General features: G+C 37.4%; 6 protein-coding genes and 1 long non-coding RNA gene across 12 annotated transcripts; 2 read left to right on the forward strand and 5 right to left on the reverse strand.

Annotated features, from left to right (window-relative positions):
• Nucleotides 1–2218: 2218 nt before the first annotated feature.
• Nucleotides 2219–3645, reverse strand: LOC137392846 (uncharacterized). The gene is made up of 3 exons (XR_010978254.1): nt 3559–3645; nt 3314–3398; nt 2219–2342 (listed from the first exon to the last, which is right to left on the reverse strand). It is a non-coding gene; the product is annotated as an uncharacterized lncRNA (long non-coding RNA).
• A 13796-nt stretch (nt 3646–17441) lies between these two features.
• Nucleotides 17442–18701, reverse strand: LOC137394484 (uncharacterized). Its single transcript, XM_068081207.1, has one exon. It carries the CDS (start codon nt 18699–18701, stop codon nt 17442–17444), a length of 1260 nt encoding a protein of 419 aa, XP_067937308.1.
• An 8390-nt stretch (nt 18702–27091) lies between these two features.
• On the forward strand, nt 27092–40181 carry LOC137393508 (protein FAM117B-like). The gene is made up of 9 exons (XM_068080086.1): nt 27092–27482; nt 27694–27872; nt 28145–28267; nt 28803–29000; nt 29356–29421; nt 29556–29790; nt 33908–33943; nt 34686–34800; nt 39583–40181. The coding sequence occupies exons 1-9, from the start codon at nt 27233–27235 to the stop codon at nt 39734–39736; spliced, it is 1356 nt and encodes a 451-aa protein (XP_067936187.1). The 5' UTR covers nt 27092–27232; the 3' UTR covers nt 39737–40181.
• A 666-nt stretch (nt 40182–40847) lies between these two features.
• LOC137393753 (uncharacterized) lies at nt 40848–48993 on the reverse strand. Its single transcript, XM_068080441.1, has 6 exons — nt 48809–48993; nt 48367–48557; nt 46840–47034; nt 45893–46006; nt 43460–43598; nt 40848–41574 (listed from the first exon to the last, which is right to left on the reverse strand). The coding sequence occupies exons 1-6, from the start codon at nt 48964–48966 to the stop codon at nt 41391–41393; spliced, it is 981 nt and encodes a 326-aa protein (XP_067936542.1). The 5' UTR covers nt 48967–48993; the 3' UTR covers nt 40848–41390.
• A 6845-nt stretch (nt 48994–55838) lies between these two features.
• On the forward strand, nt 55839–58219 carry LOC137393825 (uncharacterized protein DDB_G0286299-like). Its single transcript, XM_068080535.1, has 2 exons — nt 55839–55936; nt 56519–58219. Exon 2 carries the CDS (start codon nt 56521–56523, stop codon nt 57646–57648), a length of 1128 nt encoding a protein of 375 aa, XP_067936636.1. The 5' UTR covers nt 55839–55936; nt 56519–56520; the 3' UTR covers nt 57649–58219.
• A 1818-nt stretch (nt 58220–60037) lies between these two features.
• Nucleotides 60038–104784, reverse strand: LOC137395128 (microtubule-associated serine/threonine-protein kinase 3-like). 6 transcript variants are annotated; one of them, XM_068081937.1, is made up of 34 exons: nt 104686–104784; nt 101196–101286; nt 99893–100240; nt 98807–98941; nt 97609–97794; nt 95421–95646; nt 93341–93429; nt 92695–92723; nt 91069–91145; nt 89274–89334; nt 88971–89040; nt 87462–87637; nt 83843–83863; nt 82409–82484; nt 78739–78948; nt 78195–78293; nt 77688–77817; nt 77247–77406; nt 76159–76367; nt 75114–75443; nt 73785–74003; nt 73554–73673; nt 72525–72772; nt 70878–70985; nt 70045–70284; nt 69871–69915; nt 68797–69323; nt 68505–68629; nt 68023–68193; nt 66166–66368; nt 65343–65477; nt 63681–63845; nt 63298–63319; nt 61089–61244 (listed from the first exon to the last, which is right to left on the reverse strand). In XM_068081937.1, the coding sequence occupies exons 3-34, from the start codon at nt 100148–100150 to the stop codon at nt 61222–61224; spliced, it is 4893 nt and encodes a 1630-aa protein (XP_067938038.1). In that variant the 5' UTR covers nt 100151–100240; nt 101196–101286; nt 104686–104784; the 3' UTR covers nt 61089–61221. The 6 variants fall into 6 exon arrangements, with proteins under 6 accessions (XP_067938034.1, XP_067938035.1, XP_067938033.1 ...); XM_068081933.1 differs by lacking the exon at nt 63298–63319 and having other exon boundaries at nt 60038–61244; nt 89274–89331; XM_068081934.1 differs by lacking the exon at nt 63298–63319 and having other exon boundaries at nt 60038–61244; nt 68023–68190.
• Nucleotides 104785–106179: 1395 nt separating this feature from the next.
• Nucleotides 106180–113958, reverse strand: LOC137393704 (coiled-coil domain-containing protein 77-like). The gene is made up of 9 exons (XM_068080362.1): nt 113886–113958; nt 113352–113611; nt 111797–111956; nt 111290–111413; nt 108662–108772; nt 108198–108447; nt 107659–107784; nt 107224–107376; nt 106180–106730 (listed from the first exon to the last, which is right to left on the reverse strand). Exons 1-9 carry the CDS (start codon nt 113914–113916, stop codon nt 106569–106571), a joined length of 1377 nt encoding a protein of 458 aa, XP_067936463.1. The 5' UTR covers nt 113917–113958; the 3' UTR covers nt 106180–106568.
• Nucleotides 113959–120303: the final 6345 nt, after the last annotated feature.

Consider the following 120303-nt stretch of genomic DNA (forward strand, 5'->3'; position numbering starts at 1 on the left):
GTAATTATTTTCTTAAATATACATATGAAAAAGAAGTCATTTTGCTGTATGTATTATCTTCATCATGTATTGACAAAACTACACATTTTTGAGTCACTCATGTGCTGAGCCTAATCCAAATGACCACACAGATGTTTTTTCCTTCTCGGTTGGCTACTGCCCATTTTTTTAAACCCACACACAATTATTAACATTCATGCTTTTGCCCATACACTAGCTACAGACTATTCTAGAACATTGTCACATTTAACATTTCATATACAATTATTGTTTTTTGAATTTAAAAGTTGGAAATATCTAGTTGTACAGTATATATAAGTTACGTATCTAGTTGTACAGTATATCTAAGCTATGTACCTAGTTGTACAGTATATCTAAGCTATGTATCTAGTTGTACAGTATATCTAAGCTATGTATCTAGTTGTACAGTATATCTAAGCTATGTATCTAGTTGTACAGTATATCTAAGCTATGTATCTAGTTGTACAGTATATCTAAGCTATGTATCTAGTTGTACAGTATATCTAAGCTATATATCTAGTTGTACAGTATATCTAAGCTATATATCTAGTTGTACAGTATATCTAAGCTATGTATCTAGTTGTACAGTATATCTAAGCTATGTATCTAGTTGTACAGTATATCTAAGCTATGTATCTAGTTGTACAGTATATCTAAGCTATATATCTAGTTGTACAGTATATCTAAGCTATGTATCTAGTTGTACAGTATATCTAAGCTATATATCTAGTTGTACAGTATATCTAAGCTATGTATCTAGTTGTACAGTATATCTAAGCTATGTATCTAGTTGTACAGTATATCTAAGCTATGTATCTAGTTGTACAGTATACCTAAGCTATGTATTTAGTTGTACAGTATATCTAAGCTATATATCTAGTTGTACAGTATATCTAAGCTATATATCTAGTTGTACAGTATATCTAAGCTATATATCTAGTTGTACAGTATATCTAAGCTATATATCTAGTTGTACAGTATATCTAAGCTATGTATCTAGTTGTACAGTATATCTAAGCTATATATCTAGTTGTACAGGATATCTAAGCTATGTATCTTTGGTTATTTTTTGACAGAACTCATACATTTTATGATATCCCAGCATATTAATATGATATCACACAATCCAGCATATTAATATGATATCACACAATCCAGCATATTAATATGATATCACACAGTCCAGCATACTAATATGATATCACACAATCCAGCATATTAATATGATATCACACAATCCAGCATATTAATATGATATCACACAATCCAGCATATTAATATGATATCACACAATCCAGCATACTAATATGATATCACACAATCCAGCATACTAATCTATAAAGTGAGTAATTTTAAGAATAAATTTTGAGTTCGTAAAATGAGAATAAAATGGACTCACTTTACCATATGCTTAAAATGTTGTTGTTTTATTTGTGTTGGTACAGACTGCATGTTTTTATAAGACCGGTCGATATATCTTGCATTTCTTGTTACGACAGTGCGAGCAGTTACGGCTTGTAAAACTCGACTTATTGAATGACAAAGTTAGTCGCATTAGTTTCACTCACATAGGATAGTAGCTAATGTTACCTAATTATTATTAATCATGTAATATTCTCTTACAGACAACTGACCTATTTAAATACGTGAAAGGTAATAAAACCTGATATACTGTCATGCTAGAGACATCAGTTTCCAGTTGATACTCCTAGAATCGTTTGCATTCATTGTAAAATGTTTCAATAAACTCAAGAACATGTGAATATCATTAAGTTAGCCTAGTGACAGTAAGTTAATAGTAATACCAGATTGCCAAAATATGACAGGTTGTTCAGATGTATGTCAGGTTGTCAAATTATCTCAGGTTTGAATAAAATGTTTGGTTGGTAAGATATGTCACATTGTCAAAGTATGTCACCTGGTTAATGTCTGACACCTGTAAAAGTATGTTACCTGTTATGTATGTCACCTGTTAATGTATGTCACCTGTTAAAATATGACATTTTGTGAAGCAATATTAGGTTGTCTTAGTACAGAAATATGTTGTAACACTAAAAACATCATCTAGCACAGACTAACAGTAAAATATACCATAATGTTTACTATTGACTCACAGTAGCATTGATAGAGGGAAAAATCACCCCAAGTGCCATCATCTAGACACTTTTTGACTAGCTCATGTTTACCGTCAGCAATTGCGCTGCCTATGAAGGTGTGGTTAGGATAGCAGCGAATCAGACTCATCTCTCCAGGTAAGTAAGAATCTTTTGGGTTAACTACTTCAGCTTTGGTCAAGTTCTCGATCGGTGCGCATGTCACTACTGCAAAGGAGCCATTTGACAAAAATAACACCAAAATGAAATTGTAGAACACTCTATAGCGCCAGAAGACCAGTTGATGTGATATGCGGTCACTGAAACTTAACATGTATATATATATATATATATATATATATATATATATATATATATATATATATATATATATATATATATATATATATATATATATGTATATATATATATATATATATTAACTAAAAGCAAATGCAAAAGCATATAAAAAGAGAACTCTACACTAAAAACCTAAAAGATTATTAGTGGAGTATGAAATATTTGAAAAATTGTTGCGAAAAAAGTAAACTTTTAGTATTTGCGTTACAAATTTGTTTCGTGCGAAGCACTCCTCAGACGCAATTGTACTTAATACAATGAGTACAAGCAGTCCTCAGACGCTTAGTACAATTGCGTCTGAGGAGTGCTTCGCACGAAACAAATTTGTAACGCAAATACTAAAAGTTTACTTTTTTCGCAATAATTTTTCAAATATATATATATATATAAATATACATACCGGTGTATAGATATATATATGTATGTATATTCATATATAATATATAAATTTCTTTAAGTTGGTCGTATGTGTATTCTATAGCTATAGCAGTAGCTATAGAATAGACAAAGAAGACAAAGAAGCATTGTGTTACATATACTTAGTTCCCAAAATATATTTTAACAGAGGCATTATAATGCATAGGCGCAATGCTAAAATAATAGCTATTGCTATAGCTATTATAGTTATGATGCCTCTGTTATATTATTAGCAAACTGTCACGCATGTTCAACTTTTTATTAGCAGTAATTATCAACAAAATAATGTTTTTTATTCCATGCTAAAACAAAAATGAAAAGACAGAAATCAGGAATTTTTGGGTGAGTTGAACAAAACTGTTTTAAAAGTTGGTAATCTAATAGTCTATGCTCGGTAATATTTATTACTTCATTTGACTTACTTGAACACCGCAAAAGTTTGTGATTAGACCATTTTCCTTCTCTACTGCAAAAGGTAGAAAAATGTTTTTTATTCTTCCCATCGATCTGCAAACAAAAAAGTACTCAAGCTAAACACTAAGCCTGGCAGTTAAAGTGTGCAAAAAAACAAGAAGGAATGACATAACGTTACACCCTGAGAATTGACCAATTAAAACGTTTTACTAAATACTTCCATGTAGGATGTTGAGAGATGAGGGAATCTTACCTTGACTGCATAAGACTCATGACAAACCAGATCAATCTCGTACCCGAAGAAGTAGGTAGCTTGGTTGCTAAGGCCGACCAGTACCCCGTTGGCCACGTAAGGAGGAGAAGGACAGGTCACAGCTAAGAATGAGCATAGACTTTGAGAGTCAAGGTTGTTTGCAGCAAGCAAAGCGTTACGTTACGTAAACAGGCAGAGCAATCTATATTGTGATTGTTACGCAAAGTTATATTGCACACACCTACATACACATAGACATGCAAGCATGCACGAGCGCTCGTGCCTGGAATCAGCCCCTGATATGCACACACAGAACACAAATTCATCAAGTAGCAGCCAGAAGAGATGCGCATACACAAGCACTTACACATCTATTACCTATTCTTATTATCTATTTATATATTTCTCAATGTTGGTGTCTATGTATGTTCAGCTATAACTATCAAATCCTTGGAATAAAGAATCAGTACCGCTAAAGATTTAATCTCGGAACCTACCATTCACCAGTCCAACGCCTTACCAATTCAGCCACACGAGCTTGATGGATTCATTAGGTGATATATGTCGCTGTATGGGAGCAAATACGTACCGCTCTCCATTACGACGCAGCGTGATGCGTAACATTATGGAGAGGGGTAGCTCTTATTAGTAAGCTTACCGTACTCAAATTATCCATTTGCAATGTGCCAGGCTAATAGCGAGTGGCAGCCAACTACATTACCTCTCATTGTTTATAAGCTGATTTTTAATACTCGGGCAACGCCGGTGGCACAACTAGTCTATACATGAAGGCATGGTACACAAACATAAACACAAGTATGAAGACACAGCACATACATGCACTCACACTCCCACACTGCCAAAGAGTTTCTGCTTTGATTGTTAGTGTAGGCTAGTATCTTTAGGTGACTTTGAAGCATTCTTGTAATGTAAAATAAATCATAGATATTAGTTAATGTAACTACAGAGATGTGACTAGGACGACTAGCATGTTTGAGTAGAAACTTAGAGTGATAACCTACCGATACAGTGAAGCATGGGTCCCCCGACCCAAGTCCTGTTCTCACTGCAGGTCAAAGAAACGTGGTTTTGAGAACTCTCCTTGTTTGTGTATCCAGGTAAGCATTGGTAGGTAAGGCTAGTGCCTACCACCTGTGCCCTTCGACCTGAAGCTATGTAGGTATTGTGGATTGGGGTTGGAGGGTCCGGGCATAGTTGCGCTGCAGAAAAGAAACAAGGCTAGTATCAGCTATATATGAAAACATAGTCACCTGACCCATGCTACCAAAAAACACTTAATTCCATATCGGACCAGTTCCCTTCGGGGTATCTATAATTCCCTAAAGAATGCTTCTAAAGTGAACAAGTCTATCCATATAAATTTTAGCCTCTGCTCCCAACATTGGGGACCAGAAATGAGCTGCCAGAATTGTGTGTGTATTCAAAGGTAGTTTTTAATACACTTGAAAAATTTATGAACAGGTTGTTCTAATCATTTCATGTTGAGTTCTTGCTGCCAGCATTATTTAAAGATATTTAAATCAGCAAACATAATATAAAAATGATAAATTTTAATTCTATTTTAATCTTTTAGTAACTACTTTCAGCTATGTTTATGAAGAGAAATAAATAATTTAGAGATGAGCGAAGTCATTTCCCATTTGATAAATTTTATGGATTTTCTTGAAAGCACTAATAGCTAGCCTGTGATTGGCTAATGGAAAAACTAGAATGCGTTCCATTGGATACGCATTACCATAACTTACGAATACAGTTGGGTTTTCCTTCAAATCCAATGTTAGTGACCCGGATTTGCGTAATTTGCTGCCTAGAGGCAAACTCAAAACCTTCATCACACTGCAATATAAGGGTGTCTCCCACAGCAACCTTGTTCCTCCTACCACCATGGGCGGTAAGAGGATCCGAAAGGTTGTGCTGTATAACCACCTTTTCCCAGAGCACATTATCGGTGCCCATCATCAGCTCAGAATAGTCAATCATTTTTCCTGACAACAAAGAGTAGAGGCGAAATTTAACAGATGACAAGCGTATGTATATCTAACAGAAGTTGGCTGTGCAACAAAAAGCCCATACAGAAAAATATGAACTTTTCTAAGTCGTTCAGTTGTTGACGGTTGAGTTGTTCATTAATTGGAGTAGGACAAATTCTAATACTAAAACTACTGAATTAATAAAGACGCAGTATTAAGCTACCAAGATACTGGCGTCATAAAGTCGAAGAGAGAGTGAAAGCTTATAAAGTGAGTAGGTGGGAGTTGTCCTACTTACTCACACAAGATGGAAGCTCCGCACTCCAAACTCCTCCTGGTAGGCACTTTAAAATAGCTGATTCTGTAGCCTCGGTACCATTGAGTACATAGCCAATGGGGCAGTCATAGGTAAGTGCCTCACCAACTGTGTAATTGTACACATTCCTGTGCCATGAATGAATACGTGATAGAGCCACATGATCGAATGTGGGCAATGAACAAACATCCGCTGTTGGAAATACGCATTACGTCATGAGAGCTAGAAAAATTATGGGAATGAGCAAAATTGAACATAGATATGAAAGTGAAAGCAACTCCTTACATCACAGCTAGTCATAGAAGGCATGACTTCTATATCGGGTAAGGTTTAATGATAACTTGGTTTAAAACCTTAAAATAATTTTATTCCTTTAGTTGAAAAGTTGGAAAAAGTTGGAAACTGGAATTTTTTTTATTTACAAAAATGAGTAAGTAAAACAGAGGCCATGTTATATCGTTAACCTTTTAAAAAAATTACTCCTGCATTTGGTCATTTGTAGGAAAGTCATTCAAACAACATAAAATTATTACTACTACATTGTAAGTGTACAATGTAATGGTAATAATTGTACACTTACAATTGTAAGTGTACAATTATTACCATTACATCACTTCTATTTCACACGTGTTCGAGCGCTGAACCACCAAATGACTGCTGTTCATGCAAGCAAATAATTTTATGAGACAAAACAAAATAAAAACAACATGACTATTGCTAGGATTATGTTAAGTTTTAAGCAGTGTACTTACGTACGCATAATTGGCTAAGCTGACTCTGTAAATAAGTTTGGTTTAGGCACGAAACTACCATTGACATGCGCTTGCTATCAAACCCTTTGCTACAGTATATCCTGATGTGTGTGCTGTTAATAAGCTCTGACTGTCCATATGGTATCGATGGCGCATGGCTGCAACAACTTTCTACAAGTAAAGTCTTGATGATTGATACAGAAATTCCTGTTCAGTGTCTATGGCTGCTAAACAGCCTTTCCTACACTTCTATGTTAAAGTATCCACAATTTCTGTCTATATAAATCTCAGCGTTTGTCTTTTTGTTAAACCATATGTCCAGTTATGGCAAATAAAATCTAGTGATGAAAAATCTGCAGGACTTGGATTTGATCAGACCTAAAGGTGGCAAACTTAACCATTAAGCTACACGGAATACAATGATTTCATTGGGCAAATAGTCATTACATCGGTTAAGACACTCCCACCTAAAGACTAAAGCACTTGCTTGGGGCTAATAACTAACATTGCCGACCTTTACGTGTAACAAGTATTATGCTGGCCCAAAACATGGGTATTGTCCTTGTAAAGACTTCAGTAAAGATTTACCTTTTCAGGTAAGTTACTAAAATCATTAGGTATATTCTATTACCAGTGCAATGGCAGACATTCAGCTAATACTAGATAAAACTAGTGTGCTTATTAAGAGTTATTTCTCTTACAATGAGCTTATACTGGCACCAAGAGATGTTAAAGTATTTCTGTTTGTTTATGCAATCTGGAACCTCTGGTTTGCTCGACCATGGGGCATGTTTGAAGACTTTCACATTTCAAAAATATCACTTCTGTTAAATATCTAAGTTGGCTAGATCTGACTAGTTCTACAATGATAATAATGGTAATACCATCTCTGAACAGTGTTCCAGTTAGATCTACACGATCTCACAGGTTGGTGCAGCATCACAACTCAATGCAGTACCACAACTCAATGTAGTACCACAGCTCAATGCTGTACCACAACTCAATGCTGTACCACAACTCAATGCTGTACCACAAATCAATGCAGTACCACAACTCAATGCAGTACCACAACTCAATGCAGTACCACAACTCAATGCAGTACCACAACTCAATGCAGTACCACAACTCAATGCATCACCACAACTCAATGCAGTACCACAACTCAATGCAGTACCACAACTCAATGCAGTACCACAACTCAATGTAGTACCACAACTCAATGCAGTACCACAACTTAATGCTGTACCACAACTCAATGCAGTACCACAACTCAATGCAGTACCACAACTCAATGTAGTACCACAACTCAATGCAGTACCACAACTCAATGCTGTACCACAACTCAATGCTGTACCACAAATCAATGCAGTACCACAACTCAATGCATCACCACAACTCAATGCAGTACCACAACTCAATGCAGTACCACAACTCAATGCAGTACCACAACTCAATGTAGTACCACAACTCAATGCAGTACCACAACTCAATGCTGTACCACAACTCAATGCTGTACCACAAATCAATGCAGTACCACAACTCAATGCAGTACCACAACTCAATGCAGTACCACAACTCAATGCAGTACCACAACTCAATGCAGTACCACAACTCAATGCATCACCACAACTCAATGCAGTACCACAACTCAATGCAGTACCACAACTCAATGCAGTACCACAACTCAATGTAGTACCACAACTCAATGTAGTACCACAACTCGATGCAGTTTGTAAAAATTCACTATAAATGCATTATTACAGCAATGTAATATTGCATTTATAGAACAATATAGCTATGTAGCAATACACATGTAGCTATGCAGCAAAACAGCATGGTAAAATTATAGATATGTACGCATATAGCTAAGTAGCATAAAACTACCTAACAATGCAGCTATATAATAATAAAGATATGTAACATTAAACTAAGTAGCAACATTGTTAAATAGCAATACAACTATCAACTAGCAATATCACTACCGTCTGTGTAGCAACGCAGTTAGTGAACAATACAGCTAGATAGCAATACAACATTGTAATGACACAACAATACTATTTATCTACAATACTAAAGTAACGGAAAGTAACAAAAAATTAGTTATAGTCATGCTGCTATACCCATTTCAATACTCTGAAGCCCATTACACCCAGTACAGTAGGTATCCTCTGCCGTGCAGTAACGTACTCTGCTCCTCTTGCCCTCTTGGCAGGACATCCAATTTGACCAATCTGCCCATTCGGCTACAAAACATGATTGAGAAGCAATTACAGTCTCTCTTCCACTGCGATTACTTTAACTCATTCAATTTAAATTTATATTCACACGAGTTTCTAAAAATTGGCCTGGTTATGATTTGAAAAATACACAACACTCTTCAACTAAACAAGGAGGTTTGACTTTGCCATTGTAACATAGCTCTCTAAGGCTCTGTGAACAGTTTACAAGTATATAATACTACCTGTGGCTATAGTAGACACATTGTCCGTGTAACACAGCTCTCTATAGCTCTGTGAACAGTTCACAAGTATATAAAACTACCTGTGGCTATAGTAGACACATTGTCCGTGTAACACAGCTCTCTATAGCTCTGTGAACAGTTCACAAGTATATAAAACTACCTGTGGCTATAGTAGACACATTGTTTGTGTAACACAGCTCTCTAAGGCTCTGTGAACAGTTTACAAGTATATAAAACTACCTGTGGCTATAGTAGACACATTGTCCGTGTAACACAGCTCTCTAAGGCTCTGTGAACAGTTTACAAGTATATAAAACTACCTGTGGCTATAGTAGACACATTGTCCGTGTAACACAGCTTCCTAGAGACCAGTAAACAGTTTACAAGTATATAATACTACCTGTGGCTATACTAGAGACATTGTCCATGTAACACAGCTCTCTATAGCTCTGTGAACAGTTCACAAGTATGTACTGTTGAGGCTGACTAACATCCAAAATAAAACATTTTAATGGCTGCTTGAAGAACTTCAACCAATCTACGTTTGTGAACATGAAATGGAACATCGCTCCGTCCAGCCACTCCATATCTGTCAGCAAGTAAAAGAAGTAAACATACACTATGATTTACATAGCTGTTAATAGTGTTCCATGAATGACAGTTAAATAGGAACTGCAGTAGGAATGAAATGAAATTATAACAAAATATTGAGATCATAACTGAAATTGAAGTCTCGTAAGAATGAAACTATAATGAAAATAAAACTGTAACTAACAACAAACTATAACCAATGCAAAACCACAGCAAAAATGAAGCTACATGTACGAGCACGCTGAAACTATATCCAAAATAGAACTGTAACTAAAATCAAAACATAACTAAAACAAAACTACAACCAAGACGAAGTTGTGACGGAGATCAAACTACAACCAATACATAACTACAACCAAAGTGAAACTGTGAGCACTATGAAACTATAACCAAAATGGAACTGTAACAAAACTACATGTACATGAGGATCTCACAATATTCTCCGGTCCCTTCACTGTCGATGGGAGGACCGTGCCCAACCCAGAACGCAGGTCCATGTGGCCCCAGAGCGGTTAACAGCTCGGTCGCTATCTCTTTCTAAAACCAGTTATTTGATAGGACAGTGACTTGTGTAGGTAATTACGTACATACGCAGGAGCCGAGGATGCTGAGACTGATGGTTTAAATACATACAGTGACGTTGTGTATTGAGTTAGGTATTAACTGAAGGTGCCTAAGTGGCAGTTTCCTATCCAGTCTTCACTTTCCTTCTCCTTTATAAGTATTGCTGCTTTGCAAGACACGATAGCGGTAAATATTTAAGGATCTATTTTATTAATCTTGAAATTTCTTTCCAAACCTTTCTGTGACTGTAACCGAAGCTAGTAAATGAAGCACAGGACCCCGTTTACTGTTCCTCCCACTTTTTCAAGTTGAAAAAAAAAAGCATTAGCGCTTTCCGGGAAAGCGCTAATGCATTTCCCAGAGAATACACCCTAGACCTGTATTTCCTGGGTGGCCGGCTGAGTGGCTGCCGGCTGGCCAGCTGAGCCGCTCCAAATTCTTAGTGATTTTTGGCGGCTAAGTACTAAGAATTGCGGTCTAAGCTCATTCACTTGGAATTTCCAACAACTAATTTACTAGCAACTAGTGTCTCCGTGGTGGTCTCGCCAAATGAGTGATCTTGTGAGACTTTGTTGTTAAGACTTGGAAACTGAACTTTATAGCTTATAGTGGGAGTGTAAAGAAGACCTCTAAAATTGAATTTTTCTTATCATAACATAACCAAATGGAAACATCGACGAGGAGCACTATGGGGCAGGCTCATCCAAATAATCTTCTAATATTACACGTATATAAAGATGTTGAAATAGATACAGAATCAGTTGTAAAAGCTTTCTGCCATGGACACATTGAGAAAACAAGAGCTATTGCAATAAAAAAGTAATAGCTCTTATTCTGTCAATGTCCCTTACAGAAATCTGTAGTGTCATGAGTTTTATATCGCAATTTTATTATCATTCATTGAATAAAGCAAAAGTTTTGCCTTCCATGAACTATAAACAATATATTTATGTATATTTTAATGCTTACAATTGATTGCATTTATGCATACTTTGAGGGTTGCTGATGCTTAAAAGGTCCAGAGCTCCGGGGTGCCGCCCCGAATCCCGTTAGGGGGCTTACACCGCCCTTCAAACCCCCAGGTGTTTATAACTAGTCGCCTAACATTTGCCGCCCCAACTTGCAACCAGAGAATACAGGCCTGACCTTCGCCAGGCATAAATTTGGATTCCATTTTCCCAGGCATCACCGAAATGCAATTTTTGAGCCAGCATAAAATAAAAATAAAATTAAAGCCAAGTAAAACAAGTTTTTTTGTAAAGCAGGTCATTTTCTGAGGTGTAAGGGTGTGTGATGCTTATTAGGTAAAACTGAAGACAAAAAATAGAAGATTATTTTACTCGTGTTAAAAAAAGTTGTGATAACAAGTACTTTCCTATTTTTATCAAACACATTAATAGCAGTATTTTTTTATGTGAACAAAAAATCTGTTAAAATTTTACGACTGTTCGGGAAGAGTCACAGGATGAATTGACAAGTATATCTTTGAGAAGGCTGGATTGATGTGACTCGAAAGTACTTGTGTCGTAATTTATTCCTGACACAATTTTTTCTATGTGTACCATTGTACCACACCCATTGCTCTACTATCGACTTTTGTAATAGTGGTGAAAATAATAAAACAATTTGTTGGTAATATTTGTAGAGTGTATCTCAGTGTGAATATTTGAAATCAAAGGTATGTGAGTGTATGATAAAGTAGGAAAGTATAAGTCAGCCTTGCTAACTTCCACTATCTGTGCATATTGTACCAATTTATGGTCTCATTACTTCAATAAATGTGAATTTACTTTGTAACGAGTTAGTTGCTGACCTATCAATGACCTTAAAAAGCTGTAAGGAAATTCATGACTTGCTCATCAAACATTTAAACAGACCGGTTCATAGAACATAACCAGTCTAAGCTATGAAAAGTTGTCTACCCCTCATAAAATGGTTAAAAACAAACTCACAAATCTTGCCTTTCAACCTAACGTCGTTGAATAATAAAATTGGGCTAGAGTAAGCGATTGTTAATGTTATAGATATTACTAAGCAATCTATCACCAAGCACTAAATACCCACTTACTGACCTATTTCACTCTCCAAGCTTACATCAAGTATTTGTTAAGCAGCTAGAAAAGTTCTTTATTCCTGGCTTGTCAGTTCTCAGAATATTCCACACAACAGGCAACAGTAATCACGCTGAGAGGCATATGAGGGTGATCATAACTAGTAGAGTTACTCACACTGAGAGGGATATGAAGGTGATCATAACTGGTAGAATATCCCACACTGAGAGACATAAGAAGGTGATCATAACTAGTAGAGTTACTCACACTGAGAGGCATATAAGGGTAATCATAACTGGTAGAGTTGCTCACACTGAGAGGCATATGAGGGTGTTCATAACTGGTAGAGTTACTCACACCGAGAGGCATATGAGGGTGATCTTAACTGGTAGAGTTACTCACGCTGAGAGACATATGAGGGTGATCTTAACTGGCAGAGTTTCTCATGCTGAGAGGCATATGAGGGTGAACATAACTGGTAGAATTACTCACATTGAGAGGCATATAAGGGTGGTAAAGAGCCGTTCCTAAGCCATGACAGAAGTGTGTATAATTTCTTGTTCTGACAGACTGAGAGAGAATAAAACACTCGTTTGCTATTCGAAATGTCGCATAGAAATCTCCAAATCTGTGAACGACTTTTTTTTCTGAAAATGATATGACTCCAGCTGACATAATGCTCAAAGATTAAAATATATTATAGCTAGCTATTAGACACCCTACTCAGTAACCTATACGCTCACTGGTCTGCCAGTGCTAGCTACAGTCAAGCTCTCATTGTCTGCCAGTGCTAGCTACAGTCAAGCTTTCACTCTCTGCCAGTGCTAGCTACAGTCAAGCTCTCACTGTCTGCCAGTGCTAGCTACAGTCAAGCTCTCACTGTCTGCCAGTGCTAGCTACAGTCAAGCTCTCACTGTCTGCCAGTGCTAGCTACAGTCAAGCTTTCACTCTCTGCCAGCGCTAGATACAGTCAAGCGCTCACTGTCTGCCAGTGCTAGCTACAGTCAAGCTCTCACTGTCTGCTAGTGCTAGCTACAGCCAAATCCATTATATTTGCACCTTTGTAATACAGTTATGAGCACCTGTTGACACTTGAGGCTTATAATTATGGTGATTGAGTACCTTTTGGAAGTGACTGAAAGCACTTGCGCAGGGTGCCGATGTACCAGACCCAATTTTTGTAGTAAGGATAATTGGCGTAAGAGCACATGACTATCTGGACTTCCTGTAAATAATAAAAACATCATAAGATATCGAAAGGCGAGTCAGGAAAGGAGAATGAATTTGTTGCCAAATCCTAGGATTGTTGTGAGAGGATAGCTTCAAACCAATTTTATTTATTTCAGTGTTTTGAGTTTTCACAATAATAGTTTGATTTGTTGTATATTTTGTTTATTTGTTGAAACACTCTCTTAATTATGAGAAGCTGGTCACTTGATTTGCTATTGCATTATCATTTTGCTGGCAAGGTCGATCATACAAACTGTTGTATACAAGAATAAGTAATTCAAACGCCATTTGTTCACATAAAACTGCGTCGATGAGTATAGCATAAAAATGGCCACTCGCCATGATGTGTCAAAAAAGTTGACCTTCACCTATACAGTGCATTATAGGAAGGTTTTGCCTGCAGCTCCTTGCAAAAGTTGACTAGCGTTGAACTCTTGCGTTGACCACTGGCAACTACGGGCAGTAGTCGGTGTGTAGGTTCCCATTTTACCGGCGATAGCCCTGTGATCCTGCCACCGGTATTTGCGGCGTATATGGAAACCAGGCTTGAGAATAACTATACACATACTTATTATACATGACGATCTCTCATGGTGCACGGGACTGCCAGCGTATGAGTACTCACTAATATACAGACTCTACGTTTCCATCAACTATCCTACTAGTAGAATCGACCTAGTCTGCAACTTACTGCCATAGCAGTTGTAATTTCATACAGTATATAATATCTGTGGACAACGTGTAGCATTCATTCACAGCACTACCTGACTTACACATGTATACTTTATGATAATAAATATGACATCATACTGACTGATTGTTTGAAAGTCATCTACATTCAGATCTTGGAACAAGACAAAACAGCTAATAAAACCAACCTGAAGGCGATATGTTGAAGATGTGCAGGTGACTATTAGAGCAGGAAGGTCGTTCATTTGGCCTAAAGTGAGGTCAATCTCCACTGATGGCCCCTCATCTTGAACCAATTCTAGGATACCAAACTCTAAGTCGGCTCTATATCTATTTGCTTCTGATCGATTGTTCAACTGACAATCACCTGTAGAGCAAATACGCAAATTATTCAAGAAAACTTTTGAGCAAGTACATGTACTTCACTATCATCAAAATGTTGCTGCCTTTCTATGAAGTGAGTTCAAATTCCTACCATTCAATCCTTTTTCCCAACCTCCCACCGTATTTGTCTGTCTGTTTATCTGGCTTCAGGCAGATAAACAGACACGGCTATTATTATAATAAAGAGTATAATTCATTATATACAACTACGTATATTATTAAATTGCAACATGCTATGTAATACTATATATAGTATGTTTTTATATTAGGTATACACTACAAAAATACAAAATATTATAATTGTATTAATCTATATTATGTTATAGTATACATATTATATTATAACATATATTATTATACTAGTTTAAACACAACCAAATCAACTTACCAAAGGTACAATCCGGTAGGACTACAAAGGTGGAATTCTCACACACCGTTTCAAATTTGGCTATAATATTTTTCTGCAATAAATAAATATTATTAGCAAAATTAGCAAATTCATAATATCATACTGCATTATTGTTATTATTATATCATACTGTATTATTATTACTATTATTATTATATTATACTGTATTATTATTATTATATCATACTGTATTATTATTATATCATACTGCATTATTATTATTATGGTTGTAAAAGTTTTTCTTCATAGTCGTCTGGTGGTAGGTGACTGGTTGTTGTCCATGTTGAGTCCGGGTCTTAACAAAAGGCCATAGGATCCAACATCTTCCTCAACTCCACTAAGAGAGGACCTTCCTCAAAATGTGAGCTGTTCCTAAGATGGCTGTCTTCTGTATAGTCTCAAAAGACATATTCACTCCCACCTCTGCCAAGTATGCTATACGCCTCATTGATATTGTTCCGAGTGCACCAATTACTATTGGTATCACGCCGGTCTTCACCTTCCACAGTCTGTTTATCTCGAACCCAAGCTCTTTGTATTTACCAATCTTCTCATCTTCCTTCTGTACTACCCTTGTGTCTCCAGGTATTGCTATGTCTATGACCTGACACTGTTTGGTTTCTTTATTTATTAGTATCAGGTCTGGTCTTCTAGTTTCAATAACCTTGTCTGTCTGCACATTGAAGTCCCATAACAGCTTCACTTTCTCGTTCTCCAATACAGCTTCTGCACGGTGGTCGTACCATTTTTCTGTGTGGGGCAACTCATGTTTCTTGCATATGCTCCAGTGCACTGCACTGCACTTGCCACTTTGTCATGCCGCCTTTTATATTCTGTCTGTGCAATCTTACTGCATTCGCTGACTATGTGGGACACTGTTTCATCTTTCTGTTTGTACAATCTGCATTTCGGATCGTTTGTTGACTTTTCTATCTTGGCCTTCCTATAGTTGGTTCTTAATGCTTGATCCTGGGCAGCAATGATCAGGCTTTCAGTCTCTCGTTTGAGACATCCCCTTTTCATCCATTGCCATGTCTCCTTTGCTGCTTGATCTTCTGTCTGTTTTAGATGTTGTCTGTTCATTGGCTTATCATGCCAGTTTTGCTTTCGTTCAGTTTTCTGATGGTTTCTATACTCTTGTCGTCCATCTTCACTGTTGGTATTTATGATCTTACCGGCTGTTCTTATAAATTCGACTGGGCTGCCTTCTGTGTACTTTTTCAGACTGTGACATTCGTAATTCACAGTTTCCTCAACACTCATTAATCCTCTTCCTCCTTGGTCTCTTTCAACATATACTCTATCTACATCAGATCTGGGATGAAGACCTTTATGCATTGTCATCAGTTTCCGCGTCCTTCTGTCCAGTTGCTGTAACTCAGCCTTCATCCACTGAATAATCCCTGCTCCGTATCTGTACAAGGACACAGCCCATGTATTGATAGCGGTAATGAGATTTCCAGCAGTCAGCTTTGATTTCAGCACTTTCATAAGCCTGTGAATGTATTCCTTCTTGATCTTAGCTTTCATTTCAGATTGTTTTATATCATCTGCCTGCATAACTCCTAAATATTTGTAGCTTTCATTATCTTCTAGTTCATGGATTTCTGTTTCATTTGGTAGCATGATATTTCCTCTGCCAGTTAATTTCCCTCTTATCATGGTGATGGTAGCGCACTTATCTAATCCAAACTTCATACCGATGTCATCACTGAAGATTCTCACTGTGTGTATCAGTGTCTCAATCTCATTCTTGATCTTCCATACAGTTTCAGGTCGTCCATATACAGTAGATGGTTAACTGCACATTTGTTTTTGAGATGGTACGCTGGTTTAACTTTGCGCAGTACAGTTGTCAGGGGTATCATTGACATCACAAACATCAAAGGAGAAAGACTGTCCTCCTGAAAGATACCTCGGCTGATCGATACTTTTCCTAGTTCTTTCCCTCTACTTTCCAGCTCTGTTTTCCATTGTTTCATACCTGCTGTCATGAACCTCTTGATGTTTTATGAGATCCCTAACATATCCATTACTTTGATTATCCATGAGTGGAGAACCATATCATATGCTTTTCTGTAGTCAATCCATCCCATCACCAAGTTGGTTTTTCTTGCCTTACTGTCTTTCATAACACACTTGTCTATTATCAATTGATCTTTAGTTCCTCGACTTTTTCTACCACAGCCCTTCTGTTCCCATGGTAGTAGTTCATTTCTCTCCAGGTGTTCATAAATGCTGTCTGAGATCAATGTAGTCAGTACTTTGTACATTATTGGCAGGCAGGTAATCGGTCTATAGTTTGATGGTATGTTGCCTTTGCTTGCATCCTTAGGTATTAGCACCGTTCTTTCTGTTGTCATCCATGATGTCGGAGTGCCTCTCTTGATAATCTCATTCATCTGATTCACAATTCTTGTGTGAAGAGCTGTGAAGTTCTTGACTCAGTAGCCCTGTACTCCATCCGGTTCAGCGGCTTTCCATGGTGACAATCTTCCAAGGATTCTTTTTAATCCCACAACATTGATCTCCATATCAGTTTGTTTCTCTAAATCTTTGTAGTCATGTTCAGCCTCCTTGATCCATTTGGCATCTTCTTTATGAGTGTGCGGCTGTGCCCATATGTTACTCCAGAACTCCAGAGCAGCATTGGGCTCAGGCGGTGGTATCTGTTTCTGTTGTGAACCTTTTGGGCTTTGGTAGAATCGTTTCTGGTCCGTTTCAAATAGATGGTTTGTATGAAACTGATTCACTCTGTCAGAATATCTCTTAATCTTTGCTGCTGTGGATGTCACTCTCTGTTTAAGTTCCTCAATCACTCGATCTATTCCTTTTTTCTTCAGCCAATAACCTTGCTCTATTTCTCTTGTGATGAGTTGCCTACCTTCTTTGAGGTTATTCATCTTTGCTAGAACTTTACGTGTTTCCTCAAGTTTTCTTTCTAGTCTCATTTTCCATGCCGGTATTTGGGTTCTCCTGCCACCGGTTTTCTGTCCTTTCTGTAATCTTTCCATTACCAGCCATGCTCCTGCATATATTAAGTCGTTTGTACCTCCAATATCAGTGGTGTCAATAAACCCGATCGCCTGATTGATCATTCCTGTTTCCTTCCTGATCTTATCTTTCGGTATCTTCTTTAATTTTGGCATATTTCGCTTTTGCTCCAGTCCCTCAATGATGTCTTTGAGGCGATTGATTATCTCTCTCTGTTCCTCACTTGCTGTTGGTCTTTCGATTGGCGTCTCTATTATCTCCACAGTAATGTCGCTCTCCATTACTTCTTCAACTGCATCAATATGTTCATTTACATTGTTCTGAACCAGAGTGTTTGTTGGTGTCGTTGCTACTCTCTGTCTTATCTCTTCCATCTCCAAGTCGGACATCAGTCCGTTTCTTTTGTTGACTCTGACTTGATCTGCTATTCTTTGATCTGTTGTGCTAAACAATCCTCGATCTTTCCATATCTGATGCATTCTTTTCATGTATCCTCTCTTCTCTGGTTGACTTTGGTAGTAGCATTCCATTGCATTGATGTTGTTTATTCGTGTCCATCCTCTCCTCTTCTCATTGTGATTAGTTGTCCCAGTAACAGGTTGACGACCGCTCCCTGCCTGGGGTGGCACAGGTGAGCTGCCGGGCAAGAGTTGACAGGCTGTTCCTGTCCGCTCGGCGCCGTAGGGGTTTCTTTCTGTTTGTGTATTCATCATGGGTATGAGTGGTGATTTGTATAGGGTTTTCTCCCATAGTCTTAATCATTTTCCAATGCTACAAGGCAGTAGGTTTTGTGTAAGGTTAACTCCATTAGCCTTTGGTTGAAACATCAACCTAACCCACAAGGCAGCAGGCACTACTATGAGTTTCTATAAAAGCCTTCTCACAGTAGCGGGTCCAGTTAAGCGTCGGGCACCAAGCCGATATTAGTGGATCTTTACCAAGGTCAATCCACTACTGGCGCTCAATTATTATTATTATTATTATTATTATTATTATTATATCATACTGTATTATTATATCATATTGTATTATTATTATATCATACTGTGTTATTATCATATCATACTGTATTATTATTATATCATACTGTATTATTATTATATCATACTGTGTTATTATTATATCATACTGTATTATTATTATTATATCGTTCTGTATTATTGAATATTATACTATAGTAAATTTATGGTAACAAAGTATCAAAACATGAAAAGCTGATGTATAGCGACACTTTTTATTCTAAATGAGGTGACTTGATGAGGCATCAGAACTTGTAAGAAAGTAGAAGATATTTGACACGCAACACATTTCAGGCAGACAAGTGATAAAAGTAATATTGTATATCAATGTCTGCTATTTATTTTTACCTCACACTGATATAAACTATGAGAATATACGTTGCTGAACTATGAAATAGGTTTGTGTACTTAATTTATATATTGCTGGACTAATATTGGCCTTGTTAACATATTAAAGACAACCAAAGTACTGTACGGGTGAGTCTTGTCAGTGATTGAATGCAAAAAGTGCTTCCTTCAATTTTTGTTCTTATATGCTTATAGAAAACACCCTACAAGATATTTGTACTTACACAAACTGAAATAAATGTGTAAGTACAATAAGGCTTGTAGATGGCAGCGTATGCCATTACTTGTTTAACTAACTAAAACATCTTTAAATTCTAGAAAAGTTTCGAGCAAAAATCTAGCTTGTAGCTCTCTGTGCAAGCAACTAGTTAACTTTGCAGATAGACTAAACACTGTCCCACCTCACATCTGCGCATACAACAAAAGTTTAAGGCTTGAAATGCTCTATTTATTCTTAAAACCTTTTATGAATCGATCTCTTTATGTCATGAATAAAAGCGCTCTAAACGGGTCTCGGTGAAATGAAAGTTTCATCTCACCTGATGACGGTTTCGACACTCCACGCTAACAGATATTTCAGGAATAGACTTGTTGTAGCTCCAGATAACTTCTACACTATCCTTGATAGCTGTTAACTTGCAACAGGGCACCTGCCATGTCATGTCGCGTTCGCACTCACTAGCTAAATATTAAGGGTAATGGCAGTTTCCTGCTGTAAAACTAGAATACACCGCAAGACAAGACAACTCTATTTGACAACTCTATTAGCTGCTATGACAACTAATTATTGACAACTCTATGAGCTGCTATGACAACTAATTATTGACAACTCTATGAGCTGTTATGACAACTTATTATTGACAACTCTATGAGCTGCTATGACAACTTATTATTGACAAGTCTATGAGCTGCTGTGACAACTTATTATTGACAACTCTATGAGCTGCTGTGACAACTTATTATTGACATCTCTATGAGCTGCTGTGACAACTTATTATTGACAACTCTATGAGCTGCAATGAAGGTATGAAAGAGAACAAATATTTTCACCAAACATATGCTCTAAGAAACTGAAGCAATTCTAAAATGCTATAAGGGCTCAGCATTAATTAAAGAGAGGCCAAATTAATTAGCTAATCTGCACAGTAAAATTGGCTAATGTATAATGAATACAACACATGTGTGATATATGCATATTGTCATATGTTTATTTGATATATTTGAGTATATAAAAACTTCATCACTAGCAAACTTGATAGTATAACAGGGTGGACAACTGCGTAACAAGAAACTATTGGGTAATATTGCAACGATTGCAATATTGCCTAGACTTTGCAAAGATATGATATCAAGAGTCACACAGTAGACCAAAGCATAACACTTACAATGTGTAGTAAAATAACCTGTTTTCCAATATTCCAAAAGCCTCCCAGAAAGTTCCTCGTTGTTGTTTGTGGAGTAACACTGTGGAATGCACCTCCTTCGCAAAATGGCATAATCAACCATACGACCATCACATGTTGGCTCAACCCATTCGGCGTCGATTTCCATGTTATGACTGAGCATGGGTGAAGCTACAAACATGGCTGTTATTACTAACCCTACTTTTATATTATAGAAGTATATACACCCAACTTATAGAAGTATATACACCCAACTTATAGAAGTATATACACCCAACTTATAGAAGTTATACACCCAACTGAGCACGGGTGAAGCTACAAACATGGCTGTTATTACTAGGAATTATCTATGCCATTAAAATAACTTACAATCACGTCACTCTTATGAATAGTTAATAAGATAATGATATCCATCCTTATGGGGGTGATAATGGATATATCCAATAGACGAATAACTCTTTCTACTAAAAATGCGTGTTCTTCAAACCTCAACTGTGTCCTATCCCAGTACAACTGAAGTAGGCTATAAAATATTACTTACTCCTACCCCATTCACTCTATTTCTTTGAACAGTGTGTGTATAAACGGGGCAACTTACCATCATATATACACACAACTTTATTTTGGTCTTTTGCCATTGACAGAATCCCAACAGACTTTATCAAAATCCTCCATTGCTCGCTACAGCAACACAAGAAGCAATCATTACAATTGTTTCGCAGACATGAATTGAGACACCACTGTATCTGCAGCGCTATCTCAACACAGTCCTGCACCAACATGGCAACCCATATAGATATCTCGTTAACTTCATAGTTGATGCTTGCCAACCATTGACAATAATCAAAGTCAAAAGTTGAACATCTTCAACAAATTGAGTTTCTGAATATTTCTGTACCTGAGTATCTCAGGATGGTCCAGTCTTGCTACTGTCATGTTGAGTAGTGCGCACCGTGCTTCTATCGCGTTGTAATAGGTTGAGTTTGTTATAACGATAACAAGACATTCACAACTATTACTTGTGCAGTAAGATACAGCTCTCTCACCTGCAATAATTATCATTCAATAAGCAAGCAACGGCTCCCTATTCTGTGAATAGATTACTACAAGCAAAATTGAGTAGACCTGGAGTACACTGAGCTGTCGAAGACATCGCTGATGTATACAGGAAATAGAAAGTGAGAATCACTCCATCCCAGCCGATTAAATCCTTTATTATTTCACGTTTCCTAGTTTACAGCAGTTAACCCTGATAGATCAGACCAACTGCTTTACATGTCTGTCGAACCTTGTGAATAGTTAACAAGCTATTTTTCACTTGCATATGTGAATACAATAAGAGTCACTTACTCATGACGAGCCACCAAGCATCACTAGGTGATCATATAAAATCATGTGTTGAACTAGGTTGCATATTTTGGAAATATTTAGTGTGAAATGTTGGTTACTCAAATCAGACATTGAAAGCATAAAGTTACCTGTACTAAGCTTTTTCAACTTTTTCGAAGTTTTTTTTCAAATTTTACAATCATTCTGGCTACTGGTCTTAGGGAATCAGCTATCAATGGTACTATCCCATGATAGTTAATTTCCCTAAGCTTTTTAGCTGTGATCTAATTTTTATATGTTTTCAGCTCACGTTGGTAGCCGAGTCTTTATTAAAAAGGCAAATAATTATGATAAAAACAAGGTTTAGGTAGCTTCATGTAAATGGATATTATTCTGTCAACGAGCCTGATCTGCAAAGTAGTAAACAGTTGTCAAGTGCAAGACTTTACTTACAGAGTTGCTCACTTACCAAACTGAAAATCAGCAATTACAATGTGCACTTGCAGTAAAAATGGGATTATACTCCAACAAAGCATGCTTTAGGACTAGACAACTTTTGATGCTGCTTCTTCACTACCAACAATAGATAGAGATTGAAATACTGCAAATAATGATAAAAGATATACATTGTATTTATATTAAATTTTTCTTTATAATATGTTGTAGATAATTGAATGAAAATAGGCTGTAATGCAACCTATACAGGGCATTACAGTTTATTTATAGACTATATTTACTATGGTGCGTATGTGTGTGTATGTATGCATGTGTGTATGCATGTGTGTATGTATGTGCGTATGTATGTGTGTATGTATGTGGGTATGTATGTGTGTATGTATGCATGTGTGCATGTATGTGTGTATGTATGTGCGTATGTATGCATGTATGTATGTGTGTATGTATGTATGTGTGTATGTATGTATGTGTGTATGTATGTATGCATGTGTGTATGTATGTGTATATGCATGTGTGTATGTATGTGTGTATGTATGTGTGTAGGTATGTGTGTATGTATGCATGTGTGTATGTATGTATGCATGTGTGCATGTATGTATGCGTGTATGCATGTGTGTATGTATGTATGCATGTGTTTATGTATGTATGCATGTGTGTATGTATGTATGTGTGTCTGTATGTATGCATGTATATATGTGCGTGTATGTGCGTGTATGTGCGTGTATGTGTGTATGTATGCATGTATGTATGTGTGTATGTGTGTATGCATGTGTGTATGTATGTGTGTATGTATGTGTGCGTGTATGTATGTATATGTGTATGTATGTGCATGTATGTATGCATGTATGTGTGTATGTATGTGTGTATGCATGTATGTATGCATGTGTGTATGTGTGTATGTATGTGTGTATCAGTACTGTATTGTCATATTAGGAGACTCCGGAACTATCCGGAGCACTTTTCCTCTGTCAAAATTTCGGAAATTGCGAAATCAGCATAGTGTACCTAGTGGAAGTCAGTACGTGGCACTAAAATTCACAGGCCCGTATTCCCTGATGCGGCTGGGCAGCTGAGTCGCCCCCACTTTGTTGTGATCTTAGGCGGCTAATTAGTAAGAGTTTCAGTCTAAGCTCATTCACTTGGAATTTCCAACAACTAATTACTTAGCGCTCTAGCGCAACGTTGCGCTCTAGCGATGAGGTAGAGAAGCTCACTAATCTAGTACATATTGGTTTTGCCTGCCACCAATGCAGTGAGTGAGAAATACTTTTCTGCATTGAAGCGAATCCAAACATCGATGAGGAACACCATGGGGCAGGCTGTCTAAATAATCTTCTAATATTACACATATATAAAGATGTTGAAATAGATACAGAATCAGTTGTGAAAGATTTCTGCCATGGACATATTGACAGAAGAAGAGCTTTTTAAAAGACAAGTGTCAGGCTATAACACTCAATCTTCTATGTACACATGTACATGTATGTTTGTGTTTGCAGGCCAAGTTTGTTGCTCATTGTATTCCTAGGTGGCCATAATTTAAACATAGTAAGTTTTAAGCAGGCCAAGTAATCTATTTGTTGTCTTTCCCTGGTGCATGTAATATATTATTTAAACTTATTTTTGAAACTGAAACAGGTGCTCTTAAATTTAGTTTAAAAAAAACAAGTGTCAAGCTATAACAATCAATCTTCTATGTACACATGTACATGTATGTGTATTTATGAATATAAATGTAAATATACATATATATGGTTACAACTCAAAATCATGTAACTCTGTAGCTAGCTCTCTTTGCAAGACTTGAAATGACTCACCTTGGCAGGACCTGAATATCCACCTTAAATAATACAAGATACACTTTAAAATGCTCTAATCTTGCTCTTAATTCTCAAAATTTTTTAGGGGAGCGCCCCCGAACCCCCCCTTCTCTGGGAGGGTGCTTCATCTCCCCTCCCAGACCCTCCCCCGCTCAGCCGAGTCGGGGCTTCTGCCCTCTGGCAACTAGTAATTGACAGTCTCCTGACCACTTTTTTTTGGACAATACAGCCCTGGTGTATAAGTACGTATGTATGTATGTACGTATGTACGTACGTACGTATGTACGTATGTATGTACGTACGTATGTATGTACGTATGTATGTACGTATGTATGTACGTATGTATGTACGTACGTATGTATGTACGTACGTATGTATGTACGTACGTATGTACGTACGTATGTACGTACGTATGTACGTACATATGTATGTATGTATGTACATACGTATGTACGTACGTATGTACGTACGTATGTACGTACGTATGTATGTACGTACGTATATACGTATGTATGTACGTACGTATGTACGTACGTATGTACGTACGTATGTACGTACGTATGTATGTATGCATGTATGTGGGTATGTATGTATGCATGTATGTGGGTATGTATGTATGCATGTATGGATGCATGTATGTGGGTATGTATGTATGCATGTATGGATGCATGTATGTGTGTATGTATGCATGTGTGTATGCATGTATGGATGCATGTATGTGTGTATGTATGCGTGTGTGTATGCATGTGTGTATGTATGTGCGTATGTATGTATGTATGTATGTATGTATGTATGTATGTATGTATGTGTGTATGTATGTGTGTATGTATGTACGTATGTATGTATGTATGTATGTGTGTATGTATGTGGGTATGTATGTGTGTATGTATGCATGTGTGTATGTATGTGTGTATGTATGTGTGTGTGTATGTGCGGGTATGTATGTGTGTATGTATGTGTGTATGTATGTGTGTATGTATGTATGCATGTATGTATGTGTGTATGTATGTGCATGTATGTATGCATGTATGTGTGTATGTATGCATGTATGCATGTATGCATGTATGCATGTATGTGTGTATGTATGTGCATGTATGTATGCATGTATGTGGGTATGTATGTGCATATGTATGCATGTGTGTATGTATGCGTGTATGTATGCATGTGTGTAGGTATGTGCGTATGCATGTGTGTGTGTATGTATGTATAGACACATTCAGCTTAGTTCATATTGCTAATCCTTTGGCTGTGTGTGCATCGGATGGTGGACGCGGTTGTATGTAATAATAATTGCAATCCTAACGCGGCCATGTATAAATTGGCAATAATTTGACACACTATTTCAATTTGCTGCATGCAGTTTACCTACGTTGCTTTTAATTTTTTTTCATTCTCTAATAGCTTTTACTAAATTGTATTTGCTTTTAGAACTCAAGAACTGGGTGCCACATTCTGCTCAGCTAGTGGCAACTATTGTCATCAAAGAGCCAGAGGAGCTCAGAGAAGGCCTCTTCAACAAACTGAAAAATAAAGACTGCATCTTCAGTGTGTGATGTTGGCTTAGCGGGTGAACTACTCAAGTATCACGAGTTGGTGGCTACACATAAAAGTAATTTCACCTGTATCATTCTATTGTGGCTGTTCGTACATGTCAGCTGGCAAAAATTATTGTTTTTAAGGCTGTTGCTTTTGCTGCCGTAATTGCAGGCTATGTGTAGTGATGTGTTGACTAATCCGATGTGATATCCCTTTAGTGTTGGTTATGATGCAAATCTGGTAGCTAGATTCTATAAATAAAAATATCATGCTCTGGTGCTGTTCAATAAGCGTTCTGGACAAACAAAGAAACTTGATTGTCATCACTGAAAACTTTTACACAGCTCCCTGTATAGAGTGTTGAAGTAGGTACAAGAGGCAAATGACTGAGTTGGCAAAAACTATGGGGATTTTATACACTCTGTCTGCAACCAGTGCCCCGGTGGACCGCGTATGTAATTATGAGGTCATCATTGTGCTCTCAATAAATTGAGGATGACCCTATCAATTTAACAAAAACTTATATTTTGTAATTGAATCCACCAAGGACATTGAGAAACTCTCATATGATATATGACAAAATAAACTGCAACAATCAATGTTTATTTTATTTCTAAGCTTGTTTTACATAGAAGTCATCTAACAAGGTTTGTCTGGGTGAACAACTTCTATTAAGAGCAAAGGCTGAACAGGCTAGCTAGTGGGCAAATAGCAAATTGGTGGAGAATTGATTTTGCCTAAAAAACTGAATTGAACCGATTCATTGGAAGTTAGGATAGCTAAAAAAGTAAAAATTATATGATAGTGTTTTGCTTCTTGAATTAACATGAATCGATTCTCATCTGATTTATGATGCAAAAGATTCGGAAATTGAATGGGTAATTTGTAGATGAGCATTGGATTGAATCAAAAACATTTTTTAAACTCTTAAAATATTTCTGTGAGAAATACAACCGACATTATAGATAAATCAGATAAATTTCTATGAGCAGTGAGTTGAAAAACATTTTCAAAGTTTGGAGTTAGTTACTCCGTGCTTCTATAACTCCAGTATTTCACCTTGACTTGTCAGTCAGGCACTACTAAAGCGAATCTTAGTCTAAGTAAATCAGAGACTTTTACCGCATTGAAAGCCGAGCCGATTCGAAGATTTGGTAATAAAATTCTCGGACTTCGTATGTACATAATTGAGAAATGCTGAGGCAGGCGGTGCTACTCCGCTGGATTTAACAGTGAATGCGGTATTATTGCACGGTCTACCTGTGGTTGTACACGCGTAAACTGCTTTTAGAAGTGTCTCGTCAAATATACAATTATATAAAGTCAAGTTATGTCTGCTGCCTCTGGAAGTCAAAAGGTTAAACGTAATGCAGCATCACCATCTTCTGTCAGACAAGGTCCATTGAGAGCAACACAACAGTTTGCTTTAGTTAATGGAAGCCCTTCTAGAAAGCAAGTGGTTGGGCAATCAGTGGTGTATTCTCCTACGTCCAAGTCTCACAAATCTTCCAAAACTACTAGATCACACTCGGAGACTGCATTTGTGTGTGATAGAAGTACCACCTCACCGGCTTTTAAAGGTAGTCGGTTTAGCATTTTTTGTTGTGGGAACAATCCTGAAGTTGCCTTGCGAAATGTATTGCTGATTAAGCCGTTGATACATTTGAAATAATGTATTATTATAAAAGTACTCAGTATATTTGGGTGTGCCTATAGTGACACTAATTATTAGGAATCTTGGTAATTAACTAAACCTTTTTGCATTATAGTCTTGTTTGGTTTCCGTTTTAGTTGAAAAACCTAATGCTCTAAGAGTGACAGGTTCAGTGGACAACATCAACTTGTACCTCTCCGGGCAATGGCCGAAGGATGCTGCTTGCTGTAAAAAGCAGAGAGAAAGCCAGTCAAACACACACTCCTCGTTTTGTTCATATAGTGATGGAGCGTTTCGGAAAGACACACATACACAGGTTTTTGTAACATTTTATGATTGTGTTATTAATTCTCGTGTGATAGTGTCAGGTAATTTGACAAAAACAGCCTATAATTATAATATGTTACTCAACTTATTTTGGCTTACTTGCATTAGTCTGTTTATTCACAGATCAATAAGTATAAAAGCATATTTGAAGTGAGTAGTCAGGCCAAATCATATGTTAGTTTTTCTAAAAGTTGTACTGCAAAAATTTGTCTTTTTTGCCTGTTTTGCATAATTGAACAATTAGTTGCTTTCGTTTTATAGACACCAGAGGAATGGGAGAATACAGAAAACAAACGTCCATTATCGCACAGTAAACTTGCCTTGTACAAGCGATCAAAATCTGTAGGTAGTGGTGACAACTGGAGTCTCAAGTCTTCAAAGGATGTAAGTGGTGGTTTGTATGCATATAAGATCTGATGTGGTTATCATTGAAGCTTTTCCTTGTGTTTTACTGATTTACCTTAAATACGCTTGTTTCATCCAACTAAGATTGCCGAACTTATCTATCGGTTTGACTCAATCTCCTTTTACTGTCTTATAACACCTAGTCACTGCTGTGAACACGAACTAGTGACAGCAGAAATAGTCATATTCTAAAGCATTCTGTATAATGATAAAGCAGACTATGGCCTATATGACTATAGCCTAGTTTAGTGAGAAGATCATCTACTCATGGTGAGCAACGTGCTAAAATAGGGAAATGGCAAAAGTAAAGGCTGCTCAGCTTGGTGAGTTTATAGGTCAAGGCTGCTATTTAATGAATTATGTTTCTTCGCTGTTAAGTCAGAGTTTTACTCATGAGGATGGATATTTCATTATTTTTTACTTTTGTTACCAAATAGTTATAGTAAATTAAAACAATAACTATTTGGTAGTATTTTATTTTCAACGTCTATTATTTGTTGGTTAACTTTTGCAGATTAAAGCGAAACTTCAACGAAAAGACTACCAGTCAAAAGGAACACAAGGAATGCAAAGGTTTAGCCCAGTGGCGACCAGCAGTGTGGTGCACAACCACTCAACGCAGCCAATCAAAGTGCCAGTTGCCATTCATGAGAATGGCATGTTACGGGGGACCCCGGGCAAAGCCCGTGGAAGTGTCGAAGGCCACAACCCAGTAGGTTTTGTTCTTTTTTTACTCTAATGTTCAACAAGTAGTGGAATGATAGCGATCAGCGCTAAGTATATGCTTGTTTATTCTGTTCAATGCGGAGCTATGTAGTGTGCACAGTTTGATAAATACAGTTTACCCAACTTCCTAAATAAGATGGGGTTGTCAGGTGGACACAGATAGTAGTTCACAGACGCATCAGCTACTAAATAGAAAATAATTTCATGTTCTCATGCTGCCCTGCATGTGTACAAGTTATCTGACATGGCTAGTATCTTTTATGTAGCCTTAGTTCTCATCTTATTGTTGTAGTAGATAGTTTTATATAAGTACTGCTTCATACTAGCTATGTGTTTTACAGGAAATAGAGACTCTTATTATAACCGCTCAACGAGAACAGCAATTGGAAACCAGCAGATCTAAGGCTGTAAGTTACTTATACAAGTGCACTATGGCAGTCTTATTGTGGCAACTCATCACGCATTGACCATCAACTATGTTACCATGGTGACTACAGAACAACTCAGCAAAATGTTTAGAATGTTCTTATCTGTTGAATAGGTGGGTTGCCTATTTGATTGCCCTGATGGGCACAGAGCTCCTTTCCCAGAAGTCAGTAGCAATATGAGAAATGTCGACACACAGACACCAAGCCAATCAGAGATGCTGCTAAGTGGTGACAAGCTGCTAGAGTTGTCTATCAGTGACTATGGTGGCCGCTGTAGCAGTAGGACTTCTACAGAGACTGATGAGGGAAGCCGTCCACCTTCCCTCAGTCCATCACCCTTTTTGTTAGGTAAGGTCTATACCACGATAGTTGTTTCCTACTACTGTTCCTTTTTCCTCCGTTTCACTTTGTCATCTCGTGTTCTCTCTCTTGCTTCACCTATGGTACGTACAGTCAAACCTCGCCTATGACATGTACAGTCAAACCTTGCCTATGGCATGTAGTCAAACCTCGTCTATGGCACGTACAGTCAAACCTCGCCTATGACATGTACAGTCAAACCTCGCCTATGACACGTACAGTCAAACCTTGCCTATGACACGTACAGTCAAACCTTGCCTATGGCACGTACAGTCAAACCTCGCCTATGACACGTACAGTCAAACCTCGCCTATGACACGTACAGTCAAACCTCACCTATGGCACGTACAGTCAAACTGCGCCTATGACACGTACAGTCAAACCTCACCTATGGCACGTACAGTCCAATCTTACCTATGGAACGTACAGTCAAACCTCGCCTATGGCACGTACAGTCAAACCGCACCTATGGCACATACAGTCAAACCTTTGCATCCAAAGTTAATTCGCTCCAAGATTTGCTTTGTATGTTACAACTTAAATGTCGGATCACATATTCCGTTGGAATATTCTCTAAATTGTGTGATTTATTCTATCGCACAAAAACCTACAATAACTTTTAGGAATACTGCAGTCTTTTATCCATAGCATTAACACTATTGTATAATTTAAAACTATGAAAGAAACTAAAATATATGTATAACCTTAATTGATTCTATAATAATCTTTTAAGAGAGATTTTTATTGTAAATTTACTTGAGAAACACATGAATGGAAGTGTAGCATTCGTGATACGTAAATAAAAGTGGTGATCGTTGTCTACTCTGTAACTTATTCCTACCTATATGAGTGTAACTCATACACCATGTATCGCAGTATATTGGCAGTAATCGTACACGACATCGGTGATCGTCTGCAATAACATTGTTCACAGTAGTACAAAGCCATCTGCCTTTACATCAGCCAATAGTCTCCATCTCATAGTGTTTTCATTAGTCAATGCGGTCACCAAAATGATAAAATGCGATTCCAGTAGCAACTAGCATGAAGGAAAATAAGGATAGAGCAATCTGTGGCAGCCTATCTCCATTGCCGAAGTGATGGAATGCGTAGACTGGCATCTGTGGCAGCCTACCTTTATCACCGAAGTGGTGCACATTGCACAGACTGGCGGAATGCGTAGACTGGCATCTGTGGCAGCCGACCTCTATCACCGAAGTGGTGCACATTGCACAGACTGGTAGAATGTGTAGACTGGCGTCTGTGGCAGCCAACCTCTATCACCGAAGTGGTGCACATTGCACAAACTGATAGAATGCGTAGACTTGCATCTGTGTCAGCCTACCCCTATCACTGAAGTGGTGCACATTGCACAGACTGGTGGAATGTGTAGACTGGCATCTGTGGCAGCCGACCTCTATCACCGAAGTGGTGCACATTGCACAGACTGATAGAATGCGTAGACTTGCATCTGTGGCAGCCTACCTCTATCACCGAAGTGGTGCACATTGCACAGACTGGCGGAATGCGTAGACTGGCATCTGTGGCAGCCGACCTCTATCACCGAAGTGGTGCACATTGCACAGACTGGTAGAATGTGTAGACTGGCATCTGTGGCAGCTGACCTCTATCACCGAAGTGGTGCACATTGCACAGACTGGTAGAATGTGTAGACTGGCATCTGTGGCAGCCGACCTCTATCACCGAAGTGGTGCACATTGCACAGACTGGTAGAATGTGTAGACTGGCATCTGTGGCAGCTGACCTCTATCACCGAAGTGGTGCACATTGCACAGACTGATAGAATGCGTAGACTTGCATCCGTGTCAGCCTACCCCTATCACCGAAGTGGTACACATTGCACAGACTGGTAGAATGTGTAGACTGGCATCTGTGGCAGCCGACCTCTATCACCGAAGTGGTGCACATTGCACAGACTGGTAGACTGGCGCATGGTGAAATATCTGGAAAGTTTCACAGCTGCAATGTTTCCTGATATCTGTGCTGCCTCGGTGATGTCATCAGTCTACACTGCACTGAATCTACGAATAATCGTTGAGAGAATAACTCCGACATACTACAATGCAGGATGGACCAGCCTATATCTCAAATACTGTTACTATTTTTATCACATTTCATCTTTGGTTTCCCCGAATTTCACCATTTTTCAATGCTTGAGATTCCAACGCTTTGCTAAATGTTGATGGTAGTTTCTTGGAAGTTGCTTTAGGGGTAGTGTCAAATATTTGCCAGGAATTTCATGTCGAGTGTCGAAAATTTTCATGTTGAGGTTGTTTTAGCTGAGGTTTGACTGTAGTTAACAGTCCTTTAGCAATCCTAATCCGGTGCTCTCAACATCTGGACTCGTCTTTTGTTATTTCTGGTACATAATGGAGATGTTTAAATGTAATAGAGAACTCTATCATTCGCCTTGTCTATCTGTTCATTATTACAATAATCTCAGCTTAGTAGAAACACACTGGTGTAATAAACTGCACCAACATCTGCTGTCATTGCTGTCAGTGAATAGAGAACATAAAATCTGGTCCGCTTGCTTGTCCCACGACCAAACACGAGCAAAGCGATTGTTTGGGAGATTTATGATAAATGCACATGTGCACACAACACCCGAAAAATTATCCGTTAACGGCCGTGACCAAACCCTTGTACCGAAATCTCTTCAACAAGTTTAACCATTTTTGTGTAGAGTTGTTCAAGTATAATAATGATACAAACACATATAAGCATATATATTTAAATATGTTACGAAGTCTTTAAAATTTGTAGACCATATCCTAAACCTTACCCATCGGATCGGATAATACATAACTAGACAGATTAATTTGGCCTAAAATCGCTATTAAAACCTGACAAGCTTTTTTAATCAAAATTAAGACCGGCCAACAAAACGCCGATAAAGCCGTGCCACCGAGAGTAGAACCATTAAGTCGCGCGTATTTCACGAGAAAAACGTGCACATTTCACCAGTTCATGGCATTGTCCAATTGCCGAATGTTTCCAATATCTTTCCGTCTTTAATATCTTGCAAAAATATTTAATTATATGAATAATTATTCGATTTTATAAATTATAAGATTTAATTATAGGAATAATCATTCGAATTTATTTATCCAAAGGTTTCTGTAATAAACGTAGACCGTTTGAGGCGTAGACCGATTTACAGGTACGAAATTGTGGTACACAGTTTATCAGCCTATGTTTCTGTTGTCTAATTACCGAAAGTTTCATTAAATTATTTGGATTGTTTGCCAAAATTCTTTACATCTTATGTACAAGCTAGGGCCGAACTACAATGCCCCTTTAAGACGAGAACATTTTTTTATTTTGCTGCAGTTTGCAGAAAACTTCCAAACGCGTGAATGCTGATGCTCGCTTTCTGTTACAGATCGCTATCAAAACCATTCTACATTGAACACAACCAACTTTCAAACTGTGTATATTACACAGCAGCTTGCCATTTTACTTTTAATATTGCATTTCTCCTATTGCAGGGGAGAGATATAAAAATATAATCTTTTCCTTTCATTATTGCTGTTTGTTGTACAAAATAACACCCAGTACATTACAGCTACCATTGCAGCTACGATTGCAGTTATCCAATTGCACTGAAGTGCCATTTGACTGCTAATATTGCATTTCTCAACCAGCAGTACCCTTTCTTTTTTCATTATCACTTTGGTCTTGGGCTGTATGACAGGGGAATGTTTGGTAAAATAATACTAACCTTTCAACCAGCAACAGTAAACAATTGGTTGCCATCATCTCCTATACAATAAATGCCCTGTTACCTGCCAGTTGGAGATACTGATTTTAATTTGAAGCAGCTGGTTATTGGCAGACAATTTTTTTGTATTCATTTGCCTGCTAGTCGAAGAGTTGCTACAAGCAACCAACTGGGTTGCTAGCTGAGGCTAGGCTGTTGCTGTATCTTAGTCTGTCACCAGTCACATTACTAAATATATCACAAGTTCTCTTATAAATATATCTTACTGGCTCTATCCCAGAAGGCTAGCTATGTGACAATCAGCTAATGCGCTACCGGCTTTCTGATTACATACTTAATGGGTATCATTATTTGTTGCAGGTCCACTAGACATGGAGGAGCCAGCATCTGACAGTGGTTAGTGACCATTTCTCTTTCTCTGTTATGTCTGTGAAATAGGTCGTGTCAGTTCTTGGAAGATCATAACTCAAGATAATACAGTATCACCTGCTAGTTCAATACCTTTAGCCCCCTCACTTCATCACGAATGTGATCTCTCCGACTCCACCCCCTTAAAAGATTGAAATAAGAAAAGAAGAGAGCTTATTAGTATAAGCGTCACTGAGATAAAAAACTAGATTCTGGAACCGAGTGCGTTATTGATCAGTCTGTACAAGTAAAGGTCATTCACAACAATTGCTTCAGTTTTAGGATTTCGCTGGAGCTGTTTCCTTGTTGGTTGAAAAATGAACACCCAAATCAACTCGGTCCACGGCTTTAATGTCAAGCAGCGTGGCAAACTAAATGTTTCAATTACAGAAAATGTTTTAATTATAGATTATATTATTGATATAAATTGGCTCGGCACATATAACGGCTAATGTAATGTACGTAAACATTTGGAAATCGTTAAAGTGTGCACAACAATTTTCCATTTTTTCGTGTCACCACTGGTTGTTAGCTCAAAATAAGTCAGTTGAACAGTATGTTTGAGAATGATTATTATAAAAATGCCCTTTTCAGCTTTTAAATTTCGTCTCAGACATAAACTTATGTTGGTTGAACTCTGAACATCTCCTTGATACTGCCTTTACTATATTATGACCCATAGTCTACACATAGCTAGATGTGTTGTGTAGTCAGTATGCATTCATTTTAGGCGAGTCTGTGAGGCTAGGAATTTCTACAGCGACGAGTCCACGACCCAACAATAGTGCTCAGTTTATTCGACTACCTCCCGACGGTGCTGAGAAGTTAAAGAGTGTCGTGGAAATGTAAGTTATTGCGATGATTAGTACCAAAAGTCGTGGGTCTGCTGCGTGCTTCGAGAGCATGTAATAGAATTTAGTCTTTCATCCATCTTTGGTAGGAATGTTTCAATTGAGGCATACCAGTTGTATGACTCTACAGTTATTATTGCCATAATATTATTATTGTAAACTATGCACTAGCCCGCATGCTGTTAAACATGGCTGTCTGCTGGTCGGTGAGCTAATTCAGTGTTCACTTTAGTTTGAAATGTTTAATATAGTGTTTATTTCACTTGGTAAGGAGGGACAACCCCTTTACTAGTAACGTCCTTCACTCCAACAATCATAGCTAATCAATCGAAGTACAGTAGGCGCTCCTATAACATATACCTCCTATAATGTAAATTCCAGATAACGTAAAGAATTTATGTGAAATCTTTGCTTCCTACTACGTAAAAAATTTCATATAATGTAGTGTCAAGTCGGGCAAGCTCTCAAATTCAATTTGAATGTTACTCACTATTGCCACACTCGTGAGAGAAAAACTGATGCATGTATAAAGCTATAGCTATTATATTATATATACAACTTTCGCGACATTCTAGTTCGTTGTGATAGATCGTCATACGTGTCGACAAAACAGAGAACAGCTGCTGCGCAATTGTTCATAAATACAAAGGCGATCGATTGGTGAAGGTATTGCAGTGTCGGTGTACCAATTTGAATGGGCCCAGTTGGAACATCGTCGAAAGTTCTCTTTTATCCTAACCTTGAACCCTGGATACAGATAGACAAAGAACAAGTAGGACCATTTTTTATAGTAAAAATATTTTGTTGTTTTGCTTTATTGTGGACATACAAAATATTTGTTATTAGCTTTACTTTACAGAATAGACTTGACTGTTTAGAAAAAAAAGCAAGTCGATGTAAATAAACGTTGAAGATGTGCGCTACCCATCAACTTATTATAAAATTACTGCAACCTTTAAGAGCTTGTAATCACATTTCCACATATTTTGCACCTACAACACAGCAGAGTAAGACATGGTGAATCTTTTGATACCAAATAACTGTAATGTGAATTTTGTTGCAAGTCAACCTTTAAAGGATGTCATAATCTTCAGATGACAGGAACTCGCATCTCATTTAGGACCCAGTGTTTAGAGCGTTGGTGTGTGTATTTGCAGCAGGTACCTGCGCTACTGTCAGCTATGCCTGTCAATGATGTGTATAGTACATCCTAATTAGTCTGCTAATGGTCATGCTGGCTTCATTCATTTCCTTTACCCAAGGACAACCTTTTTGATACAAGAAAGGTTGTCCTTTGGTCCCTCACCCTCACATATAGACTTAGATCAGTCTATGACCCTTAATTACTTGTCTACTGCGTTTGTCCTCCTCACTTATTAATAGTTACCTTTTTTCATTGTGTGCGTTAACGTTGCTAGGGGTAATAATGTAGAGATTCACTACCTGTAGCATTGTTATTCACAAATGATGTGGAAAGAATTGCCTTCATTGGCTCATATGAGAAAATAGCTCGTCATATGTCGCAGATCTGTTTTTATTGTTTATGAAAAGGTTTGCAGGGAGCGTCGTGCAGTATATCCAGGCCTAGCACTTATGCACGTATTTTCAAGATGCTTTTTTATAATGTCATAATTTTTGTTCTTTTACTCGTAGGTTTAAACATTCGAGAAACTTCTCAATAATTGTTGTACTTTTATTAGTTGTGCAAAGAGTTATCGCACCTACAAGCAAGCTATTTCTGGTAACTTTTATGAGTCAAGGTGGGCTCGTTGCTAACGGAGTGTCAATGGACAACAAGTTACGCAAAAGTAATTCGTCAAACACCAATGCGCTGGACATACTGCCGCAGCCTTTGGCAGTTTCTGCAGCGCACATAGTTGTGAAGCACTTGTCTGTGTAGCTAGAACAACCTAGGGGTCGGCTAGGGGTCGGCAACCTTTTCCACTCAAAGGGCCATTTGACTCGTTTTTCGCAGGAAAGAACGTAGTGGGAGCCACAACCCCCTTTGATATTTTAAATTAAAAAAAATACTACATGTAACGTTTTTGTTTAGCTTTTAATGCTTTTATACCATGTTTATACCATAAAAATAAAAAGTGTGGCTTGTATAATAATTTAACGGGTGAGAAAACCAAATTACAATAATTTTGGCTGTTTTATTAGCGGATAAATTGTTATAAGGTGTACTACTTATATTAGTGTTGTTTGTCAGTAGTGTTGTTGATGATATTGCGGACCTAAGTGGCTGGCCAGCCTTACTAGATTTCTAATTGTTAAACCCTGTTCGTTGACATAATAGCAGAAGGTATCTCGTAGCGATCTGGTCCTCCACGCGAATCCAGTAGTACTTTTTTTGTACTTTTGTATTAAAGTTAAAGCTCTGTGATAATCATGTTGGAAGGTACTAATAATAATATAACATAAATAATGACGCATCACAAGCGACAATGTTTGATTTATTACCATAATTACAATTTTTAAAATGATTACAAAATCTAGTGATAAAACTTCCAATTTTTATGAATTACTTGGCATATGGTCAAAAAAAGAAAAAAATCCAAAGTCAGAGGGAGCCGCAGCGAGGGGATGAAAGAGCCGCATGCGGCTCCGGAGCCGTGGGTTGTCGATCCCGGAGCTAGGCCTTACAACTTTGCATTAGGCACTCATTCAAACAAGTCTCACTGTCTTGAAGATTATGAACAGATGAGCATGTGTATTTTTGCCTTCCTGTCAAGTTGTGATTACTACTATTAGCTACCTGTTTGAATGGTGTGCTGCATTTGTGTGCAAACATTTCTGCAACACCTACAAGGCTGTAGAGTCGGTTGTAATGCTTTTCAAGAACCAAGATTTTTATGTTGTGAAAGTTAAAAAAAGTAGCAGCGAAGGTTAGACAATGTCTGTAATGGCAAATTAAATGCAGAAATTTTCATTCATGCAAAGTATTACAACCGCATCAAAATTGAGAGCAGCAAAGTACAGTTACTTTCAAACGATTGATAGTCGATTTATAATGATTTTATAGGAGACATTTATCGAAATCACTTGTAAGAGTGAAATTACGTTTTTCAATCATATAACTTGTGTGCAATTCGCCTTTCTAAATATAGTTTTATATGATTTGTAAATATTTTGAAAAACTACCACATAACTAGTTTAAAACATTAACTTATTTAACCCTTTCACTGCCGTAGACGCATAAATGCGTTTTTGTGGGACGACTGCCGTAGACGCATTATTGCGACTTTCCCAGCCATTGCGTAGTTACCTCATTTTATTATTCGTTGACAGCATAACCATAGCATTAAGACTTTTATGAAATTGACAGTGTTGTCTGAAGATTTGTCTATAAAATTAGCCTAAAGTAACGAATCAATTTCAAACTTTTGTTAGAGAATTTCTAATTTAATAACGAACATTTTTTGTGTGAGTTCATTAATTACCGCGCGCGAGTCAGAAAACAGGTAATTAGTAATGTTGATGGCATTATAGCCATTTCAGATTCAGATTTTCGTGATTATACAGATAGTTAAAGCAACAGCACTGTCTCTGAGAGTAGTGAAAGTAATAATTTTGTAAGAGTAAGAAACATGGAAGATCGTTTTAGCTTCGCATCGATCATAGCATCACACAGCTTTATCATCGCACAAAGTATAGATCCGTTGAATTTTTGCATAGCAATGATGGCTAAAATGTTAGTAAATTAAAATATGTAACAAAATTGTTCTGAATAGAGATTGAAATTGGAAAAAATACTGTTTACATATCATGAAGCAATATCGGCAATTTTCGGTAAAATGGCTGGCACTTGGCAGATACCCAAATTTGTACATGCTCGGCAGTGAAAAGGTTAATAATTAGTAAAGAAAACAGTTGTAATTCTTTGTATGAAGGTAGATTTCCGCACATAATTTTCTGTTACAGGAGTAGTCTAGTTTTCGTCACTATTTTTCGCAAGTTTTAGAGCCTAGAACTGTTGCGGAAATTTCTGTTTGCGCAAAATATTACAAAATATGAAAATATCCTGGTTCCTTGCAATTGACTCTTCCATAACGCAATATTGAGTAATTATCGTTGTTGCAAGTAATTGTTATTTGGAGTTAGACTGACTAGGCCTTGCTGTACCATCAATTAGAAACCTCTTGCTTGGTGCGGACCAATATTAAACTTTGTGTGAGCTACGTGAATGACATGAAGCTATTTATTCTTACTATGCTTCCTTTTATGCGTAGATACGCCATATCTGTTTATTATAACAAATTAACACTGATATTTTTAATATCATTTCTGACTACATCAAATTAGTCTTTCCATCGTGATAACAAACAAAAATGGCCCACAGTCATTGGTAAGGCTGTCATGTGAACTTAAGAGCATTAAGAGTGCTCTGTGTTTTTTAATAAAATAGAAGTATTGTTATTGTGAATGCTAGGAATTGTATTTAAATACGGTTTAGCGTGTTACCAGTCATGATGACGCAGCATCTCTATTTTTATCCTTTTTATCCGACTACTGGATGTTTGGTTTTTTGGTCTCGCTTGCAAACTACCATGACATGTGGTCATCACCAACACTTTCTTATAATTTGGAGAGCTTCTGACTGATTTTCATATGTTAGACGTGGTGACCCTAGGGTGGAACCTGCACTGTTAGTTCAGACAGTGCTATATTTACTGCTTTACAATGATTTGCTGTGTCATGAATGTCTGTACGTAGTGACAGTCCTTATGGGACCTGTGAAAAGACGACTGATTTAGCCTTGTGGTTCGGTTACAGCGCCTCGCCGCCACTCAAGAACCTCCTTCCTCCAGTACTCATGAGCACGATGAACCTACAGCCGAGTGAGAGATCCGCATTTAGCAGTCTTGGCAAGCCATCTGCCTTTGTCCAGAGAAAGAGTCCTATCCTACTTATGGAAGAGTCTCACTAGAGCGGTTGGCAAAAGTGCATTCGTTTCTATAGACATCACGTTCTGTTCTGTATATTTAATATGCTATTAGACTTATTAAAATGACAGAGAAGTAGCAGAGCTTATTCTGACTATCTTAGACATAATAGTCCTTTATTTACTCGTCAGGTCGGGTGGTCACTGTTAACCCTACTACACATCAATTTCAATGATCTCTTTAGCCATATTTCTGTGTTTTGTGTACCTCTTTATACATTAAACGTTTATTATTAGCAATTTGAGTTGGGCAGTGCAAATGTTTCTCACTCCATTCTATTGTTGTCATTTAGTTGCTGTTTATAATGTTCTATGCATACGCACTGGGGATGGCTTCTTATCCAGCCTCTGTCTCCTCGTTCACTCTTTTACACTTTTTTATTCTTTGAACCTCAAATAGAGTCCTTGACACCAAGCAGTTACGATTCGACATGTCAGACGCATTATCGTGAAATAATTAGCGCGAGATTCGCATAGGCTTTATTGATCAGGGCTATATGCACTTGTTCTATAGCGAATGAGAATGACATATTTTAAGATTAAATATGTCAGCCTTGAAACAGGCAAATCACGATCGCAGTGCTTAAAAACATCAATGTAGGTCAGAAACCTCTAGTGCTTTTTGTGCAATACAAATCTTTATTTATTCATCATTTGGGATTTCATTCTTGGCAAAATGCTTGAAATAGACTATGGTAGCTTTTTTATAACGAATTGGCACAATTCCACCAGTGCATGATCATGCGTAAGTACACTTAGATAATCATTAACAATTTGTAAAACACGCTCTAGCTCACGTCCTATATGTGAGCCTGCATATGGTACCTGTCAATGAGTGTCACAGTGAGTGCAGCATTCCTAAAGTATCAATTGACCCAGCACAGTTTCAACACTCTTGGTTTTGCTGGAGCCATAGCCGTCTTGCGCTAGCTACTCTCTATTATTATGCTGTGGGAGTGACTAGCTCCCGCAATGCCAAATCCTAAATCTTCAATCACATTTTGGTGTACTAGCAGAAAATCATTAGTTTGAATATATACATGTACGTGTAGCCTAGCTGATTACTATCATGGATTTGTCGAATGTGCCAGCACTCCCAAGTAGCGATATTACACACCTGTTTTTAGTTTTTATTACTAATATGCTCTCATTGTCTCCTCAATCAGCCCATCTTCATCACGCTGCGCCTAGCTCATGACATTAAATACTGTCATTATTTGCTTTACCCAATCAATACCCAGCACTGTTTAAAACTATCATGCATTTTACTAGAACTGCTGTCTAAAATCCACGTAGCCATGCCGGTACTAACCTTGACTTTTCCACTTGCGCGTAGCGGTCACACCAAATGCAGGGGGCTTCATTTGAAAAGTCGAGGACTGTATTTGACTGACTAACTTTCATACCAACTTACAGCATTTACATCAAATGGCATAATGTGTATGTAGAGTAATCAATGTCAAAAGGCTTGAAATAAAAACATCTGTCGGTATTGGTTTGCGCAATGACCCAAGTCAGTTGCCACTGCAGCGGTTAATAGAAGGATGCAGCCAGTAATCCTGACTGAACCAGTGGTTCTTGTTCCATGCTGATAATCACCATTACAGCTATGTCATAGTCATACACCAGGGTTTACAAACTAAATGAGAGTTGCACTCCTTCGTCTGTAGTCCTCCATCACATCAGGCAACCACTCGTCATACCAGCGACATGATCCATGTTTATACTCATCGCATAGCACTAGTGCCTGTTCAGCTGTCCTCTCCGGGAGGGATGGTGGTTCAGGCCTCCGTCCCAAGGACCAGAAGCTCTTGTGGTAGTACCTGTAATGATTGACACAACAGAATAATTATGCTGTTAGGACTAAATCACGATTATTCATTATTCACTATTTAAAGTAGTGAATAATGAAAGTTCTTCACTTACAACTGAATGTACTATTTTTATACCTTTTCTCAGTTTATCTTGGCTGCTTGCTGATTTTTTTGTCTCATTTTCAGCACGGGCAATGTTTTGACTCCAAAGGTTCTATTTTTGTAAACACCTTATAGAAATCCAGTATTTTTGCTTATGGCAACAAAATATTGAAGGGTTAAATAACTTTGTATACAATAAATGTGAGTCAGAGTTGAGAGCAAATCTATCAATAAGTGATTTGAATCTGTTTTAAACCAGAGTTTCATGTCAACTCACCGCTGGCTTTATCTAGTGTCACAAAAAAGGGGTGGTCCCATGAGAGCCGAAACGAACTAAACGATGCAAAACGACGTCGGTGTCAGTTGTAAACTGTTCGGCCAAAGACATTTCTGGCCAAAACAAACCATTTCGGACCTGCTCGAAATTTCGTGGCCGAACCCCTGCTCTTATTGGCTGGTTAAAATTCTTGCGAGCACGTGTCACATTTTTTCTTACGTGTGTGAGCAAAGTTAAAAAAGAAATAGGACCATATTTTTATTTCGTTAATTGAACAATATCAAGCAATTTATGACAAGGCTCTCCCGGACTACATCAACAAAGATGGCGTCATTTACAATAATTGATCCTTCATTTCGAATGAAATAGGAGCACAAAACTATATGGAATTCGTTGGTAAATAAGTAAAATAATTAAAAGACGTCATTCATTGCCGTATGATGATATTTTGTAAAATGATTTTGGCGGGCTTTACTCAGGCACAATGTAGCTTGTGATTGTGTTGCATAAATGTAAGAGAATGAGTGTGGTTTTCTTTTGTGTCGAATAGAAGTAGATATGTAGAAGTAATATGTCATACTCATCCTGATGAAGAATCGTTGACTGATTTATTTATGTAAAACCACAGTACTATGATAAAGACTGTTTTTGTTTGTTATGTACTCACCATAGAAAAACATTCATATGTTAACAAAAAATATAATTTTGTTAATGGGAAGGGTTGGCAAAATCTTTGTATAGCGTGATTTGTTTTGAGCAGCTGAACGATCTTCTGATAAATCTGCTGCGTAATCATAATTAATAATTGTTCCTCAAAGTTTTTTGTTTACAATAGAAATATTTAGCTCAAATACATAAAAACTACCGATAAAAGTGTCCTGTCTCCATGCGTATGGTATTTAGGAAGTGAAGTGACTTCGGATACCGTGTGACATGTGGCTTAGCCGAATCAAACCAACCTCCGAACCAAATCTAAGTCTGTTCGGCCATCGTGTGACCACGGCTTTAGTCACTTCTCAAACCATTATGGTCGTTTATAATCAAGTTTGAATCATTTGACCTCAAATTGAGTAAAGCTGCTGGCTTGATTTAATCAAACCTTTAAACAACATGTGAAACTTCAAATGACTATTTTGGCCTAAATTCTGTTGTTAACCCACAATTATCACCCCACGGGTGTAGCCTAAATTCTGTTGTTAACCCAGAATTGTTGTCAACCCACAAGTGTAGCCTAAATTCTGTTGTTAACCCAGAATTGTTGTCACCCCACAAAGGTAGCTTTTCTAAACTATTTAAACAAATATGCCTATTTACCTATTTAGACATGTGAACAAAGATTAAGAAAGGTAGAGACACCTGTTTGAGACAATTTCCTATTGCTGCGCAAGCTTTTCAATCTTTATACATCATAGCTTGAGTCATTACTTGTTTTTAAGAGTTTAAAAATATCAAAGATTTATTGGCAGTCTAATAAAAGCTCTAGAGATAGATCATCTAACCCTCGACAGAACTCACCATCTCTGTAATATATATTTCTTTCCCTTGGTAACTTTACTTGCCTCGTGCACCGACGCAGGTATACATTCACCCTTGGGGTTCATGTTATTCCATACGAGTGCCTGACCTTTCTTAGGCCTCACCTTTATCCCAAGCTCTGCCAATATAAAAGTTGTGCCTGTTATTTCAGTGACAGCTATTGGATTTATTGTGGTGATACATGATTAGCTCATATGGCTCAAGAGCAAAAATAGGTCAGTTTCTGCTCTAATTTCAGTAAATTTAGGAAAAGTTAACAGAGGCCAGGACTGATTATTAGGCCAGGGCTTATTAGATACGTATTTGAGATAACATTCATGCCCGCTCCTGAGGGCAGATGTTCAGTTATAATAGTACAATCATAATATATGATGGTGTCCTTTAGTGTTTAACATAACTTCATATGAAAAAAATGTACCGTAAGTCCTTATGCTCAAGCCGCGCGGCTTGTTGTTGGGCGCAGCTTGTTGTTGGGCGCAGCTTGTTGTTGGGCGCGGCTTCTGGTTCAAGGTCGTAGACCGCGGCTAAAGCCAAGTTTTTAAAGCTTGCGTGGGGCTCAGGGCGGCTTCTCGATAAATGCGGTCTCTGCCCAGTTCCGCGCTCTAATCATAGATTCGCAATCATGATACACTTTTATGTACGGGGTTTTAGCTACCTACTCGTTTATTTTCAAGGTCATGTTTATGGAATACTTTACTAATGGAATACTCTAATTCGATATGAATTCGTGACACACGATTAGAGACAAATGGTTGGGAGCGTGTTAATACCTGCTGACATCGAAACAGATAAAAATCTAGCTGAGACTTGGCAAGTAAGTTTTTGATGCAAGGGTTCAGGAATTTTAATTCGAACTTAGAAGTAAAAGAAAATTCTTTTCACATGTACTGATGTAGCCTGTTTTCTTATTCAAGAGTACAGGGGTATAACGAAATCCGTCTCAACACTCTCGCTCCCGAAGGGGTCAAGGACGACAGAACCTCAGTCGTTAGCCGCGGTCTGTGGGCATATGCGGCTTGTTGGTAAGGGCGGCTAGATACCGCAGGCGGCTTGTTGGTAGATTATTTTTTCTTTCGTAAGTCATCTGTTTTTGAGCACAAGCCGCGCGGCTTGAGCACGAAGACTTACGGTAATAATATAAACATCAATGATCTTTACAGGGCAGAGTTAAAACAAAACAAATCACACTGTATACAGATTAGCAAACCTTCAAATATCAGGAACAGGCAACTAGCAGGACATATGGCATCACAATTTACTTGTCTTGAATTAAATTTCAAGTAATTCATACAGGAGCAGATAATTTCTATTTAGCTCACATAATAAATTGTTAGCATTTTTCAGTGCAGCCAACTGAAAAGTAATGTTTGAGATATCATTATAATGAGACTGCCACAAATAAAAATAATAATACTGATGCAAACCTACATAAGGCTGCTCTACCAGAGAATTAATTTGTATCAGTGGCTCTGCGACATAATTTGTTAGCCTTTTACCAATATTGCTCAAGTTGGGAAAACTTGAAAATGATCATAAAACAAATAACACTATTCTCGATTCTTCGAAAAGGTATTGAACAATATAATTATGACACGCAAAAGTTGAAGTTACTGTTGATAAAATGAGACTGACATCGGTATCAGCCAGCTATGTGACTATTTACGCAGTGCTAATACCTGCGTTATAGGTATCCTATACATGGATTACCTCATGCTACTTACAGGTTACAGCTTCAATCTATTAAATGCTAGAAGCCAAAAAATGATTCTTCACACAGAATAGTAAAACACTTTAAAATCTGAAAACCATGACCTTATATTACCCAATAAAGATATGTATACAGTTTTACCACATTGGAGGGGTTGTGAACTCTTGAACAATTTAGGAAAATTTTTTAAATTTAGCTGTAGGTTGTATATGATACGATACATAGAGATGGTATGTGCTACAATTATTATGAGAAAGGGATTGAGGAGTTGTATGACAGGCCTCACCACTAGTTCAAACTAGTATTAGTACTGGTACTAACCAGTACTAGTAATAGAGTACAAGATAACATAATATAAATGATGTAAACATAGTTGATCACACAGACTCAACTGTGAAGTGTGCCCAACATTTTTGCTTTCCTGCCAATGCCATTTAATGATCTGAAACTTTTTAGCTTGAAATCTAAACATAGTTCAAGATAACTTTGTTACATCACTTATAAGGTAGTTGTTGATTGGCCACAATAGAAGGCGTGAATGAAAGACTGGTTCAACATTACTCTATAGATTATCTCTCCATTAGTTGGTTACAGCTAAATAAAACAACTATGTCTCCATGCTAAGCTATTATATAGCAAATACAAATTGCTGAATCAATCGATAGAAGCTTTAGCAGGCAACACAAACAGATTACGATACTTACCGGTAAACTCAGTCTCTCCTCCAACCTCTACATCATCCAGGTAAACAAGAATTGTGGCCATTCTATCTCTCAACTCTCCAGTACCCTCTGTGCAGTCAGTGTGTTTCTTGTAACCTGTTTAATTTGCATGCATCCATAAAAAGCATACACAAAATAGTAACATCTTAGCGCAAGCCAATATTAAAATATAAAGGACTTCGTCGCAAATTGTCAATTTTTAGTGTATTTTGTCTGCAGTACTCTGTATAGTCTGTACTCTGTATAGTCTGTACTCCAAATGCTACTCACACCCAGACTGGCATCATCAAGGGTGCGACCGTTTAACACTCGACCACAACTCATAGTTTTTTAAACATTGAAATTGACAACTAGCAAATTATACTGCTAACAGTATTGCCTGTTGAATGCTAGCAGTATCATCTGCTGAGCCCTGGCAGTATTAACTGCAGACGAGCAGTATAACCACTTAATTAATGACTGTATCATTTGTCAACTACTACCCCCTGCATCTGCCAACTATTACCCGCTTCGCTTCGTCTGCCAACTGCTACCTGCTGCATCTGCCAACTATTACCTGCTTTGTCTGTCAACTGCTATCTGCTGCATCTGCCAACTACAAGCAGTGTCATCTGCCAACTACTAGCAGTGTCATCTGTCAACTACTAGCTGTGTCATCTACCAACTACTAGCAGTGTCATCTGCCAACTACTAGCAGTGTCATCTGCCAACTACAAGCAGTGTCATTTGCAAAGGGGCACTGGAGAAACAGCAATAAGCTTTAAAACATCAAATAGAAGATGACATTGTTAATGACTCACAGACTTTATATATTACATTCTACATAATGAAAAAATGGGTGCAGGGAATCATAACCTGCCTTCTAAAGCCTAGTGTTTGTGAGTGATCCAAGTAGCCAATGTAAGCGGTAAGCACATCTGGGCACTTACCAATATGCAAAGGATATGATGTTATTTGGAACTTTCCGCCATTCTCTTTTCTCAAGCCAGTAGTCTCTTGGATTAGAGCAGCAACCATGTTAGAGAAAACAGATTCATTGGGATAAAATGCTGTGCTGTAGCTCCAGTTGTAGTGCAGAAAATCGGCCACTCGGGTTGAGAAAGTGCTATTTAAGCAATAAGTACCTGAAGACAAGAGATTTAAATGTTGCCACAGCTCTTCACTCCCTTATTCAGGTTACGAAGCAAACATCTATACAATGATTGGTTATTTACATAGAGACATTGACCTATTCATAGATACAACACGTAGAAGTAATGCAGACTTATGTTGAAGTCAGAAACCACCACTTCTTAGATTAATAAACCCGTACAGTCTTATATTATGGCTGGTTTAAGAGGTGGTCGATTTTGAGAGGCCATTTTGATGGTTTTGTGATGTGGGTCTTAGTGAGACCTAATCAATTTCAAGCATACAACTTCTATGAGATGAACTACTCAGATTAACTTTTTTCTGAGATACATTTCAGGCATATAGATGGCTCCAAATGATGCATCACATAATTAACTATTATTTTGACAAAAAGTTACAACAAGATCGAGACTAGAAGGATTTGCAACTGCGCAACCAGCGAAATATAAGTTCAAAACTATTTTGATTGCATCGATAGTCTAAGAATAGGTAAACCTTGGGTAATAAATAAACTTAAAATACATTATTAGAACATCTGCAATCACTAACACTGAAACTGCCCAAATATACTGTGTAGTTTGTCTTCAATAGTGTTTTACAGTCTTTTTCTATTTAGTTAGTACTAACTTTAATATCTAGTATTTGTAGCACTACAGTACATGGCTCTCTACACCAGGAAAGAAACAGCCAGAGACAGAATCTGATGGTATACCACCAGACTAGCTGAAATCTACTGTGTTACTAGCCTAACTACCAACACAACAATACTAATGTACAATGTAAAACCTAATGTATATTTCAGTTAAGTCAGCATCTCAGATCTACCATATATTTGACAGTGAACTGTCTGGGTGGTAAGGTAAGACTTTAAGATGCTACCTGTGGACACCTCTTTGGGCTATGGCGCAAAAGTTACGTAAACTATCTTGTAGTAGCAGCAGCAAAGTTCCGTAAACCCTGATATCTACTGCAGATGAACAGCAAAACAAATTGAATCATTAAAATTGCTGCCATGCCATAACTTAATGCAAGCTACAACTTAACTCACTTCTCCGAAACCAGTAAACATTCAAATGAACAACAAGAGAAGCTTGACAAACATAACACGCTGTTAGTTGTGAAAAGTTAGAGCAATACAGAAATGTTGAAAGCTTGGAGTGAGTATGAGGCAGGAGCACATGCAAGTGCAAAAGACAAGCAAATAGTCTTACCGAATGTTTGGCACGACTGTCTAAAATAATACAAGAGTAAACAAACAGTATAGAATTAGTGGCAGCGGTTACTACGACTAGATAAGAACCTACAAAATGCCCATAGCGACAAACCTTTTGTGAAGACATCACGGGTCACCTTAATATCGCTCTTTTTTGCATAGCTCAGATGCTTTCGCAATGTGTCAAGACTCTCGAAGCAGAGCAGCGGAGGTACTTCATTGGCCATTTGAATATGACTGTCATGAACTGCCCTCAAACCATCACATTCCTCCGGAGACAAAAAGTCCTCAAACAAATAAACCCTAGACAAATACAGCACAGATTCGATGTCACATGTTCACCATCTGACAATGGTGGTCATGTGGCAATAACATTCACACCTACTGAAAAATGACAATATTTGGTTCTCGCCTTGTGTCCAACAGTAAGGTTTACTAACGACACAGATGTTTCCGTAGACTATTTAATGTTCTGAATATGGTTAGCATTAGTTCAGCCTTGACCTTGGGAGCAAAACTTTTGTAGAAACTAAACGGAAAAATAGATAACTCACTTAACATCTTCAGCTGTCCGATTTCGGGATGGGAACAACTGTATTGGAGCAATTCTTCGTCCTTGAAAAAAAATCTTTTTAGTTGCAAGAGATTTTTGGAAAGTAGGCTTGAAGTTAGCGATCTCGGGAGGCAGCGGGTGTTCTTGAGAAGATTGCATGGGCAAAGGTTGAGAAGTTTCAGGCGATTCTACTTCCTCCGGTGTGTCAGATTGAATAGAATCTTGGTGCGATTCTCCTGCTACTTCTTTTAATGAATTAACTGCAAATTGGCCTATCTCTGGAAAAGCTATTACCAGAGATAGAAGCAAAACGACACAGCCAACGACGGGTCGAACATAGAGTGATCTCTTGGTATTTTCACCAACTTGCTTCTTCGTTTCAGTCACTCGTTTTTTCTGTTTCATCTTAGCTGAATATAACGAAGCTACAAATATAACGCTTGTAGATGGAAAACATACTTGACTCAGTTGTAAAAAGCTACGAGACTAGCTATATATAGCTACTAGCTATATATAACAAGAGTGTATTTACGCACTTAAATGTAAACAGAAATAGAACTAAAACTCTTCGATAGCTCAACGAATGCAGATATCATTTGACGTGTTTGCTATGACATTCACTAACAAAAAAGGGTCTTAAAAAGACTTAGCTAATTAACTCTTTCACTGCCGTAGACGCATAAATGCATTTTCGTGGGACGACTGCCGTAGACGCATTATTGCGAATTTCCCAGTAATTGCGTAGTTACCTAAATTTATTATTCGTTGACAGCATAACCCACGGTCTTTAAGATTTTTATGAAATTGACAGTGTTGTCCGAAGATTTGTCTATAAAATTAGCCTAAAATAACGAAGCAATTTCAAACTTTTGTTTGAGAATTTCTAATTTAATAACGAACATTTCTTGTGTGAGTTCATTAATTACTGCGTGCGAGTCAGAAAACAGGTAATTAGTTATGTTGATGACATTATAACCAATTCAAATTCAAATTTTCGTGATTATACAGATAATTAAAGCAGCAGCACTGTCTCTGATAGTGGTGAAAGTAATAATTTTGTAAGAGTAAGGAACATTATGGAGGATCGTTAGAGCTTCGCATCGATCGTAGCTTCACATAGCTTTATCATCACACAAAGTATAGATCCGTTGAATTTTTGCATAGCAATGATGGTTAAAATGTTGGCAAATTAAAATATGTAACAAAAATGTTCTAGAGAGATTGACATTGGAAAAAATACTGTTTACATATCATGAAGCAATATCGGCAATTTTCGGTAAAATGGCTGGCACTTGGCAGATACCCAATTTTGTACATGCTTGGCAGTGAAAGGGTTAAATTGTGCCCTTACATATATTCGATTACAGACTCAAAAGCTGGATAGCGCAAAAGACATGAGCAAGAAATACTTAAACTAACAAAAAATAAAAGAAATCTAAGACCAACTAAAAGTGGCTGTTATTGTTATTATATGGTTGTTCAGGTTATTATATGGTTGTTATTGTTATTATATGGTTGTTATTGTTATTATCTGGTTGTTATTGTTATTATAGGGTTGTTCAGGTTATTATATGGTTGTTCAGGTAATTATATGGTTGTTCATGTTATGATTTGGTTGTTCAGGTTATTATATGGTTGTTCAGGTTATTATATGGTTGTTCAGGTTATTATATGGTTGTTCAGGTAATTATATGGTTGTTCAGGTTATGATATGGTTGTTCAGGTTATTATAGGGTTGTTCAGGTTATTATATGGTTGTTCAGGTTATTATATGGTTGTTCAGGTTATTATATGGTTGTTATTGTTATTATCTGGTTGTTATTGTTATTATCTGGTTGTTATTGTTATTATAGGGTTGTTATTGTTATTATAGGGTTGTTCAGGTAATTATATGGTTGTTCAGGTTATTATATGGTTGTTCAGGTTATGATATGGTTGTTCAGGTTATTATAGGGTTGTTCAGGTTATTATATGGTTGTTCAGGTTATTATATGGTTGTTCAGGTTATTATATGGTTGTTCAGGTAATTATATGGTTGTTATTGTTATTATAGGGTTGTTAATGTTATTATCTGGTTGTTATTGTTATTATAGGGTTGTTCAGGTAATTATATGGTTGTTCAGGTTATTATATGGTTGTTCAGGTTATTATATGGTTGTTCAGGTTATTATATGGTTGTTCAGGTTATTATATGGTTGTTCAGGTTATTATATGGTTGTTCAGGTAATTATATGGTTGTTCAGGTTATGATATGGTTGTTCAGGTAATTATATGGTTGTTCAGGTTATGATATGGTTGTTCAGGTTATTATAGGGTTGTTCAGGTAATTATATGGTTGTTCAGGTTATGATATGGTTGTTCAGGTTATTATAGGGTTGTTCAGGTTATTATCTGGTTGTTATTGTTATTATATGGTTGTTATTGTTATTATAGGGTTGTTCAGGTAATTATATGGTTGTTCAGGTTATTATATGGTTGTTCAGGTAATTATATGGTTGTTCAGGTTATGATATGGTTGTTCAGGTAATTATATGGTTGTTCAGGTTATGATATGGTTGTTCAGGTTATTATAGGGTTGTTCAGGTTATTATATGGTTGTTCAGGTTATGATATGGTTGTTCAGGTTATTATATGGTTGTTCAGGTTATTATATGGTTGTTCAGGTAATTATATGGTTGTTCAGGTTATTATATGGTTGTTCAGGTTATTATATGGTTGTTCAGGTTATTATATGGTTGTTCAGGTAATTATATGGTTGTTCAGGTTATTATATGGTTGTTCAGGTTATTATATGGTTGTTCAGGTTATTATATGCTTGTTCAGGTTATTATATGGTTGTTCAGGTTATTATATGGTTGTTCAGGTTATTATATGGTTGTTCAGGTTATTATATGGTTGTTCAGGTTATTATATGGTTGTTCAGGTTATTATATGGTTGTTCAGGTTATTATATGGTTGTTCAGGTTATTATATGGTTGTTCAGGTTATTATATGGTTGTTCAGGTTATTATATGATTGTTCAGGTTATTATATGGTTGTTCAGGTTATTATATGGTTGTTCAGGTTATTATATGGTTGTTCAGGTTATTATATGGTTGTTCAGGTTATTATATGGTTGTTCAGGTTATTATATGGTTGTTCAGGTTATTATATGGTTGTTCAGGTAATATTAAAGCAAGAGATATCAACCTGGTCAGCATTATGGAAGATCACTACTGAAGTACTTGACTAAAACTCGTTTCTATTAGTTATGCTTGTACTGGGAAGATAATAAGGTACAGAATTTTATTACAGTCGATGCTATTACAGTATGAGGAGGCTTTCTAATGCTACAAACCTATAGATACCATTAGATGCCTATAGATGCCATTAGATGCCTATAGATGCCATTAGATGCCTATAGATGCCATTAGATGCCTATAGATGCCATTAGATGCCATTAGATGCCTATAGATACCATTAGATGCCTATAGATGTCATTAGAAGCCTATAGATGCCATTAGATGCCTATAGATGCCATTAGATGCCTATAGATACCATTAGATGCCATTAGATGCCTATAGATGCCATTAGATGCCTATAGATGCCATTAGATGCCTATAGATGCCATTAGATGCCTATAGATGCCATTAGATGCCTATAGATGCCATTAGATGCCTATAGATGCCATTAGATGCCTATAGATGCCATTAGATGCCTATAGATGCCATTAGATGCCTATAGATGCCATTAGATGCCTATAGATGCCATTAGATGCCTATAGATACCATTAGATGCCTATAGATGCCATTAGATGCCTATAGATGCCATTAGATGCCTATAGATGCCATTAGATGCCTATAGATGCCATTAGATGCCTATAGATGCCATTAGATGCCTATAGATGCCATTAGATGCCTATAGATGCCATTAGATGCCTATAGATGCCATTTAGGTTTACAAATTAGTAACAAAATTTAAAATCTGAGACCTATCCCCTGTCAACTCAAGATAAGCCAAAGAACCTGCAAAAAAAGGCTTGGTTGTCAACTGCTATCTCTATTAATGTTTAGTGTTCAATTGTTGTTTGTGGTTGTGTAGTGTATTGTTTTATTTTTAATATTTTTTTCAGAATATAATACACAAGCAACTTTTACACAAAAATTCTGAGATTAAGGAGCTGGTGTACGAGCTGTTACAGATAATGTAGTATATTGCCCAGCCTTCTCTATTAATGAAGTGTTTATGAGGGATTCAGTGTAATTTACAATTTAACTGTTCTTTAATATAGAGCTTACATCGTAAAATAGTGCAAGATGCTTAAAAATTGTTTTAATAGATTAAAATTATTTTCATTATTTGTAATAAAAAAAGTCGTTTGGAAATCAAAGCAATTGGCTTTTTGAACAGCTTTGAATGTCATTTGGTCGAAAACCAAGATCAGACTACCGTAGACATGAAAAATATGAAAGATCAACTTTTTATCTTTACTAGTGCATTATTTACTAACAGCACATGATCTGTCTGTGCCTATGAATAGTCATTAAACTTTTTTGTAATTCTGTAGACAATACAGGTACAACAATGATGACGTATTTACGTGTAATGAACAGCTGTTAATTGCAATCCTATAGTTATAACCGCTATAATTCTATAATCACTACAGTTATATACAACATCAAGTTTTAGGCTACAATGAGCCCCAAGTTTGACTTGGCGGAATAATCTGGTTTTAACTACTAAGGCATAATACTAAAGGACACAAGGCTATTGTAACAAATTATGCAGAGAGCAAACCAAATAAATATACATACTATTTGCATTGTGTAATTGTTAATCTAAAAATTTATTTATTTAATACAATGGTATAAAGCAAATCTCGGCCTTAAGCTATACAACTGCAAAAGGATACGATAATGGTCATTTGAGTTGATTCAATATATCTACAGAATTCAATTTTTTGTGCGGGCAATAATTCCAAGGTGCCAAATCATATTGTGGATTAAATATCACATTGTAGATACTGTAGAGCACAAATGTAATCCTTAGAAAATGTTGTTTCTTTTCCACAAAGTATTTAACCTTACAATATTTAGAAACTCAAAAACAATGTTCTAGCAATAATTGTTTTGACTAAAAATAGACTTCAATTTTTTATGCCTAAGGGTGTATATGTTTTAGTATTCATTAAACTTCACAGAAATGTAAAAAAATTAATTTTTGGGTTTTGTAATTTCTAAATCATACAACCATTATAAAAACTTTCACGTTCGACTCTATTCTCTCATCCTTTTACATTTTTGCTGGACGGTGGTACAGTATAGATATTGGTCACAAACTTTGCTCCTCAATTGCTACACTTTTCCGTCTGAAAAAGGTTGAGGGGAGGACTGACAAGGCCATCACTACTCCCTCTTTTTCATTTTAAGAAAAAGGATAACAAGAGGCAACACAGAGTTTTGTGAACTCTAAGGTAGGCATTGCTAGGTTCTCTTCAATGAAGCTCCCTAGCGCTGCTTTGTTCTCCACAATTCCATCCGTTAAAGCACATGTGCACACACATGTTCTTGAGTAAAACATCAAAAAGGTGAAGATCTTTGAGCAGTGGGTCAATTTCTTCCATATATGAACGGTACATTAAAGACTGATGAATATCTTCACTGGCGCTCACACTTCAACAATTTATGCTATGTGAAATATAAATTAAGAATCTTATTTTTAAGCGAGAATTAGCATTACATCAGTTTTCTGCTTTTTCAAATAGCTTGAAATACTTGCCAGGAGCACCAAAATAATAAAACAGGGTCTCAGTAGCTTAGTGTTGGTATCAGCAATGATAACTCCTTTGGCCAGTTGCTTTCGGCGCGACTTTTTTCTTGCAACTGTAGAATTTATGTTTTAAACTGGCCTTGCCATAATGCAACACAATCTCTTCCATTTTTGGGTAAGTTAAAACTGCTCTGCATCTTCTGAACGAGCAAATTACCAAACAGAAACTGCCCCCAAAAGGTTGTAAGCGAATTTATGAACAACTTGTATAGACAAAACTCTGTCCTTGCATGCCCTGTCTACACAGACAATTGCTATGTTCGAGGTTGTCAGCTAGTCTCAAGTATTGTTTACATATTCCAATTAGTTGAGCAGAGATGTATCCACAGTTTTCTTTTACTAATTCAGTTCCTTTATCCTGTTCTCAAGCTCAGTTTTACAGTAATTTAAAATATACTATATGTCAAATATTGTACACACCACCACTCACGCTACACGGATTTATACAAAGGTTGGTTGCGCTTTTGCCATTCGTATCGTACAATATTTTATATTGACAGTGTGGTCATTGCTCGATGGGTTGTTTAGCATTCCTTTAATAAACTAAAGCAAATTTCCATTTTTCGAGGGTTGACTAGCAGGAACTTTTTCTTCCCTCGGCTGATGACTTTTTGCCTCTTATTGTCAAACTGGAGATTTCGGGTTTAAGCTTCATGATCTTTGTATATACCTTAAAACAGCCAAATACTATGTACTGTGGCAAGGATGCCAGACTTCAATTAAAATTCCATATTTTTATGTGAAAACAATGATAACCAGTATTCGAAAAAAATAATTAGATTTGAATGTCTTTTACTGTGAAACATGTACAAAATACATGTATAACGATATGGTAACATTCCTTTTTTAACGTTTCCTAATCTCTTAAAATTACATTTCGATTAATATTTGTTTATTATAAGCATTGCTTGATGGCTCGCATAGGCTAAGTTTTGGGTATGACCGTGCCTACCACATAGTCCGAAAGCAGACGACAAATTCTGGTTTTTATTTATCGATGTTTGTTTTCGATTTCTCAGTTACACGCCTGCTTGGCGGCGCATTTGCGCCAACACGCCCCTAATTTGTAAAAAAAAGTTTGTTGCTATACCCGTTGTTGAGATAAAATCTGCACCGGATATGTGTTGCACTGACGTCTTTGCACAAAAACAATGGTGTCATGATTCTTTCGTTCAACCAATAATCTCAGGGCAGTAAATTTGCTTCAGTTATCCCTTACTGTCATGGCTTCTAATGCGTAAAATTCGCGTAAATCTAGTAACGATTTTACAACATTATGTTTAGTGGTTAGAACTACACCGGTTACAACCTCCAACAGCAGGTTAGATGCGTAATTATTTTTTTAAGCGTTAAAGGTTATCTGTTGTAGTTAATTCACGTAGTTTTCTGCAACCTTTACGTCAATGGCTTTCTTTTGGTTCGTAGTAAGGTTAGCTAGCCACTTTGTGTGTAGACCAAATTCGATAGAAATGTTGGTTAACTCAATGAAGGAATTTTTACAAAAATAAACATAGTTCATGTTTTTGCCACTTTCATCGTATAAAGGGAAATATATGCACATCAGTTTATTAAATCACATTTCTAACTAATATATTTCATCATGCGTATAATGCTCAAACGATGTTAGGCCTTAACCATAATATATGATGGGTTAGTTTTCCTAATAAACCGATAGATTTTATTTACGAATCTATTGTTTTACCGTAAAAATTGTATTCGAATTGAAATCAGTTGATAAAATAAAAGTCTAGTTATTTATCGTTTGAATATTCAGCTGCTTTAATTAATTAAATATACGGTTTAATTAATCGGTAACCCTTTTAAAAATCACAATTTCAAGTATTTCGCTCGATTGAATTGTCGGTTTATATGCTTATTCATTAGCTTTACTTATGAATTTTAGAAATGTTTGACTATGAAAGATACGATCACACGTATTGTCGAATCACTAAAGATGACGAGGAAGCTAGTAGTATGAAACGCCGCTTTTCATCAGCTTCATTCGAAGGATTGTCAGATGTTGAGTTCTCCGATCAACATTCTCCTCAGATCTCTGTTGAGAAAGACAATGGTCCTCCACTGAATCGAGAGCCTGTTATTATTGTCAGGACAAAGAAGCCTAGAAAAACTGCTCCAATCATTGTGAAGACTATGAATAAAATGAACACTGCGAGTGATGTGCCTACAGTAAATACTGCAAGTACCACACTAGATAACAGTAATTCAATTATTTGTAAAAACAAAATTACGAATGTTGTTGCTGAAGATGCAACTATGGATGATACTTCAGACAGTAAACCAAAAGAAAAAACAGTAAAAGAAGAGCAAATTATTTCTGTGCCTGAAAAAACTGTGCCGGATAGTGTTCAAAAAGTGGCTCCAATCATTCAGACAACTAAATCAGGACGAACGCGCAAGCTAACAGCTAAAGCCCAGCAAATCTCTGAAGAGTCTATTTCCAAAGCACGCAAATCTTCTAAGATCAAATCAAATGCCAGTAAAGAATCAGAAAGAAAGAAATCTCGCGGTAGGCCAAAAAAGAATGGCGGTAACCAAATCAAGGCCACTGGGTTAAAAATTGGAAAGGCCGATACTGCATTGCAAAAGCAAATTAACACAGTAGGGTCTGCTAATAGCACAGCGCTGGCAATTGATTCAACGAAACAGGGCAGCAATGAACAGGGGCTTTCCAATGGTGGAGCTGGCAAAACTATCAGTGTTGCTCAGACTAAAGCATTTGAAAATGAAGGAAACAACGATATTGCAAGTACATCAACTCAACCACCTCTTGTTAAAAAATCAATGCAGAAAGAGAAGAAGCAACCTGCAAAAGCTAATACAAAGGCCAGTTCTAAATCGTCATCAGCTGTTAAACGAAGTCCAAAAACTGCATCTAAATCAAAACTGGTGGTCGTCACAAAACCACCTCCCAAACGGCGAGCCCAGTTGCGTGCGCAGGAGCAGAAGGCTGCAGGAAAAGGTGCAACAATCGGCTCTGGTAGGATTGTTCAAGGTACTCGTAGACGAAGGTGAACTGACCTTTTAGATACTGTACAAATTGTATTATAATTAGAATGTATAGTCGCTGACTACTGAGCGAGCAATCAAAAGACTGCTCTTTGTAAATAGTAAAGACCCTGTTCATGAACATATAGCAAGTCACTGAACATCAATCATTGCTAAAAGAGTAACGCAAATGTTTATTAGATGATAGATCATTGGATGGTAGATTGCTGATTAAGAAATGGTTATATATTTACATGTTATCATTCTTTTAATAGTTCACTCATTTATTTTACAGGTATATTACATAAATTATTGTTTATTTTTATTTTTTGTCCATATTATCTACTTGATATACAGGTCGAAAGTCAAGTAAGATTTTAACTCCATATATTTGCAACAGTAAATTAACAAATGTTTTACATAATATAACAGTATTCATATTATTTAACGCAATGCCCAGTAATGCTATTTTCCTATTTTAGAATCCATCACCCCCGCTATTATTGCTACTCGTCTTAACCAAACTATACAATTGAATCGAGTCATTCAAATAAAAATAATTTGTCTCTTTTTGAGTTTGCCACTTGTATAACTTAACTTCTGCGCTTTTACTATTAAAATCAATAAAACATCTTACATTTCCAAGTTTATTTTGAAATCATAATTTTTAGATTTACGTTTCCAGCCTTATCAATCACATGCGTTTTTATGGAAAATTTCTTATCACATGCAACTGCATTCTATTATTAAAGCTCACCAAAGTTTACATTATTTTTCATCATCGTCTCGGACTACAATGTTGGCCGATGTCATTCAATGCATATGAATGTTTGTCGTTTTGTCGCTATCATCACTATAAGTAGGTTTTGCTCTCAACGTAAAACAAATATAACAAATTACTTTGCCGCAGAACATTATAATAACTTTTAATTTTCAAGTTATTTCAAACCCCAATCTTGTCATAGTTTAGTAACTATACCATTGACTGGGTACATGTATGACAATTTTTAGCAGCTAATTGTTGAGATTTCTCATGAATGGTGCAGCATAACTGTATTAGCTTCATACCGCAATATCTCCATTGCTTTTTGGAGTTTCTGCCGCTACATGAGCATCTCCCTGACACCTCTACATAACCACCTTAACTATTCTGTTTTAGGGTTAACTACTAAATATGTGAGTCTATCCCAGTTTCACTTTTACAACTTGCCATTGGCGCTTTATTCTTTAATCCTAAGGTTAAAAATGTCCTTGAAACTGGAAAGTGTTTGATAGTTCTCTTATAGTAGTTTTGAAGATTGTAACGTCGGTAACCTCAATTAGAAAGCACACTGTGTGTTCAGGGACCCCCAAAACAGTCTTGCTGACATCAACGATCTTACACATGGTTTTCAATTTGCAGCAAATCTTTTTGTTAATATTCGAGAACCTTGTTTGTTTTGTCGTAAGTTGCATTAGAAGCAAGGATACCTTTCCCTTAGCTTTTTTCTTGTCAAGTTGTGATTTTCATATCTTTTGCTTTCTATTTGGAAGGCAAATGATAGCGCAATTAGAACAGCAGATGAGTTTCATAAAAAAACCCCTGAGCAATCATAATGGTTTTTACATATAAATCTTATTTTCATCGACTTAGTAAAGCCAACTACTGATCAAATATTATAATTGAAGAGTTTATGCTAAACGTTGTCTTATTTATGAATGGTTGATTATACTAATTTTCATTTCTAAAACCTTGGTTGAGGCCTCTATGAAATAGCTATACCAAGCTTCTATCTAGATTATTTTGATATAACTTGAAGTGTGCTATATTTAGCAACAGCCATAGTTTTTGCGAAAACGCTGCCAGCATCACCTCAAATACTATAATAGTCAATTTGGACAAAAAGAACGCAGGTCATACTTGTTCATCATCTGCAGGCTTAAAGGTAAATATAGCAAAGAAATTCGCGGCAAATAAGAATGTTTATGTCCAGCTAGAATGTGATAGACAAAATATTAAGATAATTACTTGATATATCTTACCCCATAACTGCTGTCTTGACCATTAATTCTTTTGTTCAAGTTGAGAAAATCAAAACGCAGCTTGAATATGTGATTCAACTGGCAAATTTTAGGTGTAAACATTTGCCAGAAATACTCCCCTATCCTCATACACTTCTAGATGTTTTTTAATCAACAGCAATCTATTTTAGCTCTTCTAGGCAACGACCAAGGTGTGCAACACTAACGTAAATAGAAAACAGCGTAACACGAAGTTTAGGGAGTTGTCAGTTAATGTATAGACAACTTCCATTTATTGATCTGGTAAACTTAGTTCAGCTCTCCATCATGTATCACATGTCAGAGCATAACAAACTCTAGTTCCTTTTCACATGACATTGAACTCTCACCAAAACAGTCGATACAAATAGAATGGTGATACATCGAGTTAAAAGTTTATTTCTTTATGACAACCGTTGTTTGGCTTACTAATAATCACAACTGCGGGACATAGCGAAAATGATAGAGAACAGTGCGACATAGCTGCCTGTAAACCATAGTATATGAATCTATCAAAAATATTAATCAAATATTTAGCTGCGCTCGAGTACATCCAAATAAGTCAAAATCGTGTTAACATCCATTAAAATGAGGAATAACAGAGGGATTGGGGTTACTCCTTTAGCACAAAATAAGCCCCTCATAGAACTTGGAATAATGGCTGACACCCAAAATTAAATAGATAATGATGATGCAACATTTATGGATGAATATTGTGGATACGATGAGATAAAATGCCGTAGAGCACATAGTGCCAGTTAATTGAGATTGCCTTCACTCCAATATGAATAGTCTAAGTATATAGAATTCTACCTGCCAAAGTTCTGTTAGCTGTCTCTGTGTTCACTCTTACTATCTCCAAACACTAAAACATTTTTGTCATCAAGTGCCTGCTCACCGCTATCTTTGAGTATCGGCATGGCGCAACTTTCTTGAGGCAATAAAATATTGTTGCCAGAAGGCACCCGTTCAGGTTTTTCAGTTTTGCCACCGTGTTCCCACGAACTTGGGCTAACAGGCAAGCCTAATATCTCATTTGACTGATTGTCAACAATAGACTGTCTCGACTCTGTAGCAGTGCTTGTGACTGGTTGTGGTTGGACTACTACTGCCTTGGATACAGACAAATTGTTCGCACTAGTTGCCTCATCTGCTGAGCTAACAGTACTGCCACTTTTCTTCCTGTAGCGATTATAAAGCAAGGTTGATGCGCTGGGACCACTTTTTGTTCCAACGACGGCGAGTTTGCTGGGAGGCGTGTGTGAAGTGGGTGAAACAGCCATTGGTGAAGGAGAGGGAGTGCGTGCCAACGGACTTAGTGGTATGTTATGCACACTCTTGCGACGGTTCGGTGACTTGATGCACTGGAGACTCTTGCTAAGGCCATGGAGGGAACCTGGCCGGTTGAAGCTAAATGAACAGGCAGGAGAACTTGGGGTGGAGATGGGAGAAAGGCTGGAGGATGAGAAGGATTGCGAGAGGCCCCATTCAGGGAGGAGCCGAGGTGAGCGAGGTGACTTGAGGCGGCTGCTAGCCTCGCTGACTGGAAGAGCTAGAGTTTCAGCATTCCGCTTGCTTAGCGTCTGCAAGAGAAAAAGATGTTATTTTTACGGCTCAGAGATGCTTTGCTAGACAGTGTTGTTACCTTTCTTTTAAAAGATTCCACATGCAACATTAACAGCAGTGCTTTTCGATATTGAGCCAAAGTCCTAGTTGTGTGTGATAACCAATACAAACAATATGGTTAATGTTTTATAAGAGTGCGTTAACCCGATACAATAAAAAATTGGTTATAGCAATTAACTTTAAAAATGAACAAGTGAGAATGATGGTAACACAATTCATTGAGGCAGTACAATCTAGTAGCAAGCTATTATAAGCATGCATTATGCATATCCAGTAGCCCAGTCTAGGCATGTCTAGCAGATAGCATCAAAAAGCTAGAAATCTGTTACCCGCGTCTACATTCAACAAAGCGGTACATGCATAGGTACACAGGCTGAACAAGCCTATTCTGTACACAACAAGATGGAGAACCTAGTTAGCAAGCACCATGACCAGACTAAAGATTGAACGAGTGTTAAAGTCAAACCCAACTAATCTAGCCTACTCACCACAACACGCGACTAACAGTGGGGCAAGTGTGACAGTTGATTACGAGTTCTGTGTGATTTCAGTCTAAATGAAACATTAGAAATGTAGAGTCACACTTATATTTTCTATTGATGATTAAAATAAAAATATTGAATTCGACAAGAGTGAACTGCTTGATTGGTTACATCCGTATTTATCAAAATTCCATGTTATCTTTGGCATCACATCTGTAAGTGCGATTTAGTACAACTGTATGAGTTTTACAATTATAACAACCGCCAAAGAAGCCGAAACTCTCGGGTTAAATTGGTTTGTTGTTCAACTAGTTCGTAAAGAAAAGTGTGCCAGTATTTTGTTTGCAGTGAAATATAAATTTATAAAACTGTTTCTGTGCAATTTATAAAGATAGCTTTGGTAATAAAAATACACTGTCTGTTGCTGCTCTTGGATAGGTTAAAAATGTCTTAGAGACTCACTTTGAATAAAGGCCCAAAAAGCAGATGCATATAAAAAGCTGGTAATAGTGGGTGCAATATAATTGTCTAGCGGTAACAAGCTGATGAGAGAGCTAGAGAAGAGTCAACAAGGTGGAGAAAGATGGCAACCAGAGAAAAAAGGTCACAATTGAAAATATAATTTTTTTGCCGGTTGATGAATTAAAATTATTCTGGGAATATTGGTCTATACAAGAGTTGTCTGCTCTTTGTCAGATGGCTGTAAGATATACAAAATCAATTTTGGATTTGGCTATTAGTAACATACAATGTACATGGTGGTAAATTATTAACCAGCAACTGAACTCGCTGTCAAAGCGCTAACCGAGTGCTGTATTAACAGGTCACAAACTTCCTTGATAGATAATGGTAGTCAATGTATACACAAAACAGCTGCTCAAGAGTGAGCAGTAAGGTATAACGACTCCTAATGTTAGATTATACCATAACGCATCTAGATGTATCAGATTGAGGGGATTGCGGGGGAACCTTGCCAGAGTTAGATAAACGACAGCAAGAGGCCAATGCTAAGAATTTGGTTGAGAATAGAAAATCTTTAAAGATCTACAGAGAGGGCTAGGAGTGATAATCAGAGGAGTGATAATCAGAGGAGTGATAATCAGAGGTGCAGATGTTTGCAACAAAGAAAAGCTCGCCACTGCTAGCAACCCGTGAACCATAGTGAAAGATTTGAAAAGTAAATATATTTACTCAGATAAGTTATAAGCACAAACGCCTGTTTATGGCAAACATGCCCGTATATATGTTATAAAATCATCAGAGAATTTTTGATCAAACCTAGATTGAAAGCCAAAGCAGTGGCAGGCATTCCTTATAACAATCAAATGTGATGACGAAGATAAAGTCTAGCCATGCTCTGGTCACCCTCCTCACCCCGTCCAGCTCTAGGTGTTTAATGATCACAGAGAAGGATCACGGTTAACAATGAGCAGAGTTAATACTGGAGAAGTGTAAGCAGCCACGCGCAGGCAACCTGTGAGCTGGTGACAGGCCACCTGTGAGCTGGGTGACAGACGAGTTTACATACGTTTGGTGCGCATCACTGCAACCTATCAAGGTCAAACAGGTTGGTAAGCAAAAACAAGCGTGAAGAACACGAGTCCAAATCTAGAACAACATTTAGACACAACACAGCGAGTGAATCATGCAGGCAAGTCTGTTGGAATGTACTCTTATGGTAAATCTATGCTTAAGGAAAGACACTGCTACGCTTCTACTAGTGTACTATCAACATGTTCATGATATAAAGAGAGGAACACATCACCAATGTGTTCATAGTAAACAGAGAGAGACAACAGTCGTGCACTACAAGGCCAAACTGAATTCGCTGATTGGCAAACTAATAGTACTAGAGATACATAGCATGGGCAAAGGCAGCATATAACTAGCCTAACACACTAATAAATGTACCTTTAGGAGAGAAGAAGAGCGCTGGCGCCTTCGATCAACTTTACTAAAACTCTGTTTTTTCTTCGCTGCCTTTCGGGGAATCATCTTGGCTTTGCGGAGTTCTGAGGGAGGTTTTAGACCTAGCTTCAGAGACGTCTCTTCGATAGGGAGGGCCCTTAGCGTCACCTGTCGGCAAACCCATGATGAGGCTAATACACTAGTGCTACAGGACTTCTATATGCAACCCTATCCTAAAAGACAGGCCGAGTGACGGGATTCCAAAGTGACATGGCCGCAAAACATAAAATGAAATGAAACATATTTTTGAAAAAAGAAGTCACACTGGTTGTAATTCGACTAATTTCAATAAATTATATATTTTCTAGAAAGATTAAATGCGAAAAAATATTCTAAAGAAAGTCTCTTAACCTTTGAGGAGAAATCAATGAATTTCCCAGAAAATAATGCTGAATATTAATATAAAAATCAGAATCTGAAAATACTGAATTGAAATTTTTAATGCAGCTGACGGTGAGTGGTGGTGTAGTTCTTGTCTTATCTTCAACAGCCGGTAACAGAGCTGTACTTCTCAGCATTTTTATCTTCATTACTATACAAAAATAGAATAGTTTTTTCCAAATAAAAAAGAAAATCCCTAAATAGAATTACTATACAAGAAATTAAAATATAAGACCAAAACAATATTTTATTTACTGTGAGATCCTGTACGGAATTTCGGGAAATAAGCAATTAAAAGGGCAGGTGCCATAAACCTGACTGACTTAAGAGGGCAAGTGCCACAAGTCTGACTAACCTGAGAAGGCAAATGCCATCAGTCTGATTGACCTAAAAGGGCAAGTGCCCTAAGTCTGACTGACCTAAAAGGGCAAGTGCCATAAGTCTGACTGACCTGAAAGGAAAAGTGCCATAAGTCTGACTAACCTAAACGGGCAAGTGCCATAAGTCTGACTGACCTAAAAGGGCAAGTACCACAAGTTTGACTGACCTAAAAGGGCAAGTGCCATAAGTCTGACTGACCTAAAAGGGCAAGTGCCCTATGTCTGACTGACCTAAAAGAGCAAGTGCCATCAGTCTGACTGACCTGAAAGGGCAAGTGCCATCAGTCTGACTGACCTGAGAGGGCAAGTGCCATAAGTCTGACTGACCTGAAAGGGAAAGTGCCATAAGTCTGACTAACCTAAATGGGCAAGCGCCATAAGTCTGACTGACCTAAAAGGGCAAATACTACAAGTCTGACTGACCTAAAAGGGCAAGTGCCATAAGTCTGACTGACCTGAGAGGGCAAGTGCCATAAGTCTGACTAACCTAAATGGGCAAGTGCCATAAGTCTGACTGACCTAAAAGGGCAAATACCACAAGTCTGACTAACCTAAATGGGCAAGTGCCATAAGTCTGACTGACCTAAAAGGGCAAATACCACAAGTCTGACTGACCTTAAAGGGCAAGTGCCATAAGTCTGACTGACCTGAGAGGGCAAGTGCCATAAGTCTGACTGACCTGAAAGGCTGATGGGCAAATGCCATAAGTCTAATTGACTTAAAACCTAAAGGCAGGTACCTGTTTCCTATCAATAACAAATGAATGTAAGATTTTATATGACTGCTCATCTACACACTCTATAGAAATGATGACCCAGCTGAAACTAAATATGGTGGTTCATACCATGTGGGTGTGTTTCTGTATTAGTCGAACAATGTGAGGCTGCGGTAGCCCGTGTACTGGCTCATTGTTGATGTGAGTGACAAGGAAATTGGGACGGAGGCCAGCGACCCAGGCAACACTGCCTTCAGTCACAGCCTACAAGAGATGTGAGCTGAAGCAGTCGCAGAAAGCAGACACAAGAGTATATAACAAAATTATTCTACTGACTGCCCATGATATGCTTGTCAAGTGAGAAAAATGGAACCTCTAATATGTGAAGCTGAGTTATGAAAAATATGATTGAGGAATATTTTATCATATATATACGATAAGTATATATATATGATAAGTAAATATATATATATATATATATATATATGATAATATATATCATATTACAATTTTAGAATAAACTAAACAGTTAAAACAAAATATAACCATAGACAGTACGACAAAGTGTAGCCTGAAGAGACTGAGCTGGAGGGAAACCGTGAAGTAAGACTGAAGGAAGTAGAAGGTGAGATAAACTAACAGTGATGAGATGATTGAGGTGATAGTAATGACCATCACTTGAGTACGCTTACAGTGATAAGATGATTGAGGTGGTAGTAATGACCATCACTTGAGTAAACTTACAGTGATGAGTTGATTGGGGTGATAGTAATGACCATCACTTGAGTAAACTTACAGCGATGAGATGATTGAGTTGGTAGTGATGACCATCACTTGAGTTAACTTACAGTGATGAGATGATTGAGGTGGTAGGAATGACCATCACTTGAGTAAACTTACAGCGATGAGATGATTGAGGTGGTAGGAATGACCATCACTTGAATAAACTTACAGTGATAAGATGATTGAGGTGGTAGTAATGACCATCACTTGAGTAAACGCGAATCGCCTTTAAAAAGAAACCATATCCTCGTGAACCTTTCTTTAGGATGAAGGCGGGACGCTTGAGCGCATCCCGTGTTGGAGACTGGTCACGAGAAGAAGTGCTTGAAGTAGGAGAGAGAAGAACATTTTGCAAGACCGGACTGAAATCTTCTACAAAGATAATAATAACAATGCTATGCAATAAAAGAAGAAGAAAGAAGAAGCTATACTTACCAATACACGTGTGTTGGTAAATATAAAGATATACATGTAAATTGTAATTTAATATAATGAATTATGAGTGTTTGATGAATGAAAATCAGCAAACTACCTTAACAAAATTTACCTACAAATAGCTAAATAGATTTATGCTGTAAAAATGCATTTTCATCATCAAATAAGTTTTCACATCCATCAATAAAAAGTCAGTCGATCTAAATCTTTACTAGAATAAGATTAGTGTTCACCCGTCTGAGGCCACGCTAAAACCATTAGGAAATAACGATTGCCTCGCATGAAAATCGAACCCTAGGCATCAGATTTAAAGGCAAGCACGCTATCACTACACTACTCGGGAGCTTTACCCCTTCACGGAATAATTCTAGATATACTGACTATGTATGACGATCTCTCACAGTGTACAGGACTGACAAGTACTGATAAGTACTGACTAGTACTGACAAATACTGATAAGTACTGACAAGTACTGATAAGTACTGACTAGTACTGACAAGTACTGATAAGTACTGATAAGTACTGACTAGTACACAAGCTGAATCAACTTCATATTGATAACAGATTTCAGTGATGTTAGCCATAAGATAAGCTTGTAAAATATAAAGAACTATAGTCTTTGATTGGAACCCATTCAAGTCAAACACCAGGTACAACTTTAGATGAAGGTTTCAAAAATTCAAATACTTGACACAACGAGAGAAGCTGTAACAAAATGTTTAAGAAGATTAAGTCTAAAATGATTTCAAAGTTACAAGCGCATTATTGCAATAATATGTAGTATTTAGAAAGAATAATTTTTTAGGGCATATGAATCTAAAGTACAACTCTTTTTACTCTGGTAATCAGTAACAAACTCCCCTAAACTTATATTCACATATTTATATATCTATTATAAGTTGAAAAATTAGTCTACATTCATCTTGTATTATAAATAAACAATAAAATAGTAAAAGAAACCAATTTTAAGGTCAATTGTTTGATTTTTTCATATTAAATAGGAAAAAGTGAAAAGAAAACTCCCCAAAGTGTATATATTCGATGATTTTGTTCAAATATTGATAGGGAATTCTCATCAAATTGATAGCCTGGTGTTTACCAAAAAACCTGCCTTAATTTGCATTCCATACATCTTGGACTGTCACGATGGCATCGGTTGCTAAGTGACCGTTGATATGAATAAATATAATCTTTGACCAAATAATAGCTATAGTTTGTGATTGAAAAAGTGTGTATTGCGGGTTTGGCTACTTGAAACGAGTACATGTAATGGAAAGTATTTAGCTAAGTAATTTATCAAACCCGGCTGGCAGTTAGGCAATTAGTGTACCAGAGAATCAGAAGCAAAACAGGAACGGGGCAAGAGGAAGCTTCTAATGGTGCCCCAAAAGAAGAGAATGATTTAGAGATACAACCAATTAAATGCATAAATATTAAAAATAACATATAAAAAATATGCAAAACGATTAAATTTGTATACTGATGTATCATGTGCAGAAAAAGGAAAAGCATAATGAAAGAGAGAGACCAGTGTGTCTAAGAGAAGAATTGAAGGCACTACCAACTAGTACTAGTACACATGACTACTAACCTGTTGGAGGAGGTATGAGGAGAGAGAGTTGTGTAGCAGACGCTGACTTGACAAACATACTCTTGCTAGTCACACTAGTTGGTATTGGTACAGGGCAGCTGTTTGTCTGGCCTTTCACCCCTAAAGTCGGTTTAAGAGACCTGGTTTCCGATGAGCCAGGGAAACGATCTGCTAAAATACAAGAGAAAGACGTGAGAGAAAGGGCTGTGGTTGTGTAAGACTGAGTGGGGCAAACATCTTGTGTTAGCAACATTTTGCATAAATCTTAGTATACATTTCATCCGGGGCTGAATTAATCAGATGTCTAAATTTGACCTCACGTATCCTGCTTCATGAGAGTTATTGCTGAGAAATATTAGAAAATTTAGCTGAATCCATAAAAGACTGATTCTACTAAGAGATTTGATCAGGCATTTACTTATTTTCGGTGATAGATGCATAGAATAAGAACACTGCGATTAACAGAGAGTGACATAACTAACCCTTGTAGGGAGGGGAGGGAGATGAACCAGATATGGAAACTTCAGGTAGACTGTGGTGCCGCTCCGGACCATCATCAAATACACTGTATGAAGGAGTGGTTCTGCTTCTCGGCCTTGCACCTTTCCTGTATATAGTATAGTTGAGTTATGGTCGTTACAAAAACATTCAACTCCAAAACAAAGAAATAAAACTCAAGCGATTGATTGAGATTAGATAAATACTGGATGGAAAGTAACTCATCAGAATTTAGGAAAGAGCCTGCCAAGTGATGATCACCCTTTGTATACTCACTCTGGAACTTGGGCAAGCAGCGTATTCCCAGGCAATTTTGCTCTCTGCAGTCGACTGGCAGGCAAAGGGCGATTCTTACGGTTAGAAGGTTGAGTGTTGCTGCTAGGGCTGTTGTTAGCTGATGACGAGCTGTCTGAACTAGAGTGAATTGGCAGATGAGGTTTTGAGTTTGAAAGAGCAGGCAACTCTATAGATTGCTGTGCTGCTGTATTGACTGATCCAGGACAGCCAGACAGTGATATTGGCATGGCCGCAACTGGCATCATAGACTGAGTCATTGACTGCGAGTTGGACAGAGGGGTTGATGGAGGGCTAGACAGAGGGGTTGATGGGGGGCTAGACAGAGTAGCTGCAGCTGCTAGAGTGTTGGAATTGCCAGTCGGAGTTGACGAAGGCATAGAAGGTTCTCCAAAGGAAGGAGGCGTGAGACCAATCACATCAAAATGTATGGGAGTAGTGGGAGGAGGAAAAACTGAGTCAGGGGTGGTGACTTGAACATTTCCATCTATCTCTTCTTCTCGCTGATCCTGCAGGTGATACAAAAAAGACAAACTTTAGAAATGTTGTCTAGTAATTTCACTTAAATGTCAACAGCAAACAGAAATTGTTGGAACAAGTGAATGCGATAATATTTCATCAAACAAAAGTATATGTATCCTATGGGAAAAGCTGGCAATTGCATCAGGTGTTCTTTGAAAGTTGTAAAGTGCAGCATCGGAACAAGAGAAGATAATCTTAAATAGTAAGCTAGTTCTCTCATCTCTGCAGCAAGTCACTTCGGCTACGATGACGGCTTTGCCTAGGGAAGGTCCTAAAGACTAGAATGTGGGTGCCCGCTACCATGGTTGGGTGCAGTCAAAATTTTGGGAGACACACGGGCAAAGACAGAGGTGACGAAATAGCAGAAATTGAAGATATAACCCAAGCCTGGGCAGATACAGCGTGAACAGATAGACTGGAAGCCAGTGCAAAAACTGGGTGTCTTCAACCCCACCACATTTCCTCCACTGTAACTAGCAGGTTCACAATCGAAAAATCTCAAACATTCAGAAGGAGCTAATCATGCATGATTACCCAAAGTTCTTGAAAGATGTCAGCCTTGCGTTTTAACCTGATGTTCTGTAAAGAGGCTTGCGTATGGATAAATTGCTCAGCAGCAAACAACAAAAATGCTCAACATTAATTACCGTAGTAGGCAGGTGAAGAAAAAGAGACTCATTTCATGTCTTCAAAACAGAACCTAGTTACCTTTTGGTGCAAAGACTCTGAAGATGTTGGACTTAAAGCATCAGACCTACGCAAAGATTTGTGAGCCACTCGAGGTGAGTGGTTATCTGCAGGTACAGGAGCTAAAGGAGGTGTTGTGGGTGTAACCAAAGGCGAAGTGACCGAGTCTCCCCGCAAGCTCAATGATGTCTCCGAATCGAATGATACGCTTCTAGAAGCTGATCGTTTGATAGAGGTGCTAAATGCACTGACCTCTTCATCCTAGATAATTGCACGGGTGTTAGAAAATCAAGTGCATGGAGTCACACGAACATAGGTGCAGTGACTAGATAGACAGATAACGGATACACAACAGTAAACAAGCGTGGTAGAAAGGTCTAATTTATATATAAGACACTCATGCGTAGACTAGCACATTTACAGTCAAGGAAAAGTTAAAATAACATTTAAACGTGAGTCTGATAATGCTTCGAGATGTAATGGCTGACATACGCTACAAACTGTTGACATACGCTACAAATTGTTGACATACGCTACAAACTGTTGCATACGCTACAAACTGTTGACATGCGTTACAAGCTGTTGACATACGCTACAAACTGTTGACGTACGTTACCAACTGTTGGCGTACACTTCAAACTGTTGATATACGCTACAAACTGTTGACATATGCAGCCTTTAATCGACAGCATGAAGTGGAATAGGTGTGACCGACAGCTATCATCCATTTTATTTGATGATAGCTCACTGAGTTACAATAATGCGCATGACACCTGATGGTAAGTATCAATAAGACAGAGGGAGAAATCTTTTGAAGGAAACAAAAAAGAAACGAAAACGATGAATGAAAGCACCTTGTTAAAAGGACAGTCCTTTTTAGGTGTTGATGTGTATGACTTGAGGCTAGACTTAAGAGTGTCTACTGTCATGCTGAGAGACTTCGTTGGCTGGATGGGACTCATCTGTAAAAGACACTATATACTTGTACAGTGAAACATGGATAACTCGCTCTCGGATATATCGAACACATGGTTAATTCGAATGGATTTGCTTGGTCCGTTCCCACGCAATGATAAATGGCTTTATATAACTCGACCTCGGACAGTTAACTCGAACAGTTTTTTGCCGAATTCACAAACGTGTTTTCCGTTCAATTTATTTCGAAGGAGTTTCCACTAGTCGCGGAGCTAAGACTACTCTGCTTTCTTAACTAAGCGCTTTTTATACGCGTATAGTGTACATATAATTTCCCCCGTACCATATAATGGAACCGAAAAAAAAATCGTATAAAAATGATTAATAGGGTCGCTAAGACGTTCGCTTAGTTACGGCCAAGCTATAAACGTTAGAAGGTATTAGCAATAAAAATTTAATAAAGATAGACACAGCATGCAAAATACATATTGTAACAGTGATTATATGCGGATACATAAAGATAAAATGTCACAAATAGGCTCGTGGCTTGGCGTCCGCTACAACAGACATCCGCTTTACGATGGCATCACCCAAGCAAAGAAAAGCGTGAAAACCTTCTGACAAACTTAAAGTACTCGAGGAAATCGAAGCAGGACAAAAGCTATCAGCATTATCAAAAAGAGAAAACTTTCCAAAAAGTACAGTGTCAACATGGATTAAACAAAAAGAAAGAATAAGATCGTTATGTGACCAAAATTCATCAAGGCTAAGAGATCGTTCAACGTCGCACGATGATTTGGATGGTGTATTATTGACTTGGTTTAGACAAGTGCGTAGTGAAGGCGTACCTGTCGATGGGCCAATTTTGTTAGAAAAGGCTTACAAGTTTTTAAGGACTACAATAACTGTTTAAAATCTATTTCTACAATAAGTCACACTGTTGATCTTTGTCAAAAAATACCTTGTCACAGACTACACTCGATAAGTTTTTTAAATGACACAACTGATCAGATGTAAAGCATGCTTTTTTGCATTGGTCATAAATGTTTACTTATGTCCAGTTTTAAAAATTATCAGAAAGAATAGATATTTTTCTATTAGGCTTAGATTTGTTTGCCGTTTTAGGTGATGTGACTGACAAGACGTTTTAAGATTAAAATTGGCAAAATTGATCTCGAGTAAAACACTCAGAAGAAAAAATGTCTTCTGAGCGTTTTAACCGCGATTAGGTTTTGCCAATTTTAATCTGAAAAGGTTCTGGCAGTCACATCACCTAAAACAACACACAAATCTCAAGTGTATAAAAATATCTATACTTTCTGATAAATACTTTAAAACTCTACATCAGATGCCCTTTAACTTACAACAAACAACCTATACTTTAGTTTTATATATACATGTAGTTTGTAAATGTATCTACTGATAAATACATTCACTTGTGACTGTGCTCTGATAACTTGAACGCTCTGATAACTCAAACACTTTCACTCGGCCCCGTGAAGTTTGAGTTATCCATGTTTCACTGTACTAGGTATGAGCATTGCTTCCAACAGGCTGATAGGGGTAACGCAAACCACTCCACCCACCGTATCAGAGGAGGTAGCCATCTTTGGACTGTCCGAGCCACTGTCGCTGCTGACCTGTGTGTGGGCAAAAACGCTAGAACTGCCTGAACTCTGTCGACTGAGGGAATCGTGATCTTGGCTCTTTTGTTCCTGAGTCCGCTGACAAGCCTTGTTGTACCTCGGGGAGCAGCTTGAAAAGCTGTTTATCATAATGTCATCATCAGAATCATCTTCATATTCATTATGCTGAGGAAACCTGTCAGCTCTCACTGGAAATACAGTTCAAATGCATTAACTACAATTTCTTTGTAAAATGACATTCCATAGTTCACATGTCATACTGCGGATGTCATTCCATAGTTCACATGTCATACTGCGGATGACATTCCATAGTTCACATGTCATACTGCGGATGTCATTCCATAGTTCACATGTCATACTGCGGATGTCATTCCATAGTTCACATGTCATACTGCGGATGTCATTCCATAGTTCACATGTCATACTGCAGATGACATTCCATAGTTCACATGTCATACTGCGGATGTCATTCCATAGTTCACATGTCATACTGCGGATGTCATTCCATAGTTCACATGTCATACTGCGGATGACATTCCATAGTTCACATGTCATACTGCGGATGTCATTCCATAGTTCACATGTCATACTGCGGATGTCATTCCATAGTTCACATGTCATACTGCGGATGTCATTCCATAGTTCACATGTCATACTGCGGATGACATTCCATAGTTCACATGTCATACTGCGGATGACATTCCATAGTTCACATGTCATACTGCGGATGACATTCCATAGTTCACATGTCATACTGCGGATGACATTCCATAGTTCACATGTCATACTGCGGATGACATGACAAGTTATCCTGCTAAATTCCATGTCATATGACTTATTAGACACACCATGCTATGAATGAAGCGATAAGGCATGAAGCGATAAGGCAACAGATGAAAGAATTTCAGTGCCTTTGCGAAGAGCGAGTCAAGGAAACGAGTAAGAATGAGTGCGTTGATAAAAACTAACAATCAAAGTAGCTGGTGTCTTCCTCACTCTCCAAGTTGGGTATAAACTCTGCCTTTTGTCTCAGGAGACTATCCCAGTCAATGTCATTCACAAATGTGTGTTCCATCACAGTTCTGGCACCTGTGACAACCAATCATACAGACATCATAGAAGTGAGAGACTACATCATTACAACACAGCGAGTATCAAAGATCGGGAGACAGCACAAGCTACACATAGCTAGCAACCGACCAGTGGTTCCAAGACGCTTGAGTGGGTCCCTTTCAAGTAAACGGAGAATGAGATCTTGGGCTTCAGGAGGCAGAGCATACTCCTCTTCTTGAGGAAACTCAATCTCACCATAAAGTACCATCTGGAAAAGTTCCTCGGGGCTGTCCCCAAAAAACGGGGTGATACCGACCAAGAATTCATAGAGTATCACTCCCATAGACCACCAGTCCACCGGTTTACCTATTAATCAACAAATCAATGTAGTGATGGTTCATGGATGCATAAGAATACTAAGACGTCACTTTGATAGCTATGGATGTGTGCTACAGTCAATGGCCTACACTGAAATACACAGCCTATACAGCAAACGCCCAGTGACAGCAAATGCTGAGTGAATTATTAGTATCCACAAGGCATAAGGTTTACATCTTAAAACCATACCAATGTATATATGCACATTTTGGATGCAGTTTGCGCGAAATAGCTAAATAGCTATACAACTTAATATAGTTCTATCACTCGATATAATTATATAACTTTGTATAGCTTCACAACTTGATACAATTCTGTAACTAGATATAGTTTTCTATAGCTCTGATACAGTTCTATAAACTATTGAAAGTTATAGAACTATTGAAAGTTATAGAACTATTTAAAGTTATAAAGCTACACAAACTTAGAGAGCTAGCTATAGAGTTGTAGAGCTATATATATTTATACAAACAAGTAAAGATAGAGAGCTCACTATGTAGAACTATGCGGAGTTATACAGCTATATAGTATTATAAAGTTCACTAAGTAGAACTATACGGAGTTATACAGCTATATAGTATTATAAAGCTCACTATGTAGAACTATACAGAGTTATACAGCTATATAGTATTATAAAGCTCACTATGTAGAACTATACGGAGTTATACAGCTATATAGTATTATAAAGCTCACTATGTAGAACTATACGGAGTTATACAGCTATATAGTATTATAAAGCTCACTATGTAAAACTATACGGAGTTATACAGCTATATAGTATTATAAAGCTCACTATGTAGAACTATACAGAGTTATACAGCTATATAGTATTATAAAGCTCACTATGTAGAACTATACGGAGTTATACAGCTATATAGTATTATAAAGCTCACTATGTAGAACTGTACAGAGTTATACAGCTATATAGTATTATAAAGCTACAGAGATTTATAATTCGTGGATGATTCAGAGTTAACAGACCCAAGTACGTCGACAGACAAATATTTGATTGTTCTACCCCTTTCCATATCTCAACGAGTCCCGTCTTCGATATACCACTGCCTTAGAGAAACTTAACATTGGTTCACAAGTACTCACCATAACCCTGCCTGAGAATAACCTCTGGTGCGATATATTCCGGAGTACCAAATATCTGTCGGTCATTAAACTGCTTGCTCTCTCGATCAAGCAATCCCTCGACGAGGTTTGTTGTCAGATTCATGATGCCCATTTTACTCAGTCCAAAATCGGTTAACTTGATGTGTCCTTCATTCGTGATGAGCAGGTTGTCCGGTTTGAGGTCTCGATGCACTATGCCGTAATCATGGATGTACTCCAAGGCTAACATTGTCTCAGCAAAATACATACGAGCCATGTCTAGAGGCAATGGTCCTCCCATGTTTTTTATTAGTGCCGCGCAGTCTCCACCTTCAAAGGTCACACGTAATACATTACGTTAACACATTGACTGCCACAGGAAACTACAGACAAATAGAGCGAATTAACTATAACTAAAACAAGCATTTAGCTAGTTGTAATATCTAGTTTAAGGTTCAACCACATTCTATTAGTATGAGAGACACTTGCAAAAACACCTTTTAATTCATTCATCATAGAGCACTAGTAGAGAAGGCATTGGATCAACATCTTTAAGATGACACATGAGCAACAAAAGTTGGCCGATTAAACTTGAGTGGTAGGTAAATCATTAACTTCACAACTAGACAACTAAACAGATTGAACAACTACAAATATCAAATAAGTAGGATTATCACTACAGTAAGCATAAGCATGTAGGATTATCACTACAGTAAGTATAAGTATGCAGGATTATCACTAGAGTAAGTATAAGTATGTAGGGTTATCACTAGAGTAAGTATAAGTATGCAGGATTATCACTAGAGTAAGTATAAGTATGCAGGATTATCACTACAGTAAGTATAAGTATGCAGGATTATCACTACAGTAAGTATAAGTAAGCAGGATTATCACTAGAGTAAGTATAAGTATGCAGGATTATCACTACAGTAAGTATAAGTATGCAGGATTATCACTACAGTAAGTATAAAAGTGTTGAATTTATAAACTGAATATAAACATGGGGTTAGAATGAGAGTAAAGATCAGATGTTGTCTCCTCTTACCCTCTACATACTCCATGACAAGGCAAAGATGTTTCTTTGTCTCAAATGAACCATAGAGAGCGACGACGAAAGGGTTGTCAGCGAAAATGAGAATATCTCTCTCAGTAAAAACCTGTTCTACCTGATTCCTTAGTACTAAGTTAGTTTTGAGTAGCTTCTTCATGGCACATCTCTGATTCGTGTACTTGTTCCTGACGAGCCAGACGGCACTGTTGGATAAATAATAATATACGGGTACAATTGCACGCTGATCTCAGTGATGGCAATCTGCTGGCTCCATCCCTAAACCCCTTTACATGTACAGCCACTCATCGATATGCCTCATTAAATGTTTGTCACTCACCCATATTTCCCATCAGAGCTTTGTCACTCACCCATATTCCACATTAGAGGTTTGTCACTCACCCATATTCCACATAAAAGGTTTGTCACTCACCCATATGCCTCATTAGAGGTTTGTCACTCACCCATATTTCCTATCAGAGCTTTGTCACTCACCGATATGCCCCAATAGAGGTTTGTCACTCACCCATATGCCCCATTAGAGGTTTGTCACTCACCCATATTCCCCATTAGAAGTTTGTCACTCACCCATATTCCACATAAAAGGTTTGTCACTCACCCATATGCCCCATTAGAGGTTTGTCAATCACCCATATGCCCCATTAGAGGTTTGTCACTCAACCATCTGCCCCCATTAGAGGTTTGTCACTCACCCATATTCCCCATTAGAGGTTTGTCACTCACCCATATGCCCCATTAGAGGTTTGTCACTCACCCATATGCCCCATTAGAGGTTTGTCACTCACCCATATTCCCCATTAGAGGTTTGTCACTCACCCATATGCCCCATTAGAGGTTTGTCACTCACCCATATGCCCCATTAGAGGTTTGTCACTCACCCATATGCCCCATAGGAGGTTTGTCACTCGCCCATATTCCACATTAGAGGTTTGTCACTCACCCATATTCCACATTAGAGGTTTTTCACTCACCCATATTCCACATAAGAGGTTTGTCACTCACCAATCTGCCCCATTAGAGGTTTGTCACTCACCCATCTGCCCCATTAAAGGTTTGTCACTCACCCATATGCCCCATTAGAGATTTGTTTAATGTACTCATAATCGTCCTCAACAGGAAGTTTCATGGGATAATTGCTGTCAGAGCAGATGGACAGCGAGTCTGATTCATCTGGAGCCGAGAGACTAGAATGCTCCATGTCATCCAAGTCCTGAGGCAGGATGGCTGCAAGCAGTCCACAACTAGTGATAATTAAACGTGTCATACGCTGAAAATTATAGATGGGTAACTACTTTAAATAAAATAATATTTATGTAATGAAACTGATCCTCAGGACAAGATCATGAAGGCTAAAGCAACACCCATAACTACGGTAAAAGTTAATGACTTGCCAACAAACACAGATAAGTTCTATAAAAAGCACTAACTGACAGCGGTTAACAGGTGTGATTAAGATTTAACAAACACTCGCAAGAAGACATAAGTGTAACGTAGAAACAGTCTACCTTCCAAAGGATCCCTGGCAAGTTGCAGCTTGCTAACAATGTACTTGGGTATGTCTGATGTGTTGATGGTCTTCTTCGCTTGTCCTTCTGCCTGCTCCAGCAGACAGTAAAACTCATCTGGATCAAACTCCTAAAGCGCAGTCACAGCAAAATGTTTATTTAATGTGGAGACAACTCGCTTATCAACATGCAACCAAATCGTGTGAACTGCCTTGAGCCATTTTACAGTGATTTGTGAATACTGGTAGATTAGTGCTGAAATTATATATATAAATATAATTTCAGCATTTTATATATAAAATGTTATAATCTATATATACTGGCAGAAATTTTATAGAAGAGTTTATAAACCGATGCATTGTATATCATCGTATGTCATCGTATATAATCGTATATCATCGTATATCATTATATATCATCATATATAATCGTATATCATCATATATAATCGTATATCATCATATATAATCGTATATCATCATATATAATCGTATATCATCCACTAACCAAACACTCAAGAAGTCGGGCTGTTCTTGACACAATCATCAATAGACACCGAATCATTTTATCGACAACATGATATGAGACGCTCTCCCTGTTCTTTACCTAAAGTGAGTAAACAACATATCACATTATGCAAGAAGTATACGCCACAAGAAGTATATTAGCATGGTACAAGGAGTATATTAATATATAACAGTAAGTATATTAACACGGTACAAGGAGTATATTGATATATAACAGTAAGTATATTAACACGGTACAAGGAGTATACTAATATATAACAGTAAGTATATTAACATGGTACAATGAGTATATTAATATATAACAATAAGTATATTAACACGGTACAAGGATTATATTGATATTTAACAGTAAGTATATTAACATAGTACAAGGAGTATATTAATATATAACAGTAAGTATATTAACATGGTACAAGGAGTATATTAATTTATAACAGTAAGTATATTAACACGGTACAAGGAGTATATTAATATATAACAGTAAGTATATTAACATGGTACAGGGAGTAATAGAAACAACTTACATCAACACTGAGAGTGCGAAGGTTCTCTGAGAGCTCATGGAAGTAAAGAGAAGAGAGGAGCTGAGAGTGACACTTGTCCAAGCAGTCCTGCGCCAAATGCACTATCTGTTTGTGCACAAAACAAGCCGTAGCATCTGCGGTCTCCGCTCCTGCTGGCAGCGTGTACTCCTCTATAAATGATCTTAGCTTCTCTTCCATCTGCTGTACCGCCTATGCATTGCAAAATATAGCTTAATGATCAAACCTGCAAGCTAGAGATGGTATCCCGAAGGAAATTGTTGATAATTTGGTTTGTTAGTGATAGCATCATTATGTAAACAAATTACTTAGGAGTTATCTGTTCTTGATATTTATATTAATTTACATTGTACATTTCACTTCTTGCTAGCAGATTGATAAACAACATAAACCAAGATTGGTTATTTATGCTTTGACAATACCAGATGTAATCAATTGTAGGACTCGTCTTCTCATCTTAAATACATGTATCTACCATGTCTTAAATACATGTATCTACCATGTCTTAAATACATGTATCTACCATGTCTTAAATACATGTATCTACCATGTCTTAAATACATGTATCTACCATGTCTTAAATACATGTATCTACCATGTCTTAAATACATGTATCTACCATGTCTTAAATACATGTATCTACCATGTCTTAAATACATGTATCTACCATGTCTTAAATACATGTATCTACCATGTCTTAAATACATGTATCTACCATGTCTTAAATACATGTATCTACCATGTCTTAAATACATGTATCTACTATGAACTCTGGCGTACAAGCTGAAAATTATAGACACACAAAAAACAAAACTTCACCATCGTGTTGGCCCGTCTCCCAAATATAATGAAACTGCCACCTATAATAATATGCATTTTAAAAAAGCAATACCGCAAAACAGGTTTTGGCAAGGAATCATGATTTGTGTACAAGTAAAGGAATATATGGAAAATCGTGGATGCTTTTTGTCAAATTTGTATTTATAGAATTTGTGTCATGAAAAAATCAAATATGAAAAGTTGAGGATCGATTTGTAAGCATGAAATTTGGCGTTAAATTTTCGAATTTATGCCGCAATTTACGGTACTTTGATATTTATAAAAGTACATTACATGTTTTCAAGCAGATTCTTGAACTGAATTATATACTTGGAGTTGGTTTTCTCAGTTGGACAAGACCAGATATAACTACGGTTTGACCTGACCAAATATAACCACGGGTGGACAGACCAGATACAGTGCACCCTCAGGATACGATTTTGATCCATTCCAGGGTTGGCATCGTATGGTGAAGAAATCGCATGTAGGGTTGTAGAAACCATTGTAATTAATGTAAACATTCCCCAGTAAAAATCGTCAACATTTTATATAAGTGCTGCATATATTAAAGATTAGTAACAACATAGTATGTTAACCTTAGTAACTATAGTTACCTACAGTAACTTTACTATATTTAGTGAATTTATTGGTTATGATCTGCATTAAAATTTAATGTTACAATGTCTATGAGCAGTACTACATACCATAGAAACTTCTTACCTTCAAGACAGACATACGCATAACCGTACTAAACACATACACAAGCTAAGCTTTTGTACGCATGTTTAACTGTTTTACTGAATTTCAACTCTTTATCACTCAAATTTTATCAATTATCAGTTTTTGTCTTCGCTTTTACTAAAACTTTTAGCGACCTGTTTAAAACTTTTTTAACCTAATTCGGCAAGAAAACCCGAACGATGCTGATTTCGTGATGAAGTGGACTTTTGTTAGCAGATTAAAAGAAGTTGTTTGACCACAAAACTTTCTGTATGAAGAAATCGCAACTCCAATTTTGTTACTGGTTTAGAAGGGAAAATATTCTTTTTTACACACGAGAATTGCTGAACTGAGAGAAACCGGTCATCGTGTCGCTTTCCGGCATTGTGAAAATATTTTGGGCAACCAGCCTCGGTGTCTTTATTATCTTGACGTACGTAATAAGCACACCGACTGCCAATTTAAACTCGGGTGAAAAATTTTGTAGAATTCGTATGGTGAAATGAGATTCGTATGGTAAGGTGAAAAATCATGTTCCACTTCGTAAGGTGAAAAAATCGTGTATCAGGGTAATCGTATCTTGAGGGTGCACTTTATAACCAATTTTAAGACAGTTTTAGTTTGATGTTGGTCTAGGCTATCGAATTGAATTTTTTAATGATTTACAATTACGTCCAACCTTCACGGTAAGATCTGGGAACTACCAAATATGAATATTGGGCCATACTTGAGAAAGCAAGGGACAAGCGAACACAATTGTGGTATGAAGACCAACTGCTGCCCGACTTGCTTCAATGCAGTGTCTAAAACATCTTGCAATAAGATAATTGGTTCTAGAATACCTCGGCAATCTAACTAAATACAACATAGTTCAACAGTAATTATGAGTCAGATATACAAATTCGTATACTTAATATTTGATGTTAAGTATCGTTGATGTTAGCTTAAAGGTGAACATACACCCCTCAAGTACCTCAAGTGCCTCAAGTGCTGCAACTCAACATAATCTATATACATATTTCTCAAAGTCTGTCCGTTCATCAGAAATTCAGCCATAGATCTTAAAATCTTGGAATTAATATTCCGTACTGAAAAGGAATTGATCTCAGACCAAACTGTTCACAAGTCTTACACCTAGCCCACTGGACTATGGAAGTCCAATTGCTAGCTTGCCAATATAAGTCATTATATCAGAGCAATACCTAACTGCTTTACATATGACGCGGGTCGTAGCATAACGTCACGAGAAGATGTTCGCTCACATTATTAAACTGCCTAATAGCAAAACTCTCACAACTTCTCATTGTTTATAAGACAAAAACTTTTCTCATGATATGTAGTTTGAAAGTTAGAATGGCAAATGTTGTAATATGTTAAATACAAATCAATTTTCTGTCCAAATAATCTTCTACTACACGGGCAACGCCGGGTGGCACAGCTAGTATTAATATAAAGCTAAAACATCAAGCTTCAATTTGATATACTTTTTGTCTTTGTAGACTAGCTGTCCAAAAATATAATAGTTTGAACATCACCGCTTGGAATGCTCAGATTCAAGCGAAAGTGCGATAATGAAATCTATAGTTGCGCTTTGGTGAAGTGGCCAATAGGATAGCCTGGCGTAACGCTGCAACTTGAACGCAATGCCCAATATCAATACCAAGAGACAGACAGCCGCGCAACTAGTGACGTCATTTTGGCACATATTTTTCTTCTGAGTGTTTCAATAACAATTAAGTTTTGTTGATTTTAATATTGAAACATCCTGGCAGTCAGATCACCTCAACCATCAAAGACAATCGCAAATGATAGAAAAATACCAACACTTTATGATAAAATCTACTAAAAATCTACAAAAAGTTCGGCTTCAAACCCTTTCCTTGATTAAGAGACATTGAGCAATAATTATCACCATTATATGAGATTCAACCATAACTAATATGAAATATAACAGCTACGAAATATGTCAGCTACGAAATGTCTTGTGATGCAGGTGACACTCTCCAACTCCCTTGCTGCAAGTAAAGTAAGTGATAAAGTCATTCAATGACCTCTCACCAAACAAAAGACTATTAGTTCATCAGAGTTAAAGAAGACTAGAGAGGAGCAATACCTTAGGAAAGCGCTCTCTATACAAAGAATTCATCATGAATGTAGAGTCCGCATCTAATAGTACAGCTCTGGTGGGGCTGCAATAGAGAAACAAAAGAATATAAACCATGTAATGCAGCAGAGTCGGTGAAAAAACTGAGGCTACAATTATGGACAACAGGAAATGTGTAGTCAAAAACTAAACATATCGCGGATACATGAGGTGTAAGTCAACCCGTAGCCCCTCTCACAATATCCATGACTAGTAAATGACAACCTGTAGCCTGTGATCAACAGTCAGCCATTACGACAATCAGTAATGCTGCGAGGGGTATGATAGAAGTGAGCGAAAGCTAGAGGGTTTAACTATAGAGTGAGGCAAAACAAGCGTCCCTAGCTGTTGGCCCAAGGCTATGCTCAACTATAAAGCTGATCAAGTGGACAGTAATAGCATTGGTCAGTCTTTCTGTTGCTCATATAAATGAGAATAAGATAGCTTGAAGATCTGATATTCAAAATGGGCACAGATACACTACTGACAGGATTCATCCGATCATCCCATTGCAAAAGAATTTTAGGTAATGTTAACCGCTGTGAAGGACCTTCTGGCAGCCACAAGTTGAATTGAGAGACTACTAAAGGTACAATTATCAAACACAATTTTGGCAATCGAATCTTGAGAATTGCACAAGATGGCATATACCTCATTTATCTACATCAGCCCTTTGCACGGAGTCATATTTTAAAATTAACTATGAAATAACCAGTGGTAATAATAACTGGTGAATAGAATAGTTAAACAGTAAAACCGGTGGATGAAAAATGAACAACTGACTGACTGAGAACAACAACTAACCCAGCACCAACTCAATGATGCCAATGATCGCTAATGCAGTTGAAGCGACCTCCTACTCACTGTTTACATATCTAAGTAACCTTTGATTTATGTCATTTAAAACTATTAAGTCAATTCTAAATATTTTGTGACAAAGTATTTCACGGTTAAAAATACCAATCATACATTTAATGATGCCAGGTGGTGCTGCAAAGGAAAATTTCAAATACTTTCTGATCAACAGTAGTCGAAGCCTCGGTTCATGAGTTACGATGACATACATAAACCATCATGTCGTATTTATCGAAGAACAAACTGCACTACTGATTAAAACAAATGAAAACTTCTCGTATTACTGCTAGTCAAAAGCCATAGCTCCCGAAACAGCGTGGGAAGGAGAAACAGGTTCCGAGGAGCCCACACGCACACCGAACCGTGTAGCAAGAGGAGTCTTTGCGCACCAACCACCTACCATGGTTGAAGAGAATGGAAAAGGATCATACACGCAGTACTATGAAGATGTTTTAAGGAGCAGAAGAGGGTGTACAGAGAGCAAGAATTGTCTAGCAAAGGAAAACGAAACATGCATTTACGTCTGGCCACAGGGTAGCAGGTACTTGCCTGAATATGCTGCTAGAACAGCTGAAATCAATGGCACAGCAATAAGATAAACAAACCTGCTAATAACACTGGTGGATGAGTTAGTTAACTCTGGTAAGCAACTTGTGTAAAACGGGCAGGGAAAAAGGCAAAAGCCACCAGCTAAAAAATATGCTTGGACAACGGATGGAAGAGATAATAGATAGACGAGAGAGAGACTGTGTGATGATATGCAAGGGAAGCAACAGGGAACATAGATTGTCATTACTAAGGATGAAGCCGGAAAGACAAAGACAGAGGCTGATATGTGAGAAAAGAAAAGGGCAAATAGGTAGCTGAGAATGGAAGATAGGTTGACGTGGAGAAAGAACAGGTTGATGCGGAGAAAACACAGGTTGATGCGGAGAAAACACAGGTTGACGAGGAGATATGACAGGTTGGCGAGGAGATATGACAGGTTGGCAAGGAGATATGATAGGTTGGTGAGGAGATATGACAGGTTGGCGAGGAGGTATGACAGATTGGCGAGGAGGTATGACAGGTTGGCGAGGAGAAATGACAGGTTGATGAGGAGAAATGACAGGTTGGCGAGGAGGTATGACGGGTTGATGAGGAGAAATGACAGGTCGATGAGGAGAAATGACAGGTGGGGTCCTCCCATGTTTTGTGATGATTTTGACGACCCGACAAGGATATTTGAAAAGCGACAGACGAGACGACCATTTATCACTGGAGGTGATGTTGACGAGGCGACGATGATTGTGTAAGTAGGCTTACTGAAGGGATGTACGGCTATACCTAACAATACTTTTGTTGGTTCTGAGTTCTGACCGAAAAACACAGAAATATTCGGTCGAAATACAGAATTATTTGCGGTGTGCATGCCCACCGAACTCGTCAACGAAACGCTTTACAAATTACGCTAAACAAATTATTAGCGAGCACGATTCTAGCAGCTTTAGCAATTAGTCCAAGACACGTATTATGACACACAATAACATTACCGATACAATTCAACATAGTACACGATGTAACTGCTTAGATTGCGCTATTGTTGGTTAGCGAGCACGATTCTAGCAACTTTCAAAGTTTATGTAGTCCGAAGCACATAACGCGACACGCAAGAAAAATATCACGGCAATTCAGTAGAGTAAATACGATGCAACTAACTTGATTGCACTAAGAATAGCAACACTTTTTACCACCAAAATTTTGCTGCTAAAAAGGAATTTTTATTATTAAAAAATAAAGGATTTGTAGCGATGGTGTATAAACGATAAATACAAACAATAGCGCAATCTAAGCAGTTGCATCGTATTTACTATGTGGAAGTGTACTCATACTTTTATTGTGTGTCTTTATACATGTCTTGGACTATACTAATTGCAAAAGCTGCTAGAATCGTGCTCTCTAGCACGATCCTAGCAGCACAGAATAATTCTGTGTGTTTCGTTCATTTCGTGATTTCAGTCATAACGAAAACTTCGTTACGTGTGGCCGTACCTTCACTAACTTATTATTTGTCCATAAATTAACACGATCAAACGAACCTTCACTAGTTTTGGTTTGAAGTATTTGGCTCAAAATTTATAGACTGCCATGTAATTTAAGTAAACAGCAATGAAATGTGACGACACACTGACAGCAAATAAGTTTCCAAGTCTGTGACTGACAGTGATTATTAAAGACAATCTCAGTCTATTTTCAGTTAAAGATGTGTAGCCCTAAAAACCTAAGATGCCTGTCACACTTCGCGGAATAATCAGCAACGCTCCCAAACATCACCAATAAATTTGTGAAGGTTGCGGGTTGAGCCATGCTTTTTATTAGCAGAAGTTCAAGTTGAGCAAGTTTCAGGTTTTCAACGCAACCCAGTGCCGCCAGAATAGATATTCGTATTAAAATAACGAATGTGAAGGAAGAGGTTGTTTTGGTTACCAACTTGAAAAAGGTGACGACAGTGATTTTAAAAGTGACTATTCTGACGACAACTTTGTGTGGTAGGACCCCCACAGGTTGATGAGGAGAAATGACAGGTTGACGAGGAGATGCGACAGGTTGATCACAATATCTGACAGGTTGACGAGAAAATCTGACAGATTGATGAGAAGATATGACAGATTGATGAGAAGATGACTGGTTGATGAGGAGAGACGACAGGTTGGTGAGAAGATATGACAGATTGATGAGAAGATGACTGGTTGATGAGGAGAGACGACAGGTTGGTGAGGAAAGATGACAGGTTGAGGAAAGAGGACAAGTTGACAAGGAGAGAGGACAAGCTGACAAGGAGAAAGGACAAGTTGACAAGGAGAGAGGACAAGTTGACAAGGAGAGGGGACAAGTTGACAAGGAGAGAGGACAAGCTGACAAGGAGAAAGGACAAGTTGAAAAGGAGAGAGGACAAGTTGACAAGGAGAGGGGACAAGTTGACAAGGAGAGAGGACAAGCTGACAAGGAGAAAGGACAAGTTGACAAGGAGAGAGGACAAGTTGACAAGGAGAGGGGACAAGTTGACAAGGAGAGGGGACAAGTTGACAAGGAGAGGGGACAAGTTGACAAGGAAAAACGACAGGTTGACAAGGAAAAACGACAGGTTGACAAGGAGACAGAAAGAACATATTACCAAAGAGAAGGAACAGGTTGCAAAAGAGAGAGGACAGATTGACAAGGAAAGAAGACAAATTGACAAGGAAAGAGGATATATTGACGAGGAAAAAGGACATGCTGACAAGGAAAGAGGATAGGGTGACAAGGAGAGAGAACATGGCGACAAGGAGAGAGGGCATGGCGACAAGGAGAGAGGACATGGCGACAAGGAGAGAGGACATGGCGACAAGGAAAGAGGACAGGGCGACAAGGAGAGAGGACATGGCGACAAGGAGAGAGAACATGGCGACAAGGAGAGAGGACATGGCGACAAGGAGAGAGGACAGGGCGACAAGGAGAGAGAACATGGCGACAAGGAAAGAGGATAGGGTGACAAGGAGAGAGAACATGGCGACAAGGAGAGAGGACATGGCGACAAGGAGAGAGGACATGGCGACAAGGAGAGAGGACATGGCGACAAGGAAAGAGGACAGGGCGACAAGGAGAGAGGACATGGCGACAAGGAGAGAGAACATGGCGACAAGGAGAGAGGACATGGCGACAAGGAGAGAGGACATGGTGACAAGGAGAGAGGACAGGTTGACAAGGAGAGAGAACATGGCGACAAGGAGAGAGGACATGGCGACAAGGAGAGAGGACATGGCGACAAGGAGAGTGGACATGGCGACAAGGAGAGAGGACATGGCGACAAGGAAAGAGGACATGGTGACAAGGAGAGAGGACACGGCGACAAGGAAAGAGGACAGGTTGACAAGGAGAGAGGACACGGCGACAAGGAAAGAGGACAGGTTGACAAGGAGAGAGGACAGGTTGACAAGGAAAGAGGACAGGTTGACAAGGGCTCGAAGACAAAGTAGATCATCATGACTCACTCTGGTCCAGACCAGCTCCTGAGCAACAAAGATAAGCATTTTTAGTGAAATTAGTGATCATTTCAAAAGTGAATTAAATAAAAAGTGAAAGATAATAACAGCGGTGCAAGAAACGTGCAAAAAGCCAAACTACGATTAACATTAATGTCGAGTGTTACCTGAAGCTACGGCTGCGGGGCCGAGGAAGAGGAGAAAGGAGGGCAGAAGAAGTTAACAATTCCTCATCAAGTGCTGGATTACTCTCACTACTGCTGAACCGTTCTCTGCAATCTGCAGCTGCTTGGTCATGGGCACAGAAGAAAGGGTTGATCCTCTCCACTGACAAAGTTGGTGACTGTAAAGGAGACTAGATATATATTGAGGTTCCTAGAGAAATCAAAGAGCCTATAGAACATGGAAATTTCAATGAGATAAACCTATTCGGTGTTACCATGTACGTGTGTTGAACTACTGACATGTCATGGACTGCATGGTACCTTAGTAACACCTTCGCACGGACACCATTATGCCTCAGATGGAAAAACAGCAAACTTAGATATCTTGCTGTTAACTTGTTGATCTCATATGTTATTTGTGAGAGAACAAGCATTTCAAAGCCGCATAAAGTGAAATCTCGACATAAAACACGAATCCAAATATGTTGTATGTTGGGGCAACTACTTCCCTAAGAATACACAGAATGCCGCAGCTCAAACACGATAAATATTTCAGTTAATTACATAAAACAGTATTAAACAAACACACTACATAATACTATGTAAAAACTAAATGATATGAAAGAAATTAAATAAAACAATAAATGAGGCTTTCATTATCAATTATTCCTCATAATATAGAGAGGCGAAAGTAGGTGTATCCATGGCCATATATCAGACAGCCGGTGTTTAACTAGAGGTGCTCATAAAGATATGGACTAGTCTAAGCTAAACTACGTGAACCTGAGTTTAACTTAGCTCATGGTCCTGGTCTTTGTATATTTAATAGATATTACATTTTATCTTCGTGTCCAGATTATTCATTTTTCATCATTTTAGGCTTTCTCTAATTGAAGCTCTTCTGACAATAAGTGGATGGGTATCCACTACAGATTTTTAAAAGAATTTATCCAAAGATGTTTGTTCATGGTTTCTATAATTTCCTGTGTTAATTCTAGCATCGCTCTCATCTGTCTCCCACCATTATGTCATCACTACTAGCCCTCCTGCTAGTCTTCTTGGGGAACTGATTTCTAATTAAGAAAGGCATGAAGCAATGTTTAGTATCTTTCGTACACCGTAGATCCATGCTAAGTAAAATATATCTGCATACATATGTACTGATGTGTATGAAGGCGGCATTTTGAAAAACTTCAGAAAATACTTGCAGTGTTGGGTCACATTTGCACAAAATTACATCTTACGTTGAAAAATATTATGTTAATGTTCTTGAGGGAGGGATTTTACTGTATTTGATAAATAAGCTGGGCAGGTGAAATAGGCTGTAACTTGAGCCTCAGTTCCATACATACTAAAACAGGTATTGAAAGTCTAAACAACAGACGTGTTCATCTATGTTAAGCCAGTATCATAAGTGGGTTAAAATGAAAACAAACAGCACCACAGTTCATAGGAGGGTGAGACGTAAGAGACGAAGAGAGATAAACAAAGAGAGGGAGAGGCGATACTAACGGGATTTGAACCGGCGGTGGTTGTACTGTATCCCGATGAGGCAAAGCTGCCTCTCCGGCTTTCAGCCGTCCTACAAGAAAACAACCTTCCATAAACATGTAGTGCAAAACAATTTTTTAGGAAAACAAAAACATTCTGGTTAAACATTCTGGACATACATAGAGCTTGGCAATGTAATAGAAGATGATGAGACTCACATAAAATGAGGCTTGAGACACATAGAGCCACTGGGTTAATGTAGAGCAACATGAGAGATACAGACAGAGAAGGAACATGAGGAGCAGCATGGAATATATGACTTACGAATGTCTTTTGAGACTGTGTAATAGAGTGGTCGGAGTTCTCAGCTCTACCGGACTCGCTGCTACAAAAATACTTTCATTTAGGTGACAATGTTTTGTGGATTTAAAAGCCAACAGAAGTTAAGCCTGTGCAGATTTGTCACAAAAGAGAACAACTTCTGATTAGTTTCACAATCTTGCTAAATGACAACTCCTACCAGGTAGCCGGTTATGACAAGTACACTGATTACATGTGAACACTGATTACATGTGAACACCGGTTTTCATGTGAAAAGGCGAACCAAAGAGCTTTGTGGAGTCTCAGTTTTAGGAAATTTATATAATTCCATAATATTGTTGCCTCTAAAATGTTACAGTTAAGGCGCTATTATTTAAAAGGATGACAGGAAATGACTTTGTCCAATTAAAAAATTATTGGCAGTAATTATCCAAAAATGATATGAACTTTGGTGACATTTTGCATATAAATTGACAACACCAATTTCTACCTACTGACTATTTTATTCTGCCCAACCAAAGGCGCGACACGATAGTAATACTACAACGACTTGCCTGTATTAGCTTACTATTTGAGAAAAAAAAAGGAATAACAAGGATGTTTCAAAAGAGCAGCTTGTGGCACTAAAATCGCTGCAGGACAGACAATTTAATTGTAATCAAAGATATTTGTTTCATGGAATAATTTAACCATTCAGTGCACTTGCATGTGTCACTGTCTATAACGTGTTGCTGTCTATCATGTCTCACTGTCTATAACGTGTTGCTGTCTATCATGTGTCTCTGTCTATAACGTGTTGCTGTCTATCATGTCTCACTGTCTATAACGTGTTGCTGTCTATCATGTCTCACTGTCTATAACGTGTTGCTGTCTATCATGACTCACTGTCTATAACGTGTTGCTGTCTATCATGTGTCACTGTCTATAACGTGTGGCTGTCTATCAGGTGTCACTGTCTATAACGTGTTGCTGTCTATCATGTGTCACTGTCTATAACATGTTACTGTCTATCATGTCTCACTGTCTATAACGTGTTGCTGTCTATCATGTGTCACTGTCTATAACGTGTCGCTGTCTATCATGTCTCACTGTCTATAACGTGTTGCTGTCTATCATGTGTCACTGTCTATAACGTGTCGCTGTCTATTATGTGTCACTGTCTATAACGTGTTGCTGTCTATCATGACTCACTGTCTATAACGTGTTGCTGTCTATCATGTTTCACTGTCTATAACGTGTGGCTGTCTATCAGGTGTCACTGTCTATAACGTGTTGCTGTCTATCATGTGTCACTGTCTAACATGAATATGCAAGTTTCTGCTAGATTAACCGAAGATTAACTGGTTCAGACCAGTTATTAATCGCGATTAATTTTTATAATCGCTGTGCAGCTCCAATTATGAGCAATAATCAGTCTATCATTATCTCCATATTTCAAAAGTTAGCAAAGTTTATTACCATTTAATTGTTTGCTTTGTCTTTAATAAACTTGTTTAGATTTTATTAAAATAGCATTAGAAAAAATTCAAACAGCAATTTCCTTTCACATTTTCACAATATTTGCTTATATGAAATAGCGCACAGGCAGCAGCATAGCTGTGTAGGCAGTAGTAAAAATGCATATCTGGATGCATGTGAATCAACCATTTTACAAAAGGTAGAGGTAAATAAAAATTTGGTCTTTACACAAATGAAGTATAAAAAGATTATTCTCGTATGAAGTTTGAAAGGTGTCAGCAAAGGTGACAAAATAATAAATACGTTAGTACAAAATGCTATAAGTGGGAGTGGCACTTACACAGTGAGGCCTGTGGTGATAGACACTGAGGGTGCGCTGCGGAGAGCTTCTTAGGAGTGCTACCTGCGGAGCGACCACTGCGACGAATAGAGAGGTGTAAAGACACGAGGAGACAACTATTATATTACTATATCATACCATATTTGTAATAATGCTGTAAAGCTCTCATACAATTTAAAACAAGCTATTAAAATACCTAAATCAATATATATTTTTATCAGCAATTTAATTTCATCTTTTAATATGAAAGGAGAAAACATTTTTTCAGTTTTTGATGATTACAAATTCAAGTTATGCTAGTATCAGAAGAGAAGCTGGACATGATACACCTAATAGGAAAGTGTCAGGCGATCACTGAGTATGCAATAGTTAATCAACGCAACAACGATATCTTCCAGCAATTCAGCAGACCACTACATTGAAGAATGCATGCACTACACTAACAAATGCATAGCCATGTAATTATTTATGGAAGTTGCTGCAATGATGTTGCTCGAATGACTAATGAACTTATAAAGAACATGAGGTAACTGAGAGTGACAAGAAATAAATATAAATGTTGTAATATGTTTACATTTAATATAGATAAAGAGACTATTAATTCCTGATAACAATAATACAATAAATAAATATAGTTAAAGGTTGACTTGCAACAAAATTCACATTACAGTTATTTGGTATCATAAGATTCACCATGTCTTACTTTGTTGTGTTGGTGCACAATATGTGGGAATGTGATTACAAACTCTTAAAAGCTAAAAAACGAACAGCTAATCGCAGCCACACGAGACCGCCGTAGTTTGGATTCACTTTCCAAAACGGCTCAAATGGGACGTAGTTGTTACAGGATGGCTTCTGTTTACACTTTCATGCAATCTTATTCGTCGAAATATTTTCACAAATATACTTCACGCATTCAATAAAACCATGTCTATTGTTCTTACGCGTCTGTTTTATCGTCATTGTAATGCTGTCACTTTAAGCACTAACATCTTATAACTTACCGTAAAAAATCGTTAAACTTTCAACCCTTAGCTCGAAGGAGTACATATCATTGTCTGATAATCATGACAAGCCTGTTGGTTACTTGTGATAATCGAAAAGTGATGCAAAAATTATTGTCGAAGTATTGGGTCACATGATCAGATTATGACTTGACGATTAGTCCAAGCCGAAACAAAACTGTAAAGTAGCGAGGATCTATATTTGATACGGGTCTTTGGTAAACCCGAAGTGTTTGTCATAAACTAGTGCTACAATAAGTTTTATATTGAGCTTTTTATTGGCCTTTCAATTCACGTGAGAACATCACGTGACAAGACGATAACCAAACTGTAATCAATACGTCAGATAAATAAAGAGATTCCGATCTACGGCGGATTTTCGTTTTGAGCTTTTAAGAGCTTGTAATCACATTTCCACGTATTTGGCACCTACAACACAACAAAGTAAGACATGGTGAATCTTCTGATACCAAATAACTGTAATGTGAATTTTGTTGCAAGTCAACCTTTAAGATATCTCAGCAAATGGCTCAGTAACAAATGTTTCAAGTTGTATCTGAAGTAAAAAACACTCTGCATGTTGCCTATCTCTACCTGCATCCAACTGAACTCGATAACTCACCTGCTCCTTTTAATCGCTGACAGATCTCGCTACAATAACAATGACTAGAATTAGAGATGGATACGAAGTTCATTGTACTCATGACTGTAACAGTTGAAACGGTTATTTCTCCAAACCTTTAAATATCAAGAGCAATGGATGTATAGCTGAACATCTCCTCTTACAACTGAACTAACTTACTCAGTAGACTATGTCTCAAGTTATTCACAACATCATACACCCAACTTAGTTAAACACTCACTTTAAATCACTATTATGTATGTCTTGTATTGTCCTATAATTATCATGGTATGTCTACTGATAGAACAGCTCAATAAATTAAATAACACACTAGACACCCATACTTATCTAACATTTATTCAGAATACGTTTGCAATTTTTTTACATAACTTTTACAGTCAAAACAGTCAGTTTCAAACGTAGAGAACGACTTTCACAATTTTGGAGCTAAATTTACATGTACTACAGGTAAGCAGAAATACAAAAACAACAAACACACAGAGTTAGACAGAAGTGACTGGTTTTTTGCCTTCAAAAGCGAGAAGTTCAAAAGAAATGAGCAAACTAATAAAAACAATTTATGAAATACGTTATGAGTCTGAAAGGGTTGAGATTGCATAGAAACTGAGGGGCTAGTTCTACTTACCATGCTAGAAGAAAGGTTGGGAGCCGAGTGTCCGAGTTGCAAATTACGCATCCTGAGAAGGTTGGATGTCTCAGAGTTATAGCTGAAGCCTAATAAACAGAATGACAAAAGTTGAGTAAGATTATCAGAGACATAGAGGAACTTTAAATGTATATCAGAGACATAGAGCAACTTTAAATGTATAACAGAGACATAGAGCAACTTTAAATGTATAACAGAGACATAGAGCAACTTTAAATGTATAACAGAGACATAGAGCAACTGTAAATGTATAACAGAGACATAGAGCAACTTTAAATGTATAACAGAGACATAGAGCAACTTTAAATGTATATCAGAGACATAGAGCAACTTTAAATGTATAACAGAGACATAGAGCAACTTTAAATGTATAACAGAGACATAGAGCAACTTTAAATGTATAACAGAGACATAGAGCAACTTTAAATGTATAACAGAGACATAGAGCAACTTTAAATGTATATCAGAGACATAGAGCAACTTTAAATGTATAACAGAGACATAGAACTTTTAAAGTATAACAGAGACATAGAGGAACTTTAAATGTATAACAGAGACATAGAACTTTAAAAGTATAACGGAGACATAGAGCGACTTTAAATGTATAACAGAGACATAGAGCAACTTTAAATGTATAACAGAGACATAGAGCAACTTTAAATGTATAACAGAGACATAGAGCAACTTTAAATGTATAACAGAGACATAGAGCAACTTTAAATGTATATCAGAGACATAGAGCAACTTTAAATGTATAACAGAGACATAGAGCAACTTTAAATGTATATCAGAGACATAGAGCAACTTTAAATGTATATCAGAGACATAGAGCGACTTTAAATGTATAACAGAGACATAGAGGAACTTTAAATGTATATCAGAGACATAGAGCAACTTTAAATGTATAACTGAGACATAGAGCAACTGTAAATGTATAACAGAGACATAGAGCAACTTTAAATGTATAACAGAGACATAGAGCAACTTTAAATGTATATCAGAGACATAGAGCAACTTTAAATGTATAACAGAGACATAGAACTTTTAAAGTATAACAGAGACATAGAGCAACTTTAAATGTATAACAGAGACATAGAGCAACTTTAAATGTATAACAGAGACATAGAGCAACTTTAAATGTATAACAGAGACATAGAGCAACTTTAAATGTATATCAGAGACATAGAGCAACTTTAAATGTATAACAGAGACATAGAACTTTTAAAGTATAACAGAGACATAGAGGAACTTTGAATGTATAACAGAGACATAGAACTTTAAAAGTATAACGGAAACATAGAGCGACTTTAAATGTATAACAGAGACATAGAGCAACTTTAAATGTATAACAGAGACATAGAGCGACTTTAAATGTATAACAGAGACATAGAGCAACTTTAAATGTATAACAGAGACATAGAGCAACTTTAAATGTATAACAGAGACATAGAGCAACTTTAAATGTATAACAGAGACATAGAGCAACTTTAAATGTATAACAGAGACATAGAGCAACTTTAAATGTATATCAGAGACATAGATCAACTTTAAATGTATAACAGAGACATAGAACTTTTAAAGTATAACAGAGACATAGAGGAACTTTAAATGTATAACAGAGACATAGAACTTTAAAAGTATAACGGAGACATAGAGCGACTTTAAATGTATAACAGAGACATAGAGCAACTTTAAATGTATAACAGAGACATAGAGCAACTTTAAATGTATAACAGAGACATAGAGCAACTTTAAATGTATAACAGAGACATAGAGCAACTTTAAATGTATATCAGAGACATAGAGCAACTTTAAATGTATAACAGAGACATAGAGCAACTTTAAATGTATATCAGAGACATAGAGCAACTTTAAATGTATAATACATACAAGACTGATAAAGAGAAACACAATCGGTATATAGAATGGGAGATTGACTCTATTAGAATACGGTTGGCATGGAGCGTTCAAACTAGCTCGCTGGACACTCGCCCATTACTGACGCACCAAGAACTCCATGGCGAAAGCCTATATTATCATGACAAGCTAGAACACTTACTCTGAGAAGAGGGAGGAGTGATTGTGTTGAGGGCCTGTGATGAGTGACTATGAGGCATGCTGTCTCTCCGTCTCCGTCCTTTCATATCCTCGCTGAACGTACGATGGAGTAGTCGACGGGATGCGAGTGATGGTATTTCGCAGATCTCATAGAACTTACGAGGAGAGGGAGAGCGAGGAGGAGTGGAGACATGACTACTCATTGACACTCTGTGGAGCGCTGCAACCTAAAAAAGACAATAAATGTCATTAGTAAGCAGTATTTATTTTCTACTATGCATAAGCGTAACTAGTACTGACAGCTGATTACATAACAGGAAGTACTTATGAATGACAGATCCAATAACTTTGCTAACTCATTTGTTTATTTTAAGTAAACGTGACAGGTCATATCATTTTTAATACATATGAGGTCGAATCATAAAATCGTTTTTAGCCATATGTAATAGGGAAATTTCTCATCTTTTGAAAACTGTTTCAGAATTGAAATCGAAGCAATTTAACCTGAGATACAGCCTTTTATCGAAGGTGGTGTTGGTCAATAAGGTCAACACAACAAGCTGAAAAATTGGTCTTCAACGTTGATGGATTGGATTTTAAACAGTATTATTTGTTGACGTTTAAAAATGTCATAGCATGCTGGGAATGACTTGGCTTCACAAAAGTCTAAGCCACATGGACAAGTTTCACGTTGGGAGCCTATTGTGCACTATATGAAATGCCTCATTTGTATTGAAAATGATATGACCTGTCACATAACTATTAGGCTATCTGTACTACGAAATCTATGGCTAGCCTATTTCCAGTCTATTTTCAATCTATATCGAGTGTCTATATCTAGTCTGTACCTCATCTATATCCAATCTATCCATACACTATGTGTTCCTACCAAAAAGTTATGGGTGACATATTGAATTTTGGCTTTGTGTTACGGATTAAAACAGAATAATCAGAGCCCTCCTGAATTACTAATTACTAAGTAGATGCATGCTCTAGTGGTTGATCAAGGAAATACATTTTAGTATTTAGTTAACGAGCTGCAACAAAGCAGTGGAGCAGCTCCAGTCAACGTAGTCTTATCACTCTGTGTGAACTTCAATGACTGCCTGACATACAGTGTCTCATCATAAAGAAAAGGGTAAGTTGAAAATACAATCTCACAAAAGATGAACTGCAGCTCAATCAATGAAGTTAATCAAGGACAACAATGGCTCGCGGTTGGAGACCACTATATCAAGGCAACAGTTGCGATTGCAAACCTGAAGGGCTGCAATTGAAAAGCCAACACCGGTTTGCAGCAAGTCTATTTCCCATCTTATATACTCCCCGATAACACTTTGAACTGTAAATTCAAAAACTAAGATTACAACGCGATTTATCAAGAAGCAAAAAGACATATTACATCAATAAGAATATACCATTGCTCGATTTTTCATGAATGATGTGTTCTAGTGAACGAAACTTTAGGAACCTTTCTCAGAGATTATCCGGACTTGAGAATATTAACATATGTTAGTAAGAAAAGTTTTTATTTATACTGTGAAGTTTGAGACTATAGCAGAGCATGAGCATTATTAGCAGTAGTAACAGTAGTAGTAGAAGTAGTAGAACAATTCGCTAATCAGAAATTACAATAAATCATATAGCAGAGTTATTCAACATTTACCGTATTATAAATACAGGTAACTATATATGACCTTTATAAAAAGGATGAAATGTAGTGCATGCATCAGGGCCGACAAGTAGAGGCTGATAATGAACCTTATATCAACTGTTTACCCGTTGCTTTAGTACTTTTTAATGATGACAATGGTCAACTGATGTTGAACACGAAGACAAACCAGTACTCTAAAGCTTCAGAATGACTGCATTTTCACCCTTGTTAACAATGTCAAAAATTTTAATATAGAACCCTTGTTCTATATTAAAATGTCACCAGCTAGCAATGACTATTCACAGCCAAATTATCTACTAGAGACAGAATATCTATTCGTATGCATATAGTAGCAGTTTTCAACCTACTGAGAATTGAATCACATTCAATCCATTTGGCCTATACTTGGGTAAACAGAGAGAAAAATCAATGCCGAGGGTATTCTCATTAAGAAAAGAAAACAACTCCCAAACTACAAATATCTATACATGTAATATTAAATGGCATATACCATTTTATATACTATTACACTCACTTCATCGTCTTCATTGTGTGTACTAGATGTATCAACCTTCTCCAAACCCTGTATTGTATGCATGACTACCTCTCGCACGTGAGAGCTGTGGATAGAGTGCACATGGATTAGTTCAAACTCGGTAAGACGCGCAAACTCAGCCAATGACATCTTCTTTGGAAAATATTGACAGCAGTCCCCCAGACCCTGTGAGACCACCAGAATATCTCATGTAGAATGAGACTACAAAGTGGGTCAGCTAATCAGCCAATCAGACTTGAGAGTGAAAGTGACCAACAGTCAACAGATAGTTGCTATTTTCAGCTGCTGAATTGGGCGACAATAGGTCATATGACCGATAAACAGAGTTGCACTATACCAATGTGCCTGCAGCTGTTGCCTAACAAGTGCAAGATTCTTGTTGATTTTCGTTAACAACATTTGGAGAGATAACCCCTCTCTTGTGAGTTCACACGCGCTGCAAACAGCATTGTCCTTTTGATGAATTTCTGGGTAACCAGCATCACACTTTTTAAATGCTTGCAAATGAGAGGTCGATAGATTGCTTAAATAGATGCAACTCGATGTACAGCTCTATCTATCGGCTCTATCGGAGCAAAAATGTTTGAAAGCGCTCTAAATTAACCAATGCAGACACAAGAGGTGAATTCCACATGAAAAGCTTCCCACAATTCTTGAAGAACTCTCCATTCAGAGTTGTTGGTGACTATCTAAGCGATGGCAATAACCTTAGAATCAAATAATGCATTTACACTAGGTGGGAGATAATCAGGCGATTTGCAACTGAGAAATAGGGATTGCTTCGATAGGATTTTGTAACGAACAGTCACAGCATTTGATATGGCAACATTGCCCAGGCCAGTTGGATGCAGCTGAAATTAAAGGGCATGTGTAAAAAATAATGGCTACACATTTTTGGAATGGGCCCAGTTTTCTGTCTCCGAATATAGGTTAGGTAAACCTGATGTTTGCCTAGAGATGTTGATGAAGTACAACATTTATTCTCACGGCACAGGTCTATGACAATATACCTATACGCTATTTTCCTTTGTAATAATAAACACTCACTGTTTAATAACTATACATCTTGACTATACCACAACCTATATATTCCAAACAAATGAAATCAAAGCAAGGTTGGAAATATTTCAAAAGCTATCAATGCGTGGGACAATGGTTGAAGGACACCTAGACCAACCTTAGAATGAAGAAAAGCGTAAAAAGGAGACATAGCCTCAGCTGCATCTGCCGCATTATCCCTTGGAGAGTGAAGAGGAGAACCGCTGCCCTGACTGGACTGGTCACACTGATCCAAGGACCCCTTTCTAGCTACCTAAAGGAAATGAATGACTAAATACATTACAATGATGGGGTCCTTATGAACTAATAGAGCTGCAGTCTTACACATCAAATGACAGGCTACCCTAAAGAGACACAGAGTCTACAGCCCACTTTAACAATTAGTGGTCCACTTGATTGACAGTTCTACATGTCATAGGCCGAGAGTTGGACATTCGACTTGCGCTATGTTTGCTCATGATGACAACCGGTCTAGCGTATGAAGCTCAGTCTATAGTCTATAAGTATGAGCTGTCTAGGGCTTTCTTTTATAAATATCTAGCTCCGCATCACTCATCTAGGACCTTATCTATCGAGTCCCACAGGTCAAAACAACAAGACACAGTGAAAGAATTATAAAAGTCAACAATGCAGTCTGTTGGGTGTCCAACATATTGATTTCTAATAAGAAAACAGAGACGCGAGCTTCCTCTCACCTGCCATTGGTCAACGGTGAAAGAAGGTTCGAATTTTTCTCAGCCGGTACAGCATAATTTAACCAAAAACAAGTTTATTTTTCTGAATACTCACAATATTCTATTTGTTTCCTGTGAGTTCGTTACCACAGCAACTTGGATAAACTTACGCACGACTACCTAACCCAAGACCATCTTACGCAAACTGACTATACCAGCAGTAATTATCCCTGTGTCTTTACCCATAGCAACTAACTATAGATAAAATATATAGCTAGGATGATAACGCAAACAATGCAAATCTAAACAATCCGAAGTAGATTTTACCAAATTCCCACAAAACAGCAAATGCATGAATAGTTTGGTTGCAATAGATTCGTTAATGTGAATCCCAGGACCATGCCAACCTCCCGATGCAAATAAATAAATATTATATATTCTGATGGTAGAGCTCTATAAGTACGTAGTAACCATAAATTAATAATGACAATTTCAGAGTTTGGCTTACGATGGCTAAAGCAATCTATTACCTGCGGCACTGCTAGGTCTTTACTAACAGGAAGTATCGCCTCCTCGCAGACTGGCTGTCGCAGAGAATGGCGACTTGAGCTCTGCCTTACAACTTCCTCATCGACTCCTGAATCAAGATCACGTTGGTCAAGCGTCGACTCAACAGTGCTCGCGTATCGTTCCATTCTCACCGCCACTGTCCCATCGACTATACATGGCAACGATGGTTCAACCGTCGAGGACTCGGATAGCGCAGCATTCGCTTTTGCATCCGACATGCCCCCAGAGAAAAGGCAGACTGCGCCAACTAGTTGGTGAGAAAGAGGCTACTCAACAGCCTCTTCGAGGTTTAGCCAAGCTGCTATGAGCTGCAACGTAAAGAATTCACTGCATATGAATTCTGTCATACAAAGATGGTACGCTTTTGTTCAGCATTAACATAAAGACAGAGCCTTGACAATGCCTCTTACATATCCATGTAATCAACAATCTTACTGGCAACTGACACACAGCCTCCGAAATCACCTATTAATCACCGGGTGAAATGGTGGATGTGTCATGTCATGACTTGCCAATGACCTGTCAAGCGAATGCATGTGTTTGCAGCAAATGTAACAACTACAGTGATACTCATGACCTGCCCAGGCAGAATTATTCTAAGCTAAACACATGTCACATCAGAATACAAATCAAGGCTATTAAAAAATAGGCCGGTTTTGAAACAATAAATACGCGTTCAGTCTGGCGACATGTTTGCGCAACCAAGGCTGCAAAGCTTTGCCATCTTTCTACAAAAAATTAACAGGCTGCGGCGCTTCACCATCTTTTCACAACAAATTAAAAGTCTGCAACACCTCGCCATCTTTCCACCACAATTTAATTCCGGTTACGGGAGATGCTTTTCACAAAATGGACAAAGACCTGCAGAAAGAAATTGTGCAATCAGTTACAAAAGTAAAACTGATCCCTAGCATACACACAAAAACAAACATAGTCCGGTAACTGCGATTCCACACAAAAGAGTATCCTTCGCTTAAAAGGTGGTCTTACACAGTCATCTGCTCCTCGTTGAGTGTCTTAATATCAACGCAGTTATTAATAATGACTCGGTCTTATTGGATTATAGTGCATTTAGAAGCAAGACCTCATCTAGCCAGCATTGATCAAGTTGAACTTAACTCAGTAAAAGCTACTTAATACTATTGGAAAAGATATAACTGTACCAACTCATGGGAAAGGGTTAAGTTAGAATACTGCAGTGTGCTAAAACAGCAAAGAAGAGGTGACCTAGGGAGATGTGCACTAGTGAACAATTAAACTAACCTCATGATGAAGGACTTGCATCTTATGATATGATAATCCAGTTTTAGGGCATCATCCTCATCTTGAGCGACTATGGAGAGAACACAGGCAGCTACAAGGAATAGAAGTGTAATACAAACAACACCTTCTGTAGGACTCGTCGGACATAGGATAAACTGTTTCTTCGAAATTCCAATGTTTTGTTGCACGCTTGAAAAGGACTAAACAAAATATAAATTGCCAGTAAATATATATAATAGAAACCTAAAATTTAAACACACAAGCCCTAATCACAACTAAACAGTAGTAAATGTAACAGCTCAGTATGTAATAGTTTTAATAATGACATTTTCTTCAGTAGCTCAAGCTTTCATTGGACAGCATGTCATACATGTAAATATCTACTCCACAATACGCAAACTGACTGAGCATCTTTGTTCAACTACTAGCTAAAAATATGGGAAGGTGCATCAATATGCGTAAAAAATTCAAACTAAACACAAAACTTGAAGCAACCAGAAACCTGAGAGGCTAACGAGCAAGTTTAGCTAGGCGAAACCTAAATCTAAAATTAACTGTTACATAAACGTTACTGATTATTACATGTCCTACTCAAGTTGACTCAATTTCGAGAAATGAATGTAAGCCAGTGTAGCAACTGGGCACTTCCATCCCAAAGCTAGCTTCACCCAGTCTGATGTTACTATAATCACAAAACTTTAGAATTGTGACTTCATATGGAACCTTCAAGAGAGGATGTCATGGTCAAAATCAATCATGTCATGATTTATTTAGCAGACGTATGGTAATAGCTAAAAGGGCCAAGTTTATTTTAACATAAGTGGCCCAGAAGCCAATGAGCTCATTTGCTAGACAAATATGATAATAGCAGAACAATGTTTGTCATAAAAACAACCAGAACGAAGTTTAACAGAAAGTGTTATCTGCAGCTAATGTATACAGAGGTTTGATAGATCCTATCTAAGGAATATACAGGAACAGCTTATATCACAAACTTTAGAGCAAAATCTATCGTTATTTAATTTTTCAGTTAATTGTATCAAACTTGTGCACGAAGAAAGAACGACCAAAGCTATTGGAATAACATTCGCAGATTTTACAATAGTCAATTATTCACAATAACCCTTTTTCGGTACCAACTAAAGCGATATTTAAGAAACTGCAACATAATTTTTCGCATGCACAAAGAAAAAACCTATGAACAGTAGCACATAGTATTTTTAAAGATATTTTGATTATTATAATGGTCCTATTCATAGCGAATTAAAGCATAGCAGACTCGATTTTGTGTAGAGGCTAGCAGATTTTGTCAAGTGCAAAAGTGCGACACTGTGCGTAAATAAATGTAACAATGTAAAATTGTGAATATATTTGTATATATAGACTTGGGAGTTTTTTCACTGCTCAGTTTTATATGCAAGTGGTGCAAGTAATATCTGGAGTTATATAAAATGATCAAATGTACCATGACGGTGATCAACCTGTCCTGCATGTTGGGTAAGAACTAGTGCTGGGCACGAGTAGTAATACTCGTTGAACTCGCGGGTTTATCTTCTCTCGAGTATCGGGTTCGGGTTTTGACTTTAGAGTTCGGGTTTTGGTACGCGGATTCGTCGGGTAGTGTGAACAAAAACTCGGTCTATTGCATCCTGCGCTCTTAGTCTGGGCCCACAGGGCATTTCTGTGTCATTTTTGCTAAGGAGGCACGACAATAGGGTATAACGAGTCTTTAATTTAATAGATAGAATAAAGCATCTCATACCTTATTTACCAAACCTACCGGAGATATTGTAGTCAAGCAGTGATTACTTGTCATTAAAAGGTGAGTAGAAATATTTCAATCAAATTTTATTTGCGCAATTAGCCAAATCGGCTTCGTAAACAAATCTATGCCTTTTTTTAATACGGCGTGTGTTTGCTTTCACCGATAACACATAGGTCCTTAGTCTGTTTCCGCTATCGCCTTGTTAGAAACTGCGATCAGCTTCGCGGTAGTAGCAGTGAAAATTTAATAACTCTGTTTAAATTGATTACCACAGCTAGCTATTATGGATTACATAATTCATTATAACCAAGTTTTACTAAGCCAACAAGCATTACTAACGGAAAAAGCCGATAAGGTAAAATTTTTTTTATGAGATTTGGAGCACCATCTACAAAAAAATCAGAGAGGTCCATTGAACATGCTCAAGTATTAAGCTACCATAGACCCTATCTTCTGCCACCTGTTGACACGAAAATTCCCTGTGGCCCCAGACTATCTTGACTGTTTAACAATCCGCCTGTTAACGCTGCGAGTACGAATGTCAGTCGATAAAAACTGTGAAAAATGATAAATAAACTGAAAAGAAATATAATTGCTTTGTAAATTTGAAAATATATCTGTTTAGAAAATTTAAGCATAAAATCCATATCAACAAACCCGATACCCGAAAAACCCGTAGGCAAAGAAATACCCGAGCCTAGCACTACTAGCTAACCGATACTCGAAAAACCCGAACAGAAGGGGGCGGGTCTAAACCCGTTGACCAAGAAGTACTCGTGCCCAGCACTAGTAAGAACTGATAAGTCATGTGAGTGTCTGCTAAAAAAAACAAAGCAATCTATATATTTCACATTATATCTGTCAAGATATAACATCTGGTTGACTATCATCTTTAAACATACCTGCCAACTCTCACGCGTTGGGCGTGAGACTCACGCATTGGGCGTGAGACTCACGCAATCACCCCAAAGAAAAAATGAAAATGCGTGGGAAATGTGTGAGATTTTGCCCCAATTTCCACAATTTTATATATACTATCATTGATACGTCAATTGCCCCAAAACCAAATCTCACGTATTGCCCCACTCTTGGGTTGGCAGGTGTCTTTAAACTTAATAAACTGTATTTAAGCGAGTAACAGTGATGATCGCATACACATATTCTGGCATGAGCTGCTATGATTACCTTCATAAATGATGATCAAAAGATCGAAATGACCAGCTGCATGAATATCCATCTCCCTTCTCTTTAATTACTTGACCATTTGCATGACTTGCACCTGCCGCTGAATGTTTTACTAATTGCACTTTGAAAATATTGTTTGACAAATCTTGTGCAAGCTGAGGTGCAAATTCTTGGCATAGAAAATATGTCTCCTATCCCTAGGCAAAGTTTATAAATTTTCTACTGTAAAGAAACAACCACTAACTCTATGGAGATTCAGCTGGTACAGTGCTTCAGTTTTCATATTCAGTTATATTAATCAGATTACCAGACCAGCATAGCAGGATGTCATATTTTTTCAACTCTAAATCGCTCGTCAAATTCATCTAATGTGATAAGATGAGGTAGTGAGAATTACCAACAACAAAGTTACTTAGTGTAATTGCAACATAAGACTGGCAGCAACAAACAGTAGTGCGTAAATTATCAGGCGCACAAAACATCTTTTGACGCCAGAGCAAATCTAACATCAACTTTTAAATCAATCGTTAGTACACCTACCAATTATATGCTTGCAAGCATCCTACGTTCTCAGTTGATCTAACACATTTCAGCTAACAGAGTATAGCCAGTATAGTAACGGAAAAAATCACCCATTCGGTTTAGCGGAAGCGCATGAAGCGAATTGTGGGCAAACCATAGACGTATAACGTAGAGACAAATGAAAATGCTTTTTTTTGTTTGAGCCACGAGGGAACAAATCCATATCCGATATCAGCCTTTGTTTACATTGTACTTCAGAAGCGTGTGACGTTTTCGAGCCTTTGCTCTTTGGTAAACGCAAAACTGCTTTCACGCCTATTGGATCTAGACGCGTGATCAACTCAAAAAGGCAGGGCGGGGGCAGGGCTAGCAACAATTTTGATCATCTCATTGGAAAAGAGATGATTGAAATTGAAGATAAAAAATTGAAAAGAACATGAGTAAGAAAAAGGTTTGAAAACAGAAGTACCAATCTAGTAGCACTTCTTTTCACTGAAAATTGAATGCCACTATAGGACATGACCTAATGATAATGAAGGCTTAAAATAATTAACGTAATTGAACAAAACCTAACCTAAGTAGTTGATTCAACGGGTTAAGACAGACAACATTTATGCACCTTATGTCAAGGACAACAAAACAAATCTAAATAGAATGAAGAAAATGTTAAAAATGATAAATTACGGAACATAGTTTTAACAACAGATAAAGGATTCAATATTATGCAAAATTTGCAAAAAAAAACCATGGAAAAACTATTAACGCACAAATTAGGGCAATGAGCACACAACTTCAAAGACAATGACAACCATGAAAGACAACAAATTTTTTTAGCAAATTATATCCGAGTTATAAAGTGAAGTCTACTATCAGGATGATCTAGGTGGTGAAAGATGTATGTTCGATTACTTCAACACATGCTTTAAATACCTTAGCATACCTCGCTTACCAATACCTTGCTTTTGGTGTGAATAGCACTTGCATCACAAAGCCGTTAAATGAAAATCAGTTGCTTTACGGGAAATCTGATTTTAAAGAGTTCATGCTTCGGAACTATGAACGATAGAAAAGTAACCACTCTGAAAATCTAACTTTAAAAGCATCACTAAAACATCAAATAAACTGAATTAATTATGCATGTAATTAATTACAATGTAAGGTTGACAGCGATAAAGAAAAATAAAATGAGGCATAATAGACATGGGATAAAGGAGTGATGGCTAGTGGACCATGATAGAAATAACACACAAGGAGAAATCTGACACGGTAAAAAATAATGATACATGATTTTTGGAATATAAGAATTTGTCCATAGATGAAAAAGAACCGAAAATATCCTGAGCATTGGGAAGACAACTACAAGGAGTCTGCTAATGGCCAAACATACATTCTCATCACACTTCGCTATCATTGAGTTACTCAATTATAATTCACAGTAAACCAAAAACTTTACTAACATGCACTATAACCAAACATTAGGCTACTTATGAAATACATAAATTTGGGTTTGCTGTGCAATTGTATATTTCCATTGTAGTATGTTAACACATATTGCACACTACCATCAGTACACATCAAATAATGTACACATGCACCACCTAAAATACATATACTAAATGATCTTACAATTTAAAATATTTTCACAAAAATTTAAATTGAGAATTAAGAATTAAATTATTAACCTGAAAACATGACAATTAGGCAAAAAGCCTTTCAAACTATTTGAACAACAGATGAGTGGTCTACCAAATATAACACAGCCTCTTACTAGAAAATTGTTCACCCAACAATAAAAGATTACTCATAGTCACACAATAAATAATATGGTCATGAGACAGGTGAAGGAATGTCAACATGACTGCTATCTATAGTAAAATAGCGTGTGAGGAAGTGACAGGCCCCTACAAGTGTCTCATATCACCTTCAATGTCATACACCTGCTCTTTTACACCTCTCAACCTACTCCTCAGCTTCAATGACTGTCCGGCTGCCTTCCTCACCCTTTGTAATGTTACCAGATCTTGCTGGCCAGTCACTACTCTCTTGTCTGATTCGATGGCCATCTACAGAACACAGCGTATAGCGTATATTCTATACGCTATACGCTACATCTCACAATGGCCCAAACTACGGCAGAAAACTTCCTAAAACGTGCTGCTGCCACTAAATAAAGGGCATGATAGGTCTGAAAACGTGTAATACCATCTCATATATTGTGTTTTATCAAATTTGTAATCTCAGTCAAAAGAAATGAGGAAAAGGTATAGCCAGGGGTCACACATCTATATGTACGAAAACCCTCAATTCTGAGTTGATAGAGATGATGTCAGTAGTATTCACTTAGCTAGTACCAAGTGAAAAAATAAAGTAATTTTTTATTATGTGATATATTACACAATTTATCTTTTTTGTTTATATTTTACTTTACGCATTTAGAGAATTTTAAACCAGCTAATGGAGAGGTAGATCTGCCATATGTAATCCAAAAAGTGGCCATCAGGATTCGAACAAGGACAAATATTAGAAAAAGCAACTCCTCACTAACAATACCAATACCTTATATAATTGTTTCTCCATGTCCTTGAGCTGTTTACGCAACGATTTTATGTCATTTTTGAAACCTTCCACCTCAAACGCTCGCCTCTTCTCCAAATCCTCATATCGTGCCTTCATAATCTGGTAACGCTTGGACATATTCTCCGTTTTGTCCTAAAGACGCAGAACAAAACTTTTGTGATAAACAACATAATGTGGTCAGCAGATGGTCTATCCTATCTGCAACAGTCAGTAATATAGAAAACTGTTTTAAAAAGCTGCAAGGATTCTTCTACTAAGCTATGCGACTTAACATACTGTGTACTGAGCACCCTCAACAGAACTTAACATACTGTGTACTGAGCACCCTCAACAGAACTTAACATGCTGTGTACTGAGCACCCTCAACAGAACACAAGGAAAAGTGAGAAACGAGAAAGTTTAAATAAGGTTTACCTTATAGACATCAGACTTAACATGTTCCTTTTCCTTGTATGCAGATATATCATCTTCAAGTGAGATAACCTGCTCTCTGTACATCTCAGACATTCTGGTTGTATCCTCTATCTCCACCCTCAACCGCTGTCACAAAACAGCCATGGTTACCGATAAAAACAAATCATTGCATCACTGTATAATGATGTGAACCAAACGATCAACTGTCCAAACCAAATTTGGAGTTGTGTGCACAATAAAGTGACTAATGGTGTTTTTGTAGGAAATCATTACCTTACTAATAAGATTCTGGCAAACTGCCTGATACTTGTGCGTATGTATGTGTACAGAAGCCAGTGTCACTTAGATGTCTGGCAGCATGCGTTTCGTTTCATTATAAATGTGTGAATGAAATTTGAACAGAGAGTCCGTACGATCACTGTTGTCTCAATTTGACAATAACGTTTAGGGATTTTAGGAGATCCGAGGATTGAATCAGCTTACAATGAGTAAATAAACAATCAGGAACTAAAATTTAGCGAATAAAGCAAGACACTTACCTTAGCTTCCTGTCGGTATTTCACAGTATTATCAATTTTCAGCAAATGATCACTTGACACATTTGGCTGGTTGACACTAATATCTGGGTTGTCTTGCATATTGACATTAAGTCGACCTCGACATTTGTCCAGCTCTAATACCATCTTGTTTTTCTCCATAGCCCAGTTATGTGACTTTTCATCCCACTCATTCCTACACTTGAGCATGCTCTGGGTGCTTTCGTACAGCAGGTCTTGTGTTTTGTGCAGCCTACAGACACAATACGACTACTACCGACCGCTCTACTTCAAACTGTACGCTTAACGTGTCTCCTATAAGCAGCATAAACCATAAAATTTTTTCAATGAGCTTTAAAAAACAACAGCGAATGTCTAGGCATGTAAAGTATGGCGTACTAGCAACTGTGTACAAAACTGCAACCTGCTATGGCTGTCATATCTCAATAAGCAAGTGTCAACCATACTTTTCACTTATGACTTTTAGTTTCTCAGCATCACGTTGCCTTCTGGTCTCCTCTTCCTCTTGTTTTATCTTCTTATCTTCTTCTAAAGCTTCTAAAAACTCCTTGCCCCACCTGCATCAATAGTCACTAACATGTCACATGCCCTACCTGCATCAATAGTCACTAACATGTCACATGCCCTACCTGCATCAATGGTCACTAACATGTCACATGCCCCACCTCCATCAATAGTCACTAACATGTCACATGCCCCACCTCCATCAATGGTTACTAACATGTCACATGCCCTACCTGCATCAATAGTCACGAACATGTCACATGCCCCACCTGTATCAATAGTCACTAACATGTCAAATGCCCAACCTGCATCAATAGTCACTAACATGTCACATGCCCAACCTGCATCAATAGTCACTAACATGTCAATGCCCCACCTGCATCAATAGTCACTAACATGTCACATGCCCCATCTGCATCAATAGTCACTAACCTGTCACATGCCCCACCTCCATCAATGGTTACTAACATGTCACATGCCCTACCTGCATCAATAGTCACTAACATGTCACATGCCCCACCTGCATCAATAGTCACTAACATGTCACATGCCCCACCTCCATCAATAGTCACTAACATGTCACATGCCCCACCTCCATCAATGGTTACTAACATGTCACATGCCCTACCTGCATCAATGGTCACTAACATGTCACATGCCCTACCTGCATCAATGGTCACTAACATGTCACATGCCCCACCTGCATCAATAGTCACTAACATGTCACATGCCCCACCTGCATCAATAGTCACTAACATGTCACATGCCCCACCTGCATCAATAGTCACTAACATGTCACATGCCCCACCTGCATCAATAGTCACTAACATGTCACATGCCCCACCTGCATCAATAGTCACTAACATGTCACATGCCTTACCTGCATCAATAGTCACTAAGATGTCACATGCCCCACCTGCATCAATAGTCACTAACATGTCACATGCCCCACCTGCATCAATAGTCACTAACGTGTCACATGCCCTACCTGCATCAATGGTCACTAACATGTCACATGCCCTACCTGCATCAATAGTCACTAACATGTCACATGCCCTACCTGCATCAATGGTTACTAACGTGTCACATGCCCCACCTGCATAAATAGTCACTAACATGTCACATGCCCCACCTGCATCAATAGTCACTAACGTGTCACATGCCCCACCTGCATAAATAGTCACTAACATGTCACATGCCCTACCTGCATCAATAGTCACTAACATGTCACATGCCCCACCTGCATAAATAGTAACTAACATGTCACATGCCCCACCTGCATCAATGGTCACTAACATGTCACATGCCCCACCTCCATCAATAGTCACTAACATGTCACATGCCCAACCTGCATCAATAGTCACTAACATGTCACATGGCCCACCTGCATCAATAGTCACTAACATGTCACATGCCTAACACCTGCATCAAAGGTCACTAAGCATACTCGAATGTTAAAGTCATGTTAACCTTTTAGCTGTTCAAAGATAAAGGTATGAATTCAACTTTGAAGGCGGAGAAAAAATACAACAGCAATAATACACAACGTAGCAACGTGTGTATTGATATACAAAAGCTAAACAGCAATAATATACAACGTAGCAACGTGTGTATTGATATACAAAAGCTAAACAGCAATAATATACAACGTAGCAACGTGTGTATTGATATACGGAAGCTAAATAGCAATAATATACAATGTAGCAATGTGTATTGATATACAGAAGCTAAACAGCAATAATACACAACGTAGCAATGTGTATATTGATATACAGAAGCTAAACAGCAATAATATACAACATAGCAACGTGTGTATTGATATACGGAAGCTAAACAGCAATAATATACAGCGTAGCAACGTGTGTATTGATATACAGAAGCTAAATAGCAATAATATACAATGTAGCAATGTGTATTGATATACAGAAGCTAAACAGCAATAATATACAACGTAGCAATGTGTATATTGATATACAGAAGCTAAACAGCAATAATATACAACGTAGCAACGTGTGTATTGATATACAGAAGCTAAATAGCAATAATATACAACATAGCAACGTGTGTATTGATATACAGAAGCTAAACAGCAATAATATACAACGTAGCAATGTGTGTATTGATATACAAGAACTAAACAGCAATAATAGACAACGTAGCAATGTGTGTATTGATATACAGGAACTAAACAGCAATAATAGACAACGTAGCAATGTGTGTATTGATATACAGGAACTACACAGCAATAATAGACAACGTGGCAATGTGTGTATTGATATACAGGAACTAAACAGCAATAATAGACAACGTAGCAATGTGTGTATTGATATACAGACGTTAAACAGCAATAATATACAGCGTAGCAACATGTGTATTGATATACAGGAACCAAACAGCAATAATAGACAACGTAGCAATGTGTGTATTGATATAAAGACGTTAAACAGCAATAATATACAGCGTAGCAACATGTGTGTTGATATACAGGAACTAAATAGCAATAATATACAACGTAGCAACGTGTGTACAGAAGTTAAATATAGCAGAACAAAACGTTTAAAGTGACATACCGCTCCTGGTCAGCTAGTTGAGACTGCAGTGCTTCTATTTGTAATTGAAGAGTTACTTGATCTGGTTTCTGTAATTCCTTCCATTTAATGGAGCGGTTCGATGCAACTCTCTCACAAGACAGACCTTGATGATAAAAGAAACGTCTGAGCTAACTTTGACTCATAAAGCTCCTTTTAAATAAAAATGAAAAAGGTTCTGATGCTGACAGCTGCAGTTTCGATACCATGATTTTGCTAACCATCTTGTACCACTGTAGAACTCATGACTTACATAGAAGGCAACTCCAAATCAATCCTACAGTAAACTTTCAGTTGGTGGCAGAATAAATAGAAACGAGAGCAGCTGATTGGCTGTTACACTAACAGATATGTTGGAGCAACATGAAGCATGCAATGGAACCCAATGTAAAAATAAACTCTCAATTTGTCAAGTAACCAAATAGTTGAAACATTCAAATCATGACACAAACCCAAAAGTTACAAGTTGCTCGGTGTCTGTAAATGTACCTGCTAGTCTGCTACCGCGAGACTTCCTGTGGGACGTTTTGTCTACTATGATTGGTTGTTCAGGTGGTTGCTTGAAAAAATAGGACACCTCACTGTCCCCTGAACAGCCCTTTAGCGCGAGCAGCTGCTGGATTGTCCGTTTGTTTTCCATATCTAATGCCTGTGGCAGCACTAACATGTTTCACATACCGATATATGAAAAAGATGACTGGTCATTGAAACGTACTCATTAGTAAGATCGCATACTGTGTACTCTAAAAGCATCCTGCGCCATCTACAGGTAGCTATGGCATTTCATACAATTGATTGTAAGACTATGCACTGACACTACAGTTTATTGCTGGGCCTTGGGCTGACAGAAACGGCAGAAAAAATATTCCTAAGCTGTCAAGAAGGGCTGGTGAGGAGACAATAAATTTTACCAGCATCAGTGACTGCAATACCGATTCTCCGTCTAATAAGAAATTATTTTATTTTTTTCAGGATGTAAGACAAGATGACTTTTAAAATACAACACTGTCTATTTCTACCCTTTTATTTATGGCATACGTACACAAAACTCTGAGTAAATGAGGCTGATGTACGAGTTGCTACACACACAGCAGTACAGTACATTCCCCAACCTAGTCTATTAATACATCAATGTATTTTACATATTACTTGCTCTCTCTTTACGTTTGTATACTGTTTATGGAAGCAAATAGTAAAAAAAATGCTTTAAAAAGTTGTTTTCTTGAGTTGGAATAGATTAAAACTATTTACATTAACTATAATGGCAAAATAGCCAGATTTTGAACGAATCCCTTTTCGAACATGGCTGAAACCTGTAGTTTGACTGAAGTTGATAAGGTGTTGGAGGGAACTACTGTAACAGTAATCCCTTGCTTCTTTGCCATTTAACTTTCGCGATTTCATTACTTCGCCGTGTAAAAATATTCGTGAAAAAATTTAAAAAAACATTAAAAACAAATAATAACACAATAATAGAATACATAAATCGCTCTCATACTCGAGACTAGTGAGATCCCTCCGGAAGGATACTTTGATAGCAGCTGCTGCAGTTCGCTGTTTTTCTTGTTACGTTTTGTAAAAGTGCAAAGTGCTTGTAACACGCTTCATTATGCCTCTTGAACACCCTCGACTCTTCAAAATGCCTTTAATGAATTTAAACAAAGAGAAAAATGCTTAAAATTCATGAAAAAATGATTTCATTAGATTGATTTTATCGGTTTCTAGTTCGCAGAACTTCATTTATTGCGAGAGGGAGGAGACACTCGTACTGACTAACCGCAAAACTGGCGATATTACTGTAGATCAGCATAAATCTATAATATCATGACATATAAAGTCAAATGACGATAGCGGAGTGACAATAATTCAAGCACCCTTTAAACTTGCATGTTTATAACCTGAGAGACCTCATAATTAGAAAAAAGATAAAGAATGTTAACCGGTATACAATGAATTTTAAATAATCTACCAGATGTTTTACGTGATTTGCATGAGTTAAAGAGAAAACAAGCAAAATGGTGACACGCAAAAGCCTCTCCTATACCTTGAAGCTATCATTCTCAGCGTACAGCTGGAGAATCTGCTCTCGTTCTTTGAAGAGAAAAATCTGCATGTCACTGAGCGACTTTTGAAGTTCTGCAATTTCCTCATTTCTTTGTCGAGTCTCACACTCGAGACGATGTTCTTCCTCATGTGATTGACTGTACGCATCTAATCTCTTCATTAAACTCTCCTGTTCACTCTCATAATCTCCTATCTTTTTCCGATAAAAGTCGAGAAGCTGTCGGGATGGCCTCACATAATCTTATAAAACATAGGAAACTGGCTAACAATTTTTTTACGAAGCCATATAATAGAATAATATAATATAATAGAAAATATTTCCAGTATTAACCTGAGCCCAAGAGTAATAGCAAACAGATCAACTATAGCCAAAACGGCATCAACTCAAATGAAGTTTTCTAATCATCAGATCAACTATCTAGTAATTATGTAGACTGCTACTGTAGATGCTAGTAATCAATCAAAACATTACTATGCCTGTTTACGGTCTACTAAAGCATGTAAGATGTCTCACCGATATGCTCGTCTCTGATGATTGATGCCATTCTCACATTTCTATGAGTTTCAGATGAAGTTATAATTCGAATCTGCAAAAGCGATGTTCTTACTTTTTACCGTAAAACTGCACAACTGTATTATGATACAATATTATAAAGACATGATTTATTTCATGCATTTGTAAAGCTTCAAGACATGTTTAAAATTCAGTTAAAATCAGAGTTTTTTTAGGGGAGTCCTCAACAGCTGATTATGTAAGAAATTGTTCATTTGAAAGATAAAGCCTTGAAAATTGCTGAAATAACTCGACCCAATCAACTTGCAAAACATCATAAACTGCGCAAGACTACATTTAAGTTCATTTTAATAAACAAAAGATAGATTGGTAGTAGTAAAGAACTGTTGATCTAACTAAGTGATTATTAGTACAAGTCTGGTAATACAACTGTAACATGATAAAAATAAAACTTACACTGACATCTATAACAGTTCAAAGGCTAGTGCTGTATGGTGAGTCCCGATTGTCAATGCAAGTATGAATACACATTAATGCACAATTACTTACACAATAAAACTTTTATGAAAAATACCAACGATGAACATCTTTTAAAATGTTCTTGCTTTATCTCGGTTCTCTTAGTGTAATACTGAATTCAAGAAAGGTTCTCAAGGCATCATTGGCAATATATACCACATGTCAGAAAATCAAATCAAATTGTATCAAATTCAACAAGGCTACATTTATTGCCTGAAATAATTTGACGTTGTACAGATTCCTTAGACTTTTTGATAAACCTTATGAAACCTTTATGAATATACTCCAAACTTTGGTTGTTTTTTCCTAAAGACGCTCTTAGTTTTTCTGCTGCCGCAGTTTTTTTCAGATACCTGTTTGTTTTATTAAGATGTTTAAACAACACTATGAAAAATGTTGGCCATAACATAACTAAAATATGAGGCAATATTTACTTGACGTTTAAGTTCAAAGAAGTAGTGTCTTCGCCTTTGAAGAGAGCATTTTATTATAGTACAATACAGGAACTAGAAAATAAATAAAATACATCACTATCGGTATTGTTCATGGTTCAATTAAATTCCAATGAATGTGAAATTTCAACGTACTTGAATACTTAAGTTACAGCTTAATCTGCACTACTGGGGCATGATGGGAGGCCTACTACATGTATATTGATTGTACTTAATAGAAATCACTAAAACCGTAAAATCAACGATTGTTACAAATCATGGAACAGAAAGAGTGAATTATAAATGGATGGGCATGACAAGATGGTTAGTGAAATTAGCGTATTAATGCATAAGGTCAATTATTTTGAGGCTCACTCAATGTATTTTTACATGCAGTCTAAACACACAAGTTTAAACCATAACTGTCACGTACAGCTTTTATCTTTTTTTATGTAAATTAGACAGGCTGATTCAGATTTTGTACTCGAAATAAAGATTAATCGACTAACTTTTAAAGTCATGAAGGCTTTTTCATTCTCGAAAACATCGCACATTCTCAAAAAACTCGAAAATATCAGCCTCGAAAACAACACAATCGCATAACAAGCTCCGCCCATAAATATGTGACGTATGCTAGCTTTTTAGGAATGAAAGTTGGAATTTTTAGTCCGATTTAGAATGATAGAGATGGGTGTCTGAAAAACTTGTTATTATCTAAATTCAGCCTTCAAAATAATCTCATTCTTTTATGAAAGGTAGATAAACTATTACAGCATTGCTCGTAGCTTGTTGCAAGATGTTTAATGAGAAATGAGCTCTAAAAAACGCGATAACAACACTAGTCTGTGATAAAATCGCGCTTTTTTGAGCTCATTTTTCTCAGCGTTCAGCCTATTAAACATCCTGTAACAAGCTACGAGCAATGTTAAATAGTTTTTATCTACCTTTCATAAAAGACAGATTACTTTGAAGGCTGAATTTAGATAATAATGGGTTTTATTAAGACACCCATCTCTATCATGCTGAATCGGACTAAACATCTCCCACTTTCGTTCTTAAAAATCTAGCACACGCCACTTATTTATGGGCGAAGCTTGTTGTGCCGATTGTGTTGTTTTCAAGACCAATATTGAAACGCTGTAAAAAGCCTTCATGACTTTGAAAGTTAGTGGACCAATCTTTATTTCTAGTACAAAATCGGAATCAGCGTGTCTGCTTGATAAAAAAAAAAACAATAAAAGTTGTCTGTGACAGTTATGGTTTAAGTAAAACAGAATCCGAAGACCTTAGGCCAGGGAAAACTTGTTGAACTGAAATGGTTATAAAGCAGACCCTCTTATGTCTATGGAAGTTCTGGGCATAAAATTTTGAAAGTAAGCTTGATGGTTTGCGGTTTCAGCTTGAAAAACTGTTGAGTCAGACACTCTAGTATTATGGTTATGGAGATTGGACTGTAGGAGAGATATTACCAAGAGGTCTCAGCAAGGGTTGAATGAACATCTTTAATTATAAATTTTAAAAGATTAATGCAGGCAACCTGCCTTTTATTTTTTTAAAAAGTACTAAAGCAAAAGAATCCCTGACTTCGGTAATCCCTTTCCTATCCTTCAATCTTAAGATGAATCGTACAGCTTTTCTCTGAACTATTTCTGCTTTAAAATTGTGGTTTATCAAATGGGGTCTTGAAGTTCACTTGCATGCTCTAACAAAGGCCTACACAGGGTGACGGAGGCCATGTATTTCATGTTCTTTAGGGCTGAATATAATACTCACTTGAATAATCCTAATCTCTGACAAGCGCTAGATGTAATTTTCTTGAAGTATGCGTCCAAGAATAGATTGTTTCAAATTTAAACGATTAAGTAACAAAAACTCTCAACAAAGGTAACAGGTTCATTCTGTAGAGCAGTGTGTGATTTGACCAACTAATGGGTCATTAAATTGACAACATGGCATTTTTGAGTATTAAACAACTTCATCCATGTGTGATCACATACTTCCAAATTAATGAGATCTTGCTGGAAGTTGACTACGTCTGACACAGAGAGCTGATTTTAGCATAAAGTAGAAATTATTGATAAATAGCCAAACTGCACAAAATGTCAGAGCGTCACAGATGTCATTGATGTAGACAAGAAACAGTGGGAGGCCAAAACAGAGCTATGAGGAACGCCAGAAAAAAAGTAGAAGACCCTGAAGTAATACCATCAATCACCTCTCTCTGATACCTATTCGACAAAAATATTTAATCCATTTGATTATAAATGTAGATGCAATCATCTCAGTTTTCAATAACTTATGGCTAAGAAGCTGGTGAGCAACCTTATCAAATGCCTTAGAGCAGTGCAAGAGATCAGCCAATAGGCACAGAATGCCCTTCATCAATCATGTTCATTAGTTGTTGTTATTAGCTGAGTGGTACAAGACTAATTCCTCTTGATATTATGTTGGTTTTTACCAATAATTTCTCAAGGTCATTGCTAATAAGATTCAAAACAATGTTTACGAAGTTTACTAGCTATACTTGTAAGAGACAGGTCAATAATTGCCAATAGTCTTTCGATCGCCCTTATTGAAAATCGGCATTATGTTTCCAATTGGATGGTAATTAGAATGTATCTAATGAGTTCTGAAAAATATGGCTTAAAGTGACTCTATAGCTAGTTTCCTTTCAAAAACCATCTAGTTCAGCTGAATTTCCCGGTTTAAAGGAAGTTGTCATCTTGCAGACTCCTTCAGCTGAAACTTTAATTTGATAACAGGTTTAGAGTTATACTTACGAAAACTAGAATCGAGCTTAGAAAAAATACTACGAAAAAATGGATTAAAATTGTTAGCTTTCAGTTCCCTCTCACAGATGTTATCACCAGTGGCTGGTAGCTTATCCCACCCCACACTCGCTTGACAAAATAATAAAAAGGCTTAGATTGTCATTCGCCTAAAAGCTCATAAATGTATGTTGTAAAAACTATTTCCAATTTTCTAAAAAATTACTGTTCTCTTTCTTGAGAATTTTATACTGAGAAAGATGATTTTGCGATCTCGGTTTTTTATATTTATTATATTTATTGCTCTGCTTGCTCAATGTTTTTTAGCTGTTCTGTTGAACCAGCAAAAGTCATTAGCTTTTCTTTTATTAAACATGTGTGGAACATGGCAACCAACCATTTCCCTAAGATCCTTTACAAAAGTGCTCCAGGCAAAACAAATGCTCCCAAGAAGATTAATGGCATATACCACAGCTTCAAGGGTTTTCCTCAATCCAGCATTAATTGCCCTCTGCCCTACTAAAAAGCTTGATGACCTTCTCCCAAGGCGAATCAGGTTCAACTCCTACCCTAGCTACCAACTCCAACAGAAATGGCCGCAAAGACCTGGTTCAATAATAACTAAATCAAAAATATCCCACTGACCATTATTCAAAACTAGATCTCAAATGTTCTTCCATACACGAGAAAGACTCTTAACCAGGTATTCCAAGTTACATAATAAAAGTAAGTAACAAAAGGACTGATGTACTACCTTCACTTTACACTCTTCTTTAACAGAGCCATGGCTCCAATCTATGCCAGACAAATTTAAACTGCTAACTACAGTAACCGCGGCCTTTGCAAAACTCTCGTCCAAGAAATCAAATATATCATTGAGAGAATCAATTGAGTTCCATATACGACAGATATATAAGCGCAAAAAATAACAAATCTTTAGAGTTCACATCATCTTTGGGCAATGGACCGCCACCACTTTGACCGGTAAAGTGCTAAATGGAAAAGTTATAACATTGTGAAACAAACTGTGATTCACCGCCTCTAAAACACCCATGTGAGTTTCTATCAGTTCTATGCATTGTCTTATTAGCTGATGTAACTACTATCGATTGTATTATCAAAATAAGTTTTAAAGAGATGAAGAATATCTGCTTGGTATAACAACGATTGAATCACATTGGTTCTACCTTGAGCTATGGCAATCTCAAGCATGCATTCGTTTACTCCAGTAATGTTTGATTGTTTACCCTCACCACTTTATTTTTATTTATCTTGTACTTTAGAGTGGATTTTGTTCTCTGGTTTCCTACAGCTGCTTTCTTAACTAAAATCCTCTTTTTTGTCATCTGTTTTTTGTTGTCTTGTCTTTTTTGTCCGGTAGCATATTTACCTGTCAAGTCGGGCAAATATGCTATCCTTTTTTAAAGCATTTACTGCCTTCGCAATATCTCACTTTTTGCCTGACATAGGCTATCTGTGCAGTTTTAGTGGTCTCCCACTATTAGTTTTGCCTCCTGACTGGTCCGAGTGTAATTTGTCTATGTGACATTCTCTAAATAAAAATTCAACTTTGCTTCATGAATCCTCTTTGAAGAGATTTTTTATCTCTATATTCAGAGTAAGCTACTCCTCCAAGGTTGTTTGAGCTGCATTGACTATAACTTTTTGAGTTATTTCCTAGTTGGGTAACATATTCCGAACAGAACTGAGGAATAGAACTTAAGCTCTATGGAGCTTAAAACCATACTATTTCTTTTGACCTAACCTTTATTGTCTTCACAACAGCCTTGTAGGCATCCTCTAGATATGCAAACTTTCTTTCAGTTGGTCTAGTAAAACCCTGAATTTTTGCAACAACCCTGTCAGAAAGAGAACGTTCTAAAAAGAAAACATGAGCTCAATTGAGTCAGATACAAGTCGAGAATCTTGTCAACCTTTTTCTTCAAGAGTGTAAGGAACTCGTTGACTTATCACATCTTGAACAATATCAGTGAACACCGCTGATACTCAAAAACTGTGAGAATAAAAAGAAACACTGTACAACTCTTCAACATGTTACTTGGTGTAGTACTTGGGCAACTAAAATTATATTCCAACGTAAAAGTGCTCTCTGAATCAAATATTTCGCCAATCATAGCTTGTTAGATAAGGTTCTCACAAGGCGCTTTCGAAATAGAACTGTCCTCTAATTGCGATTGATAGAAAAGCGAGTTACAAACTAAGCGAATTACGGTTCAAGGCTAATTTTTCAATAAGTCTATGAAGTTAGACAGAGTTCTAACCATATAGCGTAGTTGGACCTCTATTTATAGAGTCCCTACACCTCAATGGTCCTAACTAGGCAACTTCGATACGCGTGAGAGATTGGCCGTTCCGGATCCACTTAATCTTTTTGTTGGAAGGCTAATGTCGCCATTTTAGACGGCAAACAATATTTTTTGCTCAGTTTGTTGTAGCTTTCTATATGGATTAAAAGACATTTAACGATTTCGGTGCATGTCTTAGATACTGAAAATTGTGTCTAATTATTGCCAAAATGTATTATTTCCATCTACCTTCCATTAACCATTTTCCAAGTGGTTTTAATGGCTGCCACTTTATTACTATTATTATGGTTATTACTTATGATTGTCATTACTTACTAGTCTAGTACTAGGATTAATAACTATGCATTCACCCAATGTTACCACTGCTGATTGC

The sequence above is a fragment of the Watersipora subatra genome, chromosome 4 (genome assembly GCF_963576615.1).
Source record: "Watersipora subatra chromosome 4, tzWatSuba1.1, whole genome shotgun sequence".
In the NCBI taxonomy this organism is placed as follows: Eukaryota; Metazoa; Bryozoa; class Gymnolaemata; order Cheilostomatida; family Watersiporidae; genus Watersipora; species Watersipora subatra.

Coding starts and splice junctions, on each gene's coding strand:
- LOC137394484 (XM_068081207.1), bottom strand. CDS start 18,701: ATGAATACACAAACAGAAAGAAACCCCTACGGCGCCGAGCGGACAGGA.
- LOC137393508 (XM_068080086.1), top strand. CDS start 27,233: ATGTCTGCTGCCTCTGGAAGTCAAAAGGTTAAACGTAATGCAGCATCA. Junction 29,001..29,355: donor GTGTCGAAGGCCACAACCCA/GTAGGTTTTGTT, acceptor TGTGTTTTACAG/GAAATAGAGACTCTTATTAT. Junction 34,801..39,582: donor TTAAAGAGTGTCGTGGAAAT/GTAAGTTATTGC, acceptor GTTCGGTTACAG/CGCCTCGCCGCCACTCAAGA.
- LOC137393753 (XM_068080441.1), bottom strand. CDS start 48,966: ATGCAATCTTCTCAAGAACACCCGCTGCCTCCCGAGATCGCTAACTTC. Junction 46,007..46,839: donor ATCATATCCTTTGCATATTG/GTAAGTGCCCAG, acceptor CAAATTAAACAG/GTTACAAGAAACACACTGAC. Junction 41,575..43,459: donor AAATATATATTACAGAGATG/GTGAGTTCTGTC, acceptor CAATCATTACAG/GTACTACCACAAGAGCTTCT.
- LOC137393825 (XM_068080535.1), top strand. CDS start 56,521: ATGTTTGACTATGAAAGATACGATCACACGTATTGTCGAATCACTAAA.
- LOC137395128 (XM_068081932.1), bottom strand. CDS start 100,150: ATGTCGGATGCAAAAGCGAATGCTGCGCTATCCGAGTCCTCGACGGTT. Junction 77,407..77,687: donor TGCCAGGGATCCTTTGGAAG/GTAGACTGTTTC, acceptor GACTGCTTGCAG/CCATCCTGCCTCAGGACTTG. Junction 70,285..70,877: donor AGGACTGTCCTTTTAACAAG/GTGCTTTCATTC, acceptor GCAATTATCTAG/GATGAAGAGGTCAGTGCATT.
- LOC137393704 (XM_068080362.1), bottom strand. CDS start 113,916: ATGGCATCAATCATCAGAGACGAGCATATCG. Junction 108,773..111,289: donor CAACTAGCTGACCAGGAGCG/GTATGTCACTTT, acceptor CTATTGATGCAG/GTGGGGCAAGGAGTTTTTAG. Junction 106,731..107,223: donor TGGAGAAACAATTATATAAG/GTATTGGTATTG, acceptor TGTGTTCTGTAG/ATGGCCATCGAATCAGACAA.